Genomic DNA, 143,134 nt, shown 5'->3' on the forward strand with positions numbered 1-143,134 from the left:
GAAGGGCAGCCCAGTGAGCGCCAGGAGGGCACCCAGGTCGGCGGGGGGCAGTGTGTCTGTGCAGGGGTGGCGGGCTTCCTGTCCAGCCTGGCGGGGTCTCAGCATAGCCACAGGGTGTCTTTCCACCTCATTACCTGACGTCACATACACGCCTGGGGGAAACAATCGTTCCAGTAGCGAACCACAATGATCTCGGGGGACTCCAACACAATCTTGGGGAAAAAAACATTTAATGCAAATATTTAACCACTGAAACATACAAATAAATAAATAGGCTCAGGAGAGCTGAGAAAACCCAAGTAAGTGTAACCGCCGCTCCCTTCGGTCCCAGATAGTCCGCTTCCAGAATACGGATAACAAAATGCACAAACCACTATGCAGAGAAGGTCCAGAACGTCCAACGTAAACCAACCTAAAATAAAGATAAAACCAAGGACAAACCCTAATTATTTTATTTCTGTATATCAAGACTACAAATAGCATTTAAACACTTAATTTATTATTCAAATTATGAAATTATACATTTTGTTTTGATATGGTCATTGTCTTAAAAGTGTCATTCAGTTTCCCCGCATTTAAAAGCATATTGCTAATTCTGGTCAATTCCATAGGACAGCCCACAGCCCCAGTGACAGGAAACGCTAGGTGAGGCAGAGGGAGGTCAGAGCGAGAGCCCTCAAGCCCCCAGCGTCAGCGAGGGTCAGTCTGGCTCTCCCAGTGGGTGCTCAGACGCGCTCCCCGCTCTCAGAGGCCAACATCACCCAGCAACAAGGTAGGTCCTGATAAAGTGCCTTTTGAAGAGAGTCACCAGCACCCCTCACCCCGGACACGCGACGGGGGCTGTCCGGTCTTCCTCCGGAGCAGCACCGTCGAGAAGCAGAGGGTGCAAAAGCCTGGCGCACTGCCCAGGGACCGGGGAGAGGGGCGGGCGCGGCCCCGGGGTGCGGAGGGCGGGCGGCCTCGAGGTCCCGCCACAGCAGGCCGTGCCCAGTGCAAAGCCGCAGCCCGCCACTTTGGTTCAAGTGACTCAGATCGATGCCAGTGTCTGCTCTCCCCCAGCTGCCGCCGATCCCGGGCCACACGCGCTGCGGGACAGGCGAGCCCCTCCCCTCTCCCGGAAGCCCGCAGCCGCGCTTGGAGCTGGACGCGGGAGCACGACGTCCGCCCGCACACACCCCCACACAGGAACAGCCGGACCGGCACGATGCGGTCAGCGTAAACCGAAACAAGCATGCTCGTCCTGTTCAGGGGAATGGCTTAAAAAGCACAAATAAAATATTATCATTGCTGTGTATTTTCCAAACCTAACCACTTTGGGAAAAGGCAGCAGGAGAGAAAATGCCTTCAGTTTGAACAATCAGGACTGTAAACAATTCCGCCACACGAGAAGCAGGAGCCCCGAGAGGATGCGCCTCCACCTCTCAGACCGGGCATCTCTGCCGACGAGCACCCGCGCTGCCGCCCCCCGGCCCCCCAGCTCAGGAAGGGCTCAAGTCCACTAGCAAAGCCAAAGCTTCTTCTTTGGTTAATTTCACTGAGTTGCCACTAGTCTTAACACGGCGCCCCTTTCGGCACAGCCACCGCAGTAGCCACATGGCACGTAACGCTTGTGAGTCTACGTTGTCGGAAAAGCAGTGTCCATCTGAGTGAGTGACCACGACTTCACGGACCATCTGGAACGAGGGGGAGGGGAGGGAGGGACGGGGGGCAGGAGAGCTGCAGGAGTCCGGCCCCAGCGCCCTCGCGGCCGGGGGTGCTGCCCGCGGTGCGGGCCCTGGTCGCTCCTCAGGGGGTGGCGCCGCGTCCGCTCAGCTCAGCTCGAAGCCAGCAGCGCACTCGATGGCGTACAGCAGCTTACTGCGCAGCAGCGACTCGTCGTGGAACTCCGGCAGCTTGAGCAGGTTCATGCAGGTGCTGGCCGTGGGCAGCCGCTCCAGGTCGGAGCCTCCGTTGTGGATGCAGAACGCGGGGTACAGCTCCTGAAAAGACAGCAGGCGTGCAGGACGCGACCTTAATGGGCGGCCCCTGGATGGACTTTTTAAAAGCACACAAAACCCGCCTGCTCCCAACAGGAAAACGCTGTGGTTGCATTTTCGCGAAAGACATCTGGTTTCTGGCGGTGCTCGAGACTGTGCTCTGCGGCCGGCAGGCCCCGGGCACTGCGCTTCGTGCAGGAGGAAGAGCCAGAAGGGCACTCGTGGGAAACAGAACCTCTCCACTGAGCAGGGCCTCCGTGGTCGCTCAAGAAGGCGTGAACGCCGGCGGCTGCTGGCCTGTGTCAGAACAGACAGAAGCCGCCGGGGGAAGGAGCAGCGGGGAGGGGCCGTGGCAGAGCACGTCTTCTCCAAACTCAGAGCCACATGGATGTCCCAACAGAAAAAACAAAAACCAAAAACCAAACCAAAAAAACAAATTCATTCAAATGGGGAGGAAAGCACTGAAGCAACATGAAACCCAGGAAGCTACACGCTGGTGGCTTAATCTCACAGCGAGGCGTTGTTCTTGAGTATTTTCTGTTTCTTTTTTTTTTATAGATTTTATTTATGGGCACCTGGGTGGCTCAGTCAGTTAAGTGTCTGCCTTTGGCGCAGGTCATGATCCCAGGGTCATGAGGTCAAGCCCTGCATTGGGCTCCCTGCTCAGCTGGGAGCCTGCTTCTCCCTCTCCCACTCCCCTGCTTGTGTTCCCTCTCTCGCTGTGTCTCTGTCAAATAAATAAATAATATCTATTAAAGAAAAAAAAAACAAAAAACAACTCCGATATGAAGAACTGAGAAGAGAAACTGGAGGCTGAAAAGTCCATATTGTTCACAACCTCACCTCTGCTGGGACGGCTACTATCAGAAAACCAGAAAGTGGGGGCGCCTGGGGGGCTCAGCCGTTCAGTGTTTGCCTTCAGCTCAGGTCATAATCCCAGAGTCCTGGCGTCGAGCCCCACGGAGGGCTCCCTGCTCAGTGGAGAGTCTGCTTCTCCCTCTCCTTCTCCCTCTGTGCTCCCTCTCTCTATCAAATAAATAAAAACAGCTTTAAAAAAAGATTTTATTGAGGCGCCTGGGCGGCTCAGTGGGTTGAAGCCTCTGCCTTTGGCTCAGGTCATGATCCCAGGGTCCTGGGATTGAGCCCTGTGATGGGCTCTCTGCTCGGCGGGGAGCCTGCTTCCCCCCAACTCTCTGCCTACTTGTGGTCTCTCTCTGTCAAATAAATAAATAAAATCTAAAAAAAAAAATAAAGTTATAAAAAAAAATTTTATTGATTTATTTGTGAGCGAGGGCTCGAGCGTGAGCAGGGAGCCCACCAGGCGCCCCCGCCCAGCCCCGTGGTGGTGTTCTGAAGCCACGTGGTGTTCCGTAGAACTGGTGCCCAACTATGCAGACGCCCTGGACCACGGGACCCGAGAACTCACTAGGAGAAAAAGCAAAGGAGCAGACGAAAACCACAACTACCACCGGTAAGACAAAAATCCAGAAGTAAAATAAAAAATAAAAACCTTGGAAGTCTAAATTTGAATTGGAAATGTCAGTCTGAACTTGTGATGTGATGTTCTCTTGGGGGAAAAACCCACCCGTTTGCGAGCGCCGTCCGCGGCGTCCAAGCCCGGAAATCACGACCACGCGCGACGACAAACAGCCGGATGCGCGGGTTTCGGCTTCTGCGGACCCACTTCTCACGGGAAGGACCCGGGGCTCCCCACGGAGCCAGGAGAACCACCTGACGAGCGTGGCCACGTACCAGCCCACAAAGCCACCCCGAAGTCCCCGAACGTGGGCGCTCCGAGGCAAGGGGACGCCGGCAGTGGCCGAGGCACGCGGCGTGCTGAAGCCACGGGTGCACGCTGGCGGCCAGGAGCTGAGCGGAGGGCTGCCCCGGGCGCTGGCCCCCCCCGCCCGGTCCTGGGAACCGGCGAGTGAACAAAGATCACGGCTTATTCGACCATCTCTGCACGGAGCCCTCGGCGTGACCCACGAACTGGTGAGAAAAAAATAAACTTTTCTTCACAGGCGACGCCAGCCGGGACATGAGGAGACGCTGCAGTCGGCAAACGGCTGCGTTACCGGCGCAGGACAGAAGGGACGTGGGCGCGGCGGCAAGGGGCGTCGGCCACCTGCAGGCCCACCCCACTCCTGCCCCGGCCCGGCCCCCGCCGCCGCGACGCTGCAGCGCAGACAATGTTCCCCGCGGGACGTTACCGCCAGGAGAGAAATTCAGGTCTGGAGGCTGCAGACCCTCTAGCGACCAGGTTCACAGGACAGAGGAGCGACCCAGCCCCTCCGTGAACTCAGGGACCAGGGGCAAGAGAAGGGGGCGGCAGACAGGCGGCTCGCTTGTCCTGGGGCGCTGGCGGACAAAGTCTCCGCAGCCTGGCCACCGGCCCCTGAGCGCCGCGCTGGGGTCTTCCGCACAGGCCCACGGAGATCTGCGCACCGGGAGAGAACGGCTCCCCCCGCCCCACTCTAAGTCGGAGGACGTCAGAGCGCTCCGGACACTGTCGCGGACCTCGGTCGCTGTCTACGCGCTCCTCTGTCTCCGCACTCTTCCCTCCTGCTTTTCTGCGGCTGTGCGGCGTCCTGCTGGATGTGACGCGGCCCCGCTGGCCCACGGACGGTCAGGTTACTTCTTAATTTTACAAATTAAAAGGGGTGAGGGGACAGGCTACGTCCCCTCACCCCCATGCAGGCGCATGTGCCCGTGGGTAACTCGACTGGGCAGGCCGTGCGCGGAGCTCTGCGGCGGCCACGGTAACCGCACCCTCTCCTGCGCACACTAGCTGCACCCGGCTCGGTGCGGTCCGCGGGCTCGCCTGCAACAGGAGCCCGATGACGTGGCGACGGCCTTCGTCCCGAAAGCCTGACTCTGCCAACGCTCGAGCAAGTGTGCTTTTAGCCCCGGTGCTGAGGGATTTCAGACACGCTGCTGGAGCCTGCACACCTCACTGCATCAGGAAACGGCGCCCAGGAAAGCAAAACGGCCCCCCATAGGCGCCTGGCTGGTACCTGGAATAGATGGTTTCTCCTCGGGGTCAGTGCCCTGTGCACCTGTCACAGGCTTCCTCCTCAGAGCTGTGACCAGACACCCGTGCTTCCAACACCAGAGCGAAAGCTCACTCAGACGGCGGCGAGCACCTTCTCGCGCAATCCGCCTCCCTCTTGACTCCCCGCGAGGCCAGCCTGGCGCGGGCACAGGAAGCCTGGACGCACAGCCCTGACCTCCCTCCCAGGACGGCGTCCTCAGCAGAGAATCCGAGACACAGATCATGACTCACGCACAACGAGGTTCCTAGCCTCGTACGGAAGAAGAGTTGTAATCAACTAATAAGAAACAGGAAGTCAACTGTGGTAACTTTGCAGGAGAGGACATTACGAAATTTATTAAAAATATTTCAAGTATCTGCTTCCCCCTCTCTCTGCCTGCCTCTCTGCCTACTTGGGACCTCTCTCTGTCAAATAAATAAAATCTTAAAAAAATTTCAAAGATGTTTTATTTTTATTTTTTTTTTTTTTTTCAAAGATGTTTTAATATGAAGAAAAATGATCCTGATAAAAAGCCTATATTATAGGCTTAAATTATATTCAAGAATTATGATCAAAGAGCACAGAAAATAATTCCCTACGAGCCACCGTCATGGAAATGAGAGGACGAAGTGGGAGCGAGGCGCCTGCTCAGATGCGGGCCCTGGGAGGCACCTGCAGCCCGGCCCCAGCCAGCCCAGGCGGCTTCGGGCGCGTTTTGCCTGGTTCGCAGGCGGAATTTAGCACGGACCTCACAGCGCGGGCACGGCTGGGAACGGCGCGGCCCACACGACGCTGACTGCAGACTTACACGCGGCTCACCAGCCCGGGTACGTTTCAGCTAAACTGAAAGCTTCATTTAAACAGTGTATGTGGCACATAGTATGTGTTAAAACCACTGTCTTTTAAAAAATTATAGTCTATATGCCACTTTAAGTGTCTCATAAAAGTGTCAGATCAGGAACCAAAAGAGAAACAGAAAGCACATTAATTACATTTATTATTTCACATTCTGACTACATGGAGGGCAGTTAATTTTCTCACATGCTTGAATAATCTAAGATGAAAACATCACAGTTCTGAAATACAAAAGGACCTCTGAAGGCAGAGTCAGCGGGCAAGGGAAGGGGAGTGACCGGCTACATGGGGGAGCCCGAGACACATTTTGAATTAAATGCCCCATTTCAGTGTTTCTTTCATAATGCTAATTGAATTTCCTCCTTGGAGTCTTAAAAGTAAAAAAAATGAAGTTCTTCATTGAAATCTGAGTCAAGGGCACTGTGTCGTGCAGAATTAAACAGAGCACAACGGGAATTTGCATTAATTCAGAGTGAGAAAAATCATCAATTTGTTACGTGGCCCGATGGCAACTTAACAATTTTCTACAGCACTTTAATGATTTTTTTGTCTGTAACAATCACATTCACTGAACATATTAAACTTTAATTAGCTTTAGCAGACGCTATTCTTCTCCAATAATGCAGCACTGAGTTTTGTAACTTTAAATTATGCAGGTTTGCCTTTGCTCCTTATGGCACTTGGACTGAAGGACACTCGTGCCCGGCCTGCCTAGCCAACTGGAAAGCACAAATATTAAGGTGATTTCTTCCACTCCGGAGTCTGACTTAGGACAAATGCAAAGATATCTGAAAACTCTAAACTAAATTTTACATTTAATATATTTTAGATCCTTGGGAAAAATCTAAACTAGGAAGACGGTCTCATAGCTCCGCAAAGAATTTTTCATGGTCCGATGACAGCTCAGTCGTGACTGTGTGGGGTCACTAAGAGGGACCAGAGCTCACTAGGACTCCACGCAGGACTTCTCTTTTTATAAAGTTTTATTTATTTCTTTGTCAGAGAGAGAGAGAGAGCGGGCAAGCAGGGGAAGTGGCAGGCGGAGGCAGAGGGAGAAGCGGGCTTCCTGCAGAGCAGGGAGCCCGATGCGGGACTCGATCCCAGGACCCTGGGACCATGACCTGAGTCGAAGGCAGACACCTAATGACTGAGCCCCCCAGCTGCCTCTCTACGTGGGATTTAAAAACCGAATGTAAAGCCCCTCACTTCTCCTTTCCTTTAAACTTGCAACACTCTCTCAGGCCTTTTAACACATTCTCCTCCAGTTCCCAAATCTCTGGAACCTTCCCCTTCCAGCAACACCCCTAATTCTTACCAGCCCTCGACGAAATTAGCCAGGAGCCGGCAGAAATCTCTGGGTCCTCCTCTCAGTGCTGACGGGAGTGAGCCTTCCAAACCTCCTTTCACAGAACGAGGTCCTTACTTTCCTTACGTCTAGGTGTGGTGTCCTTTTGAAGCAGGAAGATTCTAGAAGCCTGGTTGCTCATAATAAAAGGTTGCTGATAAAACTACCCGACCGTTACTGCAATCTTAGCCTGTCTCATGACTGTTTACAGGACCAGATGATAAAATCTGGCCCCCAGAAGGCCCTTTCCTTGGTACGGGTTGGCGCGCCGTCCCCCGCTGTTCCCGCTCTCGAGGCCCCACCAGGGCCACATCCCCAGACCGCATGACACGCCATGAGGAACCGAACGGCAGAGCCGTGTTTATTCCAGGCTGCTGCCTGGTTTTCCTCAGAGTCACAGAGGCCCGTTTTCCAGTGTGGGCCCATGGGCCAGTGCTCGGCACCACGCAGTTGGCCCAAGCCAGGGCCGGTTCCACAGCGAGCCTGAAACACCGCTCAATTTCTGAGTCCCTGCTGACGTGTACCGCTGGTATGCAGCAGGGTTTTTAACCCAGTCTGGAAGTTCTCCCCTTAACAGGTGAGTTTATTCTACGTCCCTTGCAATGGTTCGGCTCTCTCATTAATGTCCCGTATCTACTGCAGGATTCTTAGCATTTTCTGTGTCTGATTGACGAAGTGGCTTCCGTGTGCCTTGCTGGGCACGCTTACTTCCTACCTTGGTACTTTGCAAGACAGAGGAGTGATCTTTAGTTCTGGTTTTTCTGAAAATGACTCATCGCTTCCAAACTACAGCAGTGTCAGTCGCACAAGCCCTGCCCGCACGCATGCCCCTCCCGTTTCTCCCCTCCACGGCTCCGGCTCGGGCGGTCCCACTGGGTGCCACACGGAGCGACTGACAGTCAACTTCTTTTTTTTTTAAAACTTCTAAAAAAAATTTTTTTTTAAAGATTTTATTCATTCATTTGACAGAGATCACAAGTAGGCAGAGAGGCAGAGAGAGAGGGAGAAGCAGACTCCTCACTGAGCAGAGAGCCCGATGCGGGGCTCGATCCCAGGACTTGAGGATCATGACTTGAGCCAAAGGCAGAGGCTTAACCCACTGAGCCACCCAGGCGCCCCTCAAAGTAACAATTTAAAGAATAACTCCTACCATATAACTCATTGATCGAAGGTTCCGGAGTACATGCCTCTCGGTTAGTTAGACCAGCAGAGCAGAACTCCAGGCTTATCTGCACGGATACTCTTCCCTGTCATATATATACGCACCGCTGTGTATTTTAAACTATTAACGTTGCTTTATTTTAATTGACAATGAATAAGGGAACCACTAACTGTCCCCTGACTAAATTTAATTGCTAAAGATATTAAGTTGAACCAATGAGGTAATCATCAATTATTGGAACTGATAAGTAACACAAAATAAGTAACAGGGAACAACCAGGGAAAAATACACCCCTGACCCCTTGCACAAGGGCGGTCTGAACCCCACGAGTCCACGAGCACACAGGTGTTTCGATAAGCGCACATCTGTACCACAAGGGCACCTTCCCGCTACGAGGGCCGCTCCCTGTCGTCTGGCTGCCTTCCTCTGGGGATACCGCGGCGAGGCACAGGCTCACCGGCTGCCCCCGTCAAGAGCTGTTTGCAGTTAAGTTCCGGAAGCGTCAAGAGGCACCTGTGGATCGTCTCTGCGCGGCGGGGGTGCAGAGGTTCCCCAGCTCTTCCGCTCCCTCTCCTCTCCCCAAACACCCTACCCCTGCTCTTAGCTTGCGCCCTCCTCAGCGAGGAGGAACACAGAGGAGACGGTCCTTTACGTCCCGCGGGCCCAGCCCCGGGGCCCCAGCCCAGTCCCAGGCCATCGCGACCACAGCCCGGGACCCGCGCCAGGGATAGGCGTGGTGACCTGCGCATCAGGATCCGGCGGACACTTAGCACCACCAGGGACAGAAAGACCTGGTGCCGCCCGGGCCGCACGCCGCGGGCCGCCCACGACGAGGCGGCGGACGCGTCAGGTCACCCGCGCGGCCCTTCCTGCTCGAGCGGTGCGGAGGCCTCTTACCTTGAAGCCCAGGAGAGGCGGGCGGGAGCAGCTCGTGACGAACTTGAGCAGCTTGCGCTTCTCCTCGTCCGTGAAGCCTTCCACGACCCTCCAGAAGACTCTGATGACCGGGTGGTCGGCCGAGTAGCCTCCTGTGGGACGAGAACAGACGCGTCAGCGCGAACATGGCCGTCGCGTGGGGCTCCCCCGGAAACGCAGAGCGGCCACCTGCCGCGCGGCGTCACCCCACCTGCCGGGGCCGGAGGCGACACCCACTCCCCAGACAGCTTGCTTCTAAGCAGGCTTGGACACGCCCCCCCGGCGGCGTGACCGGGCCAGCCGGGTGGCCTGGCCGCTCTGCTCCTCCTGCTCCGGGGAGACGTTGCACGAGCAGGGGAGGGACGGCGCAGCTCTGAGGACCCAAACCTAAGGCCAGAGCGACGGCGAGCCCGGGCACAGGCGACGCCACACAGGGGTCCGAGTGTTAACAACCAGTCTCTGAGGGGCAGACTCTAACCAGGGACGTTCGCAAGAGCCACGGGTCCGAAAACTTGTTTCTGACACACCCGGTTACTCTGCCCGCGTGATCTAAGCGTCTCGCTGCACTTGACCACCCGCCGCCCGGCCAGCAGCGAGCCCGCGCGCAGGACACCTGCTCTCGGCGCGGCGGCCGCTTACTACTCTTCATCTGGTTAAGTGCTTCCTAAAACTGAAATAATTGCTATATATTGTTCCCCCATTGTTAATAGGCTACAGAAATAACATCGATAAAATATCTTAAGTGCATTAATTGGCATCAAAATGAATATGATAATATTTTAAAGCCTATTTACTGGAAAAGCGGAGATCATTAAAGGTCTGAGCTTCCAGTGCGGGCGGGTGGTGCAAACAGCCCAAGACAGCTTCTTGGCAAAGGAAAGGCTGGACTGATTCCCTTTCTGTAAACTGATGACTTGAGAGTAGGGACAGAGTGACCTTAGGTATTCTCTGCCTTTACATAAACATTCAAGTTCAAACTTACAGCAGTAAAAAGTAATGACAGAAGGGGACATACGTGCACACGCTTATGTACCGATAAATGCACGCATATTTGTCTATTTATGTTAGCGTCAGCAGACTCCGATGTCGGCAACCACGGCCGCACCCCCCTTGGAACACCCCCCTTTCTCAAACGAATCCCACGTTCCCAGCAGAGCACCGAGGCCTGCGGGCCTCCGCACATGCGCTCTCAGGGAGGCTGGTGCACGTCGGGGAACAGGGCCGCGATGGGGCGCCTTCACCGGCACCAGCTCCAGACCCCGCCAGAGTGACCTTGCGGGAAAGCTGGGAAAACGGGGGCCTTGCGGGAAAACAGGACTGAGAAGTCTGCATGGGGTTCTTTCTTCAAATCATACATTTCACCATTTAAAGTTTCTTTTTTAAAAGGTTTTATTTGAGACAGAGGGAGAGTGAAGAGCGGGAGGTTTTCGTGTAAGTTGAGTCACACCACATAGGTCCTGTTTTGTGCCTGGCTTACGTCTCTGGGCATGACGTTTCGAGACATATCAGAACTTCGCTCTTTTGAAGACTCAGTGACACCCACTGCCGCGCACAGACCACACCCGCTCCTCCGTCCATCGGCAGGAGGCCGTTCTGGAGGTCCCCCTCTGGGCCCCTATGAACGATGCTGTGTGAACACCCGCGCGCAAGTACGTGTTCAGTCCCTGCTTCCAATGCCCTTAGGTACACCGTGAGAGCAGGATTGCTGGGCCCGATGGTAAGTCTGTGTTTGGCTTCCTGGGGAGCCACCAGCCCATTTTCCATAGTGGCTACTTTACAGGAGAGCAGCCAGCAAGGGTTTCAGTTTCTCCATCCTTGACCACACTTGTTACTCTCTACGTGGTGCCTGTGTGAGTCGTCTTCATGGACGGGTGACCTGTTCCACTGTGTCTCATGTGCATCTCCCTCGGGACTGGTCACATTTGGGATGATCTTTGGAGAAATGTCTATTCACCTCCTTGTCCCATTTATGACTTGGCTTGTCTTCCTGTTGAGTTGTAAGAGTTCTTTATATATCCTGAACACATATATATGATTTCCAAATATTCTCCCCTTTTATAGGTTGGCCTTTTTACTTTCTTGATCATGTCTTTTGATGTACAAAGTTTGTAATTTTGATGAAGTTCCATTTCTTTTTTCGCTTATGCTTTTGCATCATACCTAGGAATCCAAAGTCAAATCCAAGATCATAAAGACTTACCCCTTTTCTCCTAAGAGCTTTATGCTTTTAGGCCCTACATTAAGGCTGCTGACCCATCTGGAGTTCACTTTTGTATATGGTGTGAGGTAGGAGTATAGCCACTTTTTAACTCATGGTCAACTTTTGCAAAGAGCTGCCATCATCTTGCATGCAGTCAGGAGGGTTCCACTTTCTCCACGTACTAACACCTGGCGCTCGCCTACCTTTCTGATTCCAGTCCTTCCGGTGGGTACACAGTATTCTCTCATCACGATCGGACTTCGTGCTGAACAGCTGTTGCTGTGCTAATTTGCTTACTGGCCATTTACACGTATGTTCTTAGGTGAAACTTTTTTTTGGCCATGTTTTAAATTCAACTGCTTGTCCTACGAAGTTGTAAATGTTCTTTATATATATTATACATATCACCTGAACATGGTTTCTTCCAATCTGTGGCTTGTCTTTTCATTTTCTTAACAGTATGTTTTGAAGCACAAAAGCTTTAATTTTGAGGAAGTCCAACTTTCTTTCAATTTCTTTTTTCTGGCTCTTGCTTTTGGCGTACAACCAAAAACTCCGTCCAATCCAAAGGCCATGCAGATTTTCTCCTTTATGTTCTTTTAGAGGTTTTATAGTTTTGGCTGTTACCTATGGGGCTCCCAGCCCGCTGAGCTCATTTCTGCACGTGGCGTGAGGTAACTGAAGCTCTAGGTTTTCCATGTTATTGTTGTCCCAGGACTGCCGTACCGTCAAGGGAACGGCCAGCGGACTGTGAACATGCGGATTTGCTTCTGAAGCCAATCACGGCGCATCGATCACTGTGTCAGTCCTGGGTGCCAAGTCCACAATGTCCTGACCACTGCGGCCAAAGGAAGTTTTAAATCCAGTGTAACTCCCAGAACTTGCTCTTTTGCAAAACTGTCTCAGCTATTTTGGGTCCTTTCCGTTTCGAAATGAACTTAAAAATCAGCCCATGTGTTTCCACCGACAGGCCTGCTGGGATTTTGGTAGGGCTGCCCGGAATCTGTCGATGAACATCGGGCGATACGGAATGTCCGACCCGTGATGCCGGGCTGTCCCCTCTTCCTCTCAGCGGTGGCGTGTGCGCCACAGCGAACGGGTCCCACACATACACTCACTTTGCTGTGTCTACACTGTACTCTTTTTGCCGTTACCCTGAATGAAACTGCTTAATTCTGTTCTCAGATTGTGTGTGAGACCAACATTGGTTTGTGGTACTGATTTGTGCTGAAATGATTTTTAGTTCTCATTTTGTTTTGCTGTCAAGCTATCTATGAAGAAAGCCGGTTTTACTTCCTTTTTGGGGGTGGAGGGGCACAGGGAGAGGAAGGGGAGAGAGAATCTTTTTTTTTTTTAAATTTTATTTATTTATTTATTTGACAGAGATCACAAGGAGGCAGAGAGGCAGGCAGAGAGAGAGGAGGAAGCAGGCTCCCAGCGGAGCAGAGAGCCCGATGCAGGGCTTGATCCCAGGACCCAGGGACCATGACCTGAGCCGAAGGCAGAGGCTTTAACCCACTGAGCCACCCAGGCGCCCCGGGAGAGAGAACCTTAAGTGGGCTCTACACCCGGCATGGAGCCCACCGTGGGGTTTGCACTTACGACCCTGAGGCCATGACCTGAGCCGGAACCAGGAGTCGGAGATACCTGGCCAATTGAGCCTCCCGGGCACCCCCAGTTTTACTTCTTTCACTTTTCTTTTCCAACCTGGACGTTTTTCTTTCCTTTCCTGCCTCCTGCCTCACTGCACTAGCTAGAAACCACGGTCACGTGCCTCTGACATAGGCAGGCGGCATTTAACCTTCCCCAGGGGGCCGGCAGCTCTGACGTGCTGTGCGTGTCTGCTCTCAGGGCGAGAAAGTTCCCTCCTGTTCTAGTTTCCTGAGGGTTTTCACCCCAAATGGGTAGGAGACGCTTAGATGCGCCAGAGCTGCACTCGCTTTTTCCTTTCTCTTCTGCCTCGACGGAGACGACTGTGCGGGTCCTGTTCTCTGCACTGTCAGCACTGCACGTTATGTGCACACGTTTTCAGATGTTAGATGAACTGTGCATTCGTGGGGTAGGTGCTGCCTAGCTGCCGGATTCAGGCTGCTAATATACTGAGGACTTTTGATCTTTGTTCCTGAGGGATATTAATTTATGAATTTCTTGTGTTATTTTTGTATCAGGCTAATAGTGACCTTTGAGGAGAGAAATCTTCTCACTCAGCTGCAGCTGCAACTCCCACAAAGGGTATGTTTTTAAGGCTTAAATACTATTCTGGGGAGAATACTCATTTCATAATATTTAGAAAACAGAGAAGAACAATGAAGAAAAGTCACTTGTAATTTTGTTAATTATAAATGTTTATTACGATTTTATGAAAATGAAGTGACTTTAATTTTTTTTCTGATTTTTAATTTTTTAAAAAAGATTTTATTTATTTATTTGACAGATCACAAGTAGGCAGAGAGGCAGACAGAGAGGGGGGAAGCAGGCTCCCCGCCAAGCAGAGAGCCTGATGTGGGGCTCGATCCCAGGACCCTGAGACCATGACCTGAGCCGAAGGCAGAGGTTTAACCCTCTGAGCCACCCAGGCGCCCCTTCATTATTAGTTGTTTTAAAGTAGGCTCCACGCCCAGTGTGGGGCTCAACTCATGACCCTGAGAGATTAGGAGCATCACGCTCCGCGGAGGGACCCCGCCGGGTGCCCCAGCACTGGAATGACTGTAGTTCTCCTGGTCTTGAAAATCGAATTATGCAGCGTGTCCCAGATGGTAAGCACAGGGAGTGGACACTGCGTAGCAGCGAAGGGCCTCACGCCCGCGACCGCGTGCCACTCCTGCTTGGTCCTACCAGACCCCAGGCACAGAGACGTGGTTTCACACGCACTCACTGTATCGTCACGTTTACTTAAGAATATGTCTACATTTTCTAAGATATCTAAAACATTTTTAATATTATATTTTGTTTTTTATTTTTATTTTTATTTATTTATTTATTTATTTTTTAAAGATTTTACTCATTTTATTTGACAGACAGAGATCACAAGTAGGCAGAGAGGCAGGCAGAGAGAGGAAGCAGGCTCCCCACAGAGCAGAGAGCCTGATGCAGGGCTTGATCCCAGGACCCTGGGATCATGACCTGAGCCGAAGGCAGAGGCTTTAACCCAGTGAGCCACTCAGGCGCCCCTATATTTTGTTTTTTAAAAAGTAATCTCTATTCCCAAGGTGGGGCTTGAACCCATACCCGAGATCAGGAGTCACAATTTCCTCCAATGGAACCAGCCAGGAGTGCTGCTACATAAAATGCTTCAGGAGTGGGGTGCCTGGGGGGCTCAGTGCGTTAAAGCCTCTGCCTTCTGCTCGGGTCATGATCCCAAGGGTCCGAGGATTGAGCCCCACGTTGGGCTCTCTGCTTGGCAGGGAGCCTGCTTCCTCCTCTCTCTCTGCTCTGCCTGCCTACTTGTGATCTCTGTCAAATAAATAAATAAAATCTTAATAAAAAAAAAAAAAAGATAAAATGCTTCAGGGGTGCCTGGTGGCTCAGTCAGTTCAGTGACGGACTCTTGGTTTCAGCCTGGGTCATGATCATGGCGGCCTAGGATCGAGCCCCGCGTCAAGCCCCACAGCCGGCTCTGCACTCAGCACAGAGTCTGCTTGGCCCCTCTGTCTGCTCCTTCCATACTTGTGCTCTCACACTCTCTTGCAGGCAAATAAATAAATAAATAAATAAATAAAATATTCGGGAGAAAATAATAAAAAATTAAAAGACTTTAAAATGTCTGTGTGCACAATAACATTAAGAATCAGTGGCTCACGGGGTGGTGGGTACCAAGGAGGGCACGTACTGCACGGGGCACTGGCTGTGGGCATGAACAACGGATCTTGGAACTTACAATTAAAGTTGAATTAAGAAAAAAGAATCCACGGCTCACAACTACAGATTTTCATATGTGTTTAAGATCTGGAGTTTCCCACAGATGAGAAAAAAGAACAAAGGGCTGGAGGTACCCTCAGCCAAGCTCCAGAACGCTCGCCATCTCCTCGGTGCTCACCCTGCTTGCCGCACTCTCAGCGAGTCCTACCCGTCCTGATCCTACCCCTGAAGTCTTCATATCCTTAATAAGCCATTTAACTTCTGGGCTTCTCTCATTTAAAAAAAAGAAAAAAAAAAAAGAGTACACGTAGAAATCAACAAAAAACTATTTATTACAGTGGAAGGTTAAATAAATCATATATACCTATTTAATCTCAATAACTAGTTGTAAGAAGAGTAACAGCTTAGAGATACATATATGTGTGTGTGTGTGTATATGTACACATATTTTTATTTATTTATTTTTAAGGAGACAGAAGTTTATTGAACACCCCTCAAGGGTGGACAGGACAGCAGAGGAGAGGCTGTCTGCTGGAAAGAGCTTATTTTTATTTTTGATGCTACAAAGACAATGTATACTATAAATTGTGTATTGCCACAAACTAGAATAGACTGAAATTCCACTAAAGTTACAGTGATTATTTTAAGGACTTTTTTTCTCTCTTCATGTTCCTAAGTGTATATGTGGTTAATTTGAAAAACTTACAAATGCCCAAAAGAAACGCCAGGTCTGGCTCTGAACAATCTCTCTCTCTGATGACTAATGTCGTTAAGCATCTTTCTATGTGTTAACTGGCCATTTATGTACCTTCTTTCTGGTGTTTCATTTTCCTGAAGGGCAGAAACTTTTAAGTTTAACTTAATAAAAAGGAGGTCCAATTTTTTTGTTTATTCTTTTTAATTGTTAGTGTTTTTTGTTCTGTTTTGGGTTTTGGGCAGGGCGTTAGCAAGCACTGTTTTAAAAGCAGAAGACTTGAACCCATACCCGAGATCAAGAGTCACATGTTCTTCCAACGGAACCAGCCAGGAGTGCTGCTACTTAAAATGCTTCAGGGGTGGGGTGCCTGGTGGGCTCAGTGGGTTAAGCCTCTGCCTTCGGCTCAGGTCATGATCTCAGGGTCCTGGGATCGAGCCCCACATTGGGCTCTCTGCTCAGCAGGGAGCCTGCTTCCCCCTCTCTCTGCTCTGCCTCTCTGCCTGCTTGTGATCTCTGTCAAATAAATAAATAAAATCTTTAAAAAAAAAAAATAAAAGCGGAAGACTAGAAGCGATCCAATGCATTCGTGGAGACTTAAGAAAACATGGTGGGAAAACAAAACCACAAGACGCAGAATCATATGTAAAAATGAGGACAGTAAGAAGAGATCCTGTAGTTGTGTGTAAAGATATACAGAACCAAAGAGCAGCTACTTGTTGGGGGGCAGGCGGAGGCAGAACAGGCCAGCTGGGGATTTCACGGGGCCCTCGTGCTGGGCTCCAGACTGTGTGACTGAATCACCGAACAGAAAGCAAATGGAAAGTCCATTTGGAAATACCATCTGTGACGTTTTCAGGAATAAGCAAGCAGCAGTGGCAACTTACCTGAATAGTTTGTAAACGATTTGAGGTCGTCCAGACTTATGGGGACTTGTGCACCAGAAATCAATACCTGAAAAACAAGTTCGATTCGTAAAATGTGAGGCAGCCTGCCAGGCGGCTCCTCTGAGTTTTGTGGCAGCAGAGGTCCCAGGGGGCACGGCTGGCCTACCTGGATCTCCTGCTGGTCGAACATCCGCAGCCACTCCAGGTTCACCACGTTGGCCAGGCCCTGTCTGAAGGCCAGGCAGTGCTGGCGGATCTGCCTGTTCAGCCTGTAGTCAGCCACGAGGTGGATGTACGCAATCCTGTTGGCACTCGTCACAGGGATGTCTTTGCCACCAAATTTCAGTTCGACCACCTGGAAAGAGTAAAACAAGGGTCTGGAAATTCTAAGTAGGACTAGAGCAAAACGAAACCAAGAAACATTTCCTTCAGAGAAACCTGCTAGCACGGCTTTGTACACGGGCAGCGGAGTAAAAGGCCGTGCGGCTGGTGACAGGCCAGCCTGCATCGGCGCAAGGACGCCCCGCTGATGGGACCCTCCACAGCCGGGCGTCATATCTGCCTTTAGGAGCGTCAGCCACCAATGCAACAGGTGATGATGGCAACTCTGTCGTAAACATTAGCAATCGGGTGCCTGGGTGGTTCAGTCAGTTGGGTGATTTTGGCCCAGGTCATGATCTCAGAGTCGTGAGATCGAGCCCCACGTCAGGCTCTGTGCTCAGCGGCAGGGGGGTCTGCCTGAGACTCTCCCTCTCCCTCTGCCCCGCCCCCAACATACAGGCGCACGCTCTCCTTCTCTGCAGTAAATAACTGAGAGTTAAAATCGGGCGCCCGACTGACCCATCGTCGAGCCTCTGCCTTCAGCTCAGGTCATGGTCCCAGGTCCTGGGATCGAGCCCCGCCTCAGGCTCTCTGCTCTGCGGGGAGCCTGCTTCCCTCTCTCCCGCTCCCCCTGCTTGTGTTCCCTCTCTCGCTGTGTCTCCGTCAAATAAATAAGTAAAATCTTAAAAAAAAAAAGTTAAATTATGAATCACAAAGGGCAAAGATACGAACCGAAAAATGAACTCATGTCAAAAGGGATTCATTCTGGAGAAAATACAACCTAAGGAATGAAGGTTGTAGGGGAATCGTAAGTCATAGTGGTACAAACAGAACATTCTTCTCTTTGTGTCTCTGTCATACTGTTATCACTATGAAGTACTTCATTCTTTCATTCTTTTATAAAAGACTCGTATTTATTTATTTACAGAGAAAGAGACAGATACAGGCAGGCGGAGGGACAAGCAGGCTCCCTGCCAAGCAGGGAGCCTGATACGGGGCTCGATCCCAGCACCCCGAGATCATGACCTGAGCCAAAGGCAGACACTTGACGACTGAGCCACCCTGGGGCCCCTCATTATTTTTACTATTTTTAAAGATTTTATGTTTAACTTATCTCTACACCAACGTGGGACTCGACCCGACAACCCAAGATGAAGTGTCGCAGGCTCCGCTGACTGAGGGGCCGGGGCCCCTTAGGTACAGCAGACAGGACTCGGAGGACAGCAGTCCATTAGCGATGACGGGCTGTCACTCAGATGGCCCACCCCCAGGACGGCCGTCCATCCTCACTGGGCCTTGCTCACGCAGTGTGTTGGGGGCACTGCCGGGGTGTCAGCAGGAAGCCCACGGCAGAAGCCAGGGCCGGACGCTGGCTGTCCCCGCCCGCTGTGACGGGGACACCTGCAACCCCCACCCCTGTCCCAGGAATGGCTTTCATCATTAATAAAAGGGTGGTATTTCTGCTTGGTCTACCCAGGGTCTGTGGTTTGTGAGCTCGTGTGAACCAAAGGGGACGGAAAAGCCATCGCAGAGGCGTCAGCCTAACTCACAAGAATGCACCATTTTCACGTTTGCTGCTTCTCAGACGCACCTGGATGAGGCCGCCTGTGCTAAGAACAGAGACAGCAGTGAAGCCGATGTTCCGGTGGGTGGCAAAGCTCGGGGTGAACACAGAGGGCTGCCCAGACTGTGGGTCACGGAAGCCGCGAGCAGGTCCTCCTCGCGGTTCAGCCTGAACGAGGACAGCACCTCCGGCTCCGGGCAACGGCCTGCCCCGGGCAACGGCATCTTGGCCAGTTTCTGCACCACTTCCCATGGAGGCCCCGTCGCAGAGGAGCTTTCCTGAAATCACCTTCGCCCATGGCTGCCCAGCTACCTTGCGCCACGGACACAACAAGGCTTCGACACGTGGGCTTCTTCCCCCGGTGCTCCCCCTGCCCGCTGGTGCTTGTGGTCTGGGCTGGAACCAGAGGCCCAGGAAAGGCTCTGAATCCACACCTCGTCTCCCTTCCCCACTCCGGGGAGAGACCATGATGCACCCCGTGCTTGCTGTCCACGCACTACCTGGGCCCCACGAGCCTGCAGGGCTGCTTTCCTGCAACTACCGGCCCTTACGCCAAGTGCACCAACAACGGGTACCAAATGAGCGGTTAGTGAGTGATTCAAAGACAAAGGACCCGGGAAACTGTCAGGTAAAGGACCCCCAAAGCCCCAGACCCCCTGCCTTATCAGATGGCAAGGCTGTTTCCAGGGACCGCAAGGGGACAGCGTGTGGTCATCTCCGCTCCTGTCTCGGCGACGCTGGAACAGCAACTCAAGTCTCACACTGTGTTGGATCGGTCCTGGGGTTCCAGGGTGAAGGCGTATTTACATCTCTCAGTATGAACCAGCAGCTCTCCTGCACTGCGCTCCCCGCCCCTCCTGAGTGCGGCTGGATAGCACTGGGGGGCACACGGGCTCCCCACCCAAGTGCACCCACTTCATCCTCGGGGCCCCGTCCACGCCCTCTGGAAGGGCAGACGAGCTGCTGTGACCAGCCCAGGCTCACGCGGCACGGCAGCAGAACCAGGGCCTGAACGAGGTCTCGTGCCTCAAGTTCATGCTCTGGGCACAGCGACACTGAGGGACCACCTTAAACCCTGAGCCCTTTCCTCAGCAGAGACACGTGCACAAACTCGTGGTCTAAAATTTCACATGCGTTTTTAGGCAGGCTAACAGCCGTACTGATTTCCCCAAAGAAAGCAAGTTGGGGAAAAACCCTAGTATTTCTGAAAGGAAAATTAACGTGACCTACCAACATATCGGGGTATTTGCATGTTAGAACTCTCTAAGTCACGGTATTTCATGCACTTAAACCTGTACAGAGGACTGTTTCTGTATCTGCCGTTGCAGAAATCCGGAAGGTGTCCCCCATAGATCAGCTGCTTTCCAGGGACTTTCTCAGTTTCCCTGCTGGACCCTTCAGTGCAATTAACCCCCTGCGTGGCCACCCACAATCTCTTTATTCAGCGGGAGCTTCTGCGAACGACTGAAACATCGTCACTTCGCACTTCTGCTTCTAACCGGTTCCAGTGCTACCCGAGCTGCTCTAACGGACGCTTATGTGGGCGACGTCTCACTGTCACCGTCTATCCTGGAAGGAAAATGGGAAACACTCCCGCCAGCAGAGGCCGCGGGCATGGCACTATAGAACCGTCTGGCGCTTTTACTTCATTGGTGAACCACGCCCGCGGGCGGCCCGAGACGGGGACCGGCGGCCTCACTCCCGGCGTGTTCACGGTGTCCTCACGCTGCGACACGCAAGTCTGATTGCGCAGAGCGGAACTTCAGCTGTCTCGGATGGCAGGGGTGGGAACAGACGCAGCTCAGTGAGCCGTAACCAGGACGGGGCTCTGTCCTCCCCGGTCTCATCTCCTCTGCCGGCGCCAAGGTCCGTTCTCCAGGATGCCCACAAGGTCCGTTCTCCAGGATGCCCACAAGGTCCGTTCTCCAGGATGCCCACAAGGTCCGTTCTCCAGGATGCCCACAAGGTCCGTTCTCCAGGATGCCCACAAGGTCCGTTCTCCAGGATGCCCAGAGGTGTCCGAGTAAGACGGAAGCAGGAGGCCAAGGTGGTGTCATTTCCCTTATTTCCACTTAGGATTTAATCCACACCTATTTCTTAAATAGGTGGCTTTTTGTCGTTGTTTTTGAAGGTTTTACTTATTTGAGAGACAGTGTGAGCTCATGCACGGTGGGGGGGGGGTGCAGAGGGAGAAGAGGGAGAGCCCCAAGCAGACCCCCTGCCGAGCACAGAGCCCCTGACGTGGGGCTCGATCTCACGACCCCGAGATCATGACCTGAGCCGAAATCAGTAGGACGCTTCACCGACCGAGCCTCCCCGGACCCCACTAAATAAGTAGCTGTTTAAAGGCCAAGAAACAGACTAAAACTCAAGTACCACGAAGGCAGGCAGAACACCCAGAGTTTAGAACAAGGACGCGTAAACCTGAGTATGCTTCTCGTCCCAGCTCCCGAAGACGTCCCTGCTGTGGGGCCAAGCGACGGTTTGGCAGTCCCAGGATCGAATCTCAGCTTCCTGGGAAGGGAGGCTCAGGGGTTTTCTTTTTTTCTTTTCTTTTTAAAGGATTTTATTTTTTTTAAGTAATCTCTACATCCAACATGGGGCTCGAACCCACAACCCCCAGATCAAGAGTCACACATTCCTCTGACCAATCCAGGTGGGCGGCCCTCGGGTGTTTCCTTGTTCCTCATTTCCCGCCGGCTCTGAAATGCACGTGTTTAGACTGCTGTACCCTGAGGAACTGAAATGCTGCAAACCAGGATTTGGAATCAAACACTGGTTCTCCTTCCGTGCACGGCCTTGCTCTTTCTAAAGCCCAAGGCCTCTAGCCACTGCTCTCCACGACGGCAGGAGAACGCGACTTGCTGGCGTCCGTCCACCTTCTCTTGTATGTCCCTAAGCTTAGCTGCTTCTCCTTTTTCCTTTTTTTTTTTTGTTTTTAAGAAGATTTTATTTATTTGACAGAGAGAGATCACAAGCAGGCAGAGAGGCAGAGAGAGAGAGGAGGAAGCAGGCTCCCCACCGAGCACAGAGCCCGATGCGGGGCTCGATCCCAGGACCCTGAGATCACGACCCAAGCTAAAGGCAGAGGCTTTAACCCACTGAGCCACCCAGGCGCCCCTTGAGTACGTTTTGATATGAAGTTACTTTTAAGGTTACAAAGCTGATGACCTTTGAAAGCCTGAATTAAAAACCAGCAAAAGAAATTTACAAAGATCAATGGTAACAAACGTTCTGTAGTTAAAACAGAACTACTCGATTCAGAGAAGATTACTCATCTACATAAGAATGGCAGAAAAGCTGCTTCTCCCTACAAAACAGACCTATTTGTCTAAAAACCAAAAATTAGAGAAGCACATTGGCCACTTTAAAATCTGGTAAAACGAGACATAACAAGTACGACTTCAAAGGTCCTCCAACAATCCGGTTTGTTGCACACGTTAAAAAGGGTTTTGGGAGGGCGCCTGGGTGGCTCAGTGGGTTAAGCCGCTGCCTTCGGCTCAGGTCATGATCTCAGGGTCCTGGGATCGAGTCCCACATCGGGCTCTCTGCTCAGCAGGGAGCCTGCTTCCATTCCTCTCTCTGCCTGCTTCTCTGCCTATTTGTGATCTCTGTCTGTCAAATAAGTAAATAAAAATCTTAAAAAAAAAAAAAAAAAAGGTTTTGGGAGAAGATACTTGTAAATGACAATACAGACAAAAGGTTGATATCCAGGATCTATAATGAACTCCTCAGACTCAGCACACACAAAACAGACAATCATATCAAACAATGGGCAGAAGATATGAACAGACACTTCTCCAATGAAGACATACAAATGGCTATCAGACACATGAAAAAATGTACATCATCACTTGCCCTCAGGGAGATTCAAATCAAAACCACATTGAGATACCACCTTACACCAGTTAGAATGGCCAAAATTAGCAAGACAGGAAACAACATGTGTTGGAGAGGATGTGGAGAAGGGGGAACCCTCTTCCACTGTTGGTGGGAATGCAGGTTGGTGCAGCCTCTTTGGAGAACAGTGTGGAGATTCCTCAAGAAATTAAAAATAGAGCTTCCCTATGACCCTGCAATTGCACTCCTGGGTATTTACCCCAAAGATACAGATGTAGTGAAGAGAAGGGCCATCTGTACCCCAATGTTTATAGCAGCAATGGCCACGGTCGCCAAACTGTGGAAAGAACCAAGATGCCCTTCAATGGACGAATGGATAAGGAAGATGTGGTCCATATACACTATGGAGTATTATGCCTCCATCAGAAAGGACGAATACCCAACTTTTGTAGCAACATGGACGGGACTGGAAGAGATTATGTTGAGTGAAATAAGTCAAGCAGAGAGAGTCAATTATCATATGGTTTCACTTATTTGTGGAGCATAAAATATAACATGGAGGACATGGGGAGATGGAGAGGAGAAGGGAGTTGGGGTAAATTGGAAGGGGAGATGAACCATGAGAGACTATGGACTCTGAAAAACAATCTGAGGGTTTTGAAGGGGTTGGGGGTGGGAGGTCGGGGTACCAGGTGGTGGGTATTATAGAGGGCACGGATTGCATGGAGCACTGGGTGTGGTGAAAAAATAATGAATACTGTTATGCTGGAAATAAATAAATTAAAAAAAAAAGTTTTGCAAATTATGGGACCATCTGAACGTACGCTAATGTACACAAAAGTACGCCGAATGCCCCCCCGCCGACCGCCCATCTTACCAAGTCCCACCTGGTGGCCAGTCCAGCCCATCTCTACCTCCCCCCACGGCCCCGATCTCCCCACGCTGTGAGGAGACCCCGGGTGTCAGCTGAGTGCGTGGCATGAGAACGTCCCTAGCGCACTCTGCCTAACAGCTAAAAAGTGGAAATGACCCAAATGTCCGTCAACGGAGAGACCGGATCCCAACACCACGGAGCGCCGCTCAGCTGCCAGAGGGACGAGCATGGGCTCCTGGGGCAAGGGAACGCAGCAGCCACCAAGGGCCCCGGCCGCAGGGTTCCCGTCCGCACCGCACCTGGGGTAGCCGAGCGTGCGCACAGCAGGCAGGTCGTGCTCACTGCCGCGGGGCGGGACGGGCCTGCTCACGCGCACCGGCTTCTCTGGGGAGAGGAGACCATCCTGGCCGGAGCTCAGGAGGGCGGCGCACCCAGAGCGAGCCGACCCGCCGTCCTCAGAAGCGTGATTTGGTGGAATGCCAATCATGCCCCGACAGTGCTGTCATCTAGAAAAATCAGTTTCAATCTCTAACATGTAGGGTTTTTTTGGTTTGTTTTTTGTTTTTTTAAGAAGAATAAAGACATGGGGCACCTGGGTGGCTCCAATAGTTAAGTGTCTGCCTTGGGCTCGGGGCACGATCTCAGGGCTCTGGGATCGAGCCCCATGACGGGCTCCCTGCTCAGCCGGGAGTGTGCTTCTCGCTCTCCCTCCGCTGCTCCCTGTGCTCATGTTGTCTCTTCCTCTCAAATGAATAAAGAAAATATTTTTTAAAAAGGGGGCACATGGGTGGCTCAGTTGTTGGGCGTCTGCCTTCGGCTCAGCAGGGACTGAGCCCCGCATTGGGCTCCCTGCTCAGCGGGGAGCCTGCTTCTCCCTCTCCCGCTCCCCATGCTTGTGTTCCTTCTCTCGCTGTGGCTCTCCCTGTCAAACAGGTAGACAAAATCTTTAAAAAAAAAAAAAAAAAGATAAAGACACTAAGACCAACCAGATTGATCATGCAGGCCAGCGGTCGGCGTCAGAGCACCCGAGGTCCACTGAGAATGGGCAAGGAACAGAGGTGCACAGGGACCCTTGCGGCTCCTGTTGAGAAGGGGCTACCCCCAGTCCCCAGGGCCAAGAGCCAGACGAGCAGCAGCCCCGGGAAGGGAATCCCAGAGGACTGGGGCCGTGGCCCGTGCGTCTCCAGCCCCCCACGCCCCACGTCGAGCCCTCCGGGCACTGGACGGCGCCGGAGCACTTCCACACGGGAGGACACCCGCCGCCTGGCGGGAACAGCAGCGGCGTCACAACAGGCCCCTCACCTGCGCCTCCCCCAGGTCGTTGTTCACCACGGTGAAGTTCAGCCCCAGCTCCTCCACGTCGCCTTCGTAGCTCTTGAGGAAAAGCAGATTCTTGTACACTTCGGGGTCGAGCGAGGCCAGATGATGGATGTCCACATCCGCGCTGGTGCCAAGCAGTTTGGACAGGAAGAAGCCGGCGAAGGGCAGTTCCACCAGCATGTTTTCGTACAGCGCCTGCAAACGAGAGCGCGGAGCGCGGTCAGCGTCGGAGGAGCTCCTCTCTCAGCCTGCCCGAGAAGCCACCCACCCCGAGATTGCGCGGAACCCGGATGGACCGCAGACACGCTCCTCACCATGCCCGCGATGGCGGGCGTGGACACTGGCAGAGACCCTCCGCACGCGAGGCCAGGCTGGCCACCCGGTGCATATGTGAGGGCATCGCACGTGCTAACATGGACGCTGAGCACGCTTCGGGGTGCCTCGCAAAGCGTGCACGCCCGTGGACACTCCAGAGCCACATCGCCCATGTGGCCACAGAGGGGCATGTGTTCCTGCAGACACTTCGCAGGCATCGGGGGCTCTGAGGGCTGCTCAGCGAAGCCCCCTGCCGGGGGCTCAGAACGACAGCTCAGCACCTTGGAGCTCTGCGGGCCGGAAGTCTAACTCCGGGTGGCAGCAGGCACATCCCCTTGGCAGGCCTCCTTGTCTGATGCTGCTGACGGTACCCCATGGCCCCTGGCTTTTAGCTGAGTCACTCGGAACTCGGCCTTTCCGAGAGGCTGTCTTCCCTGGGTGCGTGTCTGCATCTCCCCGCTTCTCTCACAGAGACCAGTCGCTGACTCTGGGGAGCCCCTCTTAACCCGGTGTGACTCACAGGAAAGGTTCACTGGCAAATAACATCAGGGTCACAGGTATGGGGGATTAGGATGGAACCCCATCTTTTTGGGGGTCACAATTCAACCCACGACCACAGGCTGGACCAGCTCGGTGGCTGCTCCTCCACTCAGCCTTTGTAGCAAAGAAGGAAGACTGTGTGCACGAGTGAGGGCAGCTGTGTCAGGGCTGGACCGCGCCTAATTCTCAATGTCAAGAAATACTATTCTTCAGACTTTTTCAGCCCCCAGGAGGAAAATCATTCTCAGCACCCTGACCACACAACCGGGGCAGGCCGAACGCGGCCCACGGCGGCAGTCTGCCCCGCCCCGCCCGAAGACGAAGGGTCCAGGCCCTGGGGCTCACAGGACTCCCGTGGCCCTTGTGCGGCCACGGTGGGTGAGCGTGTGGCGGAACTGGCGTCAAACCCAGACGCCCTGACGGAGGACTTCTCCACTCGGAGTTACTGCCCACTGTTCTCCTGAAGGGCCACATGCATAACTGTCTTTTTATTTGTGTATGTTAAAGCATGATTTCCATAGAGTAAATAAAATGTACAACCTCTAAGAGTACAGCCTGAAGAACTACCTGGTTGTGCCCGTGCAGCGGCCACTTGGGTGGAGATACAGAGCACCTCCCCTCCCCCAACTCCCCATGAGAGCTCCCTCCTGTCCCTCACGTCAACCCCCTTCTGTGGCCACCCCCACCCCCAGAACCCCCTCCAAGGGTATCAGACAGCCCTTGTCTGCCTCCTCACTACGTGAGGCTGTTCACTCTTTCACATGAGGCCATGCGGCATCTCCAGCCCTGGGCCTGCTGATGGACGTGGGGGTTGCGTCCCATCTGGGGCTAGGGTAAGAAAGCTGCTGGACCATCAGTGCAAGGTTTCCTGTGGGTCTGCGCTCTGCTTCTCTCAGGAGAGACTGAAGACCTGCTAACCCCAGGGGAGTGCCAGGCATGTGGTGTGTTCAGCTGCATCTGGAAAGGACACGCTGTTTTCCAAGCACAACCATGTCCCACCATGACCAGCAATGCAGGAAGCTTCCAGCTGGTCCAGACCCTTGCTGATGATCAGTGTTGTCAGCCTTTTTAAAGTTGAGTTATGGGGCACCTGGGGGGCTCAGTGGGTTAAGCCTCTGCCTTCGGCTCGGGTCATGATCTCAGGGTCCTGGGATCGAGTCCCGCATCGGGCTCTCTGCTCAGCAGGGAGCCTGCCTCCTCCTCTCTCTCTGCCTGCCTCTCTGCCTACCTGTGATCTCTTTCCGTGTCAAATAAAATCTTTAATAAAAAAAAAATAACATTGAGTTATCCTGGTTTGTATGAGGGGGTGTCTCACTATGGTTTTAGTCTGCATTTCCCGGATGACCGGTGGTGCTAGATAATTTCAGTGATTATTACTACATTCATCTCCAGATTCTCTGTCCACGGGCTGGGGGTCAACCAACACGATGGCAGATTCATCTTGCGTGCTAAATACGCCTATGGCCTAAAGCTGTAAAATGCAGCAAGGGATCAGAAGTGGGTTGTAAAGTTTTCAGAAACATTCTGATCATTTTCTTCTACATAGGATGGACTTGGAAGCCCTGACGAGTCTCGTCAAATATGTTCTGATGTACCCAAGCTACCACGTGCCGAGGCCAGCTCCAGGCCAGGTGCCGCGCTCAGCACACACCAGCTGTCTCCCCTCCATCTGGCCTATCTGGAAGGTCTCCTAAGCAGAAAGCAAGAGTCCCTCTTCTACAGAAGTCGAGGGGAAATCTGGATTTCCAAGCCCACGGCCCTTTCTGCTGGAATAAGTGTGGTCTGCAGAGACGGGAGAATGGCAGGGAGCGCAGACTCGCCGCCCCCGCGCGGTAGCTGGGGTGCTGGGGGCAGAGCCTGAGGCACACATTCTCATCTGGGGAACAGCGGGGGCCCCGCTGCAGGAAGTACTCAGGGAGCTGTGCCGCAGACGTATGCAAAGATCTTCTCTAAGTCACCGCTGAAAGACCCAAGTATCAGCAGGCCAGGAACGCGGCCCCCAGCACGCTGCCACAAAGCCAAACTGTCATCCCTGGGGTGGTCATTCAGCGGTTCGCCTGACCCTGTCCGCACACACGAGAGCTGAGCCATGAGGCTCTGGAGACGCAGCTGTGCCAGTGAACTTACAGGAGACTGGCAGCTCCTGGGGGCAGGGGCTCCAGCCCTCCGAGCCACCAGCCCTGCGCCACCCTTGGAGTTGGGCCTGGGAGCCTTGCCCTGGCGACGGGGACTCAGCTAGGTCACGTCCCTGTGTGCCCTTTCCGCACGGGCAACAGGCGGTGGGGGCACCAGGCTGTACACCCCCGAGCCTTAACACGCCGAGAAACGGACCCTCACGCAGGGGCTTCCCGGACCCTCCTATGCCCCCAGGAATGCTCAGGTTCACCTTGAGTGAGACCCACACTTTCAAGTCCCTCCCACTCTCAGGACGGGAGGGAACCAGAAAAGAGCCCTTAAACATGGTCCTGCACTGGTTCTCGCCTCGGAACGCCGCTGGCACCCAGTGCGGATGAGCCCTTCTCCCCGAGGTGAACGCCCCGAGGATGCCGGGTTCACTCTCTGTTAACTACGTACTTCATGGTTCCCCCCGGCCCTTCGGACTCAGATGTTCTCTGTCTGCCAGGGAAACCGAACTGTTACGTCCCTGGGCTTCTATTTCTGATCTGAAGACTGATGAGCACCCAGTTAGTTCTGAAAATGCGGCAGAACAGGACTTGTGAGTGAGAGAATGGGCAACACGGCGGCGGCCAGCACTTAACTTGTCCACTGGTAACGCCAAAAAGGAGTTGTTTTGAGAAACCGCAGTTTGCTCAAAGTTAAGAACAGCTACCGCTATAACGGGCAGCACTTAGGAATCCCGTTATTTCCAAATGAGCGATGGCCTCAAAGCCAAGAAGAAGGTTCTGTCCCAGCCGTCATGATTGATTCCAGGTGTTGAAGAAAAGCGTCATCCGGGCAGCGGACGTTAAAGTAAACCGGGAGCGTAAATCACGGGACGCTCGATACGTAAGGTCATTGTTTGCCACTTGCGCATCAGTAACAATAAACCAGGGAAATCCGTTAAATAGATCCGAGCTACCTGAATTTTAAACAGAAATCCCACTGTGACTCATAAAATGTAAATGCCTAGGTGCAATTTTTTACATAAGGCAGGTTTAGACCTTTAGAGCATTTAATATACAAGCACTAATAAATGATAGCACTAAGAACTCTGATTGCATCAGCTAAATGGATTATAAATTAAATTTCCATAATGTATGCAACTTAGATACAAATGTAAGCATAAATCAAGGTATTTTCTAAACACAGGTTAATTATACAATTTCAAAACTGCCTATTTTTTATGCAAAATAATCCACTTAGCATTTTTCACCCTGGCCTTGGTTCTCAGCCGGCCGAACCACAGCTGTTCCAGAAGCTCATCAATCACGACTTGTCACGGAAAGAATCGCAATAGGTATATGGAAAAAACCTGTAACGTATTTTTCAACTGTCTGTCTTTTATGAGTGTTTATAGCTAGAAATTGTGCCAAAATGATTTGAAATAAAAAGGATTAATTACAGTAGAAGCCTTTTAATATAAGTGAGTGCAGTCGCAATGCGGTTAATGCAAGCCGTGGCACTGCCTGGAGAGTGAGTGGGAGCCGCGCGGGAGGCCACTTCTGTTTGCTGCCAAAGAACTTCAGTAATTTACTACATTAAGAATCAATAAAAAAATAATGCTTTTCAAATGCGTCTCTATCAATCTTCAGGTAGTTCTAAAGCGAACATTTATAACTTAATCTAAAAACTATATGAGTTGTCTTGTGTTAAAGCCACCCTAACTGAGCAAAAGATGGTAATTTTAGTTATTTCAGATCACGCGAACCTTGGAGTCTAAACAGGTAAAAGAAGAAACGCACAGAAGGCGCGGCCGGCAGCGACGCGCTACGTATCGGCTGTTCTTCCACAAGAACAACCGGGCAGGAAACGCGGACTCCGTGTGGGACTGCTGTGGCTTTCAGGACCAGAAACGCCCACAGGGCAGAAAACACCCCTCATCCCTAAGGCCCGAGTCTACGTACAACATGCGGCAACCCAGTCACTCGAGAGACATCTATTAAGTGACTACTATGGGCTAGGGACTACTTTCCACCTTTGGATTCCACAACCGTGAATTTGTTTGCAGAAACCCATTTCTTCTCTTCCGAGACACTTCAGGTTGTGCAGAACGATGTGTGTCACGCTCCACTCAAACCCCTGGGTCTTCGCAATCCTACCCCAGAGGTCTTCCCACACTGCTCACAGCTCTCGTCAGCACAGTGGCGGCGCTGCCCAATGTTCAGATCTGCGCTATGGGGCCGTGTCCCGTTACCCCCATGTCTCTCCTGCACGCTGTCACCACCTAAGACGGCGAGGCAGCCCCTCCAGCTCCACACTCCCTTACACTCTTGCACATCCTACAGTACTTCTAGAAATAGGGACTCTGGGACACCTGGGTGGGTCATTGAAGCATTCCTCTGCCTTCGGCTCAGGTCACGATCCCAGGGTCCTGCGGTGGAGCCCTGTCGGCTCCTTGCTCAGTGGGGAAGCTGCTTCTCCCTCCGCCTGCTGCTCCCCGGGCTTGTTTTTTTTTTTTTTTTTAAAAAGATTTTATTTATTTATTTCACTCAGAGAGAAAGATCACAAGTAGAGCAGCAGGCAGAGAGGGGGGGAAGCAGACTCCCCACCGAGCAGAGAGCCCAACTCGGGGCTCGATCCAGGACCTTGAGATCATGACTTGAGCCGAAGGCAGAGGCTTAACCTACTGAGCCATCCAGGAGCCCCCCCCGGGGCTTGTCTTGCCCTCTCTCTCCCTAATAGACAGATAGATAAATAAATGAAATCTTAAAAAAACAGAAACAAAACCAGGGACGCCTGGGTGGCTCAGTGGGTCAAGGCTCTGCCTTCAGCTCAGGTCATGATCCCAGGGTCCTGGGATCGAGCCCCGCGTCAGGCTCTCTGCTCAGCAAGGGGCCTGCTTCCCCCTCTCTCTCTGCCTGCCTCTCTGCCTACTTGTGATCTCTGTCAAGTAAATAAATAAAATCTTACAAAGAAAGAAAGAAAGAAACAGAAACAAAACAAAACAAAAACCAACCCAGAACAAAGAACCCCGGAACAGTGAGTCTGCCCATTCTCGACTCAGCAAATGTCGGAGCCGGGCCAGTGGCCCTGGTGTTCAGAGAAGGCGCCGCTGAAGCCTGAGGTCCACGGCAGGGGCTGGCACCGCCTTCCGCTTCCCTGCAGAGGCTCCCAAGTGGCCTTGAGCGGAGCGCCCGGGCCCTGCCCATGGCCCGAGAGCCCTTCTCTGAGAGCAGCCCTCCGGTGCCTCCCGTCACACCAGCAGCACAGGGCGCTGAGCGGGGGCTCCTCGGGCCACACCAGCCACTCAGGCCGGAAGAAAACCCTTCCCCGAGGACAGGTCTTCTCTTGCTCAGGCCAACTGCTGGTGTGCACGTGATGCTTTGGCAGCTTTAGTTTACGAAGCCGTCCTCTTTCAGAAGCCCACAGGGGATCCTGGCGGGTGGGGCGTGAAGGTCCAGTTCTCAGATCCTGTCTTCCTCGCCGGACAGCCTGAGATGGAGCCGCGCCGTGGGGTGAGCGGGCTGAGCCGAGCGCCGAGGCTTCCCTGCCGCGTGTGTCTCACCACTTTCCTGGCTCCGCCCGCTCTGCCCAGAGGCATTTCTGGAAGACCAGGAACCAAAAGGGTCGCCAACCTGACCCACCACGAGAGGGGACTACCTGGGAGATGTAGGACAGTCGTTACGTCCCTGCCTCTGAAAGAGTTAACAGGAGTTGAGGAAACCACGTGGCAGAACATCTTCACTAGCGAAAAGGAAACTTTTCTCAGGTTTGAAGATTTTTCTACCGCACAGGATAGTAAAATATAGACTGAAATCCTCCACCCTCCCTCCCTTGAAATTCGAGGATACGGACGTCCCTCCAGGATAAGTAACATCGCTGTGGCCGGGTGCTGAGAACTTCTCCTACAGGCTGGGGACACACAGCGCGGCTACAGCTCCTCCGGCCGAAACCACCCGCAGAAGCCCAGCCCACGCTACCCTCTGACACGTTCCGGCTCGGGCAAAATCGCGGCATCGCACTGTGTTTTTGGTAGCAGCTCTCCTGAGACAGGACTCACACGCCGGACAACCCACTCCTTTAGAGAAAACAATCCAACGGCTCTCACTCTTACACAACCATCAGCACAATCAACTTCCGCACACTTTCATCGCCCGCAGAAGAAACACTTCCCTCGCCGTGGGCCTCCTTTCTCGCACCTTCCGAGCCTGCGACGATCGCTATCGACTTTCTCACCGCACAGATTCCCTCTCTGGACATTTCAGACGGACGGATCCCCCAGCGGCGGTCTCTGTGATTCGCGCTCGTCCCGGAGCCTGTTCTGCTCCGGCGTCCCCGCGGCCGTCAGGACTCCCTTGTCCCGGAGCCCGTTCTGCTCCGGGTCCCCGCGGCCGTCAGGACTCCCTCCTTCCCGCGGCCACGCTGTCGCCAGTGGTGTGGACGCACCGAGTCCGTTCGGTCAGATGACGGACATTTGACCCATTTCTCCGCGTGGCTTTCACAGAGAAAGCCGCCGTGAGCACGTTCTGCCTGAACACAGGCTGGCCCGGAAGGCAGGTCCGTGTGACCTGGCCCGACCCGCCCGTGTCCCGAGGGGCCGCACTGACGTGCGTGCGGCTTCCCCGCGTCCTGGCCAGCACCTGCCTCCTTCCGACCTCGTGGGCACGAGGTGGTCTTGCGCTGCGGTTTAGGTGTGCGTTTTCCTGATGACTAATGACGGCGAGCATGTTTTCACGTGTTTGCTGCTCACTCACTTACCTTCCCTGGAGAAATGTCCATCCGGGTCCTTGGCCCACCCTAAACTTAGACTGTCTGGATCCTGGAGTCCCTTCTCTATCCCAGTCCAAGTCTCGTATCAGACACGGATGCGAAGACTTTCAGTTTCTGGATGGTGTTCTTCAGAGCAAAAAGTTTCTGATGAAGTCCACCCTATTTTTTTCTTTTTGTGTTTCTGGTTTCGTGTCTAAGAAAAAGGATTATTCCCGATAATACTGCAATGTTTAGCACTGTTTGCAGGGTGGGCTGTGCTAGGCTTCTTTTTTTTTTTTTTTAAAGATTTGTTGGGGCGCCTGGGTGGCTTTGTAGTTTAGGCATCTGCCTTTGGCTCAGGTCATGATCCCAGGGTCCTGGGACTGACTTGAACCCCACATTGAAGCAGCGGGAAGCCTGCTTCTCCTTCTCCCTCTGCTGCTGCTCCCCCCACCTATACTCTCTCTCTGTCAAATAAATAAATAAAATCTTAAAAAATAAATAAAAATCTGTTTACTTACCAGAGAGAGTGAGAGCAGGTACGCAGGGGAGAGGCCGAGGGAGAAAAGCGGACTCAACGCCTGCCGCCCCGTCCCTGGCTTTGACTCTCCAGCGGCTGGGTCTCCTGCACTCCTCCCACGGCCGCCAGCTCCTGCCCTTGGTCCTGACTCAGGGCCGTCTCCTGCACACTCAGACCCTGACCTTGACCCAGCAGCGGCCTCCCATCCACTCTCCTGTGACTTTCTGTCTCTCTGCCCCCTGCTGTCTTCTGTCCCACCCAGGCACCCAGTCTTCAGGCCTGTCCTGAGTGTCCCTCCCCCATCTGGTTCCAAACACCCCACACCCGGACTCCTTCCTGCCCAGTGTACGCGGCCCCCACCGCTAACCACAACACCACACCTCGTGTTGCCGCCTTCTTGGTTCCCTGCCCTCAGGTCCTCATGACCAGCCTCCTCTCCACGGCCCAGATTTAAAAGTTCACGGCCATGATCACATCTTGTGCCCTCGACTCCCCTGTACCCAGCTCACCCGGCAAACACCGCCCACCCCGGGTTCAACCTACCGCCACACCTGCGTCAATGTCCCCCACAATGATGCCACTGCCGGACTGAGGTGGGCTTTACGTTATTTTTGGTTTTTTACTGTTCTTACTGCACAAATGAAGACCAGAGATGAGCAGCAGACTTTAAAGCAGGACCAGCAAGCCCGGGTTTCTAATTTTCTTTGTTTGTTTTTTTTTTAAAAGATTTATTTATTTACCTTTATTTATTTATTTATCTTTTATCACAAGCAGGCAGAGAGGCAGGCGGAGAGATAGGAGGAAGCAGGCTCCCTGCCGAGCAGAGAGCCCGAGGCGGGGCTCGATCCCAGGACCCTGAGATCATGACCTGAGCCGAAGGCAGACGCCCAACAACTGAGCCCCCCAGGCGGCCCTGTGTTTCTAATTTTCACGGTGACAACTCAGCAGGGCTTAGAGAAAGGAAAATGGCCTCAGTATAATGATACTGATCTGCACTTGATCAGCAACAAATTTATGAGAAGGGACAGCTTAACAGTGAGCAGGCTCTATACTTGACTCAGGAGAAGAAAGAATTTTGCTAAGTATCTCAGAGGGGCTAAAGCTACAGCAATACTTTTAGGTTGTGGAATCAACTGAATTCTGGAACATATGTGTGATTTTTACCATACAATCTAACTTACTTGTTTTTATTTCCCATTCAGTTTTGAAGAAATAAAATGCACGTAGACAGAACGCCATGGCCCCGGCGGACAGGAGGAAGAGTGCAGAGAGAGGAGCCCTTCGTTGTTGAAGGGGCGGACTGGAAACCGTGGGTGTCAGCAGCCGTGAGGGCCAGCCCGGTCCTCAGAAGGGGCAGGAGTCCAACAAAGGGACCACTTTTGAGTTATGACGGTCTTTGATTTTTCTGCTTCCAAAACAAGCTGAAGGTCAAGGAGAGCAAAAGCGCAATGAGCCGCCCGCTGCGGGGGACGGGGAGGCGCAGAGGGAGCTCCAGACTCGTTTGTGAAATCTGCTGACACCAAAGGAAAAAGTCTCAACATTGACTGGAAGGCTTGGGCTAAGCACAGAATGATCAACTATTTGCTGAATATTATGTTTAAAAAAATCTAGGGGAAAAGATATATTAACTTTAGAGACAAGAGCACTTAGTCCGATGACAATCAGAGGAAGAAGCTCAATTACACTGACCCTTAATGAGTCGGAGAGTTCAAAACAAGATATTATAAAAGAGAAGCTTTGCCATTTAAGACCAGCAGAACTTAAATCACCAGTACTCACTTCAATCTACACTTTTAAAGGCTCAGCAAATTCAATGAGCGTTTTACAAAAGGACTCCAATGATATTCAAGAATAAATTTTCCCAGGTCTCAAAAATGCCAGGATAAGTTCACTATTACACTCTCTGCTACATTACGTGTGCACTGTATGCTACTGAAATACGAAATTATAAACCACACGGAAGTTTCAGGGTCTTCTAATTAAAAATTGGAAATACATGACCAAGATATTATCAAATAATCTGATTTATAGGCATCCTGCTCCAATTAAATCAATATTCTGAAGCAAGGGGGGGAAAAGCCATTTTCAAATAGAATTCAAATATGATAAAAGAGCTCCTTCAATAAATTCCTGAACTTAATTGGCTTAAATGGACCTAGGTGCTTCTATCTGTAAAAAAAAAAAGTTCAAGATGACATTACCACATCCTTGAGCTGTTTATTTATTCCCTGTCTGAAGCCTGATTTACAGGCGATAAAACGCAATCACGACCCACACCAGAAGCAGGAATCATCTGCTAATGGAACTTCTAATTGAGAAGTGACCAGTGACATGAGGTAATTCTTTCCATGTAGGATTGCTCTTCCAGACCTCTGTGCACTTCATCACAGTAAACAATCACTAACATATGCATTAAAGAAAATTTAAATACATTATGACCCAATAAATATCATAATCAATCAATACACAATTTTCTTCCCCTAGGAGTTAACGTGCAGACACCACACTATTAGGGAAAGACCGTTAGGCTCACTTAGATAGGGACAATTTTTAACATGCTGGTACAAAGTTTAACCATTTGTAATCAGATAATAATCAGATGTTTTAGGAACTAGTATTCCCTTAGGAATTTACAGTAAACTATCTAAGTAAAATCTTAAATACGTAAAACTAAATTGTCTACCATCCTCATAGAACTAGAGTTTCGTTACTGGTTCTGTCTAACCGTCATTAATTAATTAATTAATTAATTATTTAAAAAATATTTTATTTATTTATTTGACAGACAGAGATCACAAGCAGGCACAGAGGCAGGCAGAGAGAGAGGTGGAAGCAGGCTCCCCGCTGAGCAGAGAGCCCGATGCCGGACTCGATCCCAAGACCCGGAGAAGACGACCCAAGCCGAAGGCAGATGCCTAACCCACTGAGCCACCCAGGCTCCCTAACCTTCACTATTTTAAAGAGCGTCACTGAGATACAATTTACACTAACTTCACTTCTGGGAGGAAGGTGTAGGTCCCTAATTCTCCCTGGAGCCTGGTACACAATGCAGAGGAGAGGAGTAAGAGTGCTCTGCTGTCGGCTCTGGACCTCCAGGCCCCGCAAGGACACCGCTTCCTCACAGCGTCTGCACCTGGGAACATCGTGCCCATAAACAGGAAAAAAAGTTTATCCTCGCCAGACTTACAGAACTAATGGGCAGAAAACTTCAGCAAACCAGGACCATCTAATTATCTCGTCTCTGTGTTAATCAAGATTGGACAATTTGTACATTTGGAAAAAAAAATAATAGCAAATTTTAGTAAGATTTAACTCATGCAAATAAAATCACTTCCCCTATTGTCCGTAACCACACTGTGAGAACCACTAAATTCAGGGGGTACTTGGGGGGCAGCCGGCCAGCTCAGTCAGTGCAGCACGCCACTACTCATCTCGGAGTCATGAGTTCCAGCCCCATGGGGGCGGGTAGAGATTAATTAATTAAATAAATAAATAATACTTAAAAGATTTAGGGAGTATCTCAGTTTAGTCTAGCAAAATAAAGGCTCACCATTATTATTTTAAAATTTAATTTCATTACTATTAATTTAGGAGATTCTCAGGCTCACCTTAATAGAAAGAACTAGTATATCATTTCAAAGATTTTCATGAAATGGGTTATAAAATATTATTGTCCGGGGGGAGCTGAAGCTGGGTGCCGGGGACCACTGCCAGAGAGAGACGGTATCTCACAGAGACGGACACCAAACCAAGCACACGGCTTCAGGTGGGAGAGGCAGGTTATACCTTCGAATGAATTAAAGTAGAAAAGAGTGGGGCGCCTGGGTGGCTCAGTGGATTAAGCCGCTGCCTTCGGCTCAGGTCATGATCTCAGTGTCCTGGGATCGAGCCCCGCATCGGGCTCTTTGCTCAGCGGGAGCCTGCTTCTCTCTCTCTCTCTCTCTGCCTGACTCTCCGCCGACTTGTGATCTCTCTGTCAAATAAATAAATAAAATCTTAAAAAAAAAAAAAAAAAAGTAGAAAATAGTCTGTTTGACAGTTATGTTGAAGAATTTAACAGCAGGTCAATGTCTGAAATTTGTCTCTGATGATAAGGAGAGACTAAAGAAACATATGTACATAATGATGAAGTTAAGTCAGAGCCCATTTCTAAACTTGACAACACCGAGAACCTATATTATTAAAGTAGCAACATTTGGAATCAGAACAAATGAACAGTGACTGGGCTGTTAACCGCTGACCTCAGAGATAAAAAGAAAGGGTATGATTTTTCTACTGAGGACCTCCTGGGTCCCCTCCACCACCCCGAGCTCCATTACCATCTGTCATTAATGAACACAGGCACAGCACTGACGACACAGGTACAGTAATCACCACAGTGCCACGCCGGCACATGGCTGGACAGATCACTGAAACAGAACTGAAAGTCCAGAAAAAACCCTTACATTCATTGTCAACGGACTCCTGACAAGGGAACTGGGTTGGTCTTCCCCAACCAATGGTGCTGGGACGACTGGACAGCCACACGCACAGCACCAAGTGGGACCCCTACCTCACACCATCTACAAAAATTAACGAAAAATGATACGTGACTGGAAAGAGAGGAGCTTATCTGGCCCCAAAACTGAAAAATAAAATCCTCAATCATACCATAAAAAAATTAAGTCAAAATGGATTAAAGACCTAAATATAAGAAATAAAACTACCAGGCTCAGAATGACCCACACAGGTGTAATTTTAGGACCCTGGGTTGAACCGTGCAACCAGGGTTTCTTAGATAAGCCTGCAGAAGCTCAGGCAACAGAAGAAAAATAAATGCATTAAGACGTCCTTAAAATTAAACACTCTGGAGCTCAAAGGTCGCTGTCAAGAAAGCAAGAGACACCCCACAGAATGGGAGAAAATACTTGCAAATCATCATGAGGATGAGAAGGGACTTGAAACAAGGACATATAAAGGACTTAACAGAAGACACACCGCTGAAGACACGGAGGACGGACTCAAGGGAACCTTCCTCCACAGAAAGATGCCCGACACCGCGAGTCCTCCAGGAGCTCAAAAGCACAATGAGATATGATTTCACACCCACGAGGATGGTTCTGATAAAAACACAAAAATAAACAAGTCAAGTAAGTAAAATAAAGAGATTAAGCAGACAGTGTTAAGTGTCGCCATGGTGTGGAGGAGCCGGAGCCCGCACACACTGCTGGCGCCCAGAGTGGGCTGCGGACAGGCAGAACCACCGATTCAGCACTCCCAGTCCGTGGCGCAGAGTTCTCTCGCCTGAGAGAGACGTACACATCTGTGCACACAAACACTCCACAGACGGTCCCGGCTCATGATGGTTTCTCTCGGGACTTTTCAACCTTAAATGATGTGAAAGCGACACTGTGAGTTCAGGACGTGGACCTCTTGCTGGGCTAGCGCTTCGAGGTCTGACTATTCCCAGTGATGCCGGCCGGTGGCCGCAGCTCCCAGCAGCCGTGCAATCACGAGGGTCAACGGTCGGCAGAGTGGGAAGAGTCTGCCCCCACCGCCCTCCCGTCCGTCACTTTCAGGACAGCGTTCCGTGCAGTCCAGGAGCGACTCAACACCCTACTGTCGCACAGGCTTCGTGTTTCCTGACTGCGTACCTGCGGGCTCATGGGAGCGCTCTGGGCGCACTTCAGGTGGGCCGTGCTCTGCGGTGACCTTGGCGAGGGGAAGTGTGGGAAATGCATTCTCAACATCTGATATCCTCAATTTATGATGGGTTTTTATCGGGATGTCACCCCGTCCTAAGTCAGGGAGGACCGGGACACAAATGCTCACAGCAGCACGATTCCCAACAGCCGAAGCAGGAGCACCCGCATGTCCCCTGTCGGATGGACGCGTAAACCACACGTCTTCCACCCACACAGCGGAGCACCAGCCAGCTCGAAGGAAGAAGTCCTGACACAGGCTACGGCATCGGGAACCTTGGAAACATTCTGTGAAGAAAGCAGTCACCAGCGGCCGTGTGTTGCAGGAGCCCACTTCTGTGAAACATCCAGAGCAGACAGATGCATAGACAGCACATGAGCGGGAGCCCAGGGCCGGTGGGGGCAGCCTGGAGCGGGGCTGCTTGTGCACGAGAGCTCGCCTGTTCACAACACAGCCACTGTTCTCCAAGTACACGGCGGCGACGGCAGCACACCTCCCTGAACCTGTCAGAAACCACGGAACGGTCCACTCTAAAAGGCTCACGTTCTACATCGAAATCTAATGATGTACCGTCTGCTGACGAACATAACATTTAAAAAAAGGGCTGAGGGACGCCTGGGTGGCTCAGTCGGTTAAGTGGCTGCCTTCGGCTCGGGTCATGATCCTGGCGTCCTGGGATCGAGTCCCATGTCGGGCTCCTTGATCGTTGGGGACCCTGCTTCTCCCTCTGCCTCTGCCTGCCTCTCTGTCTGCCTGTGCTCGCTCTCTCTCTGACAAATAAATAAATAATAAATCTTAAAAAAATAAAAATAAAAAAAGGGCTGAATTTTATGGAATGTGAATCATTTCAAAAAAGCTGTGATGCATCTATCAGTATATTCATTTATTTTTTTAAAAAGTCACAAGAGCATAATCTGCTTTGCAGGCACTGGATTTTTTTTTTTTTAAAGATTTTATTTATTTATTTGACAGGCAGAGACCACAAGCAGGCAGAGAGGCAGGCAGAGAGAGAGGAGGAAGCAGGCTCCCCGCTGAGCAGAGAACCCGATGCGGGGCTCGATCCCAGGACCCTGAGATCAGGACCTGAGCCGAAGGCAGCGGCTTTAACCCACTGAGCCACCCAGGCGCACCCAGGCACTGGTTTTTAAGTCACTTCTCACATGGGCTGACTCCAGGGTGCAGAGTGGCAGGTCCGTTTCCCAGGCAGGGTCAGGGAACGGAACGCAGCTGCATATCTGCGAGGAACTTACTCTACAGCTGAAAATGAGGACCGTTCTGATTAATTCTCATAGGAAACAATGTAGCAACGTTGATTTCTTATTTCCTGAAGAACAAGAGACTCCTTAACCGCAACCCATACGTACTGAGTCGGCGCACGGCACGTCCTCCATTTACCCCCTGGCGGGACGTCCCTGCAGGGGGCGCCACTGTGTCCTTCCGGCCCCGCCCTCCCGACCTCCTAGCAGGTGGTCACTGTTCACCTCTTGTCCTTGATACACGCTCTTCCCTTCCAACATACCATCTTCTCTGACCTTCCTCCCCACACGGCCACTCCCCGTGGTCCCGTGGGTGCCAAAGCGCGGAGGGCCGCGACCTCAGCCAGGCTCCGGGGCCAGCAAGAGCTCACCTTCTGACCTTCCCTCCTCGTGTGGTCCACACGCACCGCCGCCCCCCGGCCCACCTTCCCTGCTCGGGACCGCTGATGCCAACCCCTCCCTCCCGGCTCCAGAGCTGCTCAAGCCCCAGGCGGCCGCTCCAGTACAAACCGAGGAGAACTGCGCAGTGAACGGGTTTCCCCGAGCCAGCGCCGGCCGGTCCCACCGTGCCCCGCGGACAGCTCTCCTGGAGCGCGGCCCCGCGCAGTGTCCGGCCGGCCGCTAGGCCGCTCCTCGCCCCTCTCCTCCCCCCGACAGCTCACCTGCACCGAGCCGCCCCAGCTTTGAAAACCAACCCACCCACACGTTCCTGGACCGTGTTCTCACTGTGCTGGCTCCCCTTCCCTCCAAAGTGAAGCCTTCTGAAAAGGCCACCGACGCCCTTTACTATTTTTCTACCTTCCCTCTTCTTCACCGCACAGCAAGCTCATTTCATCAAACCATGTGGCCACGAACATCGCCAAGGACAACCCCTGCCCATGAGCTGACGAGCGGACATCGGACGTGGCTGTCACAGGAGGGACCGAGACTTGGCACTACCAGGAGCGAAGCGTTCGCACGGGCTACGCCTCTGACGATCCTCAGAAACACGACTCCAGGTGAAGGAAGCCAGTCCCTATGGGCCACGTATGTGAGGTGCCATTTCACGTAACGCCCAGAACGGGACACAGTGGAGACTAAGGGTAGTTATCGTTGGCCTACGGTCTGGGGAGGGGAAAGGACGAGTGTTAGCAGACACAGGAGAGGAATGCTCCGAGTCTGACGGCGGTGATGGCTGCACCACTCTGAACACACGGAGACTCCTGAATCGCACACCTGAAAATCATTCATTCGCCGTCCACTCAAGTGATCCCTACGCCCACGGTGGGCTCGAACTCACAGCCCCAAGATCAAGGGCTGCACGCTCCATGGACCGAGCCAGCCGCTGAACCCCGCGCTCCCGGCAGGCCAACCGCAGGAGTGCGGATCGTATCTCAATACGGTGGTGCTAAGAAAAAGCACCAGGGACATAAAGCCCTGCGGACCGGTCCCGTGGTCACTTTTCAGCCCTCCCTGACCTCAAAGCGTCACGTTGCTGTGAGCAAGGCCAGCACTGCTGAGGACCCAGGCACAGTCCCAGACCCTTAACTCTGAATCTCCCCCTCTGAAACCCATCTGCCCCATGCTGTCCCCTTACAAATGTAGTAAGTCTCAGTCATTTGCTCAAACAATGATTTTCCATGACCCCCCCGATGGAGACCAAAGATTTCACCATGGCTCTTTGTCATTTGTCTGTTGGCTTGGCTCTCCAGCAGGGTCAGCAAACTGTCCTGGAAACAGCCCAAGAGCACAGGCTTTCTTTGGGCTTGTTCAGCTGCCATAGCAGGGAGAGCAAGCGTGCGCTGTAAATGACACCTACTGGAATTCTAATAATCTCCTTCTAACTGCTAAGACGAGGTGGGTGGAGTTGGCCAGAGGCTGCAGCTGGCCGCCCTCCGTCCCAGCGCGTCACCTCTAGTCATACCTGTTAACCTGCAGAAGCCCCACTGATGTCAATTCTAGTGTCATAATCCAATCTGTCCCTCAAAACGCGGACATTGCGGACAGTAAATACTGAGTACGCAGCACTATCCCACTCTTCAAGAGGGGAACCAAAATGCATTCCCAGACTATCCAAAGATGCTAACGAACTTCCCCCAAATACCATGGAAAACATTTACCTATCTGTAACAACACACCAATGATTCTTGGGTAATGTACGTGTTATGTAATAATGATCTTATTATATGTTGTGACCCTTTACAGACCAGATAGGTTCCATCTTTATTCTACGCTGTGAGACAGACCCACGTAATGCAAACAAACAAGGAAGACATCTTCTGAACTCAAGCTGGCGGCCGGCCGCAGCCCCGGAAGGAGCCAGCATGGCCGGTGGGGAGGACAGAAAGAGGCTGCGTCCTTCCAGCGAGGTGGGCCAGCAGCGGCCCCTGGGGCCCAAGCACTGCGCTCTCCCCAGCCTTCGCCTCAGTTCTCAGGATATACAGTGGGCTTCTGGGTCAGACAGTGGGTTTGGGGCAAACCTGTGTCACTGCCACCAGAGTGGCTGCTCGTGCACAAGCGTCTGACCCTGGGGGTCCTTGCCCGCTGCCCCAGACACATCACATTTTCCCTGTCACCAGAGTTACGGTGAGTGCCATGAATCATTCGTTCAAAGAAAAATCGAGAACCGACTTTCCATTTCCCAGGGAAATAGCCTAGATGATTTCCCACCTCATTTAGAGCAGTCCAGACCCAAGTCTCAATTACTGATTTTACCGGGATGTCTGTCAGCCGCGTGCTGCTGGGGTCAGCAAAGTTCCACCTGGCATCTATGTAAGTACAAAGACTGCAACAAATGTGTCCTCATCAAAGCGACCCCTGAGAGAAGGCTGTCCTGGAGATGAACCAGGACAAGGGCCCCCAGCAAATGGGACACAGGGCATCCTGACCATGGCCTTCCAGCCTCCAGAACTGGGAGAAGCAGATGTCTGTGTCCCCTAAGCTGCCCGGTCTGTGGTGCTGGTATGTCCCCCCGAAGGCCTGTAGCAGGCTGCCCGGGTTTATCACTGTCTCACCGGGAAACGGCTCGCTCCCACGAGGCTACACCGCTCACAAATCGTTTCCCCTCATTTACAGGAGAGGGAGAACTGTGTGTGTGGGTCGGCAGGGGTGCAGCATTCTGGTTATCAGGGCACTTCTGTCACCTCATCCTTAATGGCCATTCTCCCGGAGTCTGCGAACAGCACACACAATGCTCGGCCCGTGCGTGGCACCGGTGTGCTTCTACCTTGCGTGCAGCACTCCGCAAGCTCACAGAACCTTCAGAGGACCCCTTGAACGCTACCACAAGAGTGATGGGGAGACTCACAGTACTTCCAGGGGGCACACTGATGGCAAGAGACAGATATCCAGAGACTTCGACAGACAGGATTTTACGTTACACGTTCCCCAGGTTTTCTGTGCCATACAAGCGATTTATGCGTGTGACTCCTGTGTGTGCAACGTGTAACGAGGAAACGTTGAGTTATTATGTGAAAGAACACTGCTCAGGGTTCACCAGGATAAGGTCGGCAATCCTGAGCAAAAACCTTCAACGAAGCAGATAGCAACCCCACAGAAAGGAAAAGCTTCTGCATCCGGCGGTCCAAGGTCCGTTTGCACAGAAAGCTCCCTTACCTTTCCAAGCATCCGGCCCAGGAAGTAGTAGTGTCTCGCAAAGGAGTCTCCCACGAGCATCCGAGCGGCCGGGCTGGGGTACAGGAGCCCTTCATTAGTGGTCTTGAAGAAGCCCTGGTTGGGGTTAAAGCCTGACTTGAGCAGTTCATTCAGAAACTCTCTGAAAATACCGCCACCGTCAATGCCGGCTTCATCCAGGCCATGGGCGTTCAGTAAGTGCACACGGATCCGCTTTTTCAAATCAGGCTCTGTAAAAACGAGCGGATAACGGGGGTGGAGGGAGAAAGGATTTTAAAAGAAGGCAATAAAATAAGCCGGTACTATGGGGAGTTTTGGGAAAAGGAGCAACAATGTTAAAGATGTATTAGTGCAGGACTCCAAACACAAAATAAAACAGATGATGGGGCACCTGGGGGGCTCAGTGGGTTGAGCCTCTGCCTTCGGCTCAGGTCATGATCTCAGGGTCCTGGGATCGAGCCCCACATCAGGCTCTCTGCTCAGCAGGGAGCCTGCTTCCTCCTCTCTCTCTGCTTGCCTCTCTGCCTGCTAGTGATCTCTGTCTGTCAAATAAATAAATAAAATCTTAAAACACACACACACAGATGATGGGCCCGCTGGACCTGTATGTCCCCCAAAGCTGACAATCGGAGAGAGAGAAGACGTTCATGTATTACGCATGCAGATGAGGAGAAACCGAGTGCCCAGGACGGGATTAAGTTATCCCTCACAGTCTAAAGGATATGACACGATCTAAAATAGTCTACAATATGCGGAGAGGGCAGAGGGGATTAAGCACATAAGAGTACGAGGGACAGAGACACAGATGCAGGGATCCGAAGGGGCACGTGCACCCCAGTGTTCACAGCAGCAACATCCACTATGGCCAACTGCGGGAAGAGCCGAGATGCCCATCGACAGACGAACACATAAAGACAACGCGGTATATATACACAATGGAATACTACACAGTCATCAACCCCCCCCACAAACCTCGCCATTTGCGATGATGTGGATGGAACTGGAGGTAATCATGCTAAGCGAAGTAAGTCAATCAGAGAAAAACAATTATATGATCTCTCTGATAAGAGGAATTTGAGAAAAAAGACAGAGGATCATAGGAAGGGAAGGAAAAATGAAACAAGACGAAACCAGAGAGGGAGACAAACCAGAGGAGACTCTTAGTCTCAGGAAACGAACTGAGCATTGCTGGAGTGAAGGGGGTGGGAGGTGGGGGGCTGGGTGATGGACACCGGGGAGGGTGTATGTTGTGGGGAGTGCTGGCTGTTGTGTAAGGCTGATGAACCATAGACCTGTACCCCTGAAACAAATAATACATCCTATGTTAATAAAAGAAAAAGAAAAATACTAGGGGAACAGAAATTATTACCGAGGAAGTCAAAAGACAAACGAATAAAGGGTAACAGTACAGAGTCTCTGAAAGAGGTGCGCGAAGCAGGAGTCAGAGCCCAGAGTCCACATTTTCACCGAATAGTGTCATTGGGCTGAGAAGCGTGTGTCTGTTCAGTTACAGTGTGTCACAAAGAAAAACAAAACAAATTTGTGAAGTTGCTTAATCATGGCTGGTGTCTAAGAGAACGTCCAGCCAGGTCCTCCAGAGGACAGGACTGCTGGACTTGCCTACAATGTGCCACAAGAGCCTCAGGACGCAGACCCCAAACACAAGCCAATGGAAGGGAAGGTGTTGTGCCAGAGTCCAAAGCAGGTGGTCTGCACGGGACAGGCTCAGTCAAGCTGCAGGTTTCAGAAAGTAACCCTCGCGCCCTCATCCCTGTGCCCCCACCTCCCGTCCCGCGGGCGCTCTGCATCTCAGTAGGCGGGGAGGGGCAGAGGCGGGGGCCGCGGGCCCGAGGGGCAGGGGTGCAGAGCAGCTGGCCCCGGGTCTGCCTGAACACGGCAGTGGGCGAGTGTTAGTACTCCTGAAGTCCTGGAAGCCAGCTGTGACTATTCTAGAACGTGGCTCAGACCGGGCCACGCCGATTTACCAGACGGATATCTCCCCACCATGCCTGGCAGCACAGACTTCATGCTCCAAGGAGCCGGCAGAAGCCGTGCCTGGCGAGTTTGGCGCTCATGCCGGCACCTCGCTCGGGAGTAGGGCAGGCAGACTGACCGGAGCCATCTGCGGACGGCCTGCTTTTGTCCTTTGTAAGGAATAAGGACCACCCACTACTCACCCCGAGCTAGAACTGACGCTAGAATTTCACACACATTACTTCAAGTCCTTCAACAACCTGCTGGGTTAAGAATTATCCCCATCCCGGATGGGCTAAAAGGGTGCAGGCATTAAGGAGGGCTTCTGTTGGGAGGAGCACTGGGTGTCGCCCAGAAGCGACGAAACCCTGAAGCCCACTGCAGACACCAGCACTGCACTGTTCGCTAACAAACGAGAATTTAAACAATAACTTGAGGAAAAAAAAAAAAAAAAGAATTATCCTCACTCTGCAGTGAGAAAACCAAGTACAAGGAAGGTCGAGTTACGTACGTGAAGACACAGCTAACGCTGTAAAGGGCTGTAATTTAAAGACAGGTTTACTGCCTACAAAGCACAGGCTTTTATGCTATACCATATTCTCTTCTATGTTTAAAATTTAACTATGGCTACATGAAGAACATGCTTTTTACGGCCAGACTCCCTGAGCACGTTATCCGCACGAATTCTGATGAGGAGGATGACCACATACGTTCAAGCTCATGGCCCAGGTAAGATGCCCAAAGAAAGCTAAGTGGATGACTGGAGGTGCAACTCAAAAAAGCAGTCGGGGACGTCTCACCTGCACATGTTCTTCTTAATACCCAGTTTCATGGAGGAACAGAAGCCTTTGTTGTCATGTGTCATGTTTCTCAAGCCGCCAGCAGGCAGCGGCAGATCTTGTCAAAACTGTAAGTGTACAAATGTTGTCAGGGTGACACTCGGCTACGGCCCAGGCTCTCCACACTCACCCCCTGTGGCACCAGTAAGGGGCTGGGAGTGTGTCGTCTTTGCAGACGCAGCGGCCAATCACAGAAGTCCCCCCTGTGATTTGGCGGGAACTGAGATTCTGTGTCCCCTGGAGCTTATTTCTGAGAAGAGTGCCATGTAACGGCTCAGTGATATTTTCAGAAGCAAACCTCGCTGGAGATATCTTGCCACTACTTGTTTCCAAACGCAATTTAGTATCTACTTATACATGAAGGTTTCAAGGGGAGGGAAAACCCCCTAAGTAAAATGTTATTTGATTTGACACCATCATAGTTTCTTCCTCAGGAAAACGATGTAACAAAGTGAAACCAGCTCCCACTCCAGAGCCCAGACAGGCAAGGCTGTCGGGAAGCGACTAGAGAATGGCTCAGGGCCGGCTCTGGCAGAGTCTCATCCAAGCTCATGGGCGATGATTCCAAGAGCTACAGCAGTCCGGAGGCCGCCATGACCATTCTCCGTGGCTGGCACTGGGGGCGATGGGAGCTGCGCACCGGCACCTGCTAGGCTCCCCACTAAGAAGAGAAATGGCTCCGCGTCTCTGAGCTCCCGCAGCCGGCTCCATCGTGCTCGGGGCCGACACCCACACTGCAGAAAACAGGCCTGAGGGGCAGCCGGCTGGCTCGGTCTTGGGGGAGCGAGTTCAAGCCCTACACCGGGTGTGGAGACTACAAAAATAAAATCTTGAGAGAGAGCGGAAGAAGACCGTGCCGAGAAGACACGCACACGAGATGGTCAGAGCCCATAAAGGCTAGACGTGCTGTGAGGGCAAGACAGTAGGCAGGGCCGTCATAGTGACTGCCTCTGTGCAAACAATCAGGGCTCGGCACCTCACTCCGATTTCCCAGAAGTAATTCTGAGACGATGTTTACCTTTACTACTCTCCCTAGCAAAATGCCAATTTTAACACATAATTTAAATAAGTCACGTTCCTAAGGCCTGACTTAGAGAACACGGGCTGAGACGGAAAGCATCATAACGTACGATTAGGAGATTTCTCCAAATGCCTTAAACTCGGTGCAGCTATGAGCGCGCACCTGGGCAGTTAGGGGGTGACCAAATTCTGAATCAATTTACGCTGCAGGATTCATTGGGAAATTTGGGGCTTATTATAGATAATCAGACAGTAATGTCTTTAAACATCATCTACGTGAAATGGGGCTCAAGTTAATTTAAAGCCGCTGAAACACACACCTGCCCCCGTTGGCCGGGGGGCTCACCCCAGCTCCAGTGCATTGGGGGGTGGCCTGCTCCGAGCGTGCACAGGATCGGCGTGCGGGAACAGTGCAGCCAGCACTGCCCCTCGCCTGCAGGGCCGCCTCCCCTCTCGGAAGCCCCACGGCTTTATGAACCCCTCCGGCATCAACCACGCCTGTTCCACCCTCAACAGTCTGGAGCCAATGGCACGTTTACCGTCTTGTCTGTCGACGGAGTCCCCCCAGGTTCCATCGCAAAGCCAGCATCGACTGCGCAGCAGCTGGCTGAGAGGAAAAGGGCCGAGGACGCGGTCCCGCAGCGTGCAGAGCCTGGCCAGCGGGAGACACAACGCAGAGCGACAATAGCTGATTTGCGGGAACTGGATCCCCACAGACGGAGGCCCCGTCTGTTTTCAAAAGTGTGCTGGGCTTGAAGTCAGAGCGCCAGATTCCCCCCTCGTTCACGCAGAAAACTCAGAAACGTACTATGCTGGGCAAGAGCACGCTGGTGCAGTGGGGGCCCTGCAGCCCGGGGTCAGGACTGGGCTGGTGGGGTCCAGCTTTGGGGCTGCCACACAGGTTACACGACATACCCGCAGCACGGGAGCGTCAAGTCCTCGCACACTAACCCGGAACAGACGGGGCCAGCGACTGCGGCTCGTCCCGTTATTCCCGCAGCATAACACAATTGGCTCTTGAAGGAAAAAAGGACATGAGGTTCTGCTCCCCTAGAACAAGCAACTGTCCCTTCACTTCTGACACTGTCCCATCATCTCCTATAGCTGCGCCAGACGCCGCTAGCATCCACCGTTCCTTCCCTGCACTGATGGAGCCCCAACTCCAGTATCACCAGTATCACCCAGTATCAAGGACACCATATTCTGAAGCTAAAAGCATCCATATATAAATGATAATGCTACAAGTTTCACACTGGGTGTCCAATATTCATGTGAGGTCAAACATGTCGCTGAGCTCTAAACGCGACCCGCATCACCCTCTCTGAGCGACGGCCTCCTGCCACCGACGCACGCGCCCGTCGCAGAGGGGTCTGCCTGCGGCGCGGTTTCTTCTGCTCCGTTAAGTGTGGCTCAGAGATTACAACACAGAAGTAGGCTACTCTATGGAGTACGGAATGTCGACAGCTGCCCATCAACAGTTTTAGATGTAAGTTGTCAACTGAATTTTAGACACAGACATTCATGGGTGAAGTTTCTAGCTTTAAAAAAAAAAATCAGTATTTGAAAGGCTCCTGTTGTGATAACTGCCAGTGTTATTTGATAACACACACCTACGGAATCCGACATAGCACGTTTCACTGAAAAAGTCATTACAGAACAAGATGACAGACACTAATGCTTTAATGATTACCTTTCTCTTTTCTTCTTTCTAAAAATGATTTTACTCATTTATTTGCCAGAGAGAGAGAGAAAGAGAGAGCAAGAGAGAGAGAACAAGCCAGAGGAGCAGCAGGTTCCCCAATGAGCAGGGAGCGCGATATGGGCTCGATCCCAGGACCCTGAGGTCATGACCTGAGCCCAAGGCAAACGCTTATTGACTGAGCCACCAGGAGCCCCTAATGATTCCCTTTTCCTAAAATGATCCCTCGCCTCCCCCGCCACACACAGATACACAGAATTATATGTACCATTTTCTGGGGAAAGTTTGTCATAAGCATCTTCATAAATATAATTTCTTCTTATTGTGACATTAATTCCATCCAGAAATGGACCATCTCCTTGAACTTCTTGCTTATCTGCATAAATCAACCTTTGAAAGATCTGAGAAACAGGGTAAGCTGTCAGGTTATGTAAGCAACAGACTTTTTGTTATAAACATAAGCAACAAGAGGAAAATCTGTTAAGTGAATCTTAACTTTTCTATCTCTATAAATTCTGAAGCAAATTTTAAAAGCCAAGATATCAAATACAGACTTTATGCCTTCTCAGGAAAGGTGCAGTACTTACGTATTTGTAACATTGCTCTTTCCTCCCTTTTAGAACAAAATTTAAGACTCCCTGCTGTAGTATATACTCACTATTCTCTTCTGCAAACCCTTCAGAAAAACCCAGGGGGGAGAGGAGAGACAAGCTCCGTGTAGCTGTGGACTACTGTGGGTCCGGCCGTGTCCCTAACCGCCAGCAGAGGGGGCGCAGGAGCCACGCAGTGCCGGGCTGCCACCGGCCGCTCCAGCAGCCTTCAAAGAAACACCTGCTCATCCTACAAACGGAGCGGGCGGGACTAAAATCACCCTCCCGAAGCCAATACTTAAGAGTACCCTACTAGTTTTTAGAAATTTGCAGAGTTGATGAATACAACAAACAAAACATGTTAAATCTCAAACAGGTGCACTGGTCAGAAATCGCCAGACTCCTGCTCCCCCCTCTTCTGTGAGGCTGTGCTGGTGAAAAACGACCCAGCAGACAGTACCAGCATATCTTATTAAAAGAAGTGCATTTTCAAAAACAATGCAAAATTTACTAGACAAAAGGACCTTCTCCCCCCATTATAAGAAGACAACGGTGTGACAGGCCTTTAAACTAGTTACAGCTGTCAAGTCTACGCAGAGGCATTTGGTCAGACCACGCTCTTATACGTCACCATCAGCGACTGCAATCTCGTGAGAAAAACAGCGATGACATGACCAGCGAGCCACTAGGCCACACCGAGCCTTCCTTACTGGTGCTGGTTCGCACTGAAGCGACGGAGGAACCGCGGTGCGCACCTTGACCCGCTCCTCGAACGGAACCACGAAGGGCAGCTCAGTCAGGATGGCCAGCTGTCGCTCCTCCGACACAGAGAGAGGCAGGGACTCCAAACCCACTGCAACACACAGGGACACCTCTGTCAAGCTCTGCACACACGTGACCTCACTTCGCCGCACTCTGCCGACATGGAGTTGTACGGACGGAAGGCCCGCACTGACTCCGCGTCCGGTGCGTGCCGAGAGCACTTGCTTACTTCGGGTCTCTGTGTCCCACTCAGGTAACTCTCGCAGTATTTCACACTTTTTCATCCTTCTATTTGTTATGGGATCTGTGATCAGTAATTACCGGTCACTGACTACTCAGATGACAGCCACCATCTCCTGGCTGAAAGTGTTCTGAATGAAGGTATGTACGGCGTTTTCTTAGACGCAGTGCTATTACGTACTAACATTCTTTTTTAAAGTAGGCTCCACACCCAGCACAGAGCCCCACGTAGGGCCTGAACCCACGACCTGAGATCAAGACCCAAGCTGAGCTCAAGAGTCAGAGGCTTAACGGACTGAGCCACCGAGGCGCCCCTGCATACTTGACTTTTACATGCTCTAGAAAAGCAAAAACTTCGTCTGCTTCGTTCACTTTATTGCAGTGGTCTGGAGTCAAGCCGGCCTGTCTCAGAGGGATGCCTGGACTTTTCCTTTCCAGACTCACAAGGCTACCCACCACATGGTTCCATTTAAAGCCGTGCTGGAAAAGGCAAAGCTATCAGGACAAAAGCAAGTCAGTGGTTGCCAGACGCTCTGGTTGGGCAAAGGGGTCACCTCCGAAGGCGCAGGAGAGATTTCCGGAGCAGTCAGGATCAAGGAGACGTTTACCCCAAATCACAGAACACCAGGGGCATCTCCGACTCTTGGTTTTGGTTCAGGTCATGACACAGGACTGTGGGAGCCCCGTGTCGGGCTCTGTGCTCCGCATGGAGCCTGCTTAAGATTCTCTCTCTCCCCCTCTGCCCCTCCCCCCACTAAAAACAGTTCAAAAGAAATCTCAGAACAGTACACCAAAAAGCGAGGATCTCCCAGTATGTGAAGCAGAGCCCACGACCCTGGGCTAGGGAGAACCTGCCGGACCACAGAGAACTCACCGTCCAGGCTCGACTGCAGGGGGCCGATTCTCCCCATCCGCCGGAACCTCCACACGTGTCGGGAAGCCGGGACGTAGAGCTGGGTGACCTGTGGGGCCCGCAACCTGGCTTTAGCCACATCGCTAAAGACTTGTGCACACCCAGTATGAAACTGGTGTAAAACCACTGCTTTCTTTCCTTAAATGTTTTCACGGTCTTCTTTCTTCTAGACCCTCTACTCTGCCCTCATCCCCAAGACCCTGAAATGAATAAAATCATGCCCTTTTCTGACAAGTAAGAATGAAAATTCAAACAGTTCATGACCTTTGTTAAATTTCTAAAAATATTTATACTATTGAATCTACTTTAGGTCTAGATCTAAGTAATATTCAAATTTGTTTCTGTTCCTTTAGAAAGTCAAGGACATGCCCCTTCTCCTTTAAGGGCTATTAAATACACACTGACAATTAAAACACCAATAAAAGCAAAACCCCTTGCAATCCCAACAAAGAACCACTAGGCTCCAATATAATTTGTGGTTAAAGGAGAAAATTAGGTCTAAACAGTGAACTCAGGACACATCTTTAAGTCAATGACACTGCTACAGATTCTATGACCTAAGAATTAATAATAAAAAAGTTTACCGTTACTAATTACATAGTAAGTAATAAATGAAACAATTTAAAAGAATTTATCCTTGTCCCCAGAAAGACAACAGCTTTTTCAGAAAAATATTAGAAGGATCTTTCAGTAAACCTTATCTGCTTTAATGTCTTCTTGTTCCGACAGCCAGTGATTTGGAGGGCAGAAATTTCTCCTCGTGTCTCTGGACTTCAGCATTTTCACTAGATTGGTGATCACCTGCAGAGGAAGCAGACGGCAAAGTCACATGAACAAGCTCAGGACAGTCAGGCCGCAGAGACGTACGTACCCCGTCTGGCGACTGCAGGAATGAATTTTGGGTACAAAGCAGGGAGTGAGTGCTAACAAAGGGAGGAAAATTATCGGGAATATGTCAAAGGCAGACTACAAAGGAGGTCGTAATGGAGTTTTCAAACACAAATTTGGACTTGTATTAGCTCGTTTAAGCTATAAATAGGCAAGAAATCTCCAAGTATGCAGCAATTTCGTGGAAGTCTGCCCTACAGCAAGATCACTTCCTATCTTCCTGAAAGGACACTACAAGAACACTGAGGGGAAGAAGTGTCCTGGAAGATCTCTGACATCTGTCAAAACACGGAAAACCATTCCAGGACCTCCCTCATGTCAGTCTCTGGGGCCGGGGTACTTGCACACAGACCCAGTCTACCCTGTCATGGAGCGTCCCCGCACCCCCACAGCTCAGGCGCTCGTTATGCCCCTGCAGTGAGCACCGGCCCCTCCCCGGGTCCGCAGGAGGCCCCCGAGGGAGACAGTCCCAGATACCTTCCTGGAGGGCCAGGAGGCATTCGAGCATTGACCTGGCATCAAAAACCAATCGCCAATTTAGAAATGGTGATGAACTGACGGCCCTGCCTATTTAAAAAAGACCCAATGATGGGGTCTCCAACTCTGGATTCCAGCTCAGGTCACAGTCTAAGGGTCCTGGGATCGAGCCCGCAGTGGGCTCTGCTGGAAATTCCCTCTCTCCTTGCCCCTCCCCCCATGCAGGCACCTGCTTGGTCTCTCAAAATAATTAAAATCTTTTTTTTTAATCTAAAGATTTTATTTATTTATTTATTTATTTATTTATTTGTTTATTTATTTAACAGGCAGAGATCACAAGTAGGCAGAGAGGCAGCAGAGAGAGAGAGGAGGAAGCAGGCTTCCTGCTGAGCAGAGAGCCCGATGTGGGACTCGATCCCAGGACTCCGGGATCATGGCCCGAGCGGAAGGCACAGGCTTTAACCCACTGAGCCACCCAGGTGCCCCAATAATTAAAATCTTTAAAAACAAACAATAAAAAAAGACCTGATATTTCATATTAAATACAAATGTTCGTTGTAATAAACCAAGATAAACCAATGTAAAACTGTAAATCCAAAGCCTTAAACCTTTACAAACAGGATTTGATCACACAACTACTACTATGTAGCTGAAGTAAGACCATGAGAATATTTTCTGAAAAAGTCAGCCAGGCCTCTATGCACACCGCCTCTAGCAAGTGAAATATAACCCGGGTGCGGAATTAGGATAAAATATAACTTGGGTAAGGACTAAAACAAGGATAACATAATAAATTTCCAAGACAAACAAGATTGCATAATTTCAATTGTTAATAGAGATTTCCCATTAAAATTCCACAATTTGGCATCCCTATACGATAGAAACACAGATGCTTCTTTTATGACACGCGAACTCTGGTATTCAGGACACCAAAAATTCCGTGTCCAACACAATGGGTGAGAAAGGGCCCTTGGCTGACACCTCAGACCACTAGAATGTGGACCCCCCACTTGGACGAGAGGCCTGGGGACAGAGGAAACAGTAACGCCCAATGCAGACAGAACGACATCAGTATGAACGTCTCAAGGTCTGGGTACCGCTTCTGGATGGAGGGCTGTTTCTCACCAAGTTAGTGGTGACATCTACCCTGTGGCACCTGGAAGCCTGTCCCGATACTACAGTAATATCCTTTCTGAATCGGCAGAAGCAAGCTCAGGTTAGTGAACCGCAGGTGGTCACCTGCGACTCCGGGACTGCGGTGCTCGCCAGGGGCTTCTGGGCTCACGACAACTGCCTCTAACTGCAGCTGCGGCAGAGTACCAGCCGAGCATGGGGCTCTGTCTGGTCAACGCCACAGTCATGACAGAGTGTGCTCACTGACCTAATGCACTTCAATCTCCAAAGTCTCTCGGTTTCGCTCCCCTAAAGAACAGAATGGGTGTCAGTGAGTTCCGCTGCAGCGGTCCTGTCTGGGACGGGGCCAGGTCAGAGCCCACGGAGCACACCGTGTAAGCACACGCTCTTCCAACAGCGGAGACGGAAGCACCACCATCTTGTGTGAAGAACATCTCAGCCATCTTTCCATTTTCGTAACCACCTATATTAGCATCTTAAAGATGTTCAGACTGAACAGATATTGGGCTGAAATTTACACATAATACACAACTGTTAGCAAAAGACATGTTTTCTGACCAATATACAAGCGTATTGACTTGGCAGCCCCTGTTCACTTACAGCTTGTGCACATTGTCCCCTGGATGTTGACACCCTCATGGACGACCTTCCCCACCACACAGCAGAGGACACTCAGCTTTGCTGAAGGTAAGAGACTTGCTCCAAGGCTTGCCAAAGGGCAGAGCCAGGGCTGCCTAACTCCAGAATAAAACCTTTCATCTGTCTCTTGGTGTCATCTCTCAAGCTCTGGTTCTGAGGTCATTTACTCTCCACAGGTCACAAATATTAAACTACCGATGAAGGAATGAATGCCGTAACTTACTTTCTGCTTTTAAGTTACTGTGAAATTTAACACTAAAAAGTTTCAATATAGGGCACCTCCTTTCTTACTCTCACATTCTAAGCATAAAAAAGGAAGGATCATGTACTACTTACTAATGCCCTGGTGTCAGTGACCCTCTTTAAAAAGGAGAGGGAGAGGGACGGGGAGAAGCGCGAGGCACAGAGTGACGGGCCTCAGGAAGTGTGTCGAGGCCGTCCGCAGAGTCACTGCGACAAAGCAAGTCTCAAGTTACACTTGACAGCAAACCAACCTTGAAAGTGAGTCCCAGACAGGATCACCAGAGGAAATAAAGGATACCTCACTAAATTTTAACTTTCAATAAATACAAAATAATTTTTTAGTATATACATACTCCAAATACCGCATTTTCAAAAAATGTAAATAGATCCAAAACACCACATAGGACATATTTTTAACAAAAAAAGCCTTTGTTATTTATATGAAATTAAAATTTAAGTGGAAGACACATTGTTACTTGCTAACCCTGGATCAATTCCCAACAAACGTTTTCAGAAATGTCGAATCCCACGTCTTAAACTCAACTAGAAGCACTTTCCTCCTTCATTTAGACTAGTTCTCTTCCGGGCACCCGGGGGGCTCAGTCATTCATTGAGTGACCGCCTTCGGCTCACTCAGGTCGTGATCGCAGGGTCCTGGGATCAAGCCCCGCCCTGGGTCCCTGCTCCGCGGGAGGCTGCTTCTCCCTCTCCCTCTGCCTGCTGCTCCCCCTGCTTGTACACTCGCGTGCGCGCTCTCTCTCTGTCGAATAAATAAAATCTTTAAAAACTAAAAAAATAAACCAATTATCTTCTAAGTCATAAGAAAAATACAAATTTTAAGAAACCATGAAAATCTGACTCTATTTGTGATGCCAAAACACCTTTGACCATGTCCCCTTTCTCCGCACCCACTTTCAGGATCACACAGTCAACTGCCACCCAAACACTTAGCACCGAGGGGGCAAGTGTACGGAGGTAAGCACTAAAATGATGGAAACAGACTGGCGAGCGTAGAAGGTCAGGAAGACTGGGGTCACGAATTTGAACTGGGACAACAGACAGCCAGTGCTGAGATCTGACGCATCTGTCTCCAGTCAATTTTATTCAGTTTTCTGGCACAAATATGCCCACGACAAAAGACTGTCCCAAAACTGAAGAAATTTTTTTTTTTTTAGAGATTTTATTTATTTACTTGACAGAGAGAGATCACAAGTAGGCAGAGAGGCAGGCAGAGAGAGAGAGGAGGAAGCAGGCTCCTTGCTGAGCAGAGAGCCCGATGCGGGACTCGATCCCAGGACCCTGAGATCATGACCTGAGCCGAAGGCAGCGGCTTAACCCACTGAGCCACCCAGGCGCCCAAAACTGAAGAAATTTTAGATTTAAACAGGACCTAAGTCCTGGGTAAGCCCAACTTCGCAAACTGAGGCCCAAGGTTATACATATCGGACCAAACTGACCCCTGGCGCCGAGGCCCGTGGTTCTTTAGCGCCACACACTGAGTTCTCCTGCTGGTGAAGGCCCGAGCAAAAGCCCCAAGAGCCAGTTCAGTTCATCTGGGGGGAAGCCAGTCCACCGTTCGTAACTGCTCCCTGGAGCCCCCGCTACGTAAGCAGTCGGACTCGAGAACCAGCGGGTTCAGACGTGAGGCAAGATAGAGCCATCAATAAGCAAACGCTGGGCTAACTCGGTGTGCGGCTCAATCGAGTTTCGGCAGACCCCAACAGCTGTAAGGAGGGTACGTTACATTTGTTTGGGGTTTAACTCTTGTCCCCCACATCATGTTCTCCCGTGCCAGATCAAACCTTAAGGATTATACACATGCTCAGTAACTCAAAAAATTATTTAAGTAAACAATCAGAAACACACAAAATTGCTATACACACTCTATTGTCTACACTTGAATTAAGAATAGGTGATACACGTGAACAGGTTCCCTGAACCCAATGTTAAAAAGATCAAGTCGGTGACTGCTTAGAAACATAGAGATGCTCCTAAAAGTCACCCTCGACAGCTGTCCCAGGGCAAGACAGCAGATTAACAGGCCCTGTCTCACAGGACCCCGTATGTTTCAGAGTGCACCAGCTACGATCGTCACACGAAATCCTGGTGACTACACGCTACATCACACACATACTGAGCACTGTATGTACATTAGCTGGCTGAAGGCCACGGAGGGTAAAGTCTGACATTTCTGAATGGAGATTCTTGACATTCAGTTAAATTACTGTAACCCAAAAAGAGTACATATAGTCCAAATTGCGAAAGGCAACTGCAAGACTAAATTATATTTAATATAAAAGAACAATCTCTTTTTATCTGAAATTTTCTATGTAAAATCTGATAAGTAAAATCAAACATCTTGGGTAATTTTTTTTTTTAAGATTTATTTACTTATTGGACAGAGAGAGAGAGATCACAAGTAGGCAGAGGCAGGCAGAGAGGGGGAAGCAGGCTCCCCGCAGAGCAGAGAGTCCGATGTGGGGCTCGATCCCAGGACCCTGAGATAACGACCTGAGCCACCCAAGTGCCCTTTGGGTAATTCTTCAAGAAGTTCAATACAAAGTGCAGGATACAGACAGCACACGATCTGCGGGTACTTGAGTGCGGTGAAGTACAATGCGGTAAATGTGTGTCTTGTAAGAATTTTCCACTAACCCGAGTTCATAAGAGACTATGTAGAGACAAAGTACAAGGAAGACCAGTGAGGACCAGTCCCGGGAGCACCGTCTCGCAGACCAGAACGGCTGTTCTCCTAGAGTAGAAGCTTACAGTGACCCCAGCGTCGTTTTTCCGTCCTCCGTTCTCTCACGGTACTGATCTCGTTTATCTCAACGTGATTAGCTGAACATTTGGTTTTTTCACCACGCAGAAATGCTGAGAGAGCAAGCGCTAGGCCAACCGCCACTCACGATTCCCCGGGGGGGCGGAGTCCGCGTTCTCGGGCCTGCGAGTTCGAGGAACTGGTGAGAGCGGCGTCCCTTCCACAGAGGCCATGACGCCCCCCACACAGATGACCCAGGGCGAAGGCGAACCAAGTTCTGTGAAGCCCTCCGTTACTACTCCTGAACACTGCTGTATTTGTAAAGACAACAGGATTCTCCAGGATGTTTAAAGCACTACAAAATTATTTCTTAAAGTACCCAACCTATTTGGTAGTCAGAAACAAAACAAAACCCCCAAAGGTGGGAAAGGGCGCTCTGAGAACACAGGAGCCTGGTTTCACCAAACAGGGAAAACTAACGGCGGCATGCCAGGGTTATGTGACGGCGTGGCTGTCGTTTTAATTCTCACTTAAAAAAAAATTCTTTCTGGAACTGAAACATGAAATCAGCCACTGAGAAAGCGAACACCAATCACAACACACACTGCTCTCCCTCCGTACAGAAGCGCGCGGATGAGGAAGGCGTGAGGCACCTCGTTCCTGCTGCGCGACACACCTTCCTCCTCGCAGGTGACCCGCCGGCGCAGCGCTGCACACAAAGGCATGGCAAACAGACTTCCTACCTCCGCACAGGGCTAAAGGAACCGCAGCTATAAACTGCACGTCAAGAGGAGTTTATAAATTTGATAAACGCGTAAACTGTTTTAGCAGTGTCACTGCAGGGCTCAGCAGCTGACCTCAATTCTCACAGCGACAAAGAAAGATGACTCTAACCACTTAAAATTCTATGTTCTGTGACCAGCCAACAGAGCCTCTCACAGAAATTAGTCTGAAAGGACCAACGTAAGACTAAGAAATGAAAATGTTGGTGGTCGAAGGAGTCAGGCCTCATTATCTGCAATTCTGTCAAAACCAGCAAAAGGCAGGAAACCGTTGGCAAAATGCTGTTACCTTCTCTGGTTGATTCTACCTTGAATTCTTCAACTCAAATTTGGCACGAAAACACACAAAAAAATCTAACATTCTCTTCTAGTACTTTTTGGAACGGGGTGCAGAGCAGCGGAGTTCAAGGGAAGGCCTTAACTGCCCCAGCCCTGGAGTGACTGTGTTCACTGACTCAGTCTACGTAATGCTCTTACAGTGTCTGGGACACAGGAGCCACGGAGGGGATTCTTTTCATCTCCCATTAAAGATAAGTTTTTCTCAAAAGAAAAACCAGTAGCAGCTAAGCCCTTCTCTGCAAAGCAAAGAGTATGCCTTGAGTTTTCATTATTTTTAGGGCTCAGCTTACCAGCAGGTAGTGTAACTTTGTTTTTACCCCTCAAAGAACAGAAATTCTGTTCAAAAAATTCTCTTCAAACAACTCTGTCCTGAACTCAGAAGGTCTTTGTAACAACTCAATTTCAAACCTAAATCAATTCCTTACCAAAAAAGTAGAACTTCTCCTTAATTCCTAAAACCTTTAATCCTTAATCAAGTGGTAATGAGTCATTTTGAGGCATAAGAAAAAATTCACTATAAAATTTTTGCTTTTTTTTTTTTTTTAAAGATTTTATTTATTTATTTTACAGAGAGATCACAAGTAGGCAGAGAGGCAGGCAGAGAGAGAGAGGGAAGCAGGCTCCCTGCTGAACAGAGAGCCCGATGTGGGACTCAATCCCAGGACCCTGGGATCATGACCTGAGCCGAAGGCAGAGGCTCAACCCACTGAGCCACCCAGGCGCCCCTAAAATTTTTGCTTTAACGTTGAAGCAAAATAAAGCAGGGCCCAGGAAAAGTATCTTCTATAGTATTATTTTTATTTTATTTTATTTATTTGACAGAGAGAGATCACAAGTAGGCAGAGACAGGCAGAGAGAGAGAAGGAAGCAGGTTCCCTGCTGAGCAGAGAGCCCGACGCGGGGCTCGATCCCAGGAACCTGAGATCATGACCCGAGCCGAAGGCAGAGGCCTACCCCACGGAGCCCCCCGGGTGCCCCCATTCTGTAGCATTATTCAATCCTGAGGTTTCTCGGTCCTAAAGAGAAGCCCGTCATATGAAAATCATGAAATTCTCAATAGGCGCTATAAAATAACGAGATTATCTGACACTGTGCACAAAACCTGGTATCCTACATAATGGAAAGCCTTATTAACAGAGTTTAATACTTGAAGAAAAACACATATGCTACCATAATACACATATCCAGCCAAGTGTACCTAAGAATTCTAAGTTTGAAATAGGTTAGGTAGCTTATTTTTAACTTAGAAAAGTCGCAAAGTTGTCAACCTTTAAGAATGGATATATTAAGGGTTCAACACACGCCCTTTAAAGTTTTCTTGGGAATATAGGGCTAGGTAATTAAAATAAATTGTGCAAACATATATTACATCAATCCGCACAAATTATAAATTCAATGATGCATTAGGACTGTGTTCAGTGCAATCAAAACATTATCAGTTACTCTCGCTGCTACTAATGCTCACGCTCCTAAGTGAAATGTGTTGTAAAATCAGGCAGAACGGGCCGGACAGAGACTACCGCGCGCTCGTCGGATGAATAAGCAGTCCTTAATTAGCCCATCAGGTTAAGTGCAAGCATTAATGGGCCTTTCCTAAAGTCTAGCTTGACATCTTTCTCCAAACATGGCCAAGAAGAAAGTTCCATTAGCAATATTAATACAAGCTTAGTTGATCATTTTCATTCAATTAACTTCTTTCAATTAAATAGATAGCTTGACAAAAGCAGTGATAAAGGACCTGAAGGGACAGCTGATGACTCGAGCTGCACATTAGTGTGCTAGGGGTCGCGGGTATTAAACGGACTGTAAATCCAGCATTCAATTTGGAAAATGCACTTCTTCTGCTCCCACTCCTTTAATGAGCGATTTTAGCTGACTAGATGTGTTTGCTGCAGAAATTTCATGGCCAGTCAAGCACCCTTTTTCTTTTCTTTTTTCCTACCCCACCGTTACATTCTCAGCGGTGGTGACTTCCCGCCAGTGCACCAGCCACAGCCACTCATAACTCCTCTTTCTGCATGGTTAAAAACGAAGATATTTTTAAATAATTTATATGCCACTTGCATTACATTAATGACCTTATCCCCTACCTTTGTTAATCAATTTCTGAAAAGATTAAAGAAATACAATCTGTAAGAGATCGTTTAGTGAAAAATGAAAATATTTAAAAATTTTATTTATGGGGCGCCTGGGTGGCTCAGTCGTTAAGCGTCTGCCTTCAGCTCAGGTCACGATCCCTGGGTCCTGGGATCGAACTCCGCGTTGGGCTCCCTACTCCGCAGGAGCCTGCTTCTCCCTCTCCCACTCCCCCAGCTTGTGTTCCCTCTCTCACTGTGTCTCTCTCTGTCAAATAAATTTAAAAAAGCAAAATCTTAAAAAAAAAATTTCATTTATAATTCATCGTTACTCATACTTAAAGCCACTTTAAAAAGACTCACGTGATAATGTAAAAACAAGGGTTTCAAAGAAGGCAAAAGTAAAATGAAAATGACTTTTCATTTTAAAAAGTTTTGCAAATTAAAAATTATGCCGAAAACAAACCTGTACTTCTTATGAAATGAGTCGTCAGAACACATCTGTACATTACTTGACCTCGGTAAGCACACACACAAGCGCAAACCCACGTACAGCTTACCTTAAATAACTGAACCCATCGCTTCTGCTCCATCTGTATGCACTGCTGCATCTCAGAACTGGTTGTAACTCCGATACTCTGAAATGCGGTAATATATTCTTCTCGAACTTCCGGCTTTGTTTCTGGATAAGCCAACTTGATGATCCCTAGGCAGGCATCTCGAAGGCAGCGAGACAACATTATCAGCTCTTCCAGAGTAAAAGGCATCATTGATGATTGTCTTTGACCTACAACTGGAAAACATAATCCAATGTTCTATCATACTTGGCTTTTTTTTTCTTTCTCATTTCTTAATACAATGAGAGACTTAAGGGACTTAAAACTTTTCTATCACCTATGAAAACGGACAGGCCATGAAGCCAGCAAAAAACGGATTCTTCTGAACTCTCACCTTCTATGGGATCTCCAAAGAATTCATTGTCATGTATGGAAATTAGCGAGTGACTGAACAGAGAGCTAAACAGGTAGAAGAGAGGTATGATCCGGCTGGAGTCGTCCAAAGACATGGGGGCGCCCCTGGAGATCACCTGCAGCAGCGGCACCATAGACCTTGAGACGGCAGCAAGAACAAAAAAAGATTTTAAGGTTAGTTCCAATTTGCGAATGAATTAAGACATGACACCAGGCAAAATCAGCAGGGAAAATAACATTCCTATTAGCAACTGAACTCCTTAAAGGGAAGGTAAAGTCCTTCTAACAATGTCGGTTCATAAACTGCTCAAACTAGAGGGCAGGACCCCAAGCCACCACTCTCAACTCCTGCTCCCACTACTGTGATCACCAGACAAAAGCAATCACTGGGAGTGCCAGGGGCCCCCAGACAGGGTTACAGCAAGTAACGCCGCTACCTTCTGGGTTCGAACTACCCCTCCTCCTGCTTCACGTATTCAACCAAGTATCTGCTCTCGCGCTGCTCTCACGAAACACCTACCCAGTGGCTAACGTTTAGGACCGTTAAAAACTGCTGAGTGTGGACCCCTGATAAATGCTTCAGGAACAGAGATCCCCCTCGGCGTACGGGGCTTTGTTCCTGTTAGCCACACTTACCTACCAGCTCGTTACCGCTCCTGCTTTTCCCAGGAGTCCTGGCACATCCTAGGGCAGCTCGAAAGTAAGGCAATCTTCCGAGAGCTCTGTCGTCTCTCTCATGCGTCAGGAGCTCTGAGCTATTAAACTTACTTCTCCACCCAGAACCTGTTCCCCCTCCCCCTTGGGGAAATGTGGTTCCTTGTCCTGTTGAACACTCAGTGACAGAGGTTCACCGGCTCTTTCCAATCTATAAAGCCCCAGGGTCCCCTACAGCAGGTCCTATCAGTCCCGCGCTAGCAAACGTGGGCAAGATCGCTGTTTGATCTTCATACTGCGGAGCTCTAGTTCTACACAACCACGGACCTGTATTAGATGCGATACGACGGAGTAAGGATCCACAAATTAGCAAGTGGTTGCCCACGACTGCCAAGAGTTACGTGAGAGAGCAAGGCAGAAGTGAGGCCAGGCAAATGTCCTTTCACTCTTGTGGGGCTTTGGTGCACTAGCCTGAGCCACCCGGAGCTTTAGGGCTCCACAGGGCCCTTCAAAGAAGAGCACTGCCACCAACAGGTCCGTGAGGACAGGGGCTCTGACGTGCAGCCTGAACTCTGCTGTCACAGAGAAGAACCGTCGTCTGACCGACTTCCTGTGCGTCCTGACCCTGAACGTGCAGCCAGGCTCTGGGCACTGGCTGACGGAAGCAATCTGTCCAAAATAAAAATGCAGGGAAGACACATAAAAAGGGACAAGGCACAACCGTCCGACCTCATGGCCAGAGCCAGGCTGACAGAAAAAGGGTCTTTATGTTAGGATAAAAGAGGTGTGGGGGCTCCCTTCGAACCAACCAGACCGGAGCGGGCAGGAGCCCTCCTGCCCCTCCTGAGTGACTCCCCACCAACTCGAACTGGGCCCTCACACGATGAACTGACGACAGACAGAGGAAAACCAGTTTAATGTCACGTTCCCCTGATACTAGTAGAAACGGTTGGCACCTCTCGGTTCCCTCACAGAACCACACAGACAACAGAGAACCGTGACAAGCGAATGCTATTCGGGGGGACACGGTGCAGGTCAAGTTACAGAAGAGTGACACGCCAGCCCCCAGTGGTCACCCCGGCACTCGAGCACGCCCAGCAGCTGGGCCCAGACGCGTCGGCGTGTGCAGCGCTCCCGCACTCGGGTCCCTACGACGAGGACAATCATTCAGCATGAGCTTATCCCATGAGGTAAACAAAAGGAAGGAATCGTTTCCTTTTAGACGACAGAACACGTGACCGGCAAGGAGGCCGGATGCGCGCCTGTGGTCTCCTCCAGCAGGGACACGAGGGAAGCACGTGTTTCTTCACTCCCTGCGGGCCACACTTTCTGCCGTAAACACTGACCCAAATACTCCTCTGAGACTGAACACAAGTCAATCTCAAAGACTTCTGAGCAAATAAAAAGTCCATAACTTACCATAATGGAAAAGCCACAGATTGAGAGCCTGGGGAGTTGGCCGGCGTGGGAGCAGCCCTGAGACCGCAGGTAACCCCCCGCCTCCAGACACGGCGCCCCCGCCCGAAGGCCACCGCGGCCCTTCCCACGGGAGTCTCTTCTACACGAGTCGCTGCCTCATGCTCTTGCCGAGAATGAAGTCTGTCTACTGTGACCACCGTAACCACAACTTACTGCTCGTGTCGGTGGGGCAAGAAACGGGCAATTCACAGTCAGAACAGTCTGCACAGAGCCCAAGCCAAGGAGGCCCCAAGCCGGCTCGGGCGGGGCTTTGGTGGCGGGAGGTCCAATGGCAAAGACGAGCCAGGAGCCCACACGCTCCTGCCCCTCAGCTGTGCCTCAGTCGCCCCGGAGTCTGGGAGGTCAGGATCCCGGGCTTCCAGCTCAGGCCACCAGCACGTCGCCAGGTTAGCAAGGAAACCCCTGTTTTCTCCTGCTCCTGTGATGACCACTATGCTCGCTGGAACTTACACATCCCAGTGGGACTCTTGTTAGGAAACAATTTCCAAATTAATTCAATGCCAATTTCAGAAAAATCAGGCATTTCAATTTTTTTTCTTTTTTTTTTAAATATTTTTTTTTGTTTATTTGACAGAGAGCTAGAGAGCGAGCACAAGTAAGCAGAGCGTCAGGGAGAGGGGGAGAGAGGGAAGCAGGCTATCTGCTGAGCAGGGAGCCTGATGTGGGGCTCGATCTCAGGACCCTGGAATCATGACCCGCTGAAGGCAGCAGCTTAACCAACTGAGCCACCCAGGCGCCCCCATTTCAATTTTTAAATCATATTCCAAAAGTAAACTCAAGAAACTCACATGGTAGTAATACAATCCTAATATATATCCCATTGTAAGTTTCTTGAGGGCCTTTAATCAAACAAGTAAGCTGAAACCCAAATTCTCAAATTGGTTTTTAAGATATGATGAGTTTTAAAAATTTTGCATGACTTTACAAACTTATAAAGTAATTCTGATGGTTTACTGTAACAATAACACCTCATTTTTCCTTCACACACCGCGACCCCAGCTCCTCACCAAGAGACAAACGCCATCAACAAACAGGCCGTCATCAGGCCGAGCCGCGGCGGGGCTCCACCGCGGAGTGCAAACACTCCTAGGCCAACGATCATTTCCTATCCAGTGATCCCTGATCTTTTCCACTAAACAAACCTGTCACAGGCCAAGACTGGCATGGTCATAAGTGGCGGAAAACCACCAGAAAAACTAACAAAACATACACAAAACCTTTACATTTTAATTTGAGAACGAAAGGGTGTAAAAGAATGTTCCGGACATGAAGGCATTGCAGGTCTCTTTCTAATCCCTGCTGCCTCTCCCTCTTGTTTCCCCTTCACAAGCGCCCGCAGCTGCTGTGGCGTCATCACTCACTTTGGAGGCAAGGACATTAAATGAAGAAAACCAGGCACGTCTCTCAAAGCGATGCTATTCATAAACCGACATTCCCTTTTATTATGAGCCTGTGTAGGTCAGTGACCTGAAGCCCGGCTCCCGCTGCACAGCAGTGAGCCTGAGACAAAGCGTCCGGAGCAGGCGTCCTTTCTGACGCCCCCGTCTGACACCACATGCCGCAGACCCAGCCAGCTGAGCTCACAGGTGGGACACCCCACCCTCATACCCCAGAAAGTCTTCCACTGCCTGTCAGGAAAGACAGGGAGGAAGGGACGGAGTGGGGAGAGGCAGAGGGGAGGGGGCGACAGAGAGAAAGACTGAAGGACACTCCCTTCCCGACTCTTGCCCCAACACTGCCAGGTGTCTTCCTTCAGGGACAGGCAGCAGGCCACCGCAGTTACCGGCACAGCCAGCGGCACTTTGCCAGTTCCGTCTCTGGTGACCTGAGCGTCACGCTCGTCTTTTCCTGTTACAGCAGAGAGGAGTTCCCTTGGACTCCTGACAGAGGACAGAGTCAGCGAGGCACTAGGCTAGGTCAGCTCACCACAAAGCAAGTCTGAATATTAAATTCTCTGTTTAGTACACATTCAATTAAAATATGTATATTAAAGATTCCAGACTTCAAGTTACATAATGATTCATATAAGAAAAGTCAAATTACAAGGGCACCTGGGGGGCTCAGTGGGTTAAGCCTCTGCCTTCGGCTCAGGTCATGATCTCAGGGTCCTGGGATCGAGCCCCGCATCGGGCTCTCTGCTCAGCGGGGAGCCTGCTTCCCCCTCTCTCTCTGCCTGCCTCTCTGCCTGCTTGTGATCTCTCTGTCAAATAAATAAAATCTTTTAAAAAAAAAGTCAAATTACATAAATAAAAAGTTTTAAAAACCAACTTCTAAAACATTTAATATGTTTTAATGTCTGTAATGGGTTAAATTTGCTTCAACTCTGTGTTTTCACTATCAAAACATTTGAAAGTCACATGGTTTTAAAAAGAATACAGCATTAAAAACAAATTTACTGTCACATAAAGCCATATTTTTAATGTATATGGATAAACATGTATAAAAATGGGCTTTAATTTCTTTTTATGAAATTGAGACCATCTAGAATTTTTCTTACATACAATAAGTAGTACTTTAAAACACCATCTTAAAATATTTTCACTTAGGTTGCCACTTTCCATGTACATAAGCTCAGTTTGTAAGTCCGCGTGACACGTACCCTGTGATCATCCGTGTTGTCATGGAAGAGATGAGAAACCACAGGTGTCTCAGAAACCTGGCATTAAAGGCTAAACTGTAGAGAAGCCTGGAAAGGGAATGGAGAAAAATAAGTGAGAATAAGTAGATACTCATTCAATATATTTCTTCCAAATTCAAGCAAGCTATAAACCGAAGAGCGTGTATGATTCAGAAAATGTCTGTATTAAGCCCACAAAGAGCATACTTCCGGCTCCAGGCTGCCCACTGGGGCACGTGGGAAACATTCTGGCCCCACGAGACGAGCAGGCCGCAGGCCGCAGGCGCTGTTCCGGAGCTCGGCAGCCCTGAGCCGTCGCCGTGAGCTCCACCCCACGAGGAAGAGATGGGCTGCGGGAAAGTGCAGGCTGAGTGTGCTCATCCTCTGGGTACAGATTACACTAATGTGTTGCAACATTTTATGGTACTAATAGTATTATTTTTCTACATTTAAAACTTTTTAAATAGGAATTTTAAGTAACCATTCTTGAAACAAACACATAAGAACGTGTGTATGTGTGTGTTTAAAGATTTATTTATTTGACAGAAACACAGTGAGAGAGGGAACACAAGCAGGGGGAGTGGGAGAGGGAGAAGCCGGCTCCCCGCCAAGCAGAGAGCCCGATGCGGGGCTCGATCCCAGGACCTTGGGATCATGACCTGAGCAGAAGACAGAAGCTTAACCCACTGAGCCACCCATGTGTCCCAAAGACATGTTTTTTAAGGCTTAACTAGTATCTCAAACAGAATTCAGATCTAAAAGTAGATTCTAAAGGTTTTTAAAAACCCTCCTGTATAGTATGAATTCGATTAAAAAGACTAAAAATCTCTGTGGATAAAGGGTAGATGTTTAGGGGTGCCTGGGTGGCACAGTCGGCTGAGCTCCCAACTTTTGGCTTGGGTTGTGATATAAATATCCTTTATTATTAAAAAAATTTAAGACATAGTTCAGTTTGCGGCAACTTGCCAAACAATATCTCTTCACAGACCCACTGAGAACCCAGAGAAGCTCCAGAAACAGCTCTGTTCACTCAGCGTTCTGGTGTCAAAGCCACACCAGGTTCCAGAGACAGTGCCCTTTGTCTTGACATCTTTGATCTAAAAATGAGCAGAGTTAGGACACCAGGGGGGCTCAGTGGGTTCAGCGTCTGCCTGCAGCTCCGGTCATGATCCCGGGGTCGTGGGACGGAGTCCGGCATCGGGCTCTCTGTGCAGCGCGGAGCCTGCTTCCTCCCTCTGACCTCTCCCCTCTCATGCGCTCTCTCTCTCTCCAGTAAATTAAATCTTTAAAAAAAATAAAATTAAAAATGAACAGACTTGAAAACTGAACTTTCCCTCATACTACAGTGTCCCTGGGATGAGGAAAGCAGCGTTCGTTCTGTGGATGCTTTCCTCGCCAGTCCTGAAGGATGTTCTGTGGATGCTTTCCTCGCCAGTCCTGAAGGCTACTGTTAAGAAGGACACCTAAGCAGATGAGTATAGGTACACGTGTGCTTGTTCCAAGTCTACCTGTGCCTCCTGCGAATCGGCTGTCACTCATAAACGTTTACAAAATTCTCAAAAGTTTCAAAACTCACCTACTGCAAAGTCTGACCAAATCAAGACCACTTACTAATTTGATGTGTCTAACAATAATGATTATCAATTAGTTTAGAATCTATATATGACTTCAAAATAGATTTAATAATAAAATCATGATGTACTGAAATGTTTAAAAGCTCACAGATCTTATTTACTCTCTATTATAGAAAATTCTAACATGAGTCAAAAGCAAATTAAATGTATTGATTGGACTGAAAGTATCACTGATGAAAAAAGCTAGCATGAAATCATAGGCAAAAAGTAAATTTCTCTCTGTAGGTATCCAGCTTCAATACTTTCAGAAGAAACTATAAAAACTTGTTTATAAAAACAGGAGTGGTATAATCTGCAATATACAACAAGACACAGATCTGTGCTTCCCCACTAACGTCACGGGCACACTCATGCTACCTCGGGCTATCCCGGACAGGAACTGTGAACCAGGGCTGAAGAAAGCACGCGGCCGCGCTCAGAACACAGGACAACAGCCATGTGCTTCCAGACAAACAGCTGTCTAAATCGTGATTCATAACATAAAACAATTAAGCTGGCTCATTCTATCGGTTTTTGGTAGAGAAATGCAGCACATGTTGCAATAAAGCTGACCTGTGAGGCCTTGTGAGTGGATGTACTTTCAAGAAAACCACAGGAAGATAATAGCAACCTTTGTGATGCCCAAAACATTACTTTCAAAAATTCCATCTCAGAGGTTCTAGAAGTGCGTGCGACAGAGGAGCTGAGGACCAGGAACAAGTCCGAGCGGCCGCGGGGCTGTGAGCCCCACTCCTGACCCAGCCCTCCCAGGAAGCGCCTGCCATATAATGAAAATGTCACGGAAAGTTGGAATTACAGGCGACATCTCAGTGTGTGACTCAGGAAGGCCTCTGACAGGATAACCTCAGTGTGAATCTCACAGACGACTGAGCCAGGAAAGAGAATTCAGGGAGGAAAGAAGCGTTTTGGACAGAGTCTAGCAGAGGCCAAGGGCCCGGCCTGGAACGCAGAGGAGGCAGAGAGCCGGCGCGAGCGAGGCCGGGGCAGAGGTGACCGGACACTTGATCAGTGAGGGGGACACAGCCTGGCAGTGACTGAGGAACCCGAGTCTTCTCCTGAAAGCTAAGGGGACGCCCTCGCAGGTGTGTGAGGAGGACAGCGGCCGGGTCACGTTTCTGACCGTTCAGCCCGGAAAGCAGAGCACGAGCACGTACACGCACGCGTCCCGGCGACGGCCTGTCTGCACCATCACCACGGAAGGAGCGACCGCAAGCCCCAGCCAGTCCGTCCAGCAGACTTTCTGTGGCGCTGCGAGTGGTCTGTGCTGTGCTAGCTAACAGGGCACTGGCCAGCCATACGTGGCTACCACGCACCTGAAAGGTGCCGAGCTACGTGGCCAAGGAACTGGGTTTACACTTTCACTGTAATTAATTTCAAGTGAAGTAGCCACGTTTTGCTAGTGGCTCCCCTAGTGTAACCCCAGGTTTTGTCGGAATGTGCTGAACTCAATCTCACGGAGCGGGTAGGGGTCTCGGTACAGCCCATTAAACTGCTAACAGGAGTCTGGAGCTCCAGAAAGTGGCTGGAGCCTATCGTCCAGAAAACCGACTGAGTAGGAAAAAAATAAAGAAACTAAAGGGAAAGGAAGTCAAAGTTGAGGAAGCACTGAAACAGAGTAGAGAAGCAACAGCAAAGGGAAAGTCGTGAGAACAGTGTCTGCAAAGGTAGCAGGGGAGGGGGTGTGAGGAAGGGCAGCTGTGCAGAAGGACACAGAGGGCTGGGCTTGTGGGGTGCCCTGTGGGGTGCCGCACCCCCCACCCCCCAGGCAGGGCAGGGTGAGGCGTGGCCAAAGGGAGGGCACACAGAAGGGCACAGTCCTCAGCTCTACGTGGAACACTTCCCAGCAGCACAAAGCCGCCTGATGACACACTAACACCTCGCCTGCCAGCGCAGAGTCCAAGTCAGCCAGGGTCAATGCTCAGCACCGCACGCGGGCTGCCCTCGCGTGTCCACGTAAGTGCCCATCTCTCGGGTTTAGTTCTCTGGACACTGGAATACTGCCTTCTTGTGTTCCCTCTCACAATGCAACCACAGTATTCATAGTAAAGATAGTGAATATATTTTCTTAAGGAAAAAATAAATTTTATATCCAAATATTTATTCAGAGTCCCAAGTCCAATGGCAAGATTTATGAATTTTCTCCCATAAAAGGAGCTGGCAATTCATTTATTACTTTTCTGAAATTTAAGTAATTCCCATAATCTGAAACTCAAAACCTATCAAAGACCACACACTAAAGGGCGCCTGGGTGGCTCAGTCAGTTGAGCGTCTGCCTTCAGCTCAGGTCATGATCCTGGGGTCCTGGGACTGAGCCCCACATCAGGCTCCCTGCTCCGCGGGGAGTGAAATTCTCCCTCTGCCCGCACCCTCACTCATGTGCTCACGTGTGCTCTCGCTCTAATAAATAAATAAAAATCGTTAAAAAAAAGTACAGTGAGAAGTCCACACTCTCCTCCACTCTTGACTTGCCCAGCACAGACATGTAAATAACCAGCTCTATGACTTTCCTGCGTATGATACAAACATACATTCCCACTTTTCTCACCATTCTGACACAAAAGTAAGTTATTATCCACTTTGTACCGTAGTTTCCTTTTTACAGTTAAACATGTACCTTGGAAATCTTCCCACACATCAGTGTACAAAGGGTCTTCCTGTTCCTTTATACATCCTGACAATGAATGTTAGACAGGAATGAAAACTGCAGGGCACCTGGGGGGCTCGGTCCGTTGAGCGTCTGACTCTAGATTTTGGCTCAAGTCATGGTCCCAGGGTCCTGCGACTGAGTCCCCAGTCGAGTCGGTCCCTGCGCTCGGTGTAAAGCCCATGTAAGATTCTCTCCCTCTGCCCCTCCCACCGCTAGAGCAAATGCATAAATCTGAAGATGCCGCAGAAGCAGTAGCAGCAGACGCAGAAGAAGAGAAAGAAGAAATCACAACTGCAGATCCCAACCACGAAAGAGGGACTCGCATGGGCTCAGAGGTGCTGATAGGGCATCATCGGCCCTGAATTTATTAATCATCTTTTAAATACCTTAAAAAAAACACCAAAAACCTGAAAGCAGTGAAAATCGAGCGTAGTTAAGGAAGTCTACCTGCTTTCACGAGCTCTGGGAAACATTCAGGTACTTAAAAGCTGATGTATTTAAACCATAAATGAAATTCCTGGAGTAGTTTCTTAGAGGAAACAGGTGCAGTAGTCGTAAAACCAAGGCTCCACATAAAGCTCCTTTCCCCACTAAATACCCTTCGGAAGCCGCTCACTGGTGAAGCCCAGACCAGGCAGCAACGCGCTGAGCTGCAGGGGTTACAGCCTGCAGCGCGGACGCCGCACTGCCATCAAAGCCCGGTCCTGGCCGAGCTGCTCTGCTCCCGAGATCTAACGTCCCGCCCTGCCGCAATCAGCCCACAGAGAGCCAGGTCCCCCCGGAGGGAGCGCCTCCCCTGCCGCCTCACTTCCTCCAGGGGCAGCAAACACCAGGGTGCTGGGACAGCGCGGGCCGGCGGGCTGCGTGCGGCGTCCAAGGCAGGCTCGGCCGGTGGTGTGTCCTCAGCGTGTGGCCCGTCTAGGCAGGCTGCTTTCCTAATCAAGACACCAGCTCTTTCCACACCACAGGAAGGCACTTTATAGAAACAGCAGAGAGCTCTTCGGGTGACCTCAACGGTCGGATGCAGAGCGGGCCCCAGTGTGGGGAGACGGAGGCTTTCAGCAGGTCGTCTGCGACCGTCCGTCCCTGCGCTCCCCCTCAAACCCCATGACCCCTGCAGCGTGCGCTGTGAGGTACCTGCCACGTTCTCTGGACACCACGGAGCCAGCGCTCCAATGACAGAAAAACCGTTCAACGCTGCGGTCCCACTTACTTACGTCAGCACACGGGCCTCATCCTGACCTGGGCCTGTCCCCTCACGGGCCCGCTGCACAGCTGCCCAGGGCGGCCCGACGCCGGGCGCGCCGCGGGAGCGCCACATCCGGGGACACGCGGGCTCCGGGAGGCAGGCTGGGTCCGGCACTCGGAGAGGGGCCAGGCCTCAACCGCAGCCCGCGCTCGGCCCGCTAGGGAAACGCGCTCGTTTCATTTACTACACGACAGGCCAGGGAAGCGGAGCCCAACAGGACCAGCTGGTTTAGAAAAGAAAGACCAGCGGTCGTTCTCCAGGCACGGTGGCACCGCGGGAACCTCCTCCATCGCGCCCCGGGGGGAAGCAGCAGCCCAGGCCGCCGCCGGGGCGCACACCGCTGTTCTTGCGGCCCCGCACCACTTGCCTGACTCTGGGCACCGCCATCCGGTGCTGCACCATGAGCGTGTGGCCAATGGACGCCATCAAGGTGAAGGCCTCCTCGCTGGCGGAGTCCCTCCACACCAGGGCCAACAGGGTGCTGGTCTGCTGCTTCGTGTCCAGCTTCTTGAGACACTCCTCGGTGATGTAGGGCACCGACAGCCGGCCGTCCTCCTAAACACAGCGGGCAAGCTGCTCTGAGTTCACGACGGTTGGGCGGCAAGGACCCGCTATGTTGCGCAGGGGATCTGACTCCACTCCCCCGAGAACACAAAACAGGCCTGATCTAAAAGTGGCCCACATCACAGCGGGCACAGCCATTAAGGTACTAGGAAACCTTCTAGAGTTCCACCCACAGTCGTCTGTATTAGGCACCAATTTTACCCAGCGTAACAACACAGGAACTGTACATACTCAGTTTTTGCCTCCTGATAGGACAATATTTCAGTACTGACATTTCAGGAAAAATTAATTTCATATTTTAGATACCACTGTACTAAGCATACATGTGTGGGAATATATTACCGTCTAGCAGAATTTCCACTGGAAGCTATCTGGGAGACGACAGTTAAGCAAAAATAGTCAGAATATTAAATATTTTTTTAAAAAATCAAATAAGATACATTTTATATCTTACTTTCTCTAAGGATCTGATTCACTGAGCAAAACCTGAACTAAGCTGCTGTGTATTCATCTATATGGGGAATTCACCAAAGACACATGCTTTTCTCATATATGTGCACGCATACTCAAGTGTTCGTGAGTATGAAAATACATGCGCAACACTGGGTGCTACTGACGACCCTGTCTGGAAACTTGCATGGATAGGAGTTATGTCATCGACAATCATGTACAAAATAAAACACTGCTTTAGATGAAAGTAATAAATTCTACCTGCCAAACTTGAATCCGTAAGTAACATGCACGGGTACTACTTTTGTAGTGTCATACTTAAATTATACAGAGACCTAAGTGTTTAAAAACAGTGAAATCTGACTCTGGAAAAATCTCTTTCAATCAAATTAGATTCTACATAATGATCACAGGAAAGAAAAGGCAATATATAAGCAATGGACAAAAAGATCTGACCAAAAAATAAAGATTTCAAGTCAAATCTGTTGAGTACCTGGCCTACAGCTGGGTCACTGGTTCTGAACCCAAATGTGGACAGGAAAGGAGACGTAACAAACATTGCGGGGGAATAATGAAGAGAAAAAAAGAGAAGCAAAGGCATCAAGTCACATACCTGTAGTAACACAGACCTTAAATCCCTTGTATATTAAGGGAGAAAAATAAAGTGGAGTAAAATTTCCTACAACTATAAGTAACAAAATTAAGTTGCACTTCTTTTTTTTTTGCAGTTTGTCAAAAAAACTTTAACGGCTTTGTGGGATGCCCAGCCCAGGAGACGGCTCACACACCAAAGCCTTACACTTAGAAACTTCGAAATCGAAGTTTTATGTCATATGCATCTATAGTCTTATGGACTTTAGAAAAAATTTTAATTTAAACTGAATTTAGTTAACACACAGGGTGTTACTGGTGTCAGGGGCACAGGTCTGTGACTCCTCAGTCCTACAGCACAGCCAGCGCTCCCGCGATCCCGGGGCCCCCCTCCATGCTCCTCCCCCGTCGCCCCAGCCCCCCCCCCTCCGGCAACCCTCAGTTTCGTTTCCTAGAGTTGAGTGTCTTACGTCATGTGACTTCACTCCTATGTGGGATTTAAGAAACAAAACAGGTGAACAGGGGGGAAGGGAAAGAAAAAGATAAGATAAACAGAGATACGGTGTCCTTTCCCTACGTGAGAGAAGTGTAGCCACAAGCCAGCGAGCCCGAGTGTTCCCTCTGTTCCCGTGTCTCCCACTCTGCTCCTGTCTGGGACTCCCGAACATCTCTCCAGTGGGGGCCGCCTCAGCTCCACGTGGGCACCAACCATACTGTGTACAACCATTTTAATGTCACAGCTTCTCCAGAAAGCTACTCCGTATTTGAGGAGTGTCGTCTAAGAACACGTTTATGTACATTCCATCTACAGAGTCCCACTTTGTTTTGTTTTTTAACGATACAAAAGAGTCCCATCTTTGGGTGCAGTTCTGAACTCTGAAAGATGCAAGACTTGCAGCTTCCACCAAAAACACTCAGTTTTGCCCTTTTGTGATCAGCCCTCCCTCTGGCGGCAAGGGGCAAGGCCTCATCCGGTTTTTCTTATCGGTCCTTTTCCGTCTCTGCTAATGACGCTATTTGTACTGGAGGGCGTAGTACTAACACATCCTTTCACTTGGCAAGATCCTAAAGATTTACTTCCCCTGGAAAACCTGAGCCCTCTAGAGTGCAGTCCTTCTGGGACTGGACTTAGTATTAATCAATGGGAAATTTCCTAACAAAAAAATTTTTAAACCCATGATATCTGAACCTCAAGACATTTCAATTGTGTAATTAAGAGAAAAAGCAGCAGATAATATCACGGAAATTATGTGTGTATAATGCAAAGCTTTTTATCCCTTGAAAATAGCAAACCATGCTAGGTGAGAAATGGGACAACGGGTGCAGAGATTATACACGACAATAAACTCAAAACTCGTTTTCAAATACATCATAACACCTGTCATCTACAAAACTGCTGAAAAGTAACAGGAGACATTACTTGGTGTCCACAAGACAGGGCAAGGAAGAACTTAGCTTTCTCTCCCTTTGAGGCCGGGAGAAGGGGAGGGTGTGTGTGGCTGCTGACTGCCGAGGGTTTCTGTGCAGACCACGCTCTCCCCGCATGGGGGAGGCTGCAGGGAGACAAGTACGCTGAGAGACCACTCAGCTGGACACCACTTTAAACGCGCGAATTTTATGGTAAAGTGTATCGCCATAAAGCTGCTATAAAAAAAATTCTTAAAAATAGAACAATGCTTGTTACACAGTAAGTGCCCTTCCTGAGAACTAGGAACTTGTTATTAGCCTTTAAACCCAACAATTTCACTTGGAGGAAAATTTCCCAAGTAACAGTTAAATTACTATACAGCGTGGCCTGCCGTGCATGAAAACCCACATAATCACGTGACCCACATACACTTGGTCGGAGAAGGTGTGGAAGAGAGGCCCAACCCCCAGTCGCGAAGAGGGGCACGTGTGGGAAGAGCAGAGCGGCCACGGAGCAACCTCGTCTGCGGTCTGAATGCTTTATAACAAGAACCCTTTGAGGCGCTACTTATATAGTTGAAACTAAGGACGGACACAAAGTCCGACCCCCAGATGAGGAGGAGTGGGGTGCAGTGTAATCCGTTCGCTGGCCCCGGCCCTCAGGAGCTCACCGGGGCGCTTGGCTGCTTGTCTGCCTCTTCAGCCTCATCTTCCGAGTCGCTGGCCGAGTCCGGACAGCTCGCGCCGGCAGGTGCAACTGGGAGCTGAGACAGAAAGGTGCGGAGCACCCTCAAGTACACCAGCAGTCCTTCCTCGGAGAGGGTCCCTTTGTAAGACAGTCGGTCGTAATATCGGATTAGAAAACTTGGGTATCACTTTTCTTATATTCAGAGAGACATTTCTGACCACAACTTCTTATCAAAATTACCGTAATCCATGCACACATATATGTGTCAACACATCAGAGAAAGAGGCTGTAATTCTAGAATGCGCACACATCGGAAGTTTGGCATGAATGGGGACAACAACCCTGCACTCACAGTTCTCCCATTCAACTTTAAAAATTTTTTAATCTGTGTGGCCTTGTAACATATCTGAATCAGGCCCCCTTTTTTTCTTACTTAAAGTAATGTCTACCCAAGGTGGGGCTCAAACTCACAACCTGAGATCAAGAATCACATGCTCCACTGATAGGAGCCAGCCAGGCACCCCTGAATTGGGACTACGTGCCTAGAAACTTTCCCCAGGGACACCGGCTAGGACACAGACCTTCAGCAAATACGCTCCCCCTGCAGAGGCCACCCTGACACGGCACACCGGCCCCTGGCGTCCCATCTCTGGACTTGCACCTGCTAGTACCACACGTGCGTGTTCAGGCAAAACACATCTTGTATCTCATACCCAGGTAATGCTCGCCAACCGTTAAGACAAAGAAGAAGAGCCACGGTGCCCCACTGCTTGTCTTGGAGCACCTGCTCTCCAGTAACAACAGTGCATTCAGGAAGGGCTCGTACGGGAAAGCAGCGTGCGTGTCCGCTAAGGCTGGAATGATGAAATGGAAAATCTGATCTGTGAAAGGTGCTGCCAAAAGCTCCTCAGTGAAGGCGCTGAACACTTGCTGTCTGAAAAGAAGAGTGGAAGCTTTTATCGAAGCATACTGTTTACAAAATCACTGATTACAATTAACATGCAAAAAATATTCTTCTCAAAATTAATGGAAGCTAAGCATACGATATCAACTGAAATTAACTGATTTTGTGCCTTTCCTATTGAGGAAAGTTTTGCCATGTTTTCCTATCTTTCAACAGCTACTAGAAGACAAGAAAATAACCAGATGATCAGAATCATAAATTTATATTAGCGTACAGGCCAAACAGAAATAGTCAACTTTTTCTTTAAACCGAGTCACACTAATACAGTAAAAATCTGACTTTGAAGTCTATATGTAAAATAGCATCCGTGTAAAAGTTACTGTTAGATACAGAACCTGTGAACTTACAAAATCAATTACCCCACTCTTACCTTGCACCTTCTGGACAGGAGTTGTAAGTAAAGTGCAATGGTTTCAGAACATTCTCTAGCAAAATGTTTGCTATAGGAACTCGAGATAAATCAGAATATTCAATACTTGATGGAAGCTTGTTGTTAATTAACAAATAGAGAGATCTATAATACCCTAAAAGAAAGGAAAAACACATACTTAAAATTTGGCACCTTAATCATAATGAGAAAAAAAAATGGGTTAATTTTAAAATGCTTTTTATAAATCTGCATGGGTCCAAATTTAATTCTTCTTCAACTTTCCTTTTTCATTAAATGTTACTAGTTAAACAGACAATGGCCCCTATTTTTAAAGTTTATTAATTTTTTAAAGTAATCTCTGCACTCAGTGTGGGACTCGGACTCATGACGCCGAGATGGAGAGTTGTACACTCCACCCACTGGGCCAGCCGGGACTCTCTTCCACTTTTTTTTTTTTTTTTTTTTTAAGATTTTACTTATTTATTTGACAGACAGATCACAAGCAGGCAGAGAGAGAGAGAGGAGGAAGCAGGCTCCCCGCTGAGCAGAGAGCCTGATGTGGGGCTCGATCCCAGGACCCTGAGATCATGACCTGAGCCGAAGGCAGAGGCTTAACCCACTGAGCCACCCAAGCACCTCTCCCTTCAACATTTTTATTAAGAAAAAGTTAAATATGTATGTAGTCTGAAAAGGTATATAAGCTCCATCTGCCCATCACCCACTCCTCCATTCACTGGGAAGCAAATCTAAAATAAAATTATTTCAGTGTGTCATCAAAGGACTTTATTTTTCTTAAAAATGCCATATGACAGCTAAAATAAATTAATAATTCCTTGCATCTAGTCAGTGTTTAAGTCTCCAACTCTGCTTGCAATAAATTTCATTTAACTGGTTTGCTTGAATCAGGATCCCAGTAAGGCCCAGGTATTGTGATTGAAGAATTTAACCGGCTCTGTGGTTTTCCTGAGCACGCTGAGCTCCTGGATATGGGCACACGGAAGCATCCGCCATAGCGGTAATCCTCATGGACTCTCACGCCATCCTGTCTTTGGGCAACGGGGTGGGCTTGGCAGGCCCTGAGCTCTCCCACTCATGGAGAGCACCGCCAGAACGCCTGTCCTCATCTGCGGACCAGAAGCCAGGACCTGCCACTCACCAGCCCTGCTCTGGCGAGTTCCTCAGTTCCTTTTAGAGGAGATGATGGCGCTGGAGACCACAGTATGGGCACCGGGAATTCAAGCTGAAGCAACACCCTTTCTGACCTCACTAAGCGTCTGATGGGCTTGCAAGGTGTGCAGTAAGCATCAACTCTGGCCTCACCGGTGACCCAAATCCTACAGTCTTTTAAATACATCCGCCTCCTTTTACAAAGGGTAAGAGGAATCTCCAGGTGTCGTTGGTACATATCTCACTACTGTCACATCTGGTAGCGCACATGAAATACACAATTCACTTGCTTCACTTTGTGAAAACAGTCCTACAGAAATTTGTGCAGAGGCCACTTTTAGGCAACAGGCTTGAGCAAGGGGAAGTTGATCAGGGCACAAAGCCCTGGCTGAACATGGTCAGGCCCATCAGGAGACCCACCTCGAGGTATCTGCAGGCCTTAATGGACCAGTGGGCTGCTTACAGTCAGGCCAAGTTACCAAGAAGGGAGAAAATTCTCTATGTCCCAGACCGCCTCACTTTGCTCCTTTACACACCGCCCCACGCACAGCCTGGAGGCAGACAGCCCAGCCTCTGTTCCCTGCAGTGGACGCAATACACTTCCGTCCTCTTTGTCCTGCTTCAGGTGGACCCTGCCACCACAAGGCCGGCTTCTACCCCAATCCACCTGATCACTGCCCCACAGCTGGGGGCCCCAGCCAAGCAGACAGACACCACCATCTCCCCTGGAGTCCTGACCACGAAACACTGACTCCTCAGTGCTCTGTCCTCACACCGGCTCTGTAACTCCAACCCTGACCTCGTGCATTCTCATCTCCAGCGAAACCCAGCAGGGAAGCTTGCAAGCTCTTTGGCCGGGAGCCCGAGAAGACGGAAGAGGTGGGACAGACGAGCGGGATCAAGAGGCACAAACTTCCAGCCGTAAAATGAGTTAAGTCGTGGAGATTAAAACAAGAAAACAAACAAAAAAAGGACAGCATAGGGAGTACATCGAGGATTTTTAAAAATATTATACCATTAACACGCCAACACCAATCTATGTACTAAACAGATCCCTTGACAGCATGACTAGAGTCTGAAGGCCAGCCGCACTCGTTAAGGCACGCACATCCGTAGCACAACACACACTGTGAATAGGAAACAGTGCCAAATGTCACAGACTCCTACTGCCGGGAGAAACCGGTGAGCAGAATTCAGAGCAACAAACTCCCAGTGACGTCACTAAGTCACAGGGACGGAAAGCACAGCACAGGGAGCACCGTCGACAGTAACAGAGCATGCGACGGACAGTGGCCACACTTGCCACGAGGGGCCCTGAGTACTGCACAGAGCTATGGAATCACCCAATGGCATCACATGTCCCCACGGAAGGTGCCAGAAGAGGCAGTTTCACCGCAAGATTGTGACACACTTTCTACTTCTAGATGCATTGCAAAATAATGCATTTCTTAGTTATATTCTTTAAACTTTTAGAAAACAATAGGGGCACCTGCGTGGCTCAGTGGGTTAAAGCCTCTGCCTTTGGCTCAGGTCATGATCCCAGGGTCCTGGGATCGAGCCCCGCATCGGGCTCTCTGCTCAGCGAGGAGCCTGCTTCCTCCTCTCTCTCTGCCTGCCTCTCAGCCTACTTGTAATCTCTGCCTGTCAAATAAATAAATAAATCTTAAAAAAAAAAAAAAAAAGAAAAGAATAGAAAACAATAAAAGTAAAAACTCTCACGGACTGCTCAGCCTGAATCAATACACGCAGTCAGGCATCAGCCAACACAAGGGATGATTTCAATCACCATCACTTTTTAAATTTTTATTTTTTATTTTTCTAAAAGATTTTATTTATTTATTTGTCATAGAGCGAGAAGCGAGAGCAAGCACAGGCAGACAGAGTGGCAGGCAGAGGCAGAGGGAGAAGCACGCTCCCCGCCAAGCAAGGAGCCCGATGTGGGACTCGATCCCAGGACGCTGGGATCATGACCTGAGCCGAAGGCAGCTGCTTAACCAACTGAGCCACCCAGGCAACCCCCATCACTTTTTTTAAAAGATCAAAGCCCACAAATTTCAATTTACTTTCAGTTGGCTCCCTAATTTTTCAACAAACTAAGGAGGTTTCTTTCTTTTTCTTTTAAGATTTTATTTATTTGAGGGAGAGAGAGAAAGAGAGCACACGCACACACATGTACATGTCAGCCAGAAGGGCAGAGAAGCAGACTTCCCACTGAGCAGGGAGCCCGATGCGGGACTTGAACCCAGGACCCTGGCATCATGACCTGAGCCGAAGGCAGATGCTTAACAACTGAGCCACCCCGGCACCACTTGATCTTTTTTTTTTTTAAACCGAAGCCGAACGCCAAGGTTGAGATGTATGCGAATCTGATTTTTACAGTTTCAGTACTGAGGACTGAATTAGCTAGGTTTAGCCTAGATTAGTCCATCAGCTCTGGGGAACAAAAAGACATTGATTTACGGTTTTACCAGTAACTCCTACCTTCCAGAACCACCTACAGCACGTCTTCTGACCGATAACGTACCTATTTTTTAATGCTAGTCCTTCTCAAGTCCAAGCCCTGAAGTGTTTGTCTTCCTAGCTGTGAGACCACTGGGAGTCAGATTTTTAAGTGTTGGTCTCACACTGCTTAATTCATCATGAAAGTGTCAGAAGCCCTCTCTGTTTCAGTCACCACCGTGTCCTCGGAGGAATTTCAGATCTCGGTTATTATGGCTTAACACAACGCAGCCATGACTGGGAGAGCGTCAACGCGTCACAGCGTGACCCAGTCAGAAAGAGATCTCAGACCCGGTGTCTTCATCTCCTCTGCCGGACTGAGGTGAAGACCGGAATTTCCTCCTGAGACCGGCGAAGCCACTGACCTGTCCCTCGGTCCTGCGGCACCACTGCCCCTGCCAGCTGGGGACGCGGATGCTGGCCCCGCCGCAGGGGGATCGGCTGCCGCAGGTGCACGTCAGCGCGGCCCCACAGGTTTCTGGACGCCAGCATCCACTTGCTTCACTTTCAGTCACAGGAGGTGTTGGAGAGCGGAGCGCGCGTCCAGAGGTTTAGGGTGGAGGACAAGTGTCGGCGCTCCCCTCGGCAGTGGGGCCCTGTCGCCGTCACTCCTGGTGCTTGGAGCAGGCACGCGAGCTCTACAGGGCACCCCGCCGGCCCTGCCCTGGCCCAGCCGCCACCTACCATTCTGAATCATGTAGTGCAAGATCTGTTCAATGACGGACGCCACATAGCTAGCGTCTTGCAAAACAGGCAAGTACGTATTCTCAGACGAAAACACCTCAAGCATCCTCATCGGAAGTGCGACATTCAAACTGTCATCGCTACAGCTTTGCAGTAACCTGTAAAACAGAACAGAACAGAGATGTTCACGCACCGGATGGCACAGGTCGTCCTAAAGCCCCACAGGCAACTCTCCCTCACCGCGTGCCTTGACGGGGTTTACCTGCAGCCGAGGCTCATCAGCCTCTTTATCTGAAACAGACACGTGAGTCTCTCGGACCCGTCCAACTGCTGGACAAACAGAGAGCTGTGTTTGATCAAGTTCTGATACATCCATATCTGAAACACAACACACACAGTCACCTCAGTCCGCGCGAAGCCCATCGTTACAGCACAGTAACACTCCAAACTTCCGCAAGTGCTGAACAGACACTGAATCGAGACATGATAAAACGTGAATCTTCTCGATCAGGATTTATTTTGTAGTGTAGACCACACGACCCAGATTTTCTGCGTTAACACAGCACATCAGTATAAAGCTAAGTCACTAAATGTATTACTAAAACAAAGTACACTTAAAACTCATCTAAATCTGAAATAAAACAGCTCGTTTGCAAAAATCAGCAATTCGTAGTAAAAATATGCAAGAAATACAATAATTAATCATAAGGTGCACGAGGTTATCTCTGGTGATCTAGCCTCGCAAACACACACTGGAGGCTGTCCGACCCCATTAGAAACAGAATGCTGGGAAGCCCGTGACCGAGGCTGTGTGACGTGGAGCCGGCACTCACCAGACGTTTTGAGTCTTCGCTCTGCTTGTAGAAAAACAGCAGCTGCCTCACCAGGAGGGTAAGGTTGGGCCCGCTGGCGACGGAGAAAGTGCCCCCCGGCTGTGAGGCACTGGCGCAGCGATCGAAGGCGCTTCTCCGGAGGGCGTGCTGGGGGCAAGGCAAAGCATGGGCTCGTGGGCCAGGTGTGCAGCCGCAGCGGTTAGGGTAGCAGCCCAAGTGTGCCCGGGGGTGGGGGCTGCAGGGCGGAGAGGGCTGCGGAGAGGGGTGGGGGAAGGGGTGGAGAGGGACAGGGGAGGGATGGGCGGGGCGGGGGGGGGTCTAGTCTGGGTGTACTGCCGTGCAGTTCTTGCAAAAAGGTGACCTGAAACCCAGAAAACTGGGACTGGAATGAGGGCCTTTCAGCCCCCAGAGGCCCTTCAACACTCCCATCTTTAGCCGCACCCCGTTTCTATATTGTTACTTAAAAAAAATCACCTCGGAACTCCCCACTCTATAAATCTTTACGTAAATATAAACTACTAAAATTAATTATTGGGGAAAACACTATTATCCACATTGACTTTCATTACACACGTGTACTAAAATACCCACAAAGTGGAGTCCATTTCCAAGGCTCAAGGCCTTATCTAAAATGAGCTCTGGTGCGCCTAATTCTTCCTCAGCTTAAAAGCAAACTTACTTGCTGCCTCCGGTCTCTGCAGCCTCGTATAAATGACTGTATGATCACCGCGTTCTTCAGTCTTCGCCGTTCCTCCTGCGTAACAGAGGGAGGAAGGAATAATGGGGTCTTAGTGAAATGGTATTTAGCTAGCAAAGACTTAAAAAAACAAAAAACCAACCAAACAGCTATAGAATTTACAGACCACAAAATTCAGTCTTTCAAGCGTACCATTCACCGATTTTTAAAATATTCAAAATTCAAGTGTCACCACAATCTGATTCTAGAATACTTTTCAGCACACACTCCAAACCCTGGACCGATTAGCACTCAGTCCTCAACCCCTGCCCTAGCTCCCCGACCCCCGGCAAACACCAATCAAATTTCTGTCTGTATGGGAATGCCTATTCTGGACATAATGGAATCCAATAATATGTGGCCTTTTGTGTCTGACTTTTTTCACCTGGCACAGTATTTTCAAGGTTCACATATGTTGTATCACTTATCAATACTGCACGACTTTTCACGGCCAATTAATATTTCACCATAAGGGTGGCTCACATTTCGTTTATCCATTTGCCACCTGATGACATTTGGGCTGTTTCCACTCTGGGCTACTACGAACAATGCTGTTGTGGGCATTCACGTAAAAGTTTTGTGCGGACACAAGTTTTCATTTCTCTTGGGCATATGTGCAGGAGCAGAATAACACGGGAGGAACAGCCAGACTGTTTTCCAAGTGGCTACACCATTTCACAATCCCACCAGCACACTAAGCCTTATAATGACAGCTATAGTTTGAAATAGAAAAAGAATACCGACAACCCAAACATCAATTTTAAAAGCCACTTTTCTTATCTAAAAGCAGAAAACTCCAGTTTTGGTTAAAACTCTCTTAAAATGTTCAGTGACCTAGCAGAAATAATTTATTCTTCACATTGTTGTAACCAAAGCAGCTCCCACTGTTTGAAAGCCTACTGTGCGCGGGCCCTAAGAGAGACACCGCACAATCATCCTCGATGACGACTCCTGCCAGTTTTACAATGCAGAAGCTGAAATCTCCACAAAAATAAAGTGATGCTGGAACACGTACAAGAGTCAGAACTCAAAGCCAAGTGCAACACTAAGGCCAGCACTCATCCTGCCCCACGACACCATTTCCTGTCTTCCAAGAGTGTCACCTGCCAGGCTTGAAATGCACACGTGCACACACACAATCCTAGGATGGCAGAACACTGATCAGGGCTCACAAGTGTACTTTCTGAGCTTCAAGTGATCACAGCAAACGAACCCCTGAGCCTAAACCTAGTTTGGAAACCTTTGCATTACGATGATTCTAAGAGCATTTCACTAAAAACCTATATGGTCCCATGAGTTTTCAAAACATTTATTTTTATTCATTCAGTTGTTCACTGAGGAGAAAGTCTTGGTAGCATCCCAGCCTTCTGGTTGGAACAGGGACCTAAAGGCTCCATTGTAAATGTACTGGAAACAGACTGACCCTGATAAGGACTGAAGAAGGGCTGCAAACCAGCTAAACCCTGTATTAATTAAAGGTGATTTGTCCTTCTTCCTGCTGCCTGCCAAAAGAAAATGTAACACTCTCCAAAAAGAGAGCTCTTTTGCTTTTTGTTTTGCCATACAAACTCATAGTATTCAACCAAAATAACCAGGCAAAAGACAAGAACTAAAAACCAGAAGGACAAACAACAGAAACAAACCCAGAGGTGATCCAAAACTGGAGTTTAAATATTATCTTTAATAATCTATAATTATGTTCATGGAATCAAAAGACAAGAGAACTGGGAAATAAAACAAAGACAATTCTAGAACTAAAAAAAAAAAAATCTGAAGATCAGAATTCAAAGAATATATGTAACAATTAGACACTGGTAAAGAGATAATGTGTAAATTAGAAGTTAGGTCAGAAGGAAATATCCAAACTGAAGGAGAAATAATCAAAACAATAAATATATGGAAGAGCATAGGAGAGATATATGACACAACACAAAGGTCAAATATGTACATAATTTGAGTCCAAGAAGAAGAGGAGAGGAAGAATGGAACAGAAACACTACAGCTGAGAATTTCCTAGAAAAGATGAAAGACATCAGCCAACATTTCTTGTTGAGCAGTCACTTTCTACTGACAGCAGTTACACCACACAGGGAACATCTGAAGGTAATTTTGGTTATCTCAACTGGAGAGAGCAGCAGGAGCACCGTGGCATCCAGTGGCGGGACCAGAGGCCACAGATGCTGCTGAACACCCTTCAATGTACAGGGTAAGCCCCCACAGCAAAGAATAATCTGTTCCAAAAAGTAGGCAGTGCTGAGGCTGAGAGCCCATCTAAAACTCTTTGTATTTGCTGTTCCCTTCACCAAGAATGCTCTTCCTCCAGCTTCTTTTTCATCCTTCAGTTATCAGCTCAACTCTAACCAGCTCAGAGTCTCCTTCCCTGAACACCCTTCCCGGTCACAATCACCATGTCCCACTGCCCTCACAGCACTTGCATCCGTGCTCCAGAACCCAGCAAGAACATTATCCATCTCATTCACTATCCATACAGCCAGCAAGCAGAACAGCACCTGGAATGTATAAGCTCTCAATTAATATTTGCTAAAGGAACAAATGAATGATCAGAAAACAAAACAGAAATCTGGAAAAGCAGGCCATAAAACATACCATAACTGCCGATTAAAATTAACAAAACAAGCAATGTTAAGAAACTGTCACCAGAGAGATGAAATGTAAAATAAAGAATGTAATAAACAAACAAAAAACAACAAATGTCACTAGCTCCATTTATCTTCTACACAAATAATTAAGATATTGGCCTTAACAGTGAGTTTTCTTCTTTTACCTGGCAAAACATGAACATGATATACTGTCTTTTTAGATCTTCTAGAAACCACTATCATAAGCAAGAGAACTTTATAACAGCCTGCTTTCCCCTCTATTCTGGAAACTGCCCACTTAGTCTGTCCTTTCCACACTGGTTCCAGAATAAATTACTTATCATAAATCCAAACAATCCAGAAATGCTTCCAAAGTTTAATATACACAAAAATATGCATGTTATGTCACATATAACATACATCTATCTATACCCATTATGACAGATTTATTTAAATGCTATGGAAAATGCTTATTTAAAGAGACTATTACAAAACTGTTTTTACCTCTCTCTTTCTTCTTTCTTCCTGAGTACGATGTAAAAGAGAAGCCTTTTCTTCCTACACACAAAAAGAGAAAAGATAAAAAAAGGCTTTAGTTTCAAATTCTAATATACTCTCAAACAAAGATTAAAGAATGTCTTCACTGAAAAAGGATCCTAAAGAGCATACAAACATTCTGACCTAATGAGAAGTCTGAGGCACAAGAAGTTAAATGCCACCCCCCGATTAGATCACAGACCTAATTAAAGTTAGTATTTCAGTAGTCTTCTAAGAACAAAATCTGATTTCTTTACACAAACAAGTTCAAATAAAACTGGGAATATCTGAATAATATGAGTGTATTATATCCATGCCAATATCCTGGTTGTGATTATCATAGTACAGTTTTATAAAACAGAACCCCCCCAGGGGGTGAAATCAGGCACTGTGAACACAGGATCATTCTGTATTATTTCTAACAGCTGCACATGACCTACAATTATCATAATAAAATATCTGATGAAAAAATTCAGTATTGTTACTGAATTTTTAAAAATTCTCTTTTCAGGGAGCCTGGGTGGCTCAGTGGGTTAAGCGACTGCCTTCGACTCAGGTCATGATCCCAGGGTCCTGGGGTTTAGTTCTGCATACAGGCTCCTTGCTCAGCGGGGAGCCTGCTTCTCCCTCTGCCTCTGCTCACTACTCTGCCTGCTTGTGTTCTCTGTCATATAAATAAATAAAATCTTTTTAAAAATAAACAAAAGCTAAACCTAGTTATTTTTTAAAAAATTGTTTTCATCATAAGACTAAATTTTGAACAAAATTACTTGGTACATAGAAGGAACCGAAGTAATAAACAGGAAACTTACACATTTCAAATAAAATAAAAATATTTAAAGATAACCCTCCTTCCCCCAGAACTGCTCCAGTCTATAGTGTATGGGCATTTTATTTTATTTTATTTTATATATTTTTAAGATTTTATGTATTTGACAGAGAGAGACACAGTGAGAGAGGAACACCAGCAGGGGAAGTGGGAGAGGGAGAAGCAGGCTTCTTGATAAGCAGGGAGCCCGATGCGGGGGCTCGACCCCAGGACCCTGGGATCATGATCTGAGCTGAAGGCAGACGCTTAACAACTGAGCCCCCCAGGTTCCCCTGGGCATTTTATTTTTATAACCGTAATCCAAAATAAAATTAAAACTCCAAGACATTATATATGAATCATTATAAAAATGAATAAACAGGGGCACCTGGGTGGCTCAGTGGGTTAAAGCCTCTGCCTTCGGCCCGGGGCATGATCTCAGGGTCCTGGGATCCAGCCCCACATCGGGCTCTCTGCTCAGCAGGGAGCCTGCTTCCCTTCCTCTCTCTCTGCCTGCCTCTCTGCCTACTTGTGATCTCTGTCTGTCATTAAATAAATAAAATCTTTTTAGAAAAATGAATAAACAGATCTCATAACAAAAACAAATAAAAGTATCAATATAGTGTCAGAAGGCAAGTAATCAAGCCAATTCAAAATTATACATTGATATGTGAATCAACAGTGCACAGAATGAAAAGTTTCTCAATGACAAAATTTAAAGCCAAAGAAGTAAATCCGGGGCACCCAGTTGGCTCAGTCAATGCAGCATGTGACTCTTGATCTTGGGGTCATGAGTTTGAGTCCCACGTTGGGCACAGAGCTTACTTTAAAAAAGAAAGAAAAGCAAAGGGCGAAGAGAAGAGAAAGGAAGAGAAATCCTCCAGGTATTTTCCACTCTAGAAAATTCCACCACTTTTTGAATTTCAAATAAAAAGATTTTATCTACTATGACCAAATTCAGAAAAATATTTTGTTTTAAATTTTAATTAAAAGGAGGAGGGCAAATGGAAAATTTAAAGTAAAAAGTGCGAAGTTATGATAGTCAGAATAAGAGAAAGCTTCTAGATAAAAATTTCTAGCCAGTATCCTTATTTATGAATAGAATTGATACGTTTGTGTCTATGGTTTTTCCCTTCTATCTCCATTTGTCCAGATATGATATATGTTCATTATTTGGTTCTAGCTAAAAGGCTAAGATTCCTTAAAATAGTGTGCACTGTCACAACTACGGAAAAACACAAGCAAGCCTGAAATCAGAGTGAGGAGATGGGTAAAGGGGTGACGGCATGAACGGGGGCACGCGCTGTGAGCGGCACGGGTGACCGATGAGTCATGACCTCTACGTCTGAAAGAATGATGCTCGAGATGTTGGCTAAGTGAATTTAAAGGGAAAAGTCTAAAATTCAACAAACCAATATTTTACCTTAAAAACATGGCCCATGCTGGCAAAAGCCACTCCGCTGACCTCCCCACACGGAGAAGCTCCTAGTCCTCGCTGGACTACAGGCCGCACAGGCTCAAGGGCCCCACTCTTCCCCGACCACACTGCTGCTTTCACCCGTTTCCCCATCGGGCACGCGCAGGTGTTGACACGCGTCTGGAACGACCGAACGCCTCCCTGAAGTCGGACGCTGCGGTCGTAAGCGTCTAGGGGGGAAGAGCCCTAAGAGCTGAGAAGCACCGCTCGGCGCCTGCAGCATAGCACCTGTGCTGCGGTCTTTTAAAATCCAAACACGTACTCCCTATCGAAGAGCACGATGGGACTGTAGTCAAACACTGGAACTGCTCAGAAATTCTCTCTTACGTTTGAAGCTCATGGTGTGGGAGAAGCCACGACAGCACAAGAGGCACTGCTGGGTGTGGGGGTGACCATTAACTTCTGATCACCTGCAGGTCGGAATCCCCGGACAGGACATCATACGAAGGCAAAGGTCACTTCTCTGACCTGTGCTCAAGTGCTCTAACACTTCCTACTTCAAAGACAAACTCATTTCAAAAAAATCAAGCAGAGCAAGCCGATCCAAAATAACGGACGTGCACACACAAACCCGATACGTGATTTCAGTAATAAAACTGTATTTTTGAAAATACTAATAAGAGCTTTCAAAGAGTACCCCTGCCCCTTTAATAGTCTGCCAACAAAAGACGACGGTCAGGGAGAAGTCAAGCAATCTCCCACGTGAATTCAGGCACACCGCACAGGCGACTCTAGGAGCAGCAGCACCAGGTACCAGGACACTGAGCTGTCCGCTGTGCCCTTGCACAGAAGGACAGGAGAGGAGTGTGTGCCACACGCAGAACACTAACAGGGACTGAAGGCTTCTGTCCACACACTAAGCAATATTCCACGCCCTTGGCTTCGGGTAATTCTCGTATTCCTTGAAATGAACCTATGGGGTTAAGCACGATGATCTTCCCCGTTTACAGATGCGGAAAGTGAGGTCTGAAAGTGGTAGCAGATCCAGGATCTGAACTCAGAGGGCCTAGAGTTTAACCCACTAAGCAGTATGCTATCTACTTTGAGAAAGAACATTATTTCACATTTTGAGAAGTTAAAAAAGTCTTTGCCTTCATTATACACGAGTAATTTGGAAGATTACCACAAAGGAGGGGAGAGGGAGGCCACAGAAAAAAATTTTGATCTTCAAAATCTGACAAGAAAGCATGAGGAGCAGGTGGTGCTGAGAACCAGAAAGGCAAACTAAGCAATCAGGGAGATCAGGACACAAAGGCTGCCAGGAAAAGCCAGCCCCGCACAGAAAGACAAGCGTGGCAGAGTATATGATCGCCGTCCACACACCATGGAAACGGTCAGTATGCAGCCCCTAAACATGCAACCGAATCCCAGGGCAGAACCAGAGCCTCCTCGTGTGTTCCCCGTCTAGAACAAAAGACATTCAAATGAGACCCAGGAAGGGCACGTATCCAGTCAACAGGTGTCTAGTGAATCACGTAACATGCCAGGCACTAGAGATTTTATTTTGTAAGATTTTATTTATTTCTCTGACAGAGAGAGAGGGGGAGGAGGAGTGGGAGAAAGCTGCAGGCTCCCCACTGAGCAGGGAGCCCAACGGGGAGCTTGACCCCAAGACCCTGGGATCATGGCCTGAGCAGAAGGCAGACGCTGAACGACTGAGCCCCCCAGGGGCCCCTGCACCAGAGACTTTGAAAGTAAGTGAGGCATTTCCCCCCAGGGAGTTCACAGTCTGGTGGGAGAAAGCAGCAGCCTGTTTGCTGGGGACACACCTTGCACCAGACACAGTCCTGGCCGCTAGCGTGGAGACAGACGCGGTCTCTGCCCGTGCACAGAGGCCGCGCCGGGCGCAAGCGTGGGGAGAGCAGACAGACTCTGCCTCAGCGGCCAGGAGAAGGCCCAGAAGAAAAGGCATGTGAAAGGCAACTTGGAAGGACCCGTTCCGCGGGAGGACAAGGTGGGGAATCTCCCAGCAGAGGGAGAGAGCGCGGGAGCAGGGCCCAGGACGAAGCGCGCAGGGGTCAGGTGGGAAGAGGGGGAGCCTCGAGCCCGAAGGGAGATGGTGATCACCTCACAAGTGGGGGCCGCTGAGCGTCCAAGGGGCCAAGGAGTTAACAGGTAACACGCCCTCTCCCGGAGGGCCGCCTTTGGGACAGACAGACGCCGGACGGGCTCCTGAAGAGCACTGAGCATCTGCTACAAGAACCGTCTCTTCTCAGTGCTCAGTTCTTTCCAGCAGCCCCAAAACCCATCACGCTGCCCTGTTTTCTGTTCCACGGCAGCCTGACGGACGAGAGAACCACCAACGCGCTGAGGGAGCCAGGTCAAAGACAGCCCGCGCGGGGACGCTGGCTCAGATGCTGGCTCAGAACACGGCCGTCTGCTCCCCACGGCCTGTCCCGCACCGTGCCCCGATGCCGCCTCAGCCCCGAGAATACCGACACGCAACTGGAGCTCTATGCGTTAAAGCGGCGAGTGAGGGCCGGGGGTGCGCGCGAGGGGCCTCCTTGCGGGGAGGAGGCGGCGGGCAGCAGCGGCAGTGGCAGCAGAAGCAGCCCTGCAGGGCACACCCCGCACAGGAAGTCACCCCGTGCCCCCCTCCCCCTGCTTCCCCCACAAGCCAAGTTCAATCCACACAAGTGTCAACGCGGCAGGTCTGCATTTAGATGCTAACGAAGGCTCCATCTAGGACTCCATCGCTTACAGACAGAACCCAGTGTCTGTTGAAAGAGAAAAACACGTTTTACCTCAGAGCACCTGCAGAGAGGAAAGAGTAAAGGTAAGTGAACTGTGTTTTTTCTCCTTTAATGAACTATAAATTCCTTCAGAATCACGGCCTATGTCTGTCTTTATAATCCTGACACTTAGCATTGTGCATCATGGTATGATTGAAGGATATAATTTAGAAAGGATAAAGGTACAACCAGGAAATCTGAAGCTTGAAAGATTTTAAAGTTGAAAAAAAAAAAAGTCATGATAAGAGGCAAGAATGTAAAATCACTTATCTACTGAGGCAGACATTAGAAAGACCTACATCTTCCCACAAACAGTGCCACCAAAATCAGAATACCGGCCAGACAAATCTAAATCCAATCAATAATTCCAATGTTCTAAACTCCCTCAGGAAGTCGACAAATAATTCAAAAATGTTCTAAGTGCTCTTACAAATCTCATCGTGACCCTTATATATGTTGCTGAGCCCAATTCCCAATTCTCCTGCGAAGAGTGACTGCTGAGATGGACAGGCCAGTTCCCCACTGGTGTCTGCTCGGCTTACGTTCCGGATTATTCTGCGGGCTCAGGCAGAATTTTGCTCCGAGGATCTTCCTCAGACTTCTTTCCAGGGGTGGGTTTAGGGTGTCAAGAAGAGCAGCCTGGCAGTTGGGGAACTGGCCTGTCCATCTCAGCAGCCACTCTTCCCGGGAGGAACTGGGAATTGGGCTCAGCAACATATTGAAGGGTCACGATGAGATTTGTAAAGCACTTAGAACATCGCTGAATGTGACTGCAAAGCGGGGAAAGCAACCCCACCCTGGCCGTGTCCTGCAGTAACAAGGCACCGAGGGCCGCAGGTCAAGGTGGGAACGACGGAGGACCACTATCTTGATGCACCTGGACAGAGGGAGGAGCAAGCAGGGCGACTCCCAGGCTTGGAGTCCTCCCTCCCCTGCCCCGCCAACACCGACGTCTCAGAGGCAGCCCTGCCACCTTCACAGGGTTCACCACAGCCACACCCCCTGGGCTGTTCTTCGCTTAATATCGCTCTTTAAACTGAGTTTTAAAACTTTTTACTTTGAATGAATTTCAGACAAAGCTGGAGAAAGGATACAGTGAGTTTCCTCATCCCCTCTCTCTCGGACCCCACTGCCCCTCCACAACCAGAACACAACCGGCAAGAGCAAGAGATCAACAAGGACGTGGCGTCCGACCAACGACAGACTGTACTGGAAGTGCGCCGATTTCTATACTAACAATCTTCGCCTGTTCTAGGATCCCATCCAGGGTCCCACACTGCATTTCATTACGAGTTCTTCCTACTCCGCACCAATCTGTAACAGTCCCTCCACCTTTGTCCTCTGTATCCTGGACTCTGCTCCTTGATGTGGGTTTTTCCGATATTCTCCTACGACCGGAGTGAGGTCACGCCACGACAGTAGTGGACGTTAATGGATATGGTAAAGTGTGCACCTGGGTCTGCACACTTACACCAATGACCCAATGTATGCGCGAGAGAGGAGGAAAATCTCTTCTCACAGACTTGTCAGTAAATGCAGACAGAAAGAGGGGAGCAATCGCCGAACACCTCGCAGCAGCCACGGTGCGGACACGCGCTGAGACCAGTGGGCACAGCTCGAAAACAAACAGGATTCACCCGACCTCCACGTGCCACCTCAAGAGCTTTACCAGCTACTCAGGGAAAGACAGTGGGGGCAGCGGGGAGCCCTGCACACACCAGGCCGGGGACCAGCAATCAGGCACAAAGACGTTACACGCCCCTACAGCGTTATTCTCCTAAGTACGAGGTACTCCTGAAAAGAAACACAATGAAAACAAAACTGCATTGTTACATTTTAAATTAAATTAAAAAATAAACACTGAGTTACAAGAAAAACCTAACAAATTTATTTATGAAAAGCCCTATCGGAAACGAGGCCCCTCAAAGCAAAAGAACGGTTTGTCATCACGACAGAGGAGACCAATGCCACGTGAAGTGTAAGAGGAGGCTAAGTCTATAATTTTATTTTTTAATTTTGACATTGGACAACACAGAGAATACTAACATGTTTATTATTCATCAGGCAAAGGCTATTTGACAGAACTGGATTCTAGAAATGAATTCCTAACCAGAACACCAAGTGTGACTCTGGTTCAACAAACTTTACTTTCGAGAAAGCCTCCAGGGCCCAATCTTCTGAACATGTGCTTTTATTTAGTATTATTCTCCTGATGGTTCTTTAAAAGGGGGTCTGGCTCGCATCTACCCACTTGCCAGGCTCCTGGAGGCCATCACTCTGAACTTTGTACATATGGCATTCAGAAGACTTTTTCTTTTTTCTTTAAATTTTATTTACTTATTTGACAGACAGAGATCACAAGTAGGCAGAGAGGCAGGCAGAGAGAGGGGGGGAAGCAGGCTCCCCGCTGAGCAGAGTGCCTGATGCGGGACTCAATTCCAGGACCCCGGGACCACCACCTGAGCCGAAGACTGAGCCACCCAGGTGCCCCACAGAAGACTTTTTCGAGTTCTTCTCAATTCTTTCCGCCACAGTCAAAGTGTACTTCCCATGGCTTCCAGTAAAAAAAAGGTTTACGCCACAAAGACCCGAATTCCTCTTGACGTGATGACAGGGACTTGAGACCTTTCTGCTCTCAATTCGGGAGGAAGCAGGTGCTTAGAGTCACTGCTCAGATTGTCCCAAAGCAGAGGAGTCACACGGCACAGGCCAATGGACCGCCATTCTACTGGGGACTGGGGACTGCTCTTCAGCACCGGAGCCGAACAAGACTGCCGTCTGGATAGGAAAGGGTCCAGTTTCCAGGGCTGGAACACGCTGGATCAAACCTCCTACTCAACCAACGTGGCGTTGCGTACCAACTCCGCTCTCCTCACAACATCACACCTGAAGTCTGCGTTAGTGTGTCACGAAGTCATCAACAGAATTGAAAAGGTTTCCTCTCGTCTGGGAGTTAGACAAGAAAGTCTTCGTGGACGTGTTTATTCACTTGTGGCTGGCAAACCGCGAAGGCCGTGCTGGTTTCAGAACGTCAGTGAGCGTCCGGCAGAGCGGCGGGTGACATCTGCCCGGTCCTCCCTGGCAGGCCAGCAACCCGCCCGGCTCGCTCCTGAGCCAACACGCAGCTAACTCACTGGACAAAGGAATCTCGTCAACTATGTTCTTTGTTTTGTTACTGATCACCACTCTGACTCATAACTTTTGTGTATTTTGCCAATTAGCAGCTCTAGCCTTTGCAATGAAGCACAGTATCCCAGACGAAGTGTTCTCAACTTTTCATTTTAACTCAGCATCACATTCTGTACTGACTTCTGGGCTATTTAGAAATTGTTCCTGTTTATTCCTGAAAGTTGAACGGGTTGGGGGTGGTGCCTTATGGTTTCACAATGAAGCCTGAGCACGGTGGTTCCAGGCGAGGTCTGGCTCATAATGGGGCATAGGGTCTTTCTCAGCCAGTTCCTGAAAAACCATGGTTCAAAAATCTTTCTTAAGATCTTACTTATTTGACAGAAAGCCCACGTGAGCACAAGCAGGGGCAGTGGAAGGGAAGCAGGCTCCCACTGAACAGGAGCCCAACATGGGGCTCGATCCCAGGACCTGAGCCGAAGGCAGACCCTTAACTGAATGAGCAACCTGGGCGTCCCTCAAAAATCTTTATGGACGACACTAGTCGTCCATAATCATCAACTTCCAAAAGTGAAATTTCATTTTGCTGCTAGAAAAAGAAACAAACTGCAACAGAGCCCAAGGAGAGTCCGCACACAGAAACGCGCGCTGACAACACCGACGGCACACACAGCCCCGCCGCGGACGCGCATTCCCAAACTGCAGCCACCAAACGCGGACGTGTCACCGGCAAGCCGGGTTTACCACGAAGCTTCTGAACGCCAACCTAGCCATGAGCTGGCATTTCAGAGAAATCACGGGCTCGGCTCCCCAGTCATCTGTTTCTACTGGACACTGAAACAAACACTGCTAAGTTCTAAAATGCTCCTTCACACGCCACCTAAATCGTCACACACTTTGGGACAAACAGTGGCCAATACTAACGGGCTGAAGCATGAACAGACAAGTCAACGCCTGATGGCCTCTGGGAAGACTCACACGGACACAGATGCAGATGTGATAAAGGAGGCATTTCAAATGTAAACAGGAAGTGTACTCTTCAACAAATATGAAAGGAAAAGCTGTGTGACCTAAGTAAATGACAATGTAGCTCTAGTCTTCACACCAAGAGATCCCTGACTGACATAAGATCCGTGTGTGCATGCACGTGTGTACAAAGCACCATAAAAATATGTGAAGACAATAGGAGAATTAAACACTCCCACGTGGACTACGACTTTCCCTAAGAAAGAAATATCACTCTTTAAGTCTTGTTACTATTTGCCATCAGTTATTTAAAAATAAATTTGAGGGGCACCTGGGTGGCTCAGTGGGTTAAAGCCTCTGCCTTTGGCTCAGGTCATGGTCTCAGGGTCCTGGGATCGAGCCCTACATCGGGCTCTCTGCTTGGTGGGGAGCCTGCTTCCCCCACGCCCCCCACCCCCGCCTCTCTGCCTACTTGTGATCTCTGTCAAATAAATAAATAAAATCTTTAAAAAAATAAAAATAAAAATAAATTTGAGTACATCAAAGTTAGAATTTTCTACACAGAACAATATAACACAGGCTAATAAGATGACAAAATGGGAATAAATATTTGTAACACTGCAACACCAACTGTTTGTAACACTGCAACACCAGCTGTTTGTAACACTGCAACACCAGCTGTTTGTAACACTGCAACACCAGCTGTTTGTAAAAGCTCTCCAAAATAATTTAAAGAGATCTATAATCAAATAGAAAAATTAGCAGAAGCTATACCCAGTGCAGAGGAAAATAACAATCTTTTAAACATAAGAACTTCATTTTTACTCATCCGAGGAAAGCATGCAGCTTGTGTAATGAAATAGGCTTTTTAACCCCTGTTTGGCAAACTCAGCATGCTGTGAGTTACAGAGGACAGTAGCTACTCCCATTCGCTGAGAAAGCTGCCTTAGCAATCTAGAATCTATTACAATTCAAAATGTGCATAGCCTTTGACCTAGCACTTCTAGAAATTTAACCTATACATATTAAAGGCACATATGCAAGGATTTGTACTGCAAAACACGGACAGCAAATGGCCATTAAAATACACGACTGCTAGGTTACAAAATGTTCATCATGCCGACGACCACCCGCGTTTTCAAAGAATGCGGTGCCTCCACCTGCACCGAACCGCAACCGTCTCCAGACGCGTTCTCGGGGGTAAGTGCCGCAGTCTGTCTAATGGGCTCCCCCGGGTGCTCGTGCAACAGAAGGGGCCCCTGGCGACTCCGCGGGCACAGCCTAGCCGAGAGGACGAGGAAGAACCTGGGACGCAGTGTGGCTGTGTGGATCAGGGACAGAGCGGGAGGGCTGGGGCGAAAGGGGGGAGACGCGATTCTTTTGCATCGTTACTTTCGATTGCCCCAGTTACAGCCCCTGCCCGTGGAACGCTTCGCTCTTCTGGAATAACAAGCAAATGAAGCTATGGGAGAAGGTTTTTAAAGGAGCTAAACGTGGCCAAGAGTAAGTTCTAGATGAGGTGCTGGGGGGAAAGAACAACGAAGTACCCGCCAAAGAACATTCGGATTTTGATTCTTAACAAGTTTTTGGTTCCAGTTTATTACACGTGCAACGGAAAACATTTCACGTTCTAAACTCCACAGGCCTGGATATGTTAGGAATTCTGAGGGCAGTTATGTGCCAGTTTCATAAACACTCTCATCAGATGCTTTCAGAATAACTAAGCCTGTTCTCCGCAGACGTAGGCGTTACTTTCAGGGCTAATCTCACCTCCACAGCCGGGACGCTGCATCTTCTCATCGATATGTAAACAGGAGCAAATGACACCAAGCTTCTCTATCTGGCCTTTGAGCTTGAGGCACTTTATCTTATCTTCTCTGAAAATTAAATATGGCCAAACTTCAGAAATACCGTTAACAAAGATGTTTTTAAATGGGAAAAAATGCTTTTCTCAAATGCAGACACATTTTGTAGTAACAAAATGAAGCTTTTAAAAGTAAGTCATAAATAGTTTAAATCAGATTTCATTAATTATCAGAATAAAAAAAATTACAGTCACTGAACTCAGAGTGCGTTTATAAGATATGACTTCCATATTCCAAATGCTCAAATGGGCTAACCATTTATAAAAAGAACATTAGCATGCTTATTAATATCTTGACTTCTAAAAACAACAAAGTTTCCTTCGTTTTGCTATTTGGGTTATCTCCCTTTAGCAATTTACTCCATTTAACAGTGTAAACAGAATAATCAGCCTCACACCTGTGTTGAGTCAGTATTTTCCCACTGGTGCGCTGACAAAACAGGAGCAGTCTGAAACAATACAAAGACTCATCAAGTAAGACACTTCCTTTTGAGTTAATTAAAATGTTAAATGTTACCAAAAGTATTATTTGTGAATAATACACCATCTATTATGTGGGTTTTTCCTAAGAACATCCATGAAAATATAAGAGCACTTCACGCAACGAATATTTAAAGGTGCATCAACCACAGTAACTGATGACTATCATGTCCATGAAACCGAATGCGCAATACGATTCCTAATTCGAAACATATATAGAAAAAGACTAGAAAAAAATTTACCCATGTAGTAGCAGTGTTTTATTTTTAAACGGAGGGTGGGTTCCAAAGAGGTAGTTTTTCTTCATTTCAGTATATTTTAAATGTTCTACAATAAACATTATAATTAGAAAAGAACTCACTTTAAAATAAAGTATCCAACGCAAAATGAAATTGCTTAATCCCATTACAATAAATTCTGAAAGATGTTCTTTTCTTACATAAGAGCTGGATGGTAACTATGGCACCATTTTAATAGCAAAACCCTGGAAATAAACTACACATACACATGCAGACACGTAGACAGACACACACATAAACAGGAAAGAGGTTCCACGACACAGACCGCGTAGGGGAATGTTGTGCACCTGTGGAAACAGAACTACAAAGACCAAAAGTGCCGTCACTAAGACACAATGCCAAGCGGAAGAACAGGGTGTCGCCCAGTTTTACTGAAGAAGTGAGGGGCATGTTTATTTGTGTTTAGACTAGTTTTGAGCAGACACTGAAGACACTGGTCCTCGTGGGGAAATCCGGAATCTCTGTGAGAGGAAGGCGTCACTGTAAGCCCTTTAGATGGATTTCACTTTTCACAATTTTTTTAAAAAAACTGAATATTGTTTCAAAGGCCCCAGCCTGGAGACTGGAAATGGAAACATTATTAAAGTGAGGAAGAGGAGTAATAATTCAGTCTGACTTTCTCATTACCAAGAATTACGACTTTCATATTACAAGATGTGAAACAGAGGAGCCCAGAGAGGATGAGCAACTCCATCGCAGCTGGTTATGGAGACAAACCTTTCTTCCGGTTTCCTCTGCACTTTCTGCAATTTCACATTTTGTAGTGAAGATGTGATATGAATCGTGCTGCTTGCCAACGCACTGGAGTTTACTCAAGTTCCTTCAAAACATTAGAGCATTAAAGCTTCATCCTAAGGAAAATTAGTTCAAAAAGAAGTAGGATTTTCTCAGGGCCCCCTTCTCAGGGACTGCAGGCCGCGTTCCGCAACTTCCCCTGCAGTTGAAGGAGGTTGTGAGCAAAGCGCGAGGCAGACACAAGACACGGAGGCCACAGGACACCGCCGAGCAATGCAGAAGACAGACCAGGGCTGCTGGGCTCTGATCTCTCCCTCAGAAAGATGTGGCAGGAAGTGCACATGCCTCCAGGAGCCACGAAGAAATGAGAGGGCTGGACAAGCCAAACGCCCCGCGGGAGGACAAAGACAGAGGACGCCGCCGCCGATGTCACTGCGGCCAGGAAAGGGAGAAAAGGGACTCCCTGGAGACAAACCCGTCCTCAGGGCCTGACAGCAAGGCGAGGATGTGCAGGCAGCACTTACCACCCCGCCCCGGAAGAGACATCAGTACAATTTCTTCTAGAAAACAAAGTGCATCTAAAACCTTTACAAAGTGCATACTGTGACCAAGCAATGCAACTTCTTCAATTTGTCCTAAAAAATAATGATCAATTGTTGATTCTAAAAATGTTACTCACAATAAAGAAACCCTAACCAAAAAAAGCATAAACATATACTTTATACAAAGTTCATGCAATGAGCATGTATAGTAATTTTTAAAAACTGAACAGAATTTTATTTTGTAATTTTTAAAAAATATTATTTATTTATTTATTTGACAGACAGAGATCACAAGTCAGCAGAGAGACTGACAGAGAGAGGAAGGGAAGCAGACTCCCCGCAGAGCAGAGAGCCCGACGCAGGGCTCAATCCCAGGACCCTGGGACCATGACCTGAACCGAAGGCAGAGGCTTTAATCCTCTGAGCCACCCAGGTACCCCCAGAATTTTAATTTTAGAAAACAGACTGAATGACTTGACTCAGCTTTGGGATAACACAGAGTCAGATACAAGATAGAGAGGAATGGCTAGAGCAAAAAAAACAAAAACAAAAACAAAAACACGCCTCAGAATCAAGCCCCATACAAAGGCATGGGGTCCTCCCATGAGCCCAACTCACACACCGCCTCTGCTCATTCCCTCCGGGATGAGTGCCGTCCGACGCGTGGCCACCCACACCGGGACATCCGTGCAGGCTTTCTTTCTTTCTTTATTTTTTTAATTTATTTGACAGAGAGATCACAAGTAGGCAGAGAGGCAGGCAGAGAGAGAGGGGGAAGCAGGCTCCCCGCTGAGCAGAGAGCCCGATGTGGGGCTCGATCCCAGGACCCTGAGATCATGACCTGAGCTGAAGGCAGCGGCCTAACCCACTGAGCCACCCAGGTGCTCCCCATGCAGGCTTTCTGACTGCATGCCCCTTTTCTGCTCTTTCTGTAAATGCCGGCATCCCTCTCAGAGTTCTGTTCCGAGACTACAAGTCTCCTCAGAGGGACACCAGCCCGAGGATCCCGGTGCGTCTCACGGCTTCAGTCACGTACGGATGGTCCCCGGGCTCTACCCAGAGGTCCCGACCAGTGCGTGCACAGCCTCACGTTGCACAGGCCCCCAGAAAAGACCATTGTCTTGGTTCCTGGAGTCACCACCCACTCTGGTAATCCCAGAAAAACACCCAAGGTGACCCTCCCACGGCACAGCTCCTCAATTCTGCCTCCTCAACGGCCCTTGAACTCCCCTCCACCCAGAGCCCACCGCTTTGCTCTGGGCCCTCACTACTCTGCTGCAAACTCTGGCTGCCTCTCGCCTGGTTTCCAACCACCTGCGCTGCCCCACACTCACGTCTCCCAAAACCTCACTTCCCTGCTTAGAGTCCTTCACTGGCTCCCCAAGGTGCCTGGACGTGCTGAGTGTGGCCCCCGGAACCCTTTATGACTGGCCCCCGAAGGCCTCTCCCAGCCGTCTCTTCTCCTACCCTGATCCAGCCGCGCTGAACGGGGCGCAGGGGATGCCCGCCCCCCACGGCCGGACTCCCCTCTCCGCGCAGGTCCGTCTCACCGACGGCAACGATACTCACACATCAACAGTAGCAAGAAAGCCAGCCCGGCACACAGAAGCCTATGGCACTAGCCTTATACCACTTGCCTGGGGTTCTGGAAACGACACAGACAGGACTAGAAGAAAAGGAAAACAAGCGTCCTCCTCTCATGCCCGTAGTGGACAGTCCAAATGCTCCCCCTGACCAAAAACGCACCATGACAGTCTCCTTCTTCACGCACCTCTCCTCCACAACCACACGTCTGCCGCCTGCCCTACAGCTGTCACGGTGCCAACCCAAAGACACTCATCCCCAAATTATCCACTCCCCCGGCCCTGCTATATATCCCGTCTTCTCCCCAAGGGTGGTCGGATTGACCTAAGTAAATTCAAATGGCTGCAAATAAATGACATCTGTGTAAGTTTCCAAGGCACAGAGCTACAAAGTTGTCTCCAAGTCAACTAAGTTTCATCAAAATGTCTACTGAGAAGTTATTTGGTCGGCACCTTTTGCTCTGCAACTGTTTCATTATTTCCGTAACAGTTACACAGCTAATAACTACTGACTCAATGCAGTAGGAGAAAAGGAAAGCCATAATATTGAAATCTTAATAGGTTAAGACAGAAAAATAACATACAAAAGTCATGCTAGGATTAGCATTTACAACTTAGCTAAAACTGATACCCCTTCTGTGGTGGCTTTAGAATATTTTCACAAATCTGGGAGCACGTGGGGGGCTCAGGCAGTTGAGGCTCCAACTCTTGATTTCAGCCGAGGTCATGAGCACAGGGCTGTGAGACGCAGTCCTGTGTCAGCCTCTGCACTCAATGGGAGTCTGCCTGGGGTTCTCCCTCCCCTCTGCGCCTCCCCCTGCTATGGCACGCGCACGCACTCTCTCTCTCTCACAATAAATAAAATACATTTTTTTAAAAAGAATATTCCCACAAATTCTTTGATGCTGCTTCCCGTTAAGACGTGCAGCTTGACCCACACTCACCTTGAGTGTGGACTGGATGGGCAAAGAGAACAGGACCAACGTGAACGTGACCTTCAGGACTGCCCCGTACAGGCACGCCGCCTTCTCTGCGCCCTCTCACCTCACAAGCCATGTCATGAGGACACGAGCAGCCCTCAAGAGAGTGCAGGCGGCGGGAAGCTGATCGCCCCCCACGCCCCAGCACTGACTTCCAGGTACGTGGACAAGGGAGCCCGCTGTGAGTCCCGCAGCTTTAGGCTCCTGAGCCTCTGCGAGATCCTGAGCTGCCAGCACCGCCCTGGCTGCTCTCGGACACCTGCCCCACAAAGCTGAGTGACGAGAAGGGACTGCTTCAAGACACTGTCACCCTGGAATAGAGAACACGTCCTTCGATTCCTGGAGACTCAGAAAGTGGTAAGTAGATATCATGACTGTCTTGTTTTGTTTTTAAAGATTTTTAGTAATCTCTACACCCAACGTGGTGACTGGGCGCCTGGGGGGCTCAGTCTGTGAAGCGTCTGCCTTCGGCTCAGGTCATGATCCTGGGGTCCTGGGATCGAGCCCCACGTCGGGCTCCTTGCTCAGTGGGGAGTCTGCCTCTACCCCACTCACGCTCTCTCAGAAGAACAGAAATCATTAAACAAACAAACACAAAGTCACATGCTCTCCTCAGCGAGCCAACCAGACACCCCAATGTCACGACTGTTTAGGTTACTGTCATTTAAATGCTCACTGCAGCACTGTTTTGTAATCTGCTATTTCCATAAACAATGAATCATTTTAATAAATAGGACATTAAAGTACAGATATTAAAAAGCAAACATCACAACCATGTTAATGGTTGTACAGTTCCATTACGTTGTTACGTGACCATTTGCTTAACGAATTTCCTATTGTTAGATATTTACATTGTTTTAAGTTTTTAGTATGGTGAATATCACCACAGTCATCATTTTTTCCCAACATCTTTCCTATGCACCTGTCAAATTAGATCCTTAGGATGAATTTCTAAATTCATTAGAATTACTGGATTAGAGGGGATGTACCTTGTTGAGATTTCTGAAGCTAAACGGTACCCCCCACCCCCCACCAAGTAGGTTGTGCGGATCTACCCCATAAGGCCTGTCTTTAACCTGCTTACCACGGAACGCAAGGGGCTATATGGAGACAAGCCAACAGAATAAGCTCCCGCTCCTGCCTTCCTGTTGACAGTGTAAGTAAAGGAAAGCGTGAAGAGGCTGAGGCAGGAGAGCAGGAACGAGTAGAAGCAGCTACTCTTACGGTAGCATAAAATAAAGGTCACTGCCAAAGAATAAGATGTCCAACTTCCAAACTCCGTCTACATTCGCTAAGTTACAAGAATAAAAGTAAAGTCCCCAGAGAGAACTCACTCCTGCTTCTGCAAGAAATTCTTCTGCGGCTCCCGTGTGCTCTTGTGACACCTCCTATGTACTCCCTTAGCTAAGAGACTCAGTGGGCAAGGAGGTCCCTAGGCTTTAAAAGCAGCTGAAGTGTGCCCAGCCAGGCAGGGACTGGTGAGGCAAGCCAGGTACCTGGGGGACAAGATGTAAGCAGCTGCCTGCAGTGCTGCCGCGGGGCCAGCCTCGAAAGTGAGGCCGCCCGGAGCCCTGCGGTGGTCCAACCTGAGCGAGTCCCTCCTAGAAATTCTGGGCCCTAGCTGCCTCGCCTGCTTCACCCCAGGCCCTGATTACAAGTACAAGGGGAACTAGACAAAAGTCTCAGCCCTTCTCTTCTGCCTGATCTCCCTAAGAACCAGATCAAGAATTCCTAACCTTACCTGCTATGGGGAACTACAGTTTTTTGGCCCCATAATGAAGGCTACCAACAGTTATGTTCAAGAGAACGGAAGTGGTACTGCTCAATGAAACAGCGATGTAATAATACCAGTCCTGACAATAAATTAACATAAATCTGATCTCAGAAAAATGTTTACTTTACTTAATGACAGAGCCACAAGAGTTTTATTTTCCACTGCAATATACACAGAGTAGCGTGACAACACATATACCAAGTGCCAACTTAAAAACAAAAAACAAGGAAAACTGCCTTATTGCTCAGTTGGTTAAATATCCAACTCGATCTGAGCTCAGGTCTTGATCTCAGGGTTGTGAGTTCAAGCCCTGCATTGGGTTCCACACTGGGCATGGAGGCCACTTTAAAAAAACTAATTTAAGGGGCGCCTGGGTGGCTCAGTGGGTTAAGCCTCTGCCTTTGGCTCGGGTCATGATCTCAGGGTCCTGGGATCGAGCCCCACATCCGGCTCTCTGCTTCCCTCTCTCTGCCTGCTTCTCTGCCTGCTTGTGATCGCTCTCTGTCAAATGAATGAATAAATAAGTAACTTTAAAAAAATTAATTTAAAAAAATTAGAAAATAATTAAAAAACCCCCAAATAACCCAGTTAAAAATGGGCAAAAGGTGACACATACAGATGACAAATAAGCCTATGAAAAGACACTCTACATCATGTGTCATCAAGGAAATGCAAATAAAAACGAGCTACTCCTACACACCTATTCGAAGGACCAAAATCCAGAGCACTGACGACACCAAATGCTGGAGGGGCTGTGGAGAAACAGGAACTCTCATTCGTTGCTGGCGGTGGTGAAAACAGGACAGCCACTCTGGAAGGCAGTTCTGCGGTTTTGTTTTGTTTTTAAAGATTTATTTATTTGGGAGAGAGAGGGCACATACACGGGCAGAGGGGCAGAGAGAGAGGTCGGGAGAGAAGCAGACTCCGCACTGAGCGAAGGCTCCCCCACAGGACACTGAGATCTCGACCTGAGCAGAAACCAAGAGCTGGACACGGAACCAACCAAGCCACCAGGCGCCCTATTTCTAATCTCCTTATACAACCAAACACTCCTACCACAGGATGCAGGGAGTGTGGGGGAGCATGAGTAAGTAAAGGAGGGTGGATTTTTAGGGCAATTAGCTATTCTGTATGATACTCTGAGGGTGGATAATATGTCATTATACATTTGCCAAAAACCACAGAAAATACAACCACAAAGAGTGAACGTTAATGTATCAATACTGGTTTATCAATTATGACAAATGGCCCACACTAAACCAAGATGCTCGTAACTGGGGAAACGCGAGGTGGAGGAGAGGGCACGAAGGGAACTCGGCACCGTCTGCCTGACTTTCTTCTATAAAGCTCTAAAAAATAAAGTCCTATTTTTTTTTAAGCAGTGGACAAAAATTAAAGAAATATTGTTTCTACTGCCACTCTTCCTCTACTGTCTACGCAAAGTTGGGCAAGAAATTTTAATTTTCTTTCTCCTATCTATGAGCTTTTCCAGGGACGCCTGGGTGGCTCTCAGTTAAGCATCTTCCTTAGCTCAGGTCATGATCCCAGGGTCCTGGGGTGGAGTCCCCATTGGGCTCTCTGCTCAGTGGGGTGTCTGCTTCTCCCTCTGGCTGCTGCTCCCCCTGCTCGTGTCCATGCGCTCGCGTGCTCTCTCTCTGCCAAATAAATTAATAAAATCCTAAAAAAGATTAACTTTCTATAAGCACATGCGTTTCTTCCCTGTAAATCTCAAAAACTTTCTGTCTTCTGCCCACACCTAATTCTTCCCATTGGCCTTCCCCAGCACTCTGCGCTCCACAACTCCTCCCTCCCCCACCTGCTCCTGCCCCAGTCTGTAACTTGCTCAACTCTATCCCATCCCTCCCCTCAAAATGAAAACCTTCATTAGCCCCTGAATGTAACCATCTTCAAGTCCTTTTCAAAAAAGATCTACCCACTTTCTGACTTCCCATTCACTCCCTGATGTACTGCAAACTGACTTACAAGTCCTATGACCCTGGACTATTATCCCCCTAAAGTCACGTGGGCTTCATACTTGTTAGGGTTTCCTCACTGCACTCCTGCAGCACCTGGCACTGTGGTCTCCTCCCCCTCCCCACCCCAGCCCCACACCATGTATGATTCTTTCCTAAGTATTCTTCTCATTTATTAGATGTTATAATGCCCCACAAGCCATACCCCATCCCAGGCTCCAGGCCTTCCCCTCGGACTTCTATCCTGAGTCACGTATCTGACAGTAGCTACCACATCTGCACACCTAGCTCAGATGTCCCTCAGTTCACACACGTACAATCAACAGCCTGCTACACATCTCTGCCCATGTCCACAGAAACCTAGACATTTCATTCAACAACCACTTGCCCCTCTTGGAGAATCCACTCCCTACTAATCACACAACTAGACTGCGCATTTTGTACCAAAGGTTCCAACCCCCATCCCAGACTCAGCTCATCGGGTGGGAAGCTGACCCAGACCAATCGGATTTCCTCTCCTGAGAAAGGGAATTGTGATCCGACAATCTCGGCTGGACACCTCAACTAGGAAATCATACATTGCCGAGGTCATGTGCAAGGTCAAGGGAGAAGCCAAGAATGAAGGAGACAGTGTAGCCCAAGGAGAAAAACCAAGAGTAACCACCTTGATGCTGATGACTTGGTATCTGGGTGTGTTTCTGTCCACACATTCTTTGAGACACCATCAAATTCTTCCCATACACTTTCCCCTACTAAGCAATTTTCAGTGGATTTCTATACTTGTAATCGAATGGCAGCTAAGATATTCTTCTCTGCACTACAAGAAAGGAAATGAAAATACCGTCCATGAACTATGCCATGCCGCCAAGATGTACCCTGGTAACAGAAATACTAAAAGAAGGAAACTGTGTGACTTGGAATCAGCGGAACCCAGTATGTACTTGACTCCATGTACACCCTCCCACCACCTAGAACGCCCTTCTTGTTTCCCACCAACCCTAACTCTGCATCTTTTAAGACTAAGCCCCAACCAACTCTACCCTTTCCTGGACCAGCCCCAGCAGAAATCCAGAACATTGTAACTACTCTCTACTGTTACTTGACTTTAATTGTTTAAATCTTAACTGTCCAACAAGACCATAATGAGGGCATGGAATTTTCCTTATTATGTTTCAGATGCTACACAGAACCTTTACAAATAAACACGAAAAACAGTCATTTAATTTGGAAAAAGAAAAGATGTATTCAAAAGGTGGCACTATTCAGTGTTCCACCAAGCTCAAGAAAGAAGGGAATATTACAAACAATTCAATACATGAAAGAAAACCGTTATAACCTTTTACCTTTTAAATAAGGAGAAAGAATCACATTGTAGCTTAAGAAAATTTAAAAAATATGCATTTGTAGGTGCCCAACACTTCTGCCCAGAAACAAAATTAAACCTGTAACACGATGAAACTACATCCCCACCAGAATTGCCTAAATTAAGGACCAACAATAAGAAATGTTGAAAGGAAGTGCGGCCACCGATACCCTCAGACACCGCAGGTGTGTACACTAGAGCGAAGTGTGTGTATGACCCAGCACAGGGGCGGGTGTGTGCCCTCAAGAAGACACCACAAAAACAGATCACACAATGCGACATAACGAGGAGAATGGACTCCACCTCTGGGACAGAATGCGGACCCCCAACGCAGAAACAAACTGTACGTGACTCCATCACATGAAGTTCAACAGGCAGAACTAAGTTATGGTAACAGAGATCACACAGCAACTATCTCGGGGAGAAGGAATATTGAATAGAAGGGAGCAGGAGGGAGCCTATGGAATGCTGGGAGTGTTACTTGATTGGGGGGGAGGGCGGTGGTCACGACCGTGCAGTCATTCCTAAAAATCCTCCCGGCTGAACCCGCAGTTGATTCCTCACCCCAATTCCAGGCCAGTGCACCCATCCCTAGCCACTGTGTGTTAAGTACTGTTGGCTTCGCAGTGCTACCTTCCCAGGATAACTGCCCTCAGCCAAGGGCCAGCAGTGCCAGAGTCCCACTGTCACCCCAGGGGTGGCCTGCAGCCATACACCAACTGATACGGGGGGGGGGGGTGTTACAAAATTCTAGCCCCCTTAGCTCAAGAAGGGACGGTTCTGTGATGCCAGCCATGGTCCCGGGTTCTTGGTGGGACTGAGCCGCAGCTAGACTCCAAGCAAGAAGACCCCTTTTTCCCTGCCCTCTTCCCCCCGCCAATGTCATGTGCACCAAGGTCACCTCCTCAAGCTCTTCTAGAGACATGACCTAAGACACATACAGCTGTTTAGTCTAAACTTCAACCAAAAAAAAAAAAAGGAAAGGAAAACTGTTGTGCACGGCTGAACGCCAAGACGTGCCATCTCCCCGCGGTGCTGATCAACAGGTAAGAGCTGCGCGCGGAGCGGTGTTGCCCGTCGGGGCGACAGCACGCGAGCCGCGCATGCGGAGCGCTCCGGTTTCGGGGCGAAGCCGCGAGGAGCGGCACGGACTCTGCGGCGGTGACCGGCCAGCAGCCCGCAGCGCGCATGGGCAGCCCTCGTGAGCCCCTCACCTGTCCGCTGCACCTGCGGGGAGCGCCGAGGGCACCTGCAGGGTTCGCGGCGGCCCGACCGACCTCCGTCGCACTCTCCGGCCGGCCGCCTGCAGCCAACCGCTCGCGCGCACCCCAAGGCCCGACGACGACCGGGGGGGGGGGTCTGCCCGCTCTGTGCCGGGGTCGCCGCGGGGACCGAGGAGCGCACCGCAGCGCCCAGCACGAAGCCAACAGGACGCCGCTCCGGGGACCGAGCATGGGCCGAGGACTCCGCGCCCACCCGGTCGTGCACCCCACGACCCGCGCGGGTCGGCGAGCGAAGAGGAGCGCCCCGCGCCGGAGAGACCCGTAAGCGCCCTCGGACCAGGCCCGCCGCACGTTTCCGAACCCGCGGGGCGCCTCTTACTTTTGGCCTCGAATCCCAGGCGGACGGAGAAGCAGCCGCGAGCCAGGCCGCCGTCGGGGCGAGCGCACGGGGCACCGCGGCCGGGACGGCGGTCCCCGGGCGCGCGGCGGCGCGAGGGACGGAGCATCGAGCCCGGAGGAAGGCGGCCGGGGACCCCGCGGTGTCCGGAGCGCCGGGCGCGTGGCCTGGAGGCGCCGGGTTCCCACGCGCGTCCTGCCCCGCTGCGCGGCCGCGGACACCGCCCGCCGCGCGGCCCCGGCCCGGGGAGCGGCCGCGGCACCGCCGTCCGCAAACGCTTGCGGGGACCACCGCGGCCCCGGCCCCCGGCGCGGCGCGCACCCCCGCGGCCGCAGGAAGGGCAGCGGCCCGGCCCGCGGGCCCCTCCGCCCGCAGCCCCGCCCGCAGGGCAGCCCCCGTCCGGCCGCCCCCGCCCGGCCGCCCCCGGAGCCGCAGGCCCGCGCACAGGCCGCCCTCACCTTCCTGCTGGCGCCTCCGAGGGACACCTTGGGCCTCGTCTTGAAGTCCCCTTCGAAGCTGAACATCTTGACCGCTTATCCCATCTGGGAGGAGCCCCCGACCCTGACAGCAGCGGGGCGGGCGGGGCGGGCTCCCGGGGGAGGGGTCTCCGCGGGGAGGGGTCGGCGCGGAGGAGGGGTCTCCGCGGGCGGGACGGGCCGCGCCGGGGGGCGACCCCGAGCCCCAGCCCGCCCTGAGCGGGTGGGGGGGGAGGCGGCACACAGCGGGGGCGGCTCCTCCGCACCTCCCCCCTCATCCACGCCTCCCCACTGCTCCGGCCGAGGCCGAGGGCGCCGGCAGGGCCGCGGACCCCGCACTTGCACCGGGAGCAGCCGCCGGGAGGAAAGATGGCCGCCGGCCGGGACTGGCGTGCGCGGCCCCGCCTGCGCGCGCGCGCCCGACGCCGACGCCGACGCCCCGGCCCTGCAGCCCGCGGGCCGCAGCCTGCGCGCGCCCGCCATCGACGCCGCGGCGCTCCCCGGAGCCCGGCCGGCGTGCGCGCGCCCGCCATCGACGCCGCGGCGCTCCCCGAGCCCTCCAGCGTGCGCGCGCCCGTCGCCGACGCCGCGGCGCTCCCCGAGCCCTCCAGCGTGCGCGCGCCCGTCGCCGACGCGCCGGAGCGTGGGAAGGCCCCGCGGTGACCCGGCTCTGCGGCAGGGCGGGGCGGGGGCGCCGGCACCTGCGCGCCGGAGCTGGACGCGCGCGTGCGCAGTCCCGGGGCGCGGGCTGGCCGCGGTCGGTGCGGGGGGCGGCCGGCCGTGTCGGGTCCCGGGCCCCCATGCGCGACCCGCGCGGACGTCGTGGGACCCCGAGCGCGCGGCCCCCGCACTCGGACTGTGTCCCGCACTCGCGGCCGAGCCCAGACCCCGCGGGCCGCGCTCGCCCGAGCGCGCGGACTCTGCCCTGACCGACCGGCCGCGCCCCAGGCTCCGCGGAGCGCCCCGGCCCGGCACTGCGCCCCCGGCCGGCCGCGCGCGGCCGCACGTGCGCCGGAGACCCCCGGGCCGGGCCCTGCGCTCCGCTCTGCGGCCGGCGATCCGCGGGGGTCGTCCGGAATCGGGGCGTCGTGCGTCTCGGGGGCCCGTCGGACGGGCGGCGCCGGCGCGTGCGTCCGCGAGCGCGTCCTCGGGGGCCGCAGCTTCGGGCGCGCCGGGCCCGGGTCTCCCGCCGGGGCCGGGCCGCGCCGCCTTCGTCCACTGGGTGCGTCCGCGGCGCGGCGGCCGGGACCGCGCGGGGTACCCGGCTCAGTTCTCGACTCGTCCCCGCGTGGCCGCCCCGTTCTCTGGCCTCAGCTTCCACCCGCGCCCGCGCTGTGCCGGGTTAGGGGCCCGCGGCGCGGCACCGAGGGCTTCGCGCTCTGTCCCCAGGCTAGGGGAGAAAACCCAAACCGGGTGCTTCTGAAGGATTTTCTAAGATGCTTTACAAGTACTTCTGAGGCCCAGTAATGCCGGGTATGAAGCGGTATAACGGGCTCCCGCCGCCCGTGACCAACCTCGGAGGTGACCGCTCGCGCCCGCTCTGGTGCCATTCATGCCCGGCCCTTAACCACGCTCCCCTGACTGTGAAGCGAACCCTAGACATCATCTCCGAATGTGTCAGTCTGTACCTCTTTGTTTTGGAAGACACGATGTTTTCATTGTCGCCCTACAAAACCCGGCCGTGGATTGCAAGGATAAGTTGGGGATAAAAGATTCGCCAGCGTGGGCGCCGCTGACCCCAGGGCCGAATGCGGGTGGAATGTGACGCTTCTGGGTCCTGTCCCGCTTCCTCCTCCGGGCTGCAGGTCGCCTAGGGGCCTGCTGTACTGTGCAGTGGGCCCGCAAATATTTGCGCGTGAAATCGATGATTTCTAAAAGGCAGTGGGAAAAGGTCGGTTAAAATCACATAAAAGCCATTAGAACCGCTAAAATGCAACATAGTGACAGCACCAAATGCTAACCAGGAGGTGGAGAAACTCAGCCTTCCCTATGTGGAATGTTACAGCCATTCTGGAAACGAGTTTGGGCATTCCTTTTTCTACAAAAGGAGACCGAACACTTACCAGATGGCCCAGAACTTGCATTCCTGGACATTACGCCAGGCAAATATAAATGTATGTGCACATAACATTAACACACAACTGTTCATGTCAGTTTTTTTCTATCGGCCAAATCTGGAAACAACCAAAATGTCCTTTGAAGGTCAGTGGTCAACCCCACTGTGGTGTATCCTCCCCACAGGTGGGAATCAGCAGTGCCCCGGGTACCCTCAGGATGCCGCCAACTGCAAAAGTCACTCCCAACAGGTCGCAAACAGACTGGATAATGCCATTTCTATGGCAAAATGACAAAAGCCTAGATAGAGAGACTGGGTTAGTCGTTGTGAGGGACTAAGGGGGGGAAGGTGGGGCAGGTAGGACCATATGGGAGCCATAGGAGGGAGGTCTTCGTGGTGGTGGAAAGGTTCTGGGGCTTGGTCAGTGGTGCTTACGTGTGATAAAATGAGACAGAACCATGAACACGCCCCTCGTCATGTCCGCAACTTGGTTTGGGTGTTGTACTAGAATCACGTAAGATATGACATGAAAGGAATTACATAAAGGGCATACAGGACATCTCTGCACCGTTTTCACAACTTCCTGTGAATCTATATCTCAAAATAGAATTCTTTTTTTTTTTTTTGAAGGTTTTATTTATTTGACAGAGAGAGCACAAGCAGGGGGAGTGGGAGAGGGAGGGAGAAGCAGACTCCCCGCTGAGCAGGGAGCCCAATGTGGGGCTCGATCCCAGGACCCCGAGACCACGACCTGAGCCGAAGGCAGACGCTTCATCAACCCAGCCACCCAAGAACCCCTGGTTTATTCTTTTATTTATTTATTTATTATTTTATTTTATTTTTTTAGATTTCATTTATTTATTTGTCAGAGAGAGAGAGAGAGAGCGAGCACAGGCAGACAGAGTGGTAGGCAGAGGCAGAGGGAGAAGCAGGCTCCCTGCCGAGCAAGGAGCTTGATGTGGGACTGGATCCCAGGATGCCGGGATCATGACCCGAGCCGAAGGCAGCCGCTCAACCAATTGAGCTACCCAGGCGTCCCTGGCTTATTCTTTTAAATGGAGATATATTACACATACTTTCTGTGTGGACTATAATTTTAAGGGTAAATTTCTTTTAGAAACACTTCATGATCTGAGTTTGGGCTGCTGTAACAGAACACCCCAGACTATGTAGCTTACACGTGACAGAAAGGTTCCTCATGGTTCTGGGGCTGGAAGTCCAAGATCAAGACCAGCAAATGTGATGTCTGGTGGTAAGGGCTCCCTGGTTCACCGATGGCGTCCCCTCTGTCCTCACACAGCAGAAGGCTCAGGGGCCCCAGGATCAGGGCACTAATCCTACTCATGAAGGCTCCGCTCTTGTGATGTAATCACATCCGGAAGGCCCCTCCTCTTGACCACGTCACAGGGGGTGGGGATAGCAACGTACGAATCTGGGGGGTGGGGACAGTCCATAACATTAATGAAATGGCAGCAATAAGATGCCTTAAACTTGGACACACGCTGCTCTTCCATTACATTCCAGGGGACATAAAGAATGAAAATTAAGTGACTTTGTAAGATGGAATCCAAGGGCCACAACTGACCAGGAGTGCCCGCCACCCAGAGCAGACCGCGTGGGACATTCTCCAGACCACTCTCATGCTCACCATCGACAACCCTCCATGGAAATCATTCCAAATATGTTCTCTGCCTGCAGCGGAATGAAATTAGAAGTCCTTGACCAATCCTTGACGGAAAATTTAGGGAGGTAACAAAGGCGGAGCTTGAACAACACGTTCTAAATGGCCCGTGGCTCAGGGAAGAGATGGAAGGCGGAAACAGAAAGCCTGTTGAGGTGAACGGAAGTCCAGGGCGCATGCCAAGACCACAGTGGGGTCAAGGGCATTCCAGACCCAGGTAGATGAGAGTCTAGGTTCACGAACACGGGACTCCTCTGTGCCGGGTGCCTGGAAATCATGCCAAGTGTTCTTGGTTCCTGCTGAGGGACTGTGCGCTGTGTCTGCCCCGTGCAGGGGAATCTGGGGTCTCACCCGAGCTGGCTCTCCCGCTTCAGAAACCGGTCCTTGAGACACCAGGGCCCGGCGTCTTGCACACATTACAAATCTCGGCGGGGCAGGCCCCGGCAGCAGGCCTGACTTGAGTCACCTTTCTCTCCTCACCGGCATTTCTGAAGCGCCTTTCTCTTCCCTCCGAGCCGTGTCCGTGGCTCCGATGCCCTCCGAGGGTGAGCTCTGTCACAGCGGCTTGGGAACCGTGGTGAGTTTACACCCCCGCGGGCCCCGGCCCTGCGCTTTGCAGCAGAATTGCTTAGGCCTGCGGCCCGTTGATTAGGGAAGCTCACTCTTACCCCATTGGACCCAGCTGATTCGGAGCTGCAGGTGCCATGCGGGTCGCCGTGGGATCCCCAGGACCCTTCCCTGCACGCCTACAAGCACAGTCTCTCCCCTACGGGCATGTTCCGTGCCTGTGCTGGGTGGAGGCCTGGCTCTGGCAGCTGGCCCCCCGCCCCCCACCCCAGCCCTCCAGGTTTCGCCTTGGCTGAGACCCGCAGTCCACACCTTCCCTGATGTTCTCACCTGCTGCGCGACCGGGACAGTCGGAGCCCACAGGGCACCTGCATGTGGGCAGACCCACCACACGCTGCAGTCACCCAATAAGGTCAAAACTTTGTGTGGCCCCAGATGAACATCCTTTAGCTCTGCTGCCTCACTCGAGGGGGGCGCAGAGCTGTGGGAGCTGCTTTCTCGCACGCCTTCAGCTGCGCCCGCCCTCGGGGGTGCCACGCTTCGGGGTCCTGGGGTCAGCACTGGGCTCCGAGGCCTGCGGGCCAGGGCCATGTGCTTTGGGCATCACGGTGCTCCCCCAGCGGCCTGGCTCATGGTCCTGGTCATCGGACGTGACTCTGACCTTCAACGCAGGGACCAGGACGTCAGTGTACAGGAAGCCGGGATGTGGGACACGAAGTCCCATAACTGTCCAGAGGGGCGTGAAGGAAAGCTCCCGATCTCATAACTAGGCTTCACACTGATCAGCATTTGCCTTTTTTTCTTTTTATCAGAAAGCTCTTTAAGATTACGGACTATGACTTATTTATTTATTTTTGCTAAAAACGGAACTGCGTCCAGTACAGAATGGCCTAAGACCTCATCCTTTCAAGGCGCCTTGTATAGACGGCCGTGCTATTCTTCAGCAAAACCTTCTTCCTGTTACCACTGACAGGTTAAACGATGTGTGCAATTATCTATGCACGCTTTCCACTTTCAAAGGAAAATCGTTTAGCTTTTATTTTTTTTGCTATGGAGGGCACATTTAAATTTTATTTTTTTAATTTAAATTCACTTAACTAACACACAGTGTATTATTAGTTTCAGAGGCAGAGGTCAGTGACTCATCAGTTGCACATAACACACAGTGCTCATTCTGTCCCATGCCCTCCTTAATGCCCATCCCCCAGATACCCCATACCCCCAGCCCCCTCCCCTCCAGTAACCCTGTTTTCCTATGATTAAGAGTCTCTTGTGGTTTGTATTCCTCTTTGATTTTTTCCTTGTTTCATTTTTTCCTCTCTTCCCCTCTTATCCTTTGTTTCTTAAATTCCACACATGAGTGAAATCATGTAATAATCGTCTATCTCTGATTGACTTATTTCACTCAGCATAATACCCTCTCCTTCCAACCTTGTTGCTACAGATGGCAATATTTCTTTTTTGATGGCTGCATAGTATTCCATTGTACATATGAACCACATCTTCTTTATCCATTCGTCTGCTGGTGGACATCTGGGCTCTTTCCATAGTTTGGCTATTGTGGACATTAATGCTATAAATATTGGGGTTCAGGTGCCCCCTCAGATCACTGCATGTGTATCTTTGGGGTGAATGTCTAGTCGTGCAATTGCTGGGTTCTAGGATAACATGTTTTCTTGAGGCAAAGCATTGTTCAGAAGCAGCCTTGGGTCCAAGCCCCGCCCACATAGGGGCCTAGCCACACCCACTCGGGGGTCCTAGCCACGCCCTCCTGGCTGTGTGACTTTGGATGAGTCAGATAACTTCCTCAACTTTACCTGCCAAGTGGGCAAAAGTCTCCCCCACCAACCCTGGCTGAGGTGCAGGCCTTGGCGCAGACGGCTCCTGAGATGGAGGTCCTGCTGACAGGGACACACTGAACAAACTTCATCTCTGCGGACCATTGTTAGTACTGAACATGGACATTCCGAGGGCACTTGGCCAGGGGTACTTTGAGTTTAACAATAAGCGAAAGCAAAAGACCAAGCATCAGTAAAACACTGTGAACGTCTTACTGATCCCCTTTTTATGCATTATCATCACCGTCATTTTAATTACTTAAAAAGGTTAGACCATTAAGAGTGTCAACAAGCAGGAGGCCAGACGGCAAGGGTTCCACTTGGCCTTGGCCGCGGTGAGCCGCTGGGACAGCCAGGAGAGCCCCTCCTCCCTGGCCTGGCCAAAGTAGTCACCTTCCAAACGAGAAACACTTACGCTTCTGTTCAAAGTCGCCTGCAGATAACTAAACGCTACAGCATATCAGCACAGCAGGGAGAAATGAAAGCTACTATGTTTCGGGCATTCATTTTCTGACAGGAATTACAGTATATGCCGTATGGATTCTTTTACATATCTGCTTCTCACCGCAACCTTACCAGGTAAATACCATTACCCACGTCTCACAAATGCAGAAACCGTGGCTTGGATTCTCTAATGACAAGTCTGAGACCTGGTTTGCGCGTGGCTGGGGTTCAAGTCCAGAGTTACTGTGTCACTCCAAAGCCCCGTGCTTTACCCCCAAAATACATTGCTTTATAATCTACAGTCAGCCAGTGTTTAATGTCTAGTGACATAGACGAAGTTTGCCTCAAATATTTCCCTAAACATTTTATGTTTACTCTGGGGGAAAAAATGCTGTAAAACAAGCCGATGTTATAAAGACAATATTGTAAAGAGCACTTCACTTAAGCACTTTCCAATAGTTAAATGTCAGGGCAGCGTACGCTGCCAAAGAATGAAGACATTTTATTTAAAATTACACTGGCGCAAGACCATCAAAGTATCCTTAACATTTTCATTAAATTGAGATACAGATATAGTTAGAGTAGTAAATCTCTTCTGATACAAGGTGTTCATTTAAGAGCCAAGGCTCTAAGCAGCAGTAAGCCTAAAGGAAGATCCAGAAAAATCCAGGTCTTGCCTAGAGCTCTCCAGGCCAGCCACACAGCAGTCAGTTGTCATTCGAACAAGACCTAAGCGGGTGACCCTCCAGCTATGACTTCCACAGTGTCTGTAGCAGCACGCAGGGAGCATTTGCAAGGGATGGGGAGAACCAAGCTTGGCGTCTGGTCTATAGGCTTTATCAGTCAGGCGCGGTGAGGCCAACAGACGGCGAGAAAATTGCCCAGCGAAAGGCCATATGCTAGATCCCAAGAGAAGGGGCTGGTCACACCATGCAGGCTCCATGGGAAGAGAGAAGGCAAGTCAAGAGGTGTGGGGACAGTGGTGGCTAGATGGACAAGAGCTTTTACTTTGGTTTCTGCAAGAAGGAGTGGGTGAGGTAGGGTAAGTAGGCTTAGGATTGGTTGGTTTGAGTGACTTAGGTGGGCTCTGGGGCAGAGGAGCTGCTCCCAACTGTCCGGACCTTGCTCTGGGGTGGTTAGGGCCCACGGACAGTGGCCCAGAGTGTGAGGGCCTGCTAGAGCAGATGACAGGCTCACGGACTCCACAGGGCTTACTTTGCATTTGTAAGATGCTTTCCTAGGTAGACAGTGTTGACTGTCTCTAAGGAGGGGCGAACCCTGGGTGGGCAGGGCTCCTAGGGTCAGGGAGGCCCCAGACATAAAGCACCAGGACACAGAAGAGAAAAGGTATGGTGAATGCAGAGAAGGGAGGCCTCCAGCCCGCACCCAGGAGAGGCCGATGCCTCCAAACAGCCCCTCCAGCTCCAGCTGAGCCTTCGGATGAGGCCGTAGCCCCAGGACCATCTTATCTGCAAGCTCCCAAGAGACCCTGAGGCAGACCCCCCCAGGCAAAGCCATTCCCAAATTTCTGACCCACGGAAACTGAGACACGAGGTGTTTATTGTTTTAAGCCATTGGCTATTGGGGTAATCCGTTAGGCAGCAATACCGCTCTGATACAAATCTGGATCTGTGAGAGTTCATTGGCCAGGACTGTGGGTCTGCCACCAGGAGAAGCAGTCAGACTGGATCCCGGCACTGCCGTTCCTGTACTCAGACCCTGATGCACAGGTTCTGCTGAGAAAACTCCAGAACCGAGTTCTAGTCAGTTCCAGACATTCCCAGATGGAGGCGTTGGTGGGCTGGAGTACTGTGTGTGTCTGCCACTGGGTTTGACAAGCCAGGGACTGGGAAGGGGCTGTGGTGCCCATGGGACCCTCCCCACCAGGGGCCGAGCGGGAGGCCTGCGCTGTGCCCGGCTTCGGCCAGCAGCCAGGCCGGATGCGCAAGGACCCGTGACTTTTCTGGTATGACAGTCATCTCTGTAACTGCCTCTAAATGACCGCTCCGCTCCGTCCCTCCCAGCCAGTCCCCGCGGGCCGGCGAAGGAGTGAGGCTGTCCCACCCACAAAGCCCCCCGGAGATCTCCACATCTGCACAGTGTCCGAATGGGTTGGATTCATTTTAACTTTTCAAAATCATGTGAAAAATCTGAAATGATCGGGAGAGGCCCAGTCCCAGGCAGCAGAACCATGTGCCCCAGACGCCCCGACCGCTCGCCTTTGCCTGCTTGTGCTCTGGGTGCGCACCTGAGTTCCCTGCTGGAACATTCCAGAGAAAGCTGGCCTTTTCTTCCTGGTTCAGGATCCTGTTGAGGAGCAGATGTCACATTGAGCTGTGCCGAGTCTTTAACGAGATTTGATGGGAAAGGACTATTTTGACAAGAGGCATCAGAGAGCAGCCCATAGTGGACAGGGCCTTCCAGAATCACCTCGGGCTGGTCGCCTGACTTCCATCCCCTTGGTGTCCTGCTTGCTCATGAACTGAGCCATGGCCATGTTTTGGCAGTTTTCCCCCTTAAAACCCTGTCTAGGTCTGGGGCCGCGTGGGCAGCTGAGTGGGTTAAGCCTCTGCCTTCGGCTCAGGTCATGATCTCAAGGTCCTGGGATCAAGCCTCACGTCAGGCTCTCTGCTCGGCAGGGAGCCTGCTTCCCCCTCTCTACCTACTTGTGATCTCTCTCTCTGTCAAATAAATTAATAAAATCTTAAAAAAAAAACCCACAAAAACCCTGTCTAGGTCTAGAATTAAAAACTGTGCCTTAATGACTGTGTGACCTGTGTCCTCCTCGGCGTCCCACGCAGTGGGGAAGGGAGCTCAGGGTGGCGTGAGCAAGCCCTCCCCCGGCTTCTCTGCTCCCGGCCTCACGGAGGCCAGAGAACCACAGAACCCTGGGGGAGAAAATGTCTGGGAAGCCTTCAAACCTGGCATCTCCCGGTTCTGGGGACCTTGCCCAGAAACGGACCTGCCGTGGGGTCCCACCTGCTCCCTCGGACCCTGTGGGGCCTCCGGCAGGTCGCCCCGCGCATCTGTTGCCCTTCTCCGTTGGCTCCTCCAGCCGGTTTGAAGCCTGTCCCACGGCGCAGGGTGCCGCCGGCCGCAGAGCCCCAGGACGGTGGGTTCTCGCGCCCTCTCCTCGGCCGCCTCCTTTCCGGTGTCCGGAGCCCCGCCACGTGCTGCACCCCCTGAAGATTCTCAATCTCAGGGTCTTACCCCACGGAGCAAACCCACTCCAAAGGGCAGGCAACAGACGGACCAGAGTCTCCTTCAAAAGGAGGGACTCTATCAGACATGCTCCCTGCCGCCCTAATCTAATTTAAAAGCAAGAAAATCCTTAGTAACAAACTGTTGAATGTCACAGCACAATATCTGCAAAATTTGAGGGAACCTTTGTATCTTTGTGTGACGAACAGGTTGATGCAAACGTGGCACACCGCTGTCTGAAAAAGGCCACAGAAGTCCTCCCAGTCCCTCCTTGAGGACTTTGCCTCACCCCCTCCTGTCAAACGACAGACACCTGTTTGTGTACTCATGAATCTTTTAATAGTGGTAAAACTACCCACAACATAAAACTTACCGCTTGATTGATTGATTGATTGATTTTTTTATTTAAAATATTTATCTGGGGCACCTGGGTGGTTCAGTGGGTTAAAGCCTCTGCCTTTGGCTCAGGTCATGATCTCAGGGTCCTGGGATCGAGCCCCGCATCGGGCTCTCTGCTCAGTGGGGAGCCTGCTTCCTTGTCTCTCTCTGCGGGCTGCTCTGCCTACTAGTGATCTCTGTCTGTCAAATGAATAAAGAAATAAATGTTTTTAAAAATTATTTATCTGTTTAAGGGACCTCTACACCCAGCGTGGGGCTTGAACTTAACACCCAGAGATCCAGAGCTGCCCACCTGTCTGATGGAGCCCGCCAGACTCCCCCACTTTAACCATTTTCAAGGCACAGTTCTGCTTCATTAAGTACATCTGCACTGTTGCGCACCCATCACCGCTATGCATTGCCAGAACCTCCCACCTTCCCAAACGAAAACTGCGTCCCTGGGAAGCACTAACTCCCACCCCAGCTGCGCCCCCACTCGCTGTCTTATGGCTCTTAGGACCTCACAGGAGTGGGACGGTGCCGTGTTTGTCCTTTGTGACTGTTCTTCCTCACTCTGCCCACCCTGTCGAGCTTCACCCACGCCACGGCACTTGTCAAAATGTCCTTCTTTCCAAGGCTGGTCATTTCCCAGTGCACGGACATGTCCGCCGGGGTGTATCCATCTTCCACGGGCGGACGCTGGACCATGTCCAGTTGTAGCTCTTGCGACTGTTCTACCTTCTGACCACCGTGAATAATGCGGGGATGACCACTGGTACCCAGTGTGTTTGAGTCTCTACTTTCAGTTCCATTGGGCACATACCCAGGAGCGGATAAAAACGGAACTTCCAAGGCAAACTCTCCTTTTTGCGGTGCCAAAATCACAGCCACAGGGAGGAAACCTGAAATCTAGCGCACGCAAGGACAAAGGCTGATTTCGCTGCTTTGCCCCCTTGACAGCTTCTCAGAGAACCATGGAAGATGGCCGGCTCAGGGGAGGGAGCAACTGGCTTCACAAGCTTGGCCGTTTCCCTCCTGAAATTGGAAACGGTGCCTGGATTCACCGTCTATTTAAGAGCAAACGCCCTGGGACTTCGTCATTGAAAAAACTATAGAATTGGTGTGCGATACAAAGTTAAATTAAAAAATCTCCAGTAACAGCCCGATTGTATCCTGGAATCTGGGTTTTACAAGTCATTCCTACACAAAAACAGGGCATAAGAATAAACGAGTGCAGAGCCGTGAAGGTACGTCCACGCGCGCCGTGTCGCGCTGGAAAGCAAGCCGTCGTGACCCACCTGTAGCTCGCCTTCCTGATTAAATTTGGTAAGTAGCTTTATGATTATATTTTTCCTGAGGAAATGTGATTACTTTAAAATATTTAATGTATTTTTGAGGTGCAAAGATTGACACACAGGTATTAAATAGATCAATATTAACTTGCACAAAGATTGATAGCCATGGACCCCGTCCAACCCTCTCATTTTACAGATTAAAATATTTGAACTCAGAGAAGTCAAGAAAATTACCCAAGTGGATGTAATTTCCAATTCTCATTCTTTACATTAATATCACGACACCTTGTTTATTACCCTAAAATCATCTCAATCATGTTTCAGAGAGAGTGTTTCCCTGACTTTTCAGGACTGGAGAACATTGCGTGGGGCGTCTCCAGAACTGGGCCAACGTCACCGTCGCCCTCTGGAGTCTTTGTCCTCTTTACAGGACCCCCCGCCGTGGCCCGGGGACCCCTTCCCTTCAGGCAGAACCCCTGTCCGGTACTCAGGTCCCCTGCAGCCCTGGCCTTAGCGGCTGATCTGGAAATGAGTAGCAATGGATTTCTTCATCTGCCCGGGGAACACCATGGAAATTTTTAAAGCTTTTTACCAGAGAAGATTCTAAACATACGCGAGAGTAGAGAGCCAAAGATCCTAAACCCTCACGAACGATCAGTCAGTTTCAACAGTTTTCAGCTCATAACTGGTCGGGCTTCCTCAGTGGACACGGGTCCTCTGCGCAGCCCCAACCATTTCGAGGATAATCCCCAAAATCGCATTGTTTCTTCCGAATACATTTCAGGATGTATGGTTGAAAGACAAGGACTGCTCTTTTTCTAAACCAAAGAAATGAAAAATAATTACTTAATGCAGGAGATATCTGGGTAGTGTTTGGATTCCCTGAGTGTCTCATCATTTTTTTTTACTTTTTTCGAGTCAGGATTCAAATGATGTTCATAGGTCACAATTCATTGCTATGTCTCCAAAATTTTAAATTTTTTTTTAAAGATTTTTTTTGACAGAGAGAGAGATCACAAGCAGGCAGAGAGGCAGGCAGAGAGAGAGGAGGAAGCAGGCTCCCCGCGGAGCAGAGAGCCCGATGCGGGGCTCGATCCCAGGACCCTGAGATCATGACCTGAGCCGAAGGCAGAGGCTTTAACCCACTGAGCCACCCAGGCGTCCCTATGTCTCCAAAATTTATTTTAATCTCTAGATTCCCCCTCTCTTTCTTTCTTTTTCAACAACTCATCCCCGAAGACACCAAGTCCTTGGTGCCTGTTAGACAAGACGCACCCCTATGGTGGGGAGGAAGCCAGTGAGATGCGGGGCCCCGGCCAGCTTCTGGTGCCATTGTTGGAGGACTACTTCCGGGGGAGGGAGGTCCTGTGCTGGGGGAGGGTTCTGTGTGGCAGGAGGCCAGTGACACTGGTTGCCCTGTTGTCTCGTTAGCCGTCACCAACCGTCCATGCCCGGTCCCCGGCTCCACGAGATGTGCCAGACAGAGAGACGCCGACTCCTGGATTCCAATCCATTCCCTCTTTCTTCACTAGTGACAAACTCTTATTAAGAAAAATTTCCTCCCGGGGCCTTGGGTGGCTCAGTGGGTTAAAGCCTCTGCCTTTGGCTCAGGTCATGATGCCAGGGTCCTGGGATCGAGCCCTGCATCAGGCTCTCTGCTCAGCAGGAAGCCTGCTTCCTCCTCTCTCTCTGCCTGCCTCTCTGTCTACTTGTCATCTCTCTTTGTCAAATAAATAAAAATAAAATCTTTAAAAAAAATAAAAAAGAAAAAAATTTCCTCCTATTGATATTTCATAAACTGATACAATAAAAAAGGAAAAAGAGGGATAAATGCTTGATTGGCTCTTTACCTTTACCTACGGGCTTTGATAATAATGCATTATCTCCTGAGCATTCTCCAAAGGACCATCTGTGTTCTAGAGAATTCAGAGGGCCTTGGTCCCTGTCCCTTGGAGGTGTGCTCTAAACCCTCGAGGTTCCATGTGACGGGCAAGTTCATGTGGACCACACCTGATCGTTTATACTAATGTGGTTTGGGGGAGGGGAGGCCCCAGGGAAGACCCACCACTTCCTCAGGTGTGGGGGAGCTGGAGATTAAAGAATTGGCGATGTCTCTGAGTATGGTCACACCTGGGTACTGGGAGGGTCACGCATCTCTAAGAACAAGGAAACAGCCTTTGGGACATGCCCCGACCTCGTCCTGTATCTTGTCCTTTAGCTGGTTCTAATTTGTATCCTTTAATCATAAAACTATAATCATAAGTACAGCTCTTTCCGGAGTTCTGTGAGTCTTTCTAGACTTTCTAATTTAGTCTAAATTATCGAACCTGAGGGTGGTCCAGATTTTGAAGCCAGCTGGTCAGAAGTGAGGGTAGCCCCAGGGACCCCAAACTTCCAACTGATGTCTGAACCCAAAGCAGTCTCGGGGAGGGCGGTGCTCTTCACCTCAAGTTTGACCACCTGGGTAACAGCAAAGGTTTTTCAAAGTGTCAGTGAAAGCAGAGTTGATGTGCTTAACCCATTGTAACCACTGTTCTTCTAGACACTCAGACTGCCCAGATCCCGCATCCGTCCGGCACGACTCCTGCGATCTGTGACAGCTAGCTAGCTTTCTTTCTTTCTTTTAAGATTTTATTTAATTACTTGAGAGAGACACAGAGAGAGGGCACAAGTGGGGAGGAGGATGAGGGGGAAGCGGGGGCCCCCGCCGAGCAGGGAGCCTGAAGCAGGACTCGATTCCAGGACCCTGAGCTCATGACCTGAACTGAAGTCAGGCGCTTTACCCACTGAGCCCCCCAGACGCCCCTCTATTTAATCTTAAAAAAAAAAAAGAAGGGAATCCTGCCTTTTGTGATGACATGGATGAACCAGAAGGACGTGACCCTCAGAGAAATACGGCCCAGAAGGACAAACACCGCCCGATGCCCCTGCTACGAGGAATCCCGACTAGCCAGACCCACAGAAGGACAGAACGATGTTACAACCGTTCCTTTAAACATGGTTGAAAATGCTTCTAAAATGTGATTATCGGCTGCAGCGGACGTGTTTGCTGTCATGGTTGACATTTCTCTGAGAAGCCGTGAAATGTTACACCTTGTGCTTACGTCGACAATGTCTTCCGTCTCTTTACAGAAGCACTGACTTCAGTAAGTCTGTTTACACCGAACAAAACAACCAAAGAGACAAAACATCTCATAGAAGGAGAGAGTGGAATGGTGGTTGCCAGGTCTGGAGGAGGGGGACTTGGGGAGTAACTGATGCGAAGTTCCAGTCCCATGATGTGGAGGTCTTACAGAGCTAGCACACAGTGCAGTGCCTACAGCAAACAATTCTCTATTCCACACTCAAAAATTCGTGAACAGAGTTGATCTTTTAAGTGTCCTTATCACCAAAAAAAGTAAAATGATGATCATTATTATTATAAGGGGTGAGAGAAAGCTTTTGAAATGATGGATAGTTTTATGGCATAGATTGTGGTGATGGTTTCTGGGTGTATGCTCATCTCCAGACTCATCAAGTTACATGCATCAAACATGCCACAGCTTTTTGTATGCATAAAAAGTTTTAATGCGGTCTCTACTTACCCTGCTGTCGATTCTCAGGGGTGGCAACTTCCAGTTCTCTCCGCTGCTTATCCTGGTTATTCCCTCCCTACTTCTGTGTAATACGCATTAACAGCCAACCCTCGACCTGCCAGGCTTCGACAGTTGGTTTCTTTAGTGGACGTGGTGTCAGAGACGAGGACTGTAGCCCCTGGCCTTCCACCGTCTCCCAGGACGGATTCATCACAATTTTTTAAAAATATCTTATTTATTTGTTTGAGAGAGAGAGAGAGCGCGCGCGCATGAGGAGCTAAGGGGAGGGAGAAACAGATTCCCCACGGAGCTGGGAAGCTGGCACGGGGCTCCATCCCAGGAGCCTGGGATCATGACCCGAGCCAAAGGCAGACGCTTACCCGACGGAGCCCCCCAGGTGCCCGCCCCCAGTATGTCTCATTTTACAGTGCGTCTGCACTTAGCGCTTTTGTCATCATGACTGTGTAAATCCTTTCCTCTGCTGACCCATGTTCTAGGCCGGCACTGTCCGAAAGAACTTCCTGCGATGAGGGAAATGTTCCTTGTCTGAACCGTCTGATGCAGAAGGCACTAGATGTATGTGGCTATGAGCTTTCGTGGCCAGCGCAGCCGTGGGACTGAACGGTACTTCATCTAATTAATTAAAATTTAAATAGTCACATGTGTCTCATGGCTATCGTACTGGACAGCGCAATAAATCTATACTCTGAGGGCACTTCTTTTCTCATGTGATCTTTTCCCGGAAGTTAATATCTGTCTAATTTCCGGGGCACCCGGCTGGCTTAGTTGGTAGAACATTTGACTCTCGATCTCAGAGTCATGAGTTGAAGCCCCACGTTGGATGTAGAGCTGACTTTAAAAAACAATAACCGTGGGATTTTTTGAAAGATTTTATTTATTTTATTAGAGAGAGAGAGTGTCTGTGAATAGTGTGAGGGACAGAGGGAGAAGGAGAGAGAATCTTAAGCAGACTCTGCACAGAGCTCAGAGCCCCAGGCAGGGCTCGATCCCTTGACCCTGAGATCGTGACCTGAGCTGAAACCAGAAGTCGGATGCTTAACTGATGAGCCACCCAGGCACACCATAACTAATTTGTAATGTACTTCTTTTTCTTTGAAATTTCCAGTTGTTCACCTCCAGTAGCCCTATAAAATGTCTCCCAATGTTTCCAATGCTCTTCGTGTACAATCACAACTGCCGGCCGCCCCGTCACTCACACCTGTCGGTCACACCTGTTGGTCACACCTGTCAGTCACCTGACAGTCAGACCTATCAGCCACATCTGCTAGCCATACCTGTTGGCCACACCTGTCAGCCACCTCGTCACTCACACCTGTCGGTCACCCCCACCAGACACTCTGTGGCTCACACCTATCCGTCACACCAGTGAGCCACACCTGTCAGTCACCCGTCTCTGGGACGACACAGCTGTTTCTCTGGAAATTCGATCACCCGAGGCCTGGTTTATCCTTTGGGTGGATAAGTGAGCCAGTAGCTTGGAAGGGCAGAATACAAGAGAGGACGATTTTGTGGGATCCTCAATGTCTCTGAATGTCTTTCTGTCCTCACACGTAATAACCATTTGGTTGGGTGTCGAGCACTAGACTCATTGTCTCCTCATTTCCCTCGATGATTCTGAGGATTCGATGAGGCTCCGACTCCCAATCCTTTGTACACTTCGTACAAGAACCCTTTGTGCGATTCTGTTCCTCCTCCAACTCCGAGAATGTTCAGTATCTTCATCCCTAATATTCTGAAACTTCACACCGTGGGGGTCTTCTGACATTCAGTATTTCTGGGGTAGAACCAACTTCTTGTGTCTCCTCGTGTTCCCGTTTGATTAAGCGTCTCCGAGCTTCCCCTGCGCCCAGCCCTTGTCTCCACGCAGGGCCTAGAATGACAGGAAAAACCCCAACCAGGTGCTGGCTCTCGGGAGCTCCCCAGGCTGGGGACAGCCTGACCAAGGCTCAGAGGAAACAAGAGCAGACACCGTGACACTAACGGGGGGACGGCGGGGGAGGGTGGTGGCAACACCTTACAAAAGGTCAGGAAAACCTTTCTGAGGAGGGGCGTGAATGACACCTGACTGTCGGCAGGAATGAGCCAGGAGGGGTTTGGAAGAAGAGGGTCTGCGCCCCAGGAACCAGGTGTGGCCTGTTGTGACCGAAAGGAGCGTGGTGGGGCCAGAGCCCAGCCTGGGGAGAATGTTCTGGAAGATGGCAGGGGCAGCCCTAGAGGGTCGTGCCTTCAAAAAGAGGGCCCCAGGGGACCCCCTCTGACCCCAACAGGAGGATGTGAAGTAACATAGGGACAAGTTTTGGTTTACAACTGGTGAAGACCCTTACCTCTATCCTCTCCAGGTGAGAGGAAGGTTTTTTTGTTTTTAAAGCTTTTATTTTTAAGTAATCTCTACACCCCACGTGTAGCTCAAATTCACAACCCAGAGCCCAAGAGTGTGTACATGGCACCCACTGACCAGCCAGCCCAAGAGTTGCACACGGTACCGACTGAGCCAGCAGGCTCCTCTGAGCAAGTTTTTAAATTATGGGTTGAAAAAGGCAAGGAATTTTGGAATATCATTCAGCCTTAAGAAGGAAGGAAATCCTGGGGCGCCTGGGTGGCTCGGTCAGTTGAGTACCTGACTCTTGGTTTCGGCTCAGGTCTTGATCTGAGGGCTGTGAGTTCAAGACCATGCTGGGCATGGAACCTCCTTAAGAAAGTAAGTAAGTAGTCAAGGAATTTGGAGGGCGTTTGGAGAGTAATACAGCAGAGGGGCTCCCAGAGAAGCGCGGCGAGGTCCCTTCTCCTACATCCTACTCCAGAGTGTGTCTGCTTCCAGCGGCCGGCAAACACGCCCCTTCGCACCCCTCCTGTCCTAGGCCTGGCTCAGAATCCTCCCTCAGGATCCGGGAGGGGCAAACCGCCAGGCTGCCACCACGGACTCTCCCTGGGGGCACCGCGGGGGGGACGCCCCGTTACTCCTTCTCCGCCCTCTTTCTCCCGCCCGCCACCTGCTCTAGCCCAGGCTTGGCCAAGGGCAAGGCTGACGCATTCTGAGCTGAAGAGCTTGTCCGTCCTTAACCTTTTTATTTTTTTAAAAGATTTTATTTCCTTATTTGACAGAGAGAAAGAGAGAGCACAAGCGGGGGGAGGAGCTGAGGGCGGGAGAAGCCGGCTCCCCGCTGATCTGAGAGCCCGATGTGCGGCTGATCCCAGGACCCCGGGATCATGACTTGAGTCAAAGGCCAACACTCAACTGACCGAGCCACCCAGGTGTCCCTGTCCTTAAACTTTTTAGACTACTGTCAGGGAGGGAAGGAGCATGTCACAGAGAGAGGGGGACACAAGGAAGCCTCAGGCCAGCCGCTTGCAAGAGGTCCTTGGAAATCCTGACCAGCGGGTGCCTGGTGCGGGGCGGGGCCGAGCCACAAACCCGCGGCAAAAACAGCCAAGCGGGGCCACGTCAGGCCGAGGCGCATCCACAGCAGCAACAGAATGAAAAGGCCGCCGACGGGACCGGAGGAAATATTTGCAAATCGAGTATCTGGTAAGGGTCAGTGTCCCAAATACATCCGGAGCACACATCAGTCGGGAGCAAGACACCGACGACCCCATCACAGAGCAGACCAGGGACCTGAGCGGACACTGACGGAGGGTGTCTGGGGACGGGCACTCGGGCGGCGCTGAGTGTCACTCGTCCGCAGGGAGAAGCAAACCGAAGCCACGAAGGGCGTTGCCTCGCCCCTGGTAAGACGGCGGTCCCCAAAATGACAAGGGACGGGGACTGCGGGCGAGCGGGTGGGGAAGGGGGCCTGGAGCGCTGGTGGCGAGCGTGGAAGTGGGCACAGCCGCCGTGGAAGCCCGCGCCGCTTCCTCGGACACTTAAATCCAGAACCGCCCCACGCTGCAGGCATTCCCCATCAGGGTATAGACCGTGTCCAGAGGATTTGAAGTCAGAACTTCGAAGAGCGACCTGCTCCCCACATTCACTCGTTAGTCTGAGCCGCCGAAATGGGGGACAGGCCAAGGGTCCCTCCGGGGACAGATGAGGAGGAAGGACGGGCCCGACACCCCCAACAGGAGGTCATCTAGCCTTCAAAAGGGGGAAACCCTGCCGTTTGGGACAGGTACCACCGACCTCACTTGTGGGTGGAGCTTAACGGAGGGCCAGCCCGGCGCGGGCTGGAGCGGGTCTGCCCGGCCGGGCTGCGGGCGGGATGGGGAGGTGTGCGGCTCTGCGGAATGGGCGCCGCCCAGGCTTGCCACGCAGCACGATGCCTTCAGCCAACAGCACTCCATCCTATGCCTGAAAGCTGCAAAGCGGGTGGCTCTTACCTTAAAACTCCTATCGGGGCGCCTGGTGGCTCAGCGGGTTAAGCGACTGCCTTGGGCTCAGGTCATGATCTCAGGATCCTGGAATCGAGCCCCGCATCGGGCTTCCTGCTCAGTGGGGAGTCTGTTTCCCCCTCTCTCCCTCTCTCTCTATGTCTCTCAAATAAATAAATAAGACCGTAAAAAAAAAAAATTAAAGCTTCTACCTCCCCAGACATACATGGTAACTACAAGAGGTGGGGAATCTGTAATTGACTTGAGTACGGGCTCTTTTCCACAACGGAGACATAGATCAAAACCCCTGCGACAGCCCTGGGACACACAGACTGGCACTTTCCACCTCGTGAAACGTCTGTGGGCTCCCTGAGATTCAACCAGCCAACGCGGATGGCTCGCCTACTGCGCACGAGATGCTGGGAGAACTGCTTGGGGACAGGAGCACAGAGTCGCTGCAGAACAGAAGGGGCATTTACGGGGTTAGTATCTCCTTCTAAGATTTCAAAAGAAATGAGGTTTGAAGGAAGAGGGTTCCGGAACTTCTAATGCTCTGTTGTTGGAAAGGCCTGAGTCTTCTTGAGCCACAGGGTGAAGTCAGTGACCCTAAAAAGAAATTCGTTTTCAGAAATTATTTTTAAAAGCCATGAGCTTTAAATAAAAAATCTTTAAAAAAAAAAAAAAAAAGGCGGGGGAGGGGACCTGGGTGGCTCAGTGGGTTAAGCCTCTGTCTTCGGCTCAGGTTGTGATCCCAGGGTCGTGGAATCAAGCCCCGAATCGGGCTCTCTGCTCCGTGGGGAGCCTGCTTCCCCCCCACCCCCCGCCTGTCTCTCTGACTACTTGTGATCTGTCAAATAAATAAATAAATAAATAATCTTTAAAAAAAAAAAAAAAAAAAGCCATGAGCTTTTCCAAGAGCCTCAACGCATAAATCATACCTTTCACGAAAACCTTTAAAATATACTCCGCCTGTGACATGAAGTGAAAGCGAGACAAACCTAATCTCCAGGTACAAGGTCTTTCCCCAGGGCTGGACCGAAGGCCCCTGTTGGGATTCTCTGATTCCAGACCAGCGATTCGTAAACCAAAATAACAACCTCGCAAATAAAAACCTAGTTGTTTTGCTCTAGACATTGCCGTCCCCGACACACATCAACACGTCCCGGCTCCCTGGGACATTTCTTCTCACTGCGAAAGCAACTTTCACCTCCGTTCCCATTCGCGCGCTGCCGGCACTGCTCAGACCCACCTTACAACAGTTTGAACAGTGTTTTGTGACGAAGGGGCACATATGTGAGATTTCTTCGGGTTCTCTCGGTCGAGCACAGCGCAGCCTGGTCCGGGACAGGCGCGGTTCTGTCCGCAGCGAGCCGGGGCTTGCGGCCAGCCGCGCGGGCGCGGGCGGACGGTCCCCCTGGGCACCCGCCATCCATCCGCCTGACACGGCTCTCCGCCCCAGTTTGTGAAATCCCAGGACCTACCTTCCTGAGGAATTAAGAGTCTTAGAGCAATAAGCTGAAAAAAGGCTCAAGATTGAGATAATTTTTAACTCTTTTTGATTTAAAAGCTCGTAGGAACAGCACGTGTCGTGGTCTGAAATTACAGAATGTCAAAATCCAAAAGCAAAGCATGTCCCATCCATGTTGCCAAAATGTATCAATTATTTTGAGTAAGTGATCAGGTTATTACCTATTTGGCAACCTCAGACTAGCTTTTTGTCATTTCAGAGTTTTAGGGTAACAACTGAATCCACCAGCGCCGGTTAGGGACTTCCTGGGAGCTCTGGGTGTGACCAGGTAGGGAAGAGACCCAGGCAAGAGGCGACAGGTTGGGGGGTCGACTTCAAGTCCTCACCCCTCAAACAGGAGTGGTGACTGCAGGTGCATGGGCCCAGCTGAGCAGCGAGGTCACCCCTCCAGGGATGCTGGCCAAATCTTCCGGAATCTGTTAAGCTTTGCTCTCACGGAGCAAGGACACTTGAGTTTCCAGTTGCAGGAGATGGAAACGCAAGTGTTGGGTCAGTCTCCCTGGGCGGCTGTCACAAATGACCACTAATCTAGCTGCTTAAAACCACACAGAAGGGTCTGGCTATGGCTCTGAAGCCCATGCTCCCTCCTGGGCTAAAAGAAGCCATCAGCAGGGCTGGCTCCTTCCAGAGGGTTAGGGGAAAACCTTGCTGCTCCTGCCTCCCCGGCCTCTAGAGGTTGCCACGTTCCCCGGCCCGTGGCCTCCTGGCCAGCAGACCACTTCTGCTTGTCCTCATGTCTCCTCCTCGGACCCTGACCTCCTGCATCCCTCTTGGAAGGACCCTTATGCTGGCAGCCACCCAGACATTTCAGGGACTCTCCCCACGTCAACATCCTCAACACGACCACAGTCGCTCAGATCCGCTTGGCCCGGTAGGGTGGGATGTTCACAGGTTCCGGGACTCAGCCGTGGCCCCCTCTGGGGGGTACCCCTCTGTCCACTAGAAGGGTATTTTTTATTTAAAATACGTGGGAGACCTTCGTATTGAAGAAGGAGAAAGGTTTTTGAGGGGATCCAGGGAGAAACTTCAGGATTTTCAGGGCTGAAGCTGGTGACCGGGCGAAGAGGCGGGAAACGCTTCCTCCTCCACCCGGTGCAGCTGGTCTCCCAGCAAGGTCCGCTCTGCACTGGGGGCGCTGGGAACGAGGGGGTAGCGGGGACCCAAAGGGGCGACGTGGCCCTCAGGGTCTCGTCATCCACCCGCTGCGGGATGGCAGCGTCCCTCCTCCGCTCCGTCTCTACAGCAGGAGCCCCACCTGCTCAGCAGGGTCAGGGGTCCCCACACGCTGCCTCGTGTCCAAACTCGCTCCGTGCATTTCGGCTTCCAACGAGCCCCTCCCTTTTCCAGAACTTTCCTGACAGCACCCTCACAGCACCCCAGCCAGGAGCTCTGCTAGGCTCTTCGGCGTCTTCCCCTCTGCCCTGCCCCACCCCGCCCCTGGCCCGCTGCAGCCCTGCCCTGCCCCACCCGGCCTGTGGCCTTTGTGGCAAATGCCGGCCTGTCCCCGAGCACAGGTATGACCCCTGGCTCCCGGCCCGGTGAGGGCCTGCCCCTGGTCGCCGGGAAGGACCCCGGGTGCAGACCCAGCCCCCCTGGGTGCCATCTGTCCCCCTGCCCGCACCCCCACCCCCCAACGAACCCACCCGGGCGGGTTGGAAGCGGATTCCTCGGGCTCTCCCCGCAGACTTCCCTGGGCCAGAGTCAAAATGGACGCATCGAAACGGCTGCCACCCGGAAGACTCAGAAAAAAATGCCAAGCGCCATTAAAAATCTTTTATTTTAAAATAAATTGTCGCCATGCAGGCGAGAGGAAGCCACGCTTCTTTCCACGTGAGCTCGGAGCTGCTGAACGCCCGCCCAGGCGTCTTCCTCTGATCGTTTCTGGTCCAGGTTCTAGAGACATATTTCATGATCGGTTTCTAAGCTGTCTGGGACAAATGATCTAGTGACCCTTTATCAGTGTGATTTTGGGCACCCTCTCGCACCCTCCCAATGTGAAATAAATCAAGGCCCTTAATTAACAAAGACCATGTGGTTGCCAAAGCCGTGAGTTGGTTTGTGCACTAGCTGCGGGATCACAAAAGTACAGTAGTTACAATTAATGGATTTAATTTTAAATGCAAGGGCCTCTATATCAAAGTGCTAAAGAAGTCCATTCTGGCATTCTCATTACTCTTTAATTATAATTGATGTACCTGGGAAAGATGTCAGCGGCATCTGCTTTACGCAGGTGTTGGCCCCCCCCAGAGCTCCCTGGTCTTGTAGTCATCGTCAGTGGTAGGCAACACGGTTTTGATGAAATCCAAATTTATTAGGGTTATTAAAAGTCATTAATTATTTGGCACCCTCTAGATTTCATTTGCTTCATCCTTAATGAAAAGTGACAGCTTTATATTTTTAGGTGTGAGCGTGGGGTCCAGTTGGGAGCTTCCTGTCCTGTCCTGTGCCCAGCCCCCCTCACCACCCCACCATTGCTACCTGACCCTCGCTCCCTCTCCCCCTGGATCACCCAGGATTGATCTGTAGCCCTTTCCCTTTCCCTTTCAAACAATCGGGTGATTTGTCTTCTCCTGTGGTCCTTTTCATGGGCCCTATGGAAACCCCAAACCAAACCCAAGGACAATGGTGTCAGCGCAGAAGGGGGCTCCGAGGGCGTGATCCAACCATAGTACCAGGACCTTAGAGCCCTGTCTGTGCCAAAAAGGAACACAGCCTTTCCAGCTGACATGTCCCCCTCCCTCTCAGGAAATGGGTCTGGGTGCTAAGCAGCCCACCGAGGGGGCAGGGAAAGCACAAAGCTATGTGTGGGGTCACTTCCACCCACCGAAGTTGGGCAAACCATCTGTCCTCCGCTCCCAGGGCGAGTCTGGCAAATGAAGGTGTAAATATTGCCAGGGTGCCCTGATGGTAAGAGCCCGTCACCCCCCCCATGGGCCCCATCCTGGGAGACCGAGTTTGCAGGCTGTGGCTCTGTACTGATGTCTCCTAGTTTTTCCCCCAAACCAGCCCGCTGGCTCTGGTGGGGAGACATGACCTCCAGGCTGGGGGCTCCCCAGGAGGATGAGGCTGTCGTAGGCAGATGTTGCCTTTCATGGGGGCCAATCTCCTCCCCCCGCAATACACTCCCTACACCCTCCGTACTGTTGTTTGGAAGGAGGACTTGCGACACAAGACATCCAACGCCAACAGCGGGCCCTTCGAGACCTGGGCATTTTCCACCATCAGCAGAAGTTGATTTAGGGTGGGGGAGGGAGCAAAGTCAGGACCAAGTCTTGGCGAAACTTTGTGCATATTCATTCTCTTAGAAATTGCAGAGCCACCTGCTTAAAAGGGCTAATTTAGTCAACACAATTTCCTGGCATTAGTATGTATACATACCCCGAACAAGGGGAAAATACTTTCCAAGAAAACAGATTTTCCCCCGATTGTCTATGTAGAAAAAAAGGAAAGGAATTAAAGGAATTATTTGTATCATTTAGGCAGAAAATACTGTGGCTCAGGGAAGAAAGTTTGAGTCTGAATCCTCACGGCTGGCCACAGCGACAGAGCCAAGGGGCCAGCAGGATCCCCGTGGTCTCTCGCCGCCCTCTCCTCTCCGTGTCCCCATCAACACATCCTCCCGAAGGCCTGCGACCCTGGATTCGAGGGACAGCCCTGGAATTAAGGGGGTCGTCTCTCTAAGTTCTTACTTAAAATACACAATACTTGTGGCTCTTGGGTAGCTCAGTGGCTTAAGCCTCTGCCTCCTGCTCAGGTCATGATCTCAGGGTCCTGGGATCGAGCCCCACATCGGGCTCCCTGCTCAGCAGGGGGGCTGCTTCTCCTGCAAATCCCACTCTCTCACATAAATAAATCAAATATTTTTTAAAATACACAATACTTGGAAATGGGGTTGCAGAGTCATACAGGAGAGCAAGAGTTCTCAACCTTGGCCCTAGGGACATTTGAGCTAAGCTCTAGGTCTCTGATACAAATTATGAAAATCCAGAACACTTTCCTTCTCTGTGGCTACTGCCTTCTGTTCCCCAAACAGGTCCCATTTTATTTTTAAAAAGTTAGGATCGATAGAAAACTAAACACATGGTACGAAACATCTTCTCCCTCTAGGCTCACCAGATGTTAACATTCTGTCACGAGGACTTCCCTCCCTCTGTGCAGTGCGGGGGTGTGTGTCTCTGTGCACGTGTGTGTGTATACACGTAGGTGTGGGCGTACCGTGCACGTGGGGGTTGCGTCCACATTTCTTCACTAAGCCATTTGCAAGTCCACTGCACACAGCACGCCTCTCACCTCTGAACGTGTCGGCTGTATCTCCCGCAGAACCGTGGGAACCAGTGTCAGTGTCACTCCGAAAACAGCAGACCATCCCCTAGATGACGTGTACACTGTCCCTGTTCAGGTCTCCCCAGGGGTTCCCTAAATGTCATTTAAAGCTGAATTTTTTGTGTAGAGTCTTCGTCCCCACAGGGTCCATCTGTGACATTGAGCGTTGCTCTGCTAATCTCCGTTATGTGAGAAACACCCGCCTTGGGGTTATTTTCCACAACACCGAATTGTTGGCTGAGGTCAGACCAGGTCTCCCCGACTCCGCCAGGTGACCGCTCTCTGTAGTGTGTTCATTGCTTCCTCCTAACTTCACACGGGTGAGCATCTCCGGGAAACCCTGACACAGGTGATGATTACGCCCAAGAGGTTTTTTTTGGCAAAATGCGTTGGCACGGGGCATACATGCTGCCATTGGCCACAGTGTCCACCCCAAGGCTTTACCCCAGGCCCATCCCCTTTGTTTAACCTGCCCGGCCTCCTCATGACGGGTGCACTTTTGCTCCTCACCAGGGTCCAGGAAGGCTGCCCTTGAGCCATGCTGGCCCAGCCTGGTGGTTAATCTCCTTCCGTGTGGGGCCTGGCCAAGTCCAGTCCACACCAGGGGGCCTGGTGGACCTGAGAGACCAGCATTAGGAGGCCCCCAGGTCTGATGGCCCCATGGTTGGGGGTTTCCCAGAAAAGCCACGAATCTCACCAGAACTCCCAGAAACACCCAACACATAAGACCATCACCTTACTCATATATGCAAAGCTAGAGTTCCTAACCCTTTCTGCACATACTACCCCATTTTCCAAACTGTATTATGAAGTAAACAACATTAGCCTCATTTTACTGATGGGAAAGCCATCAGGAGGCTAAGGCGACTTTCCAAAGACAGGAGAACAGCAGCCAGCCCAAGGCAGGGAGAGCCGGCCGTGTAGACAGCAGGCAGGATTCTCACAAGGATGCAACTGCCCCTCGGTCTGACAGTGCCGATGGTCCCTCGGAGAAGCCCGCATCCCAGTCCCAAGTCAGCCCATGGACAGATGCCCCAAGCACACCGTGAGGGGCAGGCTGCCGGTCGGGAGCACGGAGAGGGCCCAGGACCCCCCGTGGGGCTCCCAGGCACCCAGAGAGCTGCTCTGGGGCTCCTTCCACAGGATTTGGTGATTCTCGAGCAGCCCTGAGAGGGGGCAAGTCCACACTTGAGGAGTCTGTTGGCCTCGGCAGCAAACCGAGAAGGGCATGGTGAGCGGGAGGACGGAGGCGGACGGCGGAGCAGAGCGGCCCCAGAGAGGGCTCACCCACCTCATGGTCTCACCCAGAAGCCGTCCAGCTTTGGACAAAAATCTGAGTCCTGGCTTAGAAAGAAAATTCAAGAAGCTCCCCACATTACAAAAATGTTAACCTTCATGAGCCATTTGAAGTCAGGCCAAACGCATTGATTGATTCCTTCCGTCAAGGAGGAAACGGGGTTTGTGGAACCAAAACACTAGGGAGCCAGGCAGGAGCACAGCAGAGAACACAGTTACCACAGGCTCCGGGGTCGGCCTCGTCTGTGAAAGAAAGAGCAAAGGACTCTGCCCCAGGACCTTCCGCCTATTAAATGAATTCTAAGTGATAGTCAAGTGATCGGGTTTGAAAGAAAACAAAGAGAAAGACAAAAACCCAACGGAAACAAACCCATCCCCTGAGCCGTGGACCTCGGTGCCGCCAGCGCCCTGACCCGCTTTTCATCCCTTCCACACTGACGTCCGCGCGAGGAGGGCCGTGCTCGCCTCAGCTGGCTTCCAGGCACTCCTGCGACTCTCAGTTAGGTAGAAATTTTAGGAGCAACAGAAATTACGGGAGGAACATAGCTCCGTCAGTCACTTCCCCGCAGAACAGTGGCAATTTGAAGAGTTCTAGCGCTCTGAAGGTCAAGATTAAAAACGAGGTAATTTATTACCGCTGATTTAGAGATGAACATTGTGCCAATTAATCAATTACTCAACGTGGTGAATTGACAATTAATTGACGTTTCAGTTCCAACCTGGCAAAGCTCTTTGGTTTCCACAGTGAATAACAGAAGATGTCTAAATGGAAAGGTTACGGCGCTTCCTGCAACATCCACGTGAACAGGACCGGCGGTGGCGGGACAGGACGAAGCACTCACAAAGCTCGAGTACAGTAAACATGTCACGGTCTCACCAGCGAGCCGAGCCGCGGACCGGCTGAACCGACGCAGGTGGAAAGTGCTGCGGACCGGCTGAACCGAAGCAGGTAGAAACAAGGACCTTTTTTTATTGGTGACTCGTGCTTCCCTGCTTCATTCTGGAGACAAAGTCGTTCTGGTAACGCGTACGCATGGATTCACCACAGCTCGTTGCCATGAGCCCTGAAGGGAAGCTCTCCACAGCGTTCAGCCCTCCACGATGGGTACAAACAAGGGATTTTCTTAGGGGCTCGCAGTGTCCATTGAGAGCTCCTCCATGAGAAACTCGTGGTGTCCCCGGAGTCAGGGCCAGATCCAAGGTCAGTTAGAGATCACAGTCCCTCTGAGGGGTGGGGTGCGTGCAACAGGCCTCGTGGCCGGCTGGGCACCTCAGCTAAGTCACAGCAAGGGGTCAGGGCCAAGAGGTTCCCTATGAACTCAAGGAGCCAACAGGCACCTCTAGGCTCGGCAGAGCAGCAGAGCACGTCCGAGGAAGCTGGTGTGGGAACAGAGTGAGGACGGAAACACTCGAAGTTTGGGAAAGATCTTTGCTTCCTTCTTTGGCTACCAGGCTCCCCTCCTGTCCTGGTCACCCTGTTCCTAAGCTTGTCAAAGACTCTGACCTCTTGGGCTCCTGACCTTGACGTGCGCTGGGAAACGTCCCCTCAGGGGCTGTGACTGATTGACACCATCAATCCTGTCTGTCCTGCGACCACTCTTCATCAGAGCGATGAGAGGTCCAGAACACTGAGGAGAAAAGCGATGGGACAGAGGCTGGGGGCCCTCAGAGGAGAGCCGCTTCCCTCTGGGGACGTCCCCAGGAACCGAAGGAAAGGGGTGGGAAGGGTCAGGCCCTGCCCCGGCGCGCTGGGACACTGGAGCCACAACGGGGACGACATTCAGCGTCCAAGAATCGAAGCAGAATTAGGCAAAGGGACCCCTAAGTCCATTGCAGGGAAAAACTAGGTTCTCGATAAAAACAGCCAGAAAGTAAAATTGCAAGAGTCCAGTGAGGTGTGCGCTGCGGGGAACAGCGGGCTTGCCCCTCCCGACCGCACCGTCCCGACAGACCACCTTCTCCCCACAGCGCCGCGGCTCCCGAGGCGTCTCCGTTCCACCGATTAGCTCCGAAGAGCTCCGGGGGCGCCTGGGGGGCTCCGTGGTTCAGCGTCTGCCTTCGGCTCAGGTCGTGATCCCGGGTCCTGGGGTCCAGCCCGGCCGCGGGCTCCCTGCTCGGCGGGGTCCGCGGCTCCCTCTGCCCCTGCGCGCGCTCTCCCTCCGTCGAATAAACGAATAAAATCTGGGAAAACAAGACGAGCTCAGCCCGCGGGCCGAGGTGCGGAGAACGCGGTTCGCGGGACCCGCACCCGCTGCGGCTGTGCGCGCGCTTCGCTCGGCCCGTGGCCTTCGAGCCTGAGCCTCGGGCGTCCGCAGAGACTCCGGGGCGGCAGCTGGGGCTGGGGGCGGGGGTCGGGAGGGGCTCGGGACGCCGGGCCGGGGCCAGTCCCCGCGCAGGCCCGCAGCGCCGCAGAGCGCAGGGCCAGGCGCGGCCGGCGCTTCAGGGGCCCGTGGACGCCTGGAGACCCGCGCGGTCCGGGCCCGCAGGAAGGAGCCCCCGGCGGCCGCGCCCCCGAGGAGGCCTTGGCGGAGAGGCTGCCCGGCGCGCGAGGACAGCTCGGCTCGTGCGCGGCTCCTTTTATGGTTTCGTCGCGGTCATTAGTCGCCGGCAGCGCGCCTGCGGCCCGGCTCCGTGGAAAGGGCTTTTAGGTAAATGTCTTAAATGAAACGACCACTTGGAAGCCGCGAGCGGGTTGAACCAAGGTTCGCCCGACTTCAGGAAATCTCGTCGGCGGGGTCCGTTGGAGGGACGAAGGGGGTTCGCTGGGGGACAGCCTAGCGCGGCAAGTCCCGAGCTGCTCCGAACGGGCTGCCTCGCGTTTTGAAGCACAAAGACGCGATTTTTAAAAGGCGGTGGGGTGGGGGTGCTCTCTACCGTTTGCCTCCGCCGACCCGCTGTGCGACCCTCGAGAAGTGACCAACCTCCGGCCCCTCCTGCCCGCCTCACTCCGCAGAGACTTTGCCCGGCACCACGTGTCAGGGTCGCTGCTAACCACTGGGGAGGGCGGGAGGGGGCTGCGGTATAACCCGAGGCCGGAACGCGGCCCCCAACGTGGATGCCACCTGCTCAGCGCTGCTCTCCGGCCACAGTGCCCCGCCGATGTGCCCTCTCTAAGGCCCCCAGCCGCCCTTCATCTCAACTGTGCTCTAGCTCCTTTCCATGGACAGCAGAGGCCCCAGGTACTGGCATGGTCATGGGGCCAAGAGTTCTTGCCACACTGGCGTCTGGTCACCCCCGGCCTCCACTTCCTGCCGGTCAGGAAGAACGGATAAAAATCCTGCCAACGCCTAATTTCAGCAACTTAACGCTCCACTGTTGCTCGCACATCTCAGATTCAGGCTCATCTCATTCAGCAAATGTGTGTGTGCATCTGTGCAGGCCTCGCGCCGAGAGGGCGGAGGTTGGCTGGTCAGCACTGGGCGGCCCCATGGACGAGGCCCTGCAGGGAGAGAGGGCAGCTGAGGGTGTTTCTAGAGCTGACTTGTTCAGGCTTGTCCTCTGGGTCCGCTGGACATTTCCACTCAGGTGTCCCATTCATACCTCCAAACCTACCAAACCCTTAATGGAAAGAATCAGCTTTACCCCAAACTAACTCAACTCAGACACTCCGATGTCTTTAGTGACGCTGGTATAACTTTCTCATGCCCCAGCCTTGCGTGTGGCCCCAGCCTCTGGCCTCCATTTGGTTCCCTGACTCCGTTCAGGCTCCAGACGCCTGGAGTACACACCAGAGGTGCAAGTGTGTGTCCCTGACAGATTGTGGAATTCAGCTGGTCGGATCTGAGTCCCCCCATTAACTCTGTCCTAATGCTTCCCTCTCCCCAGCCTAAGGCAGATCTTGGCTGGTTGCCCATCTAAAGTGGAGCCCCGCCCGCCCCAGGCACCACTTATCTTGTCATCTCATTTGGTTCCTTTTTTTTTTTCCTAAGTAAACTCTACCCTCGACATGGGGCTTGAATTCATGCCCCAAGATCAAGAGTCACACACCCCACCAACTGGAACAGCCAGGTGCCCCTTATTCGGGTCCTTTAATAACGATTTTTGCCGTCTGAAATTGTCTTGTGCCGCATTGACTCTCGCGGTATGTATCTGTTCCAAGTAGAATATACATTTCATGCTGGCAGAGACCTTGACTCTTCTGTCTCTCGCTGCATTTCCAGGGCCATGAACAGGGACTGGTGTACACGGAGCCTGACAGACACTTACTGGATTAATGAACTCATCTTGTTGCTTTAATATTCCTTCTCCATCCGTGCTACTCTCCACTGTCGAGTCCGACTTCTCAACGCGTAGTTTTATACTAGTTGCCTGCTGCTCAGAAGACAGAGAACCTTCCCATCATAAGAGAAGTGCGGTTTTAGCACGGCCCAGTGCAGAGCCCGCAGTGACCCCGTCCGAGCGGGGCTTCCTCTTACAGCAGCTCACATAGGCACCCCCAAACTCTCCAAGACCCGCCCACAGCCTGTCCTTCCCACGTGTCCTAGTAGAACTCTTGCTTGCAAGTAACAAAAACCCACTGGAGCTGGTTAAAAAAACAAAGTAGGAGAGTAGAGTTTCCATTTTCCTGGATGAAAAGAGCTATGGAGATGGAGGGTAGAAGTGGTGACGCACGCAGCTGCGGGAGGCGGCGGGCAGCGTCGCACGCGGCTGCGGGAGGCGGCGGGCAGCGTCGCACGCGGCTGCGGGAGGCGGCGGGCAGCGTCGCACGCGGCTGCGGGAGGCGGCGGGCAGCGTCGCACGCGGCTGCGGGAGGCGGCGGGCAGCGTCGCACGCGGCCGCGGGAGGTGGCGGACAGCATCTCTTCTACGTGCATCGCCATCCAGGAGCTCCCTGACGAAGGCCATTCGCCACCTGACTCCCTAAAGGGAATGACAACAGGTGGAATGCCTCCTGAGGGACACCAGTGGTTCTGTACGCCACGTGGTGCGCCACCCTGAAACACAGTGGCTTAAAAGAGCATCACTGCTTTCCCTTGCAAATCTCCAATTTAGGCAGAACGCCACTGAGACACTCTCCCTCACACAACGGAGTGACTTCCAGAACGGCTCACTCACACGGCTGTCAGCTAGTGCGGTCCAGCCCACCTGCCTCAGTTCTTCCCTACCTCGGGCTCCCCACGCGGCTGCTTGAGCTTCCTTGCAGCATGGCGGCCGGCCTCCATGTGCAACAAGTCAAGAAGCCGGGGCAGAAGCCACAAGGCTGCTTATGAGCCGGTGTTGGCCGTTTCAGGATGTGATTCAATGGGAGGAGAAGAGAGAATCTGCGGCCGTCCTCAACCCACGACATACACAGAGCTCGGAGCAGCTCCTGACTGCCTCCTTCCCGGATGGGAACCGGTAGCCCAATATTACAGGACATTGGAAGAAAGCTCCCAATATAAAGGCAAAGGTAAAACTAAGGAAAAATAGAAGAAGTTGTCAAAGGAAACGTATAGTAAGGAGCAGGAGGACACTGAAAACCAAATTACTGTCATGAATACCTCCGGAGAAGTAAGGCGTGACCCTGGATTCGTGAAACAATAGAAGAGAATGTTTATTTTTTAAAAAAAAGATTTATTTAGGGCGCCTGGGTGGCTCCGTCAGGTATGCGTCTGCCTTCAGGTCAGGTCATGATCCCAGAGTCCTGGGAATGAGTCCTGCGTTGGGCTCCCCGCTCAGTGGGGGATCTTTTCTCTTTCTCTCTCAAATACCTAAAGCGCGCAAGTGGGAGGGGTGGGGAGAGAGAGAATCTCAAGCAGACTCCGCGCTGAGCGCTCAGCTGGGCGCCAAGCTCGATCCCACCACGCTGAGACCGGGACCTGAGCCAAAATGAAGAGTCGAGGCCTGGCCAGCTGAGCCGCCCACGCTCCCCCCGGAACATTAGTGTAATCCAGGAACAGCTCCCAAGTGACCAAGTGGCCGCTGATCCTGGAGGGACAGGATGCTCAGCAAAACAGTTCAGTGTGGAGAAGAATGCGCCAGGAGAAGTGGGCAGAGACAGAGAGGTTGAGTAGGAGAAGGAAATAAGAGTAAACCTGGAAATCAGATGTCAGGCAAACAGGAGTCCCAGCAAAAGGGAAGAGAGAAACCAGGAAAGAGGAAAGTGCAGCGGACAAAGTCCAGTGCCTCCCCACAGCTAGAGGCCAGGAAGGGCTCGGTGGACACGCCGCGCATCCCTGGTTCCGGCAGGAAGCTGAACAGAAGTACATTGGGGCACTGTGGTCCGCAGAGCGCTGCGGTCATCCTCGCCGGCTGGGGCCTCCCCGAAGGACTCCTCCGCCCCTAAGTGTCCATCCCACTGTTGGTGGGTTTCAGATTCCACGTTTGGGGTTGTTGCACCCGCGTGGACATGCCTGCTCGTGTCTCGTGGGCGTGCAGGGCAAGCCGCGCAAGGGCCCTCGCTGTAGGTGCGTTCTGCTCTGGGTGACACTGTCCGTGTCCCAGGGTGCTCCAGCCGCCTGGCCATCAGCACTTCTGGAGAATTCCCACTGCGTCGTTCTTGTCCCCAGGGGACGCTGTCTGTCCTTGCCACCCCTGCGTTCAGGTCAGCCTAGTGAACTGTAGGAAGATCTACAAGAAGGAACAGCACTCTGCAGTGTGGGACCTTGACTCTGGTTCCAGAAAGAACTCGAGGAAGAAGGTGGCTATGGGAGGCAGAAGTAGCAGGGGCCACGTCACGCACGACCTCTCCAGCCGCGGTGTAGGTTTCAGATGTGACTCTCTGCGCAGCGGGAGCTGTTGAAGAACTTTGTTCAAATATCTCAAAATGTCCTTTTGGCTCCGACGTGGAGAGAGGATTAGAGAAAGCCAAGGTGAAAGTGCGGAGAGTAGCAAGCTGTTGCGACAGCCCAGGTGGGCTCCGATGAAGGCTTGGACGAGGCGGCGGGATGGAGAGAGGCGGACTCAGGAGTGATTTGGGTGGAAGCCTCCAGGCGTCCTGGTGAGGCGGAGGGAGCCCCGCAGTGCTCCCGAGCGCCTGGCTTACCCCCCTGGTAAGCGGTGGCACCGTGACCCGAGGGTACTAGAAGGGGCGTGGCTTTAAGGGAAGGAGGAGACGAGTCCCGTCTGGAGACGTCGGGTGGGAGTGGCCTGTCAGCCACCCGAACCGAGACGCGCACAGACAGCCACGCGTTTCAGTCTGGAGCCCCTGGAGGTGGGCGGTAGAGACGCGGAGTCCAGAGTTAGAACCGCGAAACGGGGTCAGCTGCACAGGAAGACAGTTAAAGTGAGAGCAGAGCATAGGCCTGGGCCCTGGAGAAAACGCAGCATCTGATAAAGCAGGAGACCCCGCAAGTGAGCACAGAAGTTGGGGTGGGCACGCTGGAGACAAGGGGATGTGACTGGAGAGAAATCGAGGCAGGAGCTACTCATTTGGAGGCTCCGGGGACCGTGGTGACAGATTGGACCCGTGGACAGAGGGTGGGCTGGGGGGACGGCTTTGGACCAAGTCTGAGCAGGAGCAGCCGAAGGGGAAGGAGCAAAGCCAGGGGGGGATGTCGGTGATGAGACTGTCCGTT

The 143,134-nt window shown here is 50.8% G+C and overlaps 2 protein-coding genes across 7 annotated transcripts; both read right to left on the reverse strand.

Annotated features, from left to right (window-relative positions):
* Window positions 1–211: 211 nt before the first annotated feature.
* On the reverse strand, window positions 212–109,220 carry UBE3C (ubiquitin protein ligase E3C). 6 transcript variants are annotated; one of them, XM_032304261.1, is made up of 25 exons: window positions 109,114–109,203; window positions 97,705–97,755; window positions 97,213–97,319; window positions 86,301–86,354; window positions 83,140–83,214; window positions 82,461–82,607; window positions 81,890–82,005; window positions 81,628–81,785; window positions 77,278–77,431; window positions 76,657–76,877; window positions 75,927–76,081; window positions 72,611–72,798; window positions 66,696–66,782; window positions 61,944–62,101; window positions 61,553–61,785; window positions 52,351–52,455; window positions 51,616–51,703; window positions 50,495–50,592; window positions 49,418–49,550; window positions 43,600–43,847; window positions 24,826–25,038; window positions 17,091–17,279; window positions 16,925–16,991; window positions 9,268–9,398; window positions 478–1,979 (listed from the first exon to the last, which is right to left on the reverse strand). In XM_032304261.1, the coding sequence occupies exons 3-25, from the start codon at window positions 97,240–97,242 to the stop codon at window positions 1,809–1,811; spliced, it is 3,219 nt and encodes a 1,072-aa protein (XP_032160152.1). In that variant the 5' UTR covers window positions 97,243–97,319; window positions 97,705–97,755; window positions 109,114–109,203; the 3' UTR covers window positions 478–1,808. The 6 variants fall into 6 exon arrangements, with proteins under 6 accessions (XP_032160154.1, XP_032160152.1, XP_032160151.1 ...); XM_032304263.1 differs by lacking the exons at window positions 478–1,979; window positions 97,213–97,319; window positions 97,705–97,755 and adding an exon at window positions 212–412 and having other exon boundaries at window positions 109,114–109,220; XM_032304260.1 differs by lacking the exons at window positions 97,213–97,319; window positions 97,705–97,755 and having other exon boundaries at window positions 109,114–109,220.
* On the reverse strand, window positions 109,113–109,628 carry LOC116568681 (proline-rich protein 2-like). The gene is made up of 2 exons (XM_032304272.1): window positions 109,303–109,628; window positions 109,113–109,269 (listed from the first exon to the last, which is right to left on the reverse strand). The coding sequence occupies exons 1-2, from the start codon at window positions 109,612–109,614 to the stop codon at window positions 109,189–109,191; spliced, it is 393 nt and encodes a 130-aa protein (XP_032160163.1). The 5' UTR covers window positions 109,615–109,628; the 3' UTR covers window positions 109,113–109,188.
* Window positions 109,629–143,134: the final 33,506 nt, after the last annotated feature.

Source organism: Mustela erminea, chromosome 11, assembly GCF_009829155.1.
Source record: "Mustela erminea isolate mMusErm1 chromosome 11, mMusErm1.Pri, whole genome shotgun sequence".
In the NCBI taxonomy this organism is placed as follows: domain Eukaryota; kingdom Metazoa; phylum Chordata; class Mammalia; order Carnivora; family Mustelidae; genus Mustela; species Mustela erminea.

What these genes read in the sequence shown, in the direction of transcription:
- UBE3C (XM_032304260.1), bottom strand. Translation starts at nt 109,179, where the DNA reads ATGTTCAGCTTCGAAGGGGACTTCAAGACGAGGCCCAAGGTGTCCCTC. An exon ending in GCACTACATGATTCAGAATG is followed by an intron (nt 77,432 to 81,627) that starts GTAGGTGGCGGC and finishes CCTTTCTTTTAG; the next exon opens with GGTATTATAGATCTCTCTAT. An exon ending in TGGGCCGGATGCTTGGAAAG is followed by an intron (nt 25,039 to 43,599) that starts GTAAGGGAGCTT and finishes TCTCGTTTGCAG; the next exon opens with GCGCTGTACGAAAACATGCT.
- LOC116568681 (XM_032304272.1), bottom strand. Translation starts at nt 109,614, where the DNA reads ATGGCGGGCGCGCGCAGGCTGCGGCCCGCGGGCTGCAGGGCCGGGGCG. An exon ending in CCCCGGCGCGGCCCGTCCCG is followed by an intron (nt 109,270 to 109,302) that starts CCCGCGGAGACC and finishes CGCCGACCCCTC; the next exon opens with CCCGCGGAGACCCCTCCCCC.